The sequence below is a fragment of the Gopherus evgoodei genome, chromosome 1 (assembly GCF_007399415.2).
Source record: "Gopherus evgoodei ecotype Sinaloan lineage chromosome 1, rGopEvg1_v1.p, whole genome shotgun sequence".
NCBI classification, from domain to species: Eukaryota; Metazoa; Chordata; order Testudines; family Testudinidae; genus Gopherus; species Gopherus evgoodei.
Window position 1 is genome coordinate 311064557 of NC_044322.1, and position 121896 is coordinate 311186452.

A 121896-nucleotide genomic window follows, 5' to 3' on the forward strand; every position below is an offset into this window, starting at 1 on the left:
TTGGGTAGTTCCAAATCCCTGATAAGGTCATTCAGTTCACCTTGTGTTATGAGGTGTGCTTCAGAGGAGGAGGATGGGAGAAAATGTGGGTCCTGTGACATTGATGGTTCAGGACCAGAAGTTTTATCCTCTTCCTCTTCCTCGTCTGACTCAAGTGAGAATGATTCTGGTGCATCAGGAACCGGCAGTCCTTCTCCATGGGGTACTGGGTGTATAGCTGATGGAATGTTTGGATAATGCACAGTCCACTTTTTTTCCTTGACACACCTTTCCCAACTGGAGGCACCATGCAGAAGTAACAATTGCTGGTATGATCTGTTGGCTCTCTCCAAATCATTGGCACTGCAAAAGGCATAGATTTCCTTTTCCTGTTCAACCACTGGCGAAGATTTGTTGCACAAGTGTTGCAGCATATGTATGGGGCCCACTTCTTGTCCTGATCTCCAATTTTGCAGCCAAAATAAAGGTGATAGGCTTTCTTAACCATAGTGGTTATACTGCGCTTTTGTGATGCAAAAGTCACTTCACCACAAACATAGCAGAAGTTATCCGCACTGTTCACACAAGTACAAGGCATCTCTGCTCACTCTGGCTAAACAGAAATGTGTCCCTTTGCAAAATCAAACACTGACAAGTAAGAGAGCACGACACTGTATGATTTCTAGAGCTGATATAGGGCAATTTGTTCAGCAGAGTGATGTAAGCTTCGTTATGATTGCATCATCCATGACTTCTAGGAATAACATGATGCAATTCATATCATGTATGATGCAATACCAGTTTCAGATTACATCATTCATTGTTTTGCCTAAAAAGCAAGTACTGTCCAAACCCAGTCATAGATTTATTCATAGATCCAGTCAAAGATGTATTTTAGTCATTTCTGGTTTAAATTGAGATCCCTTCCCTTTATAACTCATTTATCCTCCGCCATTCCCAAGTCAAGGGTCGTATATACTGACCCAATAGCATATCTTGAAAACTAGAGCCAATTAACAATTTTAAGCATTATTTTCTTTCTCAGTGACCCAGAATTAGTAAAGTTGGACTACATTTATTTCAGAAGCATTTTGGCTGTAGAGCAGCGTAATCAGTGGCAGCAGGGTAGGGAGCCAATGGCAACATGATACCATTACAAGGGCAGTGGCATGTGAAAAAGTGAGTCCACAATACCAGAAGGAAAGGTTGGTTATTTTCAAGATCCATGAGGTCAGGTCCTAACCAGCCTGAGGATTGTTCCATCCGAATTGGTGTCCCCCCCCCCCCCCCCCCCCGAACATGTGAATCTCTCAAGAGCAATATGGGTCCTGAACAATCTGTGGGCTGCCCTTTGCAGTCATGACTCCCTACCCTTCCCCTGGTTCTCAGTATTTCCAACCACAAAAGATAAAAGAAATCATGAATTTCTCTCTCCTTCATCTCTCAGAAGCAGCATAAACCCACAAGCTTCAGCACCACAGCACAGACTTCTTCCATTTTAGCTACTGAAACAACTGGTAGGTATGAAGCATGTTGGTATCCTCTGTGTAGATGTGCCATAAAGGGTAACACAACACACACTTATTTGTAAGAGCGCAGTGGGATCTTGGACATCAAGGATTCCTGTTTTCTATAGTTGGCTCTGGTAGCCAAGTGTGGTGCAGTGGGTACAGACAACATAGCCAAAGGTTGTTTGTGCCATCTGTGGTAACTGAACTCAGGGTCTTTGGATGTAAGCACAAAAGATGTTGCCATTTGAGTTAAAGAACTATTTTTCATAGCATGTTAGTAGTAACAGTCATAAACCCCGACATATGGTTTACCCAGTGGAAGGTGACTAAAAGTCATACTGGATATGTCTACACAGCTGCTTTACCACAGTACCTAATAGAAGGGGCATGCCAAATGATATGCTTGTGCAACCTACACTAACACAGTGAGTAAGTCTACCCAGCAAAAGCTGTGTGGGGGCTAGCCTACTGAGCTAGTCTGAATTCAACTAGTGCAGGTAACAGTAGCAGTGAAGACAGCAGAGTGGGTTTCAGTGAGTAGGTAGTACTAGCCTGGCAAAGACCCATGTAGCTGGATTCTAGCTAACTTGGGTAGGCTAGCACAGCTTTTGCTGGGTAGACTTACTCACTGTGTTAGTGTATGCTACACAAGCAAATAATTTGGCATGCCCCTTCTATAAGGTACTCTGGGAAAGCAGCTGAGCACTGGCTCTGTTATGTTACAGATATGAGTTCTAGTCTTTTCTATGTCTGAACTGACCTTGTGCAAGGTCTCACTAATCATCTCTGCAAAGTGGGTGAATGACAGTAATCTTCCTTAAGATATGAGGCCTTAATAAATAAGGATAATAAAACATATGAACAGCAGTTAGTGAAAGAGTAAGAACTAGAAATGATGGTGTGCTGGCTTGCAGCTCAATGATTTTCTCATAAGCTTAAGGGGATGGTGGGTGGGGGGCAAAGGGAGTGTCTCTCTCTTTCTCTCTCCATTTAAAAAATCATAAGTAGCCAGGAGCATGTCATGTTTTTTGCAAGAGCTCCTGCAGCAGGGGCCAGAAATCACATTCCTCATGATAAATTTATGGCAGTTGGCAACACTGTTAAGTATAATTATATGTTTACTTCCAGTATATTTTTCACACACTAGATGCTCCTATGAAGATAACAGAGTTTCATACAGGGCATGGTCTCTGGTAACCAAAGGCGACAAAGTAGGAATCTAGCTGCACAGAAGCCTGTTTGTAATTTATAGTTGTTTTCCTTCATAAATGTTTAAGATATATAATGATACCAGTATACATTTAATGCTAGGGACTCCCTTATATGCAGCTACGTCTTATACTTCACTCTAAAAGGCAGGCGGTATCACATGAAAAAATTATCAAGCCTTAGACTGCATCAGAGATGCAACAATATGAAAGACGTCAGAAGGACCAGTACTGAGAATGCAGGAGATTAGCAGCCATGCTGAGAGTTACATCAAGGAATAGGTTGATACTGCAAAACAAAAAAAACACAACCTACACCAGCCAGTCAGAGTCAACAGACCCAATCTCCAGCCCAAGAGGGAACATCTACACTGTTATTTTCAACCTGGCAACATGAGCCCCACTAGCCCATCATTTGACCTTGGCTCTAACACTCACTGCTGTGAGGTTTGGGGGGAAAGGGGTTGGGGGGTTTTGTTTTCTTTTTGCAGTGTAGATGTACTCTAAGACAGTGTTTCACAGCGACCAGTATTTGGACCTGCGCCGGTCCACAAGATCTCTCTGAAACAGTTTAAGAAGGCAGCAAGCCAGTCCCCGGTATGAAAAAGATTGAGAAAAACTGCTCTAAGAGAGTGCTAAAAAGTTGGGGGGACATATCCCACCCACTCCAACAGTGTTTGCACTCCTGGGCTGCATTTTTTCCCCTTACCAATGGTTGCAGGGATGTAATAATGTGTGCCCCTGCTTCTCTTACACACACACACACACACACACACACACACACACACACACACACACACACACACACACACACACACACACACACACACACACACACATCTGGGGGCCGGGAGAGGCTTCTCTGGATCTCATGGAGACAATCTACCTCAATCTCTTTAACAAGAGTAGAGTACATTTCCTGATGTGGCTAAAACATAGTTTGTTTCTGTCCACACAGGGAAAACCAAACCCTGTAATAACATTGTTAAAGTAATATGATAGATTTTTCATTACAGGTAGGGCCTCAGAATGGGTAAACCCATTTGCAAGCTACCCAGTCTGCTAGCAGGGTTATACAGAAGCTAAAGGTTTATAGCTTAATGAGAGTCATTTGTAACTGAATGTAATATAAACAGATATACAACTTAAAAGGGTGCATTAGTCATAAAATCTTTAAGAGGAAGATAGCCCAACAGTTCATCCCAGATTCAGATCTGTTAATATATGACTGTAAATACCATATATGTGGGTTGCCATTTAAAAGCAAGCAACTTTATTTCCTATATAATCAGAGCTCAAAGTGGGAAGAAAAAGGTGAAGGAAGCCATGTAATGCTGCAGTACAGGTCTGAATGTGCCTAGATATTACAGAGATAAGCATTACAGAAATGCTTGAATAGATGGCATGAAAGAACATAATACAAGGCATGTACAGTAAAATGGGAACAAACAGTACTGATCAGTCCTCTTCAACTGTTCCTTCCTTCTTTTACAAAGTATTTCCATTAAATGTCTATTTAATTTCTTCATTCTTTACGTGGTTTCGGGGGTTTTTTTTGTTTTGTTTTTTTCCCCATTTTGGGAGAAGTGCTGATGTTCATTCTGCTGAAACAAGTGCTGGTGACCAGCTCCTGTGAGTTTCTAGGGGTAGGTGTGGGGGGGCAGAGACAGACCTCTTTTCTTTTTGGATACACATGTAATTTGCAGGTGTTTATATTCAGAATGAGAGAAACCTTGAAACGATCTGTTTACTTGAGCAATATGGTGCTGATCCTATCTCCAAACAGCAGAGCAAAATATGGATATTTACACTTTCTATTAAACTTTATAATTTCTTTTACAAGGTTTAACACCATTGATAATAAATATCTAGTGTAGGATAGCTTTCCCCTGAGATTTTACCTTTTTGTTTTTTTCAGATATGATAAACTTATTTTGACCAGATTGACTTCCAGATGATTACACACTCCCTAGCACTGGAAAAGCAAATGTAGCTGAAATCAGGAAAGACATTTTGTCATTTTTTAACTTCAAATTGTTCTCCTTTTTTGGAAAGTCAATAAAGAGACACAGCCAAACATGTAAAAGTCAAAATTTAAGTTTTATATTAAAATAAAACCATTTATTCATCCCTTTTGTATTTATAAAATCAAATATTAATAGAAATTCATTCAGATTATTGTTTTTTAATTTAGTAAATTTCAGTTTGGATATAACTGTTTCCCTGTAGTGTGAGTGTAGGATAACTTTAAACTGAAAGTGACTATAAACAAATGTAAAACTGAGGCTGCTACTTTTATTGCCCAAATTGTGTGAAGTGAAAGAAAATACATAAACAAAACAGCATGAATGCTGAAAATTAAATAAGAATTTAAAATATCTGAAGTGTTATTAGTAACATAAGTACATTTATTTTTTTAAATTTATGCTTATTTACTTATCTGCCCATTTAAAATCTACTGCATTTTTTTAAAAAAGCTGATATTTAATTATGTATTGGAGATGTCATACATTCTGTATTTCGATTTTGTCTGTAATTTCCAGCATGAAATAGAGATAGCTTTGAAGTTGATGGCAGTTAACATGGAATTTTAAAGCATTCCAAACATCCTCTTCACACAGAAAAGGGAATGAAAAATGACTGTACCACACCCTCTCCTGCCACTGCCTACTACTATAAGTAATGTTCTAAGTGATAGATAGTGATGTATTTGTGGCCGAATACGAACGAACACACATACACACCCCAAGCAAATTGTATCGCGCTCGCACATCTCTGCACAGATCAGTGGAAAAAGTTTTAATTAACTTTTTCTCTCGCTAAGTGGATGCTGAAAGCACAGAGAAGAGTAGTTGGCTGCAGAACCCTGTTTGATCAAGGGAAATTGGGAATGTGAGTCTTTCCTTCCTTTTCCTGGCTTTAAATCCATCAGCATCATTTGCTAAAAAAACCCAACAACAACAAAACCAGGGAGGGAAGTGAGGAAGATTTGCACTTCAGATCTTTCGCTGTGCCTCACTGAACTTCAAATGCCAGCGAACATTCCTCTTGGTCAACTTAATCATCAATTTATTTAATCTGATTACACCCAAAAAACCATGCCCCTTTACAGCACACTAAAATCACACACACGGATCACGAAAAGCACATTCTGCTCCTCCCCGCCCCTCTCACTGCAAACCTGCCCTGCCTGGGACCTGCGCGGACTTCCGAAGCCTTGGCAGTACCAGGGAATAGACTGTCCTTCCCGGTCAGCGAATCCAGCCCTCCGGGTTTTCTGAGCCGCCGGCACCCCCAGCCCTGCGGCGATTGGAGAATGCGGCCGGCTGCAGCCAATGGGCTCTGTGGAATGCTCATATCACCGTACCGGGCTGGCAGCGCCTGAGCCCCATCAGGCAATAAGGAGAGAACCAGCAGCGCAGCTTGGTCACTTCTATGCTGAGGCTCCTTGAGCTGACAGCTGCCTGGCAAGCTCCCGCTGCCCGCAAACCCTTCCCTGCGGGAAATGCGTCCTTCTAGCCTGCACTGACTTCCCTGGGGTGCCCAGGCAGAAACGAGCAGCCAAGCCAGGCTCCCTCCAGGGGATACTTGTCTCCCTTGCTCTAAATGTGACTGATCCTTTCCCCCACGCCCAGGAATACCTTGCGGTGTTTCCCAAGTCCATCTCCTGGAGGGTAAGTGGCCGCTCTGCGTTGCTGTCTCCCGCAGGGGAGATACGTGTGGTTTTGTCTGTATGGAGCGGGACTGTTTGCATTAGATTCCCACTTTGCAGGCTTGGGGGTGAGGGAAATGCTGTGTGGAATGTCAGTCCCCCAGGGTCTTGTCACCTACAAATATCTCGAGAGACTTAATTAGTTTAACAGGACCAGAAAGGTCGGAGCAGAAGCGAGCCGACTAGCTTAGGCAGAAATCAACTAGTGGCTGCCCCAGCCTAATATCTTTAGAAGCCTGCCTCCTCAGTTTGTTTCATTAAAATATTATCTTCAAAGTGGGGAGTTTTTTTAGCTTTCCGTGTTTTTTTTTTTAATTTTCTATAAACAATAATGAAGTAAAACTCCAAATCTGTTACTTATTAACATACCTGGGACTCAGGATGCAGCGCAAAGTTGTTAAATTTTGCCTGCAGACACAGAAAAACACAGCAGATCTTGGTTATTGGATTGCCTAACCTGGCACTGTTGTGTATGGGAGGAGTCTCTGGAAGATTGTCCATAAACTTGTTTGAAGAGTTTTGATGATCATTTTCTTGAATGAAAGGGGAAATAATTTGGGGGCTGACACCATACTGAGTTATAATTTGCCCAAGTGGAATCTGAACTAGCACTCCAAATACATGTATTATTGGTTCGAATGTATGTGTGTACCCTGCATGCAGAACAACAAACAAAATAACAAGCTGTGAGGGGACAAAAGGGAACAGAAGGTTAGGATTTTATCTGAGGTTATTTATATCAAAGTGTCTCTGTGATTTGTTTTACTTATTCACTTAGCTCTATACACAGAGATGTGGTTGTGCTTACATTTTATCTTCACACGTATGTTTTGGTATACAGAGACAGTATAGAAATGTGTATTACCATGGCTGTAGTGTGTGTGTGTATGTAATATATATAATGTGTGTGTACTTTTAAGTGTTAGTGTATTTTGTACAACTGTAGCATGGAGACCGTCGTTTCTTTTTATAGCACCCAAGCCTCTAGATGGATGTGAGTTTCAGAGTGTTTGCCTGACTCAGGCTCCAGATGTGTGAGCTCAGCTGTTGCCTGTCACTTGGGTGACAACTGGTCTTTTTCCACTAAGCCTTTGCTTTCTCCATTATCCTCAACTAAGTGTCAATGTTTCAGTTCCTTTCTATTATCATGAGTGTATTCCAGTCCCATGGGAGGGGGAAACCTTGTTTGGCTATCCTCAGCATGCAAAATGTCTGTTTTCAGACTCTCTTCCATAGGAAAAAAACAATCTTGTGACAGCTAGAGAGAGACATCGAAAATGCAGCCCTAACTTAAGCTAAATATTCAGCCTCAAGAGAGCTCTGAAGGGGTGATGAATATTTGTCAAGCCTTTTTTCTCAAACAATATTTACTCCCACCAGGGGATTTTAAACATAAACAGCAACCATTTATCTTGCTGTCTGGTTGGGTTCATTTCAGCATGGTTTCAGCTTAAGGTGGCTGGGTCTGGTCTTGGACAGGAATCTGTCATTGTACCCCAGCTGGGGACTGAAGAAAGCAAAATAAAGCACTCTGCTAGTACCAGTGTCTCTAAATGCCATCAACTGGAGACTCAGGAAACTCAGTGGGGGATATTTTACAAGCTCTCTAAGAATGTTTATACAGAGGATTTAAAGGTTAACAATGCATATTCCCTACATGTTAAAACTAAAAGGTGTCAAAAATAAGTGGCTAACATTACTCTCAGTTCAATTTTCCATGCTTTGTCAAGTAGCGGAAAACCATGACTTTTAATTAACAACTTTTCTTGCCTGTTGAAAATTCAGAATGTCTGTCAGTTCTAACAGCAAAAGCCAAGGTGAGCTGAAAGAGTTTATCGTGTTTTGTAATCGGAGATCTATGGAGCTATTGTATAATAAAGGGTGCTGTACTGAGTCAGCCTGGTCACCCGCATAAAAATTGTAACATCAGCTGCGGGGGGTGTGGGAAGGGAGAGAGAGAGCCCTTACAGGGTTAATAGCTGAACTATTAAGATTGGAGTCAGATGTGGGTAAAAGCAACAAGGGAGTCTGTTTTTTTCCTAATATCCTGTAGTCTGATAACTCTGAAAAAGGTAATTGTTTTTAAAAAATCTGTTTTGATTTAGAATTTTTTTTAAAGCAAGATGAAGTCTGCATAAACTAGAGAAGCTTCTAATGTTTCGAAAGGCTAGGAAATGGCTAGAAAATTCCAGTTAACTTAAAAGTAAAACCCTGAACTGTGCATGTATTTTTCATGTACAACTACAGAATTTTATTTATTCCCTTCTTCTAAATAATCCATTCTCCATCTTAGTGGCATAAAGTATATCGTTTAACATTTGTGAAAGAACAGTCTGTGTACTGGAAAGGTTATCTTTTCTAGTAGACTAGTTAATTATAACTTTTTATTAAAAGTGATTTAGAGTATTTGTCTTCTAGATAACTAAGTTTTGCAAAAAAGAAAATGTAAATGATTTGAAGAGTATAAGTGGTGATTGCTGTTATACTCTAAAAGTTTCATAATTTACATGTAAAAAAGATGCCTGAGGAATGACTTGGCACACTAATGACCTAACTTCCCATAATCTCAAGAGTTTGGTCTGTCTTCCCCTATGTTTTTAGAAAGAGATTAGATGAGTTTGGCATTGTTCATTTAATTGGTATATGAAAATCAGATGGGTTTTACTCTATTTTCCACTGAAACACTGCGTAGGATAAACTTGTATGGAGTTAGTTCCTATTGTATCTTGCTGAGTGATTGGCTTGACCCTTTCCTAATGGCTTGGATGAAGATACAAAGATTTAAAGTATTTTCCCAGTAGCATGGAATTTACATAATATGGTGATTGTGGATGCTGTACAACCCACCTAATACAGAACAGATAATTAGACCAACTTCAAGTAAACACAAGAATTCACTAGACACGGTATCCAGGCAACCAGAGCCATGATATATGTACAGTGACTGAGTTAATTTTTTGCAACTCTTTTTAAAATGTATGAAAAATTATTTTGACCCCACTGTGTTATCTTTACCTGTAGGCCACAGAAGGTAAAAGTCCAAGACATCAATGCCTCTGCCTAGGGGCTTATGAAAGAACATCTCCAAAGCCATTGCTCCTTTATATTTCAATAATAAAGTGATCACTTCATAAATATTTCAGAGAATCATTCTGTGGTCAAGTGTTGCCTAAGGTGAAGGAGAATAGCAACACAGTATCTTTCCCTTGTTTGAGTAGGCTACATAACGATCACGTCTGTCTTTTATCTTGAATTTGATATCTGAATTCATAGAAGGGGGTAGTTCAGCAGTATTTTTGGTTTGGTTAGCCAACATTAACTATTTTCTGTTTACAACCATTCTAAATGGAGGTAAACTTGAGCCTAATTATAGTTCATTAGTGTATTCTAGTTAGAAACCATTGATTGTTAGGCCCAGCTACTGGAAACACACAGATGAGTAGTTCTTACTTGCATGCATAAGGCCATGTCTACACATAGTGCTGCAGCTGTGCTGCTGCAGCTGTGCTGCTGCACCAATACAGCTGTGCCGCTGCAGCACATCTGGTGAAGACGCTCTATGCTGAGGGAAGAGAACTCTCCGTCGGCATTATAAAACCACCTCTGTGAGCAGGAGAAGCTATGGGCTTGTCTACATCGGCAATTTCCTTGACACACCCCTGAGCGCAGCAAGTTTCAGCACTGTAAAGCGCCAGTGTAGACAGTGCACCAGCGCTGGGAGCCACGCCCCTTGTGGAGGTGGGTATTTTTAGAGCACTGGAAGCGACCACACAAGCCATGTTAAAGCGCTGCAATGGCAGTGCTTTAGCATTGCCAGTGTAGACTAGCTCTATGTCAGTGGGAGAAGCTCTCCTGCTGACATAGTGCTGTGCATGCTGGTGCTTATGTTGGTGTAACTTATGTCACTCGGGGGTGGTGGCTTTTTCACACCCTTGAGTGATGCAAGTTATGCCAACATAGGCTGTAGTATAGACATAGTCCAAGTGTTTGTAGGACTGAGGACTTACAGTGGAAAGGACCAACTTTGAAGGAGAGAGCAGTAACTGAGTCAACCTTCTCCCTTCCCCCACCTTCTGACTGAGCAATGGTGGGAAGAAACATGTTTTACAAGTTACAGCACACTGATGTCATGACATTTCTGGCAGAGATACCAAGATAGACTAATCAGATCACTTTACTATTTGCCAAAATGACACAGTTTTTCCAAAGACAATTCTTCTGTTGCTGGTCCATAGTCAAAAGATATTTCCAGTTATTGAAAAAAAAATTCTCCAGGGGACTGTAATAATTCGTTCTGTGTCTTTGTATTGTTTGCTTGTTTAGACTTCACTCTAAACACATTAAACTCACTTTTCCTTGGCCTCTAGAAAAATGGAATGATTGCTCAGCATGAATTTATTAGCCTTTTTCAAGGGTTATTTTTCTACAAGAAAATTTTAAAATACACAAACTGAATTAAAAATCTCAAGAGACAGAGGTATGAGCCAACACAGACATTTTTAAATACTTATGTAAGCTAGCAAGCAACTGTCATTTACCTCTTTTTGGAACTCTGCCTACAAGGGTCCATTTGATTTTTTTAAATGTTACCACAATACTGGTTCAAAATGTTCCTGGAAAACAACTGACCAATGGAGCTGAGAGTGTATTTCTTACCAGTCAACCAGTGGTAGACACTGTTGAAGACAAGTCTGTCATTTCCAGTGGATTACACATCAACAAAAGGTGGAGCTGTGTTATTTCAGTTGTTCTGTACTGAAGTCATGTAGTCCTGTCTAAGATTTGTGTCTGAATTGTTGATTTATAGCACCCTGTAGCTCTTGCTGCTTTGTATGCTTCTCTCTCTTTCATTTTTCCATCTCTCTTCCCCTTGCTCTCTAAGTCTGAAATTTTGACAATAAGCTGATAAAAGTATTGTAGACATAGACCTACAAACACTCTCCATGCATAACAGTTTTATTCAGCAGTCCTTTTATCTGAAGCACAGATCCCACAGCTTGCAGTTGTGGTCTTTGACTTCAGTAACAATTCTGTATGAAATGTTTCCAATTACACACACTATTGGAGGCATGAAGCAACTGCATGCCAAAAGCATTTCCAAGTGCCTTCCAAGAATCGGATTATGATTTATTTTAATTTAAATAAAGGGTTTTTTTTGTTTCTTGTGATGTTTTTATAACCACCTTTTTCAATGTTGTTTTTATAATCTTGCATCAAGTAGCCACAATATAACATGATATCAGGGCTTGGATTCTGCGACTATCACCTTCCAAATCTAAGTGCACTTCTAACCTTTGCAACACTGCAAGGAAAAGTCAAAGTTGTCCATATATGATATAATTAATAGGTCATAGTGAACCAATGGCTCCTTAAACATTAACTGTATGTTACAGTTACAGTTTTTAAAAAGAAAAAATATCAGTCTAAAGATATATGTTCAAGTCCCTCTACAAACATTAACTTTTTAAAAGTAATCCATATTGCAAAATCTTCATCTCCCAAGATGTTGTGTTCTAAGTATAGCTAGTTACTAACTGTAGGTGTTTAAAATACAGTAACAAGGGATTCTGAGCATGTGGTTTAAAGCTTTGTCAAATGGTCTGGAATTCTTACACCTGTCCTCGCATTAGGACACTTTTTTGTTAGTAAATGTGTTTTTGTAACTTTTTTTAATTTTAATTAGAAACTTAGCAGATTTTTTTAACTTTAGTAAGTGAATCTTTAAAATGACCCATGTCACAAAGTTATTTTTAGTCTTTTCCATGGGACAGTGTGAAATACTTGATCTGTTTGTGAAGCAGTCTTGTAGAGATGTTTTAAAACAGGAGCAAAAACTTCCTTTGACACTAACACTATAATTCTGCAGCATTATCCATTACACCCTGATATTATCTTTACATTAATTAAGTCCTCTTGTGAAAGAGATAGCAGGAGCTCAGTGAGAGATTAGCCTAGCTACACAGTCACTCTCTCTCTCTACCAGCTGAGCACACTGGCTAGCCAGACAGCTGCTCCCATCCATAGCCCAGTGCGGCGGTGACACAAATACACAGTAACTATGGTACAAATTGAAAGCTTTTAAAAAAAACTTCATGTGTGGGTCAGTTCATCTAACCACAATAAAAACTGATTTTTTTTTCATGTACATACTAAAAATGAGTAGGCTACATTGAAAGCAAACCTCTACATAAGTTTTTGGGGAAGGTTTTTAGTTTTGTTTTTTTTTTTCCTGCACTCAAACACAGCATTTTAATTCCCACAGAAATGCAGTAATTTTGCATCTCTCAAGTGTGTGCATGCTATATAATTACTTGTGATTAACCTATGTTTAGAAAAGTTAGCTCTTCAGAGGACCAAATGTGTGGGGTTTTTTGTTTGTTTTTTGTTTTTTTAGTAAAAGTATAACTTTCAGAAATTGGGATGATATTTTTCAAAATTGTGATTAAAAATACTGCATATAGTATATGCTAAGAAAGAAAATGACTTTTTGTGAGAAAGAGTAATACATATGTCCAGTCCTGGAGAGAGAGAGAGAGAGAGAGTGTGTGTGTGTGTGTGTGCACATACGAATTGCTAACCAGGGTATAGTTCAGTCTGGAATCTTGTTAGTGAATCTCAGATGTTTCTTGTAGCAGGATACATGTTTCGTAAGAATTTTGAACTGCTTTCTGATGCTTTGTTCATCATAATGATCATATGGATAACTTCACTGTGAGAGCTCCCTGACTTGTTTGCAAAGCTTAGAGAAAGAATCTAAATGATAAATACTGAGTTCCCATTTATCCTAGGACTGAAGTGATTTAGCTCTCTGTGTATGTGGAAGGAGGAAATAAAATATACAGAAGATATGTTTATATTTAACAGAATTTGCCATACAAGTTTCTTTATGCTCCTTCTATAAGCCTAAACAGCTTGGCAGGCTAATAGCCAACAAAATGTCCTCAAGTGCTGCCAAATATGTTGAAAGTAAACCAGACTTTCCTCTATATTGAGGTACTGGAAACTTACTTTACCTTCAGCTTTTAAAGATATTAATCAGTAAATTGCCTTGCTCTTCCTACCCTTACAAACCCAGTGCAGATCTGGGTCAAAGTAGGCATCTAGTTTGAAATACTAGTTGAAGAAAATACGGTGGTTTGCCTGAATGGATGTTGAACAGCAAGCAATGATGAGGTGACACAGATAGATTAGATTATACATATGAAAGAAGGTTGGTAAACTCAACGTGTACTAAATGTGCAGACAGTGTGAACTGTGATTGGGTATTTAGCTTATCTAAGCAATGTGGTTAGTAAGACGGCACCTCTCATTGGCTCATGTACTTCCTACAGCACACCCACTGATGGCACTCAAGACCTCAAGGGAGGTGTCCTGCGCCTTGTGGGATCAGGCCCTGGAAGTGAAAAGGCAGCAAGTATATATGTATGCATGCCATCAGTGGGATTTGGGGATACAGGATTCCAGTGGCATCTGTAATGCTTCCTTCTCATTAATCTAAGGAAGAATTCCATATAGTTATGAAACGATAGTGAGGAGGACTGGGAGAATGTACAGTGCTAGAAAAGATAATGCAACCTCTTTCGTTTAGCTCTTGGTACACCTTACCTTGTTCCTGACTAACAATCTTATTATATAAACCCCAATTCTGAATCTCTAAAGCAGAAACTAGGAGCCATATGTGCTACTTAACTTGTACACTGCTTTAGTAACTACATTCACTTCAGTGAAGTTTCACTGGTATGTAAATAGAGTAACTCAGCTATGAAACAGGCCTAAGTAGCTCTAACCTGTGCAGTAGTTTTGTGATCATAATTCGTTTAGAGTAGACTCTGCCATACTTGAGCTCACTTACCCTTGAGCTCTGCAGGTGAAAGGCTGACAATTATGTTGTTAGTGCCGTAAAATGGAAATCTTGAAAGATTTCAGAATATCTCATCCTGGGATGAGCCCTATTGGACACAGCTTTCCCTTAAAGGAGCTCTCTCACCCAGCATTGACAGCTCTGCATGACTATCAGGGTCTTGTGATAATTGCAAAAATAATAAATTTTTAAAAATGGCTTTAGCTCTAAAATAATGAGGTTTTTAATCCCATGAATCTTTGGGGCCTGACGCACAAATTTTGAACACTTGGGCTTGGCAGTACTGATTATCCAAAGCTTCCAGACTTTAGATGACTGGAGCCTCTTCTCCTGCCTTCACTTGTTTACTCTGCCTGTTTTGCAGTTCACAAATTCGTATCTTTTAATTCTCCCCCTGAATTGTAGGAATCATGTTTGCAGTTTCCTTTTAAATACACAGGGCTTGATTTGCCTCTCCCAAAGACATAAATCAGAGTAACTCCACTCAAATCAGTGATGGTAGAGCCATGTAAAACTGGGTGGGAGAGAGTCTGGCATCCAGTTACTATTTTTACCTATTTATGGTTAATCTAAAACTGCTTAATGCCGTACTATGACTTTATTATGCAAATATTAGTTTCCATACTTCTGTCATGCATATTGCATTATATATAAAATGTTAATAGCAGTTATCATAATAACTTAGTTTGGTCCTAATCTGCCAGTTGTATGTACTACTCCAGTTTTAGAAATTAATAGCTAGTACTGCAACATAGACATGCTAAAGTAGTTACTGTACTAGGATCTCGTCCTGCAAAGAGAGTCAATGTGCAGAAGTCCCAAAGGAGGGTAACTCTTGAGTCTATTCTGAAGTAACTGTGTGCAGTCATGACTCTGTGTATTGTGCCCCTTTCTATCACTTTATTAGCTCTCCTCTCCAACAAGTCTGTCTTGAAACTGCTATGAGTCAGAAGTGATGGAGAACTGCTTCTGCCCAAATAAAAGTGCCATAGAGTTTGCTGTCTCCCTACATTCACACTCTGATTTTTCTATAATTGGAAAACTTGTTAAATAAATGTGTTCATCTTCAGACTCTCTCCGAGCAGTTAAATGTGGAAGTGACTGCTGAACATCTGCAAAAATCTCACTATTGCCATAAATTTTGCTTGATGCTGGTATTTGTGTACTTTCTGGCAGGAGATTAGGACTTCAATAGAGCGTCAGTACTCCAGTCACTGACTGGGATTATACAACAGTGCTAAGCTATGACTTGTGCGTGTGTGTTCAAATACACTCGCCTCATTCATTAGTCACTATAGCAGATTCAAACTTCACCACTAGTTAGTTTTTCAAACCTAACATAGTATACCTCACCTAACTGAAACTTTGCTTTGATTGCCAGTTTTGCAGTTCAAAAATGATAAAAATTGTCCGCTTGTGATGTTTGAGCTTGGAGAAGATCTATTGGTTAATTTGAAAAGATTTTTCTCTAAAGAGGCAAATTACAAGTGGACTCTATGGCATGAGAGACAACACACACTATTGCATCAAATTTTATTAGCATAAAACTAATATTTGACAAACAAAACCTAGAAAATCCATCGGACGTTATTCAGGATCTTCTCGTTCACTCCTTAAGTTTTGACATAGTTTAGACTGTAGATTGATGTTAGATGTAACTGAATGTTGCACTGTATTTCCCAAGCAAAAATATTCTTAGGGCTGAATATCTGTTAATAGAATATTTTTTAAAAACTTACCAAAACACTAGAAACGCAAGAAACTCAGACTGAAGCTTCCAACACTATGCCCACCTACGTGCCACAGAACTGATGTCTGCCTTTGTGGTTTTATGGTTTCCAATTTTATGATCTCTAGTTGTATGAATATAACTTTCTAACGTATATTTGGTACAGGGTTAGTAGTGCAAGGGAAAATCTTTGTGCCTAGGCATTTTGTCCTCGTAGTAGAAAAGTCAATTTGTTGACAGTGCATCACTATTTGCTGATATTTAGCTGCCTGGTATTGCAGCAACACAATGGTGGAATCTAGACTGAGTTGTATCCATTGTGGTACATGCAGTAGAACTTGTAGATGGCTCCTTCGGAGTGTAGTGGTGACAGGGAAAAGGGATGTGCCAAGCACATGCAAGAGTTTGGGTGGGGCGTGGTGGTTTTGTTGTTTTGTAACAGAAAACTTGCCTTGATTTGGGGACTGAAGTGTTTCTCCCTCCTATTTGCTATCATTGTGATTTAAGTGCTTCATAGGAGACCTACCTGAAGACAAGTCCCTGCCCCAAATAGCTCACAGTCCAAATGGTCGACATAACAGCCAAGTGAGAATAACACCTTCACCAGGAAGGGGAGAAACACAGGTTACAGAAATGATTAAGTAGTTACTTACCTTAAATATTAACCTTGATGGCTCAGAGGTGAAGTTTTACTTTTTTGTAATGAAAGCCATGCTGTGCAAGTCATAATTTAGGAGTGATTTCTTAAGGTGAATATGAAGGCACCAACAGGGTGGCTTTTTGGAAATTACTCTCATGCATAAGGCATAGAATGGCAAGATACTTACATGTTTGTGTCCGAGAGAGAGAAAAGGAGTATTGAGTTTGTGGTGGTTGTTGTTGGAAGCAGAGAATGTAAAAAGAGACTAGACCAGACATAGACTGGGATCTGTGTTGTATGCTAGGCCTTGAAGGCAAGGACAATGTGGAGCCAGTAATGGGATAACATGGCTGAAGCAATGGACTATTTGGTGGTAGCACTTGGAATAAAATGGATGGGGACTGGAGCTGGGGCATGATTTGTACAAAAATTGCTATTGACTGTGGTGCCTGCCTGCAATTGGTGGGACTCCCTTTTCCTCTCCTGCCTTGTCATTACTCGAGATGCAGGAACCTTTGCCCCATAAACACACTCTCTTGCAGATAGCTCAATTTCAGGGCCTTTGCCAGTTAGATGTCACTTTCAGGCAGCACAGCCCATTACAAATCTATTCTAGGGCCTTGCCTAACTATCAAGCAGCAAGAGGAGGAAACAAACTCTCTCCGCATACACACTAAGATGAGCTCAGTTCAGTCATGGCTGCTATTTCGGTAAGTAATTTTCCCATATCTGAGACTGAGTGACATGAGAATTTGCTCCTTAAAAGGGGGGCACATATGGGCAGTCCCAAATGCTAAAGCCAGCAGCACCTAGGCTCTTCTTAGGAGCAAGTACCCCTTTCAAATAGGGAGCAGCTTTAACAGATGCAGAACCTAGGGTGTGGAACTTCTGCAAGCCCAGCATTCAGAGCCCATTTTGGGGCTGAAATAAGCCCTAATGTGTCTTTTAGGAAGTGAATTATTCCTATTAGTTTCTTGGGAACTATTTCAAGCTTTCTTGACATGAAACTTAGATGTAGACATTCTGAAAACGTTACACATGTTTCAGTCACAAATTTAGGGTATGTATTAAAAATACCACTTATTTGGTCAGCTACCTCAAGACCACAAACATTCACAGGGTGTGGCACCCAGAGCTCCTGTTACAGTTAGCAGGAGCTTTGGGTACTTTGGGTGCTTGGCGCCTTTGAAAATCAGGCTCCAGGTGCACGTGCATGTTTTGTGGGTGTACTTTAGGGGAGTGATGTTGAAAATGTGACCCTTAAAACTTAGTTTTTATTTTATAATAAATCTCAGCTAAAAACTTCTAACTAAAGCCAACAGACTATATTTTACTGTGTGATTGTCTGAAAGCATATGCTAGTTAACTAGATAAAAAAAATCTTGGGCTATTATGGAGTGGAGACTTAGTTTGAAAATTATCATAATAGAGATGGCATACTTGTTTGAACTCTACCTCTTGAACAATGATGTAAACACATTTTGGAGCTGCACGGCCTAGCATTATAATATTGTATTTCTGTATGTGCTTTTCATCCTAAACAAACTCCAACTCTTTACCAACACACACACACTTTATTTAATAAATTAATTCACTTCATAAAGCATGTGTCTGAGCAGCATCTAAATGCCATAGACTAAAATAATGCAAAACATTAAAATAAAATTAATCACCAGCCAGAACCAAAGGATCTGGCATGATGCAAACTCCATAGCTTTCAGAGCATCCCACCAAATAACACGTAGTCTCTGACACCAAGGCATTACATCACTTACCATACAAGTACCGCAGCTGCAACACAGCAATACTGTGCCCCCACTCCTGCAAATAGCAACAGAATCCTTAATCACAACAAATGGACAGAACCGTATTTTATGCCTCATCTTAAAGAGCACGTCCAATAGCAAACTCTTTCCATGCCATTGTCAGGGCATTACTTCAATACTAGCATGTTGAGCAAAGGGCCACCTGCTACATCACAATGTATAATTAGACTTTGGAACTCATTGCCACAGGATGATGATGAGGCCAAATATTTAGCAACCTTCAAAGAGGGATTAGATGTGTATATATGGATAACAAGACTATCTAGCGTTATAATATTTCATAGCTAAGTATTGGAAAAATATAAAACTTCAAGTTAATACCTATTCCTAGTGGTTAGAAATTGCTTTTAGGATGAGACCTTCATGAGCGTGGCAAGATTTTCCCACACTTGCATACTGTGGGTCTTCTGTACCTTCCCTGTAAGTATTGGGTGCTGATCGCTGTCAGAGAGAGGATATTGGACTAAATCAGAGGTGGGCAAACCTACGGCCCAGGAGCCAGATCCAGCCCTCCAGCCTGTTTAATACGGCCCTTGAGCTCCCACTGGGGAGCAGGGTCTGGGGCTTGCTCTGCTCCTGCGCTCCAGCAAGGGATCAGGGCTGGAGACTGCTCTGTGCACTGAGACTCCCAGAAGCAGCAGCATGTTCCCCCTCTGCCAGCTCTTATGTTTAGGGGTAGCCAGGGGGCTCTGCGCACTGTCCCACCCCCACAGCTCCCATTGGCTGGGAACTGCAGCTAATGGGAATTCCAGGAATGGTGCCTGCAGACGGGGCAGCCTACAGAGCCGCCTGGCCGCACCTCCACATAGAAGCCGGAGGGAGGGGACATGCCACTGCTTCCAAGAGCTGCTTGAGGTAAGCACTGCCTGGAGCCTGCATCCCTGACCCCCTTCTGTGCCCCAGCCCAGAGCCCCCTCCTACATCCTGAACTCCTAATTTCTGGCCCAACCCCAGAACCCACACCCCAAGGCAGAGCTCTCACTCCCTCCTGCACCCCAACCCCAATTTCATGAGCGTTCTTGGTCCACCATACAATTTCCATACCCAGATGTGGCCCTTGGGCCACAAAGTTTGCCCACACCTGGACTAGATGTACCATAGGTCAGATCCAGTAGGGCAAATCCTATGAACAAGTATAAAGCATCTTAGCCTTTCTTTGGAGGTCTTCTATTCAAGAAGTATTTTATTTTATTTGTGGTAATACGTGAGAGCAAGACCTGTAGTAGTGGAACTGTTAATTATTGATTTCCAGTATAGCCTGGTTGATCTTGGATCACATTTTTTTCCACTGAAAGTTTCTCTTATCTATCCATCTGTTCTTGGGATGAGGTCACACTAAGGGAGATGGCACGAGGTAGCTTTTAAGGGCTTCATTTCGTTACATAGTTTGGCAAAGGTTAATAAATTATAGCTTTTCAGATTAATGACTTTGTGTGTTCACACTTTCTTAAGGGAAACTGACTGTATTTTAAGAAGGATCCTTGAAGTGTCATAACAGGCAAAACAAGAGTGTTTGTGTATGTGGAAAAAGATCAGTTGTCTGAAAATGGAGCTACAAAATCCAGAATATAGCTTTGTCAAGAAAACAAAGCAAAATATGCCCTATGTAGTGCTGTTTAATGAAGTCTCCCTCAGTCAGAAATAGTAAACAATGAGACGCTAGATGGCACTCTTAAACTTGGAAAGTGACCATGCTTATTTTTTAGTGCAGTGCCAGTTATGTGAGGCTGGGGAATTGGGGAGAGGCACTGACATTTTTAATGGTTCCCATTGGTGGGGAGAGAAATTAAAAAACAATCTGAATCGAAATCTCTTCAGAGACAGCAGAGAATTGTGCCAGACAGGCTATAGAAAAAAATGTTGAACCCAGTTTCATAGCCTAAATATCGTTTCCATTAACACATTTTTTATAAGAAATAATGAACATAAACAAATGGAATATACTACACATTTTCCTGTATACTTTTTCAGAGTTTAAATATGTCTAAACTTAGGTTTAATGTGGTAAGTTCTAGAAATCAGTAAATGTTAGATTTGTTTGGGAGGTTTTGCCCTTGACTTCGTTCAGTGAGAACAGAATTGGGTAAATGGCCTGAACTCTTTAGGGTAATGTGTGTAGGCTGTGGGATATCGAGACACAAATCATAAGGGTGCAGGCAGGTTTTCCTGGGCCTCTCTCTACAGGTGGGAGAAGAGAAGCTTTTAACACTAGCCAGCCATGGACTTTCTTGCATATCAAAAAGGGTACCTGCTGTCTCGGAGTTTCTCTGTTCTGCTGTGACAAGGGGCAATATAGAGAAGTGGTGCTCTGGAAATTCAGCAGTAGAGCTGGTTAAAACTCACAATTTCTGTTCTGTGGAAAATTCTGATACTTTTAAATTTTTGGTTTTTGTCCCAAATTGGGACAAAATATCTAAATGGAAGATGTAATCCGGCAAGGGAACCCCAGCCCATATGGAAAAGTGGTACCCAGTGGTGAAAGTAACTTACAGGACTTACTGGTACTGCTGGAGTCCTGAGGGAGGGCATGGCCTCATCTGGAAGATTTAAAGGCCCTGGGGCACCAGCTGTGGATTTAAAGGGCTCTGGGCTGCCTGCAGCCCTGGGGAGCTCTGAGCCCTTTAAATCTCAGCTGTGCTTGGGATTGAAAGGGCTCTGAGCTGCCCGCAGCGGGCAGCCCAGAGCCCTTTCAATACCGGCTGTGGAAGCTGGTGCGGTCCAGCACGGCATACTGGCTCTTGCCGGTACGCCATACTGGACCGGCTTGCTTTTTACCTTTGGTGGTACCCAAACTACAACTCCCCTGAGAACACTGCAGAAGCTCCAGCAGACTCAGATTGATGTCAAACTAATCTAAAACAAAACTGTTTTGATTTAAAATAGACAAATTGAAGTGTTTTTGTTTTTGTGTTTTAACCTGCACCAAAACATTTTATTTTGGTTTTGGCCAATGGAAAAATCAACAAAATTATGGCAAATTTTCAACTTTGTAGAAACTGCATTTTCTGTCAAAACATACTGTTTTATCATTTTCTCTATTCAGTGGGCATCAATTGTGATCTTAGATTTTCAAGGCCTGATGTGTTTGTGCAACTGGTTACGCACAGTATTTGAATTGTTTTGGAAGCTGCATGTATGGCATGACAGCCTGCCAGAGCCTGGAGCAGCACTAGCCTCCCTCCCCTTCCTACACACACTTTCAAAGCTGACCTGGTGAATGCTTTCATACATGGTGATCTGACAAAATGGTCGATATCCTTGAGGAGCATTATCGACTCCCGTCCAATTAAAGTCAAGAAATGAGAATGCCAACTTTGCATTGAGTTCGCCGTACATGGGTACGTATGAGAGAGAGTATTTTTCTTTGTTTTGTTCTAATGAAGTACTTGATATTGTACTATGCACAACAGTAAAGACAATTCCTGCCCCCAAAAGTTTACAGTCTAAAAGATTTAATACACAACAGTGACATATTGGTAAATAACTTAAGAGTTTTGGTGGGGGGGGTTTCCTTCTTAATTTTCCAAAATTATAATAATTAAAAGCATGGCAGAACAAGTGGGTTTGGAGGATACGATGGCAGCCTAGTAATATGAAATAGGGGTATTGTTCTAGTTATTGTCTCTTGTGCCCTGCCCCCCCCCAAAGGAGAGGGAACCAAGACCCAGGAGACCAGCAGAGAACACATGATCATATATTGACCATCTGCACAATTTGTTGTGAGTGGCATTTTATTTTGACATCTCAAGTTGGTGAAGCTTAGCTTGTGGGCAGTTTCCCCCCCAAATTTGGATTCTGATTCTCAGCTGCTTTAGATCAGAGAACTGGGGGAGAGGAGGAAGCAAATTGTACTGTGCATGCATGGAGCTCATTACTTAAAATTTATTGAACCATTTTTTCATTCAAAGTTGGCCTTTTACCTAGGTATCCTTTAAGGATGTGGAAGCTGCAAGTAATAATTTGAGTATTATGGTGATTTACTATGTGACTATAAGGGGTTAATTCATGTGAAGGAATGGTAGACAATGGTTTGATAACAGTTATTCCACAAAATTGGAGACAATGCAGAAACTGAAGCACTTTTGAAGTTTCTCCGATCTCCCTGATGAGCTGTCTAAACCAGTTTAACCAAGCTCAGACTAAGGAGAAAACGAAGGACTTGGTTGGACTTATAAAAGGACACCTTCCTTAAAAGAGGAAGTCAAGGGTTTTGAGCTAAGGTGAAGCCAGACTCCAGAGGCTGGGTTGTCTGAGATTGTCTGCTGGTAATGCGGATTCGGCAGCGCGCCTGTGGAAGGTCTGCCGGTCCTGTGCATTCGGCATACCTGCTGCCGAATTGCTGCCAAAGCTGCGGGGCTGACGGACCTCCCACAGGCATGCTACTGAAGGCATCCTGATTGCCACCCTCACTGCGACTGGCAGGCCACCCCCCATGGCTTGCCACCCCAGGCACGCGCTTGGTGTGCTGGTGCCTGGAGCCACCCCTGGGTCTACCTAGGACTGTAGGTAAGGTATAGATGTGGGTAAGTGTTCTAACTGTGTTTAAAAACCATTTTCTGTGCTTATGCTTTGCTGTGTTCCTGCTGCTAAGATTGAACAGTACTTTATTTTGGAAAGGGTGTTTTGCATTGTCATTAACCACTGGTCACAACTTTTGTAGGGAAGACTTACAAGCACTGAATCCAGTTGGGCCTGCTGAGTAATTATGGTTGACTGACAGAGTGCTGCATCCCGGAGACATGGTCATATTGAGTGCTGGGAAGTGGATGGGCACTAGCCCATTCACTGCTAAAGGCCCCTCCCCCAGCCTGCAGAGGAGCTACTGGACCTAGTGCTCAACTAAACATGGGGGACAACAAAGGGGAAAAAAAAGCAGTGACAGGTGCGGGGGTCAAGGAGCCAAAACTAGGGAACTGGAAGGGGACACTGAGCAGAGAACCCCGGACAGTGCCCATGGCTCCATGAAAGCATTCCAGGAGCCACTGGATGCTGCCTAGGGGAACTCTGCTCGGATGTGTGAATGGATGAAAGAACAAAAATAGGCCCCACAGTTGCAGGCCCCCCTCAGCCAACCTCCTCTCCCTTGTGTTATAAATGACCATTTTGGCCATGGCTAGGAGGAGGTTGAGGAGGTGGTCCCATGACTTTGTGGGGCCATGGATTGGGTGTGCATACATAAAAAGGTGTGGGGAAAAGTGCAGCCAGAACCTCAACAAGAGGTTCTGGAGGAGCCGAAAGAGGGTCTGCATCATGGGCCAGAGACCATGGCCGGCTTTAGGCCAATTCCCCCGATTTGGGCCCCACGCCTAAGAGGGCCCTGCACCCAGTAAGAATCCTTTCCCTGGCTAGAGGTGCCTTTTTAATTTTTGCTCACCTGGCTGCCCTTTGGGTCTCCAGCGGCACTTCGGCAGTGCGTCCTTCACTTGCTCTGGGTCTTCGGCGGCACTTTGGCGATGGGTCCTTAAGTGCCACCAAAGACCTGGAGTGAGTGAAGGACCTACCGCCGAAGTGCTGCCGAAGACTCAGAGCACCTCCCGGTGAATACAAGCCCCATGTGTTTTTTTTACAGGTGTTTTTTGTTGTTGTTTTGTTTTTTTAAGTCATCCCTGTCGGGGCCCCGTCAAAACTGTTCGAATTGGGCCCCGCACTTCCTAAAGCCGGCCCTGCCAGAGACCTCGTGTAAGAGTGGGAAAAATTCCAGGATTCCACCCTGAGAGTTGAAGGTGCACCTGAAAGGGTGAATTCAGAGACTAGAAAGGATTCAAAGAGGCAGCTAGTGCTGAACTGTAATATCCTTGTTCAAACGAGGGTTGTTTGGTAGAAAAATTAGTTCAGCCATTGCAGAGTTATGCAAGGACAAAATACCTGATTGGAATGTATGGAAAATGTATATGACTGCATGTGTGAAGTGGGAAGGTTCATGTACAGAATTCAGCCAATTATACCAAACCACTCAAAACCTGGGTTGAGGCTTAGTAGGCAAACCTTATAGGTACTGAAGGCATCTCCTTGAGTATATTCATCCTAATGTGATTCTGTACTGTTTTAGTGAATACATTAATATTAATATGAAGAGATAAATGTTGGCTGCTATATAAGGAGAGGATTGGGAGGGGTAAATGTGAATCACTTGGGGGCTATTTGGTCTAGCTTGCAATGTGGGGTTGTATGAAAATGCTTTGTTCAGTCTAATTTTAAATGTCTCGTGATTGCATTTCCATCAGTTCTCTTGGGGGAAAGTGTTCCACACTCAGTGTTAAGATGAATGTAAGGAAAAAATTCCTAAAACTTAAAAATAAACAGCAGGAACAGGATGAAATTAAGCATAGGTGCCATCCTAAACAAATACGTTCCACTTCTTTTTTACACAAAGGACATTCTCTACACCACTTTTTGGTATTCATCCAAACACTAAAACTACAAGTACTTGGAAACAGTCAACATTGTCCCACATACACACAAACAACCTTCTAGTCGATGTTTAACTAAACTATTCCTATTCAGTTGTTTTTAACCTTTCCTTCTAAGTAAACCCCTCCCACCCGACCCAGGCATTTAGTGATTTGCATTCTTCTTATCTCCTCTCTTCCAGGTGGTTGAGATCTTTGTGTTACCAAGATACTCAGAACTGTATGTAGTATCCTAAATATTATCCGTCTTTCTCTGCATGCCCGTAGTATTTCCTCCCTAGCCTCTGATGGGATAGTAGGCGGTGTTTGTACAGTCGTTAGCACAGTGGGGTCCTGGTCCATGACTAGGAGTCCTAGGCACTATGGTAATACAAATAATAATTGCATCCCCAAAATCACAATGTATTTTTCTTTGCATCGTTTCATTAATACTCCTTTATAATTTTCTCTCCACAGTTGCCCATTGGACTTCTTTCATATGTGTTCTACCTTCTCACTGTACTATTCTCTCCTATTTTTCTAGATAGGCTCCATTTATTGCCTTCCCTTAACTTCTGTAAATTCCTTGTATTACTTCTGTCCTTTCTGCTCTTACTGTCTCTTTCCAGCTTAGGTTCATAAGCAACATTAGGTCCCACTCCTGCAAAGTGATCTTCCAGAGTTTCATAGACCTCTCTTTAGCTATGAGGTTTTACTTGTGTAGATCACTGTACAGTATCAGGGCCTTAATGTGCTTTTTTTTACTCCTTCATTCAGATACTAAATAGAAGTTATGTAAAACAGGGTGCCCCAAGGCACACCCCTTCCAACAACTTGATATCTTGATGTATACAATTGTTTACTGTTCTTCTAGTTAACTTTTCAATCCTTGTGACAGTGCTTTTATCTAATCCAATTTTAACAGTTCCCCCCCCCATGTAAGTTTCTATGAGGTGGTATAGCACGTTTTTGCTAAAATCCAGATATAATATCTCTGCATTCCTTTCAGATGTTAATTTTATTAGTTGATAAGATAGCAAGCTTGTCTTGTATAACCTTTTTTTTCCCTCTTCCACTGTCCTTTAGGGACTTACAGATTTTTTTTTTCTCAGCATTTGTTCCGTTACTTTTACTATGAATTAAAAATGGCTTTACCATACAATAATTCATAGAAATCTAAGGCTGGAAGAGACCTACGGAGATCATCCAGTCCAGCCCCCGTCCCCCTCACTCCCATCCCCCACGTGCTGAGGCAGGACCAAGCATACGGACCATCCCTGACTGGTTTGTCTAACCTGTTCTTAAAAACTTTGAATGTTGGGGATTCTAGAACCTCTTTTGGAAGCCTATTCCAATGCTTAACTGTCCTTATTGGGAAAAAAATTCTAATTATATCCAACCTAAATCTCCCTTGCTGCAGATTAAGCCAATTACTACTTGTCCTACCTTCAGTGGACATAGAAAACAGTTGATCACAGTCCTCTCTATAACAGCCCTTAACATATTTGAAGATTGGTTTCAGAGTAGCAGCCGTGTTAGTCTGTATCTGCAAAAAGAACAAGAGTACTTGTGCCACAAGTATATTTGAAGATTATCAGGCCCCACATCAGTTCTTTTCTTAAGACTAAACATGCCCATTTTTTAAAACATTTTTTTAATAAGTCAGGTTTTCTAAATCTTTTAGCATTTTTCTTACTCTCCTCTGAACTGTCTCCAGTTTATCCACATCTTTCCTGAAGAGTGGCACCCAGAACTGGACACAGTACTCTAGTTGAGGCCTCAAGGTGCCACATGAAATTAGATAATAATAACCCATCCCCAGGGCCCTGCCAAATTCAAGGTCCATTTTGGTCAATTTCACGACCATAGGATTTTTAAAATAGTAAATTTCATGATTTCAGCTATTTAAATCTGAAATTTCACAGTGTTGTAATTGTAGGGGTTCTGATCCAAAAAGGAGATGGGGCGGGGGGGAGGGAGAGGTCACAAAGATATTGTAGGGGGAGGTTGCGGTACTGCTACCCTTACTTCTGCACTGCTGCTGCTGGTGGCGCTGACTTCAGAGCTAGGCAGCTGGGGAGTGGCAGCTGCTGGCTGGGAGCCCAGCTCAGAAGACAGAGCCAGCAACGGTGCAGAAGTAAGGATAGCAGGCTATGGTATTACCACCCTTACTTCTATGCTGCTGCCTGTTGAACTGGGCCCTCAGTCAGCAGCCACCACTCTCCAGCTCTGAAGGCAGCAGTGCAGAAGTAAAGGTGGCATGGTATGGTATTGCCACTCTTCTGCGCTGCTGCTGGGGGGGCATTGCCTTCAGAGCTGGGTGGCTGGAGAGTGGTGGCTGTTGGCCAGGCACCCAGCTCTGAAGGCAGTGTAGAAGTAAGGGTGGCAATATCACAACCCCCCTAAAATAATCTTGCAACCCCCCTGCAACTCCCTTTTGGGTCAGGATCTCCAATTTCAGAAACACTGGTCTCTCCCCATGAAATCTGTATAGTATAGGGTAAAAGTACACAAGACCAAATTTCACGAGGGGAAATCAGATTTCACAGTCTGCGACGTGTTTTTCAAGGCCGTGAATTTGGTAGGGCCCCAGATATTAGGCTTTTTTGCGACTGCATTACATTGTTGACTCATTCAATTTGTGATCCACTATAAATCCCAGATCCTATACTACTACCTAACTAGATAGTGCCTGTTGTGCGTTCGATTATATTTTTTCCCCTCTCCTGGCTATATTGAATTTAATCTTGTTTATTTCAGATAAATTCTCCATTTTGTCATGGTTGTTTTGAATTCCAGTCCTGTCCTCCTAAGGTGCATGCAGCTCCTCCCAATTTGGTGTTATGTGCATATTTTATAAGCATACTTTCCATTCCATTATCCAAGTCACTAATTAAAATACTGAATAGTACTGGACCTGCGACTGACTCCTGGTGGGCCCCACTAAATATGTCCTCCCACTTTGACAGTGAACCATTGATAACTACTCTTTGAGTACAGTCTTTCAACCAGTTGTGCACACACCTTATAGTAACTTTATCTAGACCACATTTCCCTAGTTTGTTTATAAGAATGTCATGTAGGACTGTGTCAAAGGCCTTACTAAAATCAATATATATCACATCTACTTCTTCCTCCCACCCCCATCCACTGGACCAGTAACCAGTCGAGGAAGGAAATTGGATTGGTTTGGCATGATTTGTTCTTCACAAATCCATGTTGACTATTATAACCTATTATCCTCTAGGTACTTACAGATTGATAGTTTAATATTTTATTTCAGTATCTTTCCAGGTATCAAAGTTAGGCTGATTGGTCTATAATTCCCAAGATCCTTTTTGTTCCTCTTTTTAAACATAGGTACTATGTTTGTCCTTCTCCAGTCCTCTGGGACCTCGCCCATCCTCTGACCTCACAACGATAATTGCTAACATTTCTAAGATTGCTTCAGGTATTTTCTTAAGTACACTAGGATGAATTTCATCAGGCCTTGCTGACTTGAATACCTCTAACTTAACTGAATATTCTTTAACTCCCCTCCTTGCCCCCATTCTGGCTTGTTTCTTCTCCCTTGTTAATATTGATTGTGTTAAGCACCTAGTCACAGTTAAACTTTTTTAGTGAAGACTGAAGCAAAGTAGGCATTAAATACCTCAGCCTTCTTCTTTGGATACTACTGGTATTTGTTCTAGAAATGCCTCATCCACTTGCTTCTGATTTGGTGGTCTGTAGTAGACCCCTTCCATAACATCCCCATGTTTCCCACACCACCTTTTGCCAGAGACTTTCAACTGGTCTACCTCTCACCTCCTTCCAGACCTCAGAAGAAGTGCATGTATTATTGATGGATAATGCAACACCTCCCCCTCTTCCCCCCCCTCCCCCCCGCCTGTCCTTCTGAACCAGGAATGTCTAACAGCATTGTTCAGTTTACCATGTTTTCATTACTTCCTAGTTATTCATATTATTTGTTAAACATAGACATTAAACAAAGTTTGTAGTTCAGATAGTCCAATGTTGTCACTCTTAGGGTCCTTCATCCATTTTGATGAACTTTTTATTAAATCTTTTAGTGACAACAATAAGCCCAAAGCAGTAAACAATCTAAGGGTCTTGCTCTGCAAACACTAGTTTACATGAATAGTCCCACTGATCTTGTAAATACTTTTCAATCTAGTGCCAATCATCCATCTCTTCTTCCATTCCCTACCCATAGCTAGGATGATTATCACAAAAGAACTTTATAACCTGCTAACTTTCAGTTAGCTAGATAATAGGCTTGTTATCTCTAATGTCCCACACAGAAGGGGGTGAAAGAAGGAGTGTGTATGGAAATAAAATGTTAGCTCATAACAGAGTATTCCCATTGAAGTGAACATAGAGTTTGAAAGGCTGTTCACCTCAATCAGTGTCTGTTGAGTAGGGTCACGATATTTTGTGCAGAGTCTGCCTGCATGGAGCTCATATCAGGATTGGGACCTAAGAACAAAAGGTGTGATGCAAATTTACTATACATCAGTATTTCCAACCCCTGGCATTCTAAAATCATGAATTATTTTTTTTAATTACCTTTATTTTTTTTTCATTTGCTTTCTGGTTTTGAGCCTTTAGGTTTATGGTTTCAAGATTGCTTTTACAGCCTTGAGGACTAGCAACTGCCTTTTTATTGTTTTTGTTTTAAATGCAAGCTGAAATTCTCACATAATCTCCCAATTCTAAGAACTGACGTGAAGAAAACACCAAATATTGGGAGACTTGCTATGAAATCATGAGAAGTGGCAACAGTGAAATAACTGTGCATATTGTATGTCATAAAGTTTCCAGATAGTGCAGGGATTCTGAAGAATTATGAATTAGGGGGAAAAGTGTATTGACTGTAATATACAACTTGGCTAGATTTTGAACAGGGTTTTCATTACCCTCAGTGGCAATAAGTATAATATCTCATCAAATGAAATGCAACTTTTTTTTTTTAAATAGGGAAATAAGAGTCTCTCAAAAGTGACATTTCTGTCTCACAAAACTTACTTTATAATCATCTTGGAATATGTACCAATGAGCTCATTCTGTAAAGCACTTATTAGTTTGCAGTAAAAGTATAATGGGTACCTATTGTATGCTCCTAAAAACTGGAGTTGGGCCTCATATGTGACAGTTTTCACATTTAACAAGAGTGAAACACATTGTTCAGACCTTGCGCCTTATTCATCAGGCAGTCACCCAGCATGAAAGTTGCTATAGAGAAATACTCAACTTTGAGGGGCCCTGCTTCCCAAGAAACTCTGCACAGCAATATAAAGTCAAAATTTGTGACTTTTATCAGGTGGCAGAGAGCTGTGAAATATATTCCTGATTCACAAAGAAAGCAACTGAATGCAAGGAAGTTATAAATAGGGGCAGTAAAGGAGTGTGTTTTAGGTGCCAACGCTCTGAATATAATTCAACAGCAATCTGAACAATTCTCTAGGATTCCTAGCACTGCCAATAAGTAGCAGTTGACCAGACAGCATAGGTAATTATTTTCTTGGTCTTGACCTGTATGTAATTTCAGCTGCTGGAAATACCTTTAAGGATAAACTTTGTTTACATTGTTTTAAATAAAAATGAATGCCAACTTTCACAAGCAAGAGGAGAATTTGCTGTTAGTGATAAACAATTGAAACATGTTGGTTTGATAAAGTATAACCCTTAAGCCACTCCCTTACATGATCTCTTTAATGTCTTCAAAAAGTTTCTCCAGCTTATCACATTCTAATCTTATCTGCAGCATGACACATGCCTTGAGGGGACTACAAACTGTTTTTTCAAAGACTTATACCATTATAGTCCTCACAAGGCTACAGGGATCCTATAACATGTCTCCTGGGTCTGACTACAGAGAATTGCTGTTTCTTTGCACACAGATGCATACATTTAAGAATGATTACGCTCATGCAAAATTCTGGGAAAACATGAAACATTTTGAGGCACAAACTTAGTGTTAATGCAAAAGGAAACGATCATGTTGCTTATATAGACACACACATTGAATATTAATTTTATACGTGTAACTTTCAAAACAAAACTTTTCTCTAAGGGTGTGTGTTTAAATGAGGGGAAATATACAGCTAGTAGAAGCCATAGTTTACTCTCCCATTTTTAGGACGTAGTTCACATCAGTCTTTATTGAAAGCTCATAGGGTCTTCCCAGGCATTTGCTCACATTCATCCTTCCCAAGAGTGTTTGGGGTTTTGTTTTTTTTGTGTTTGTTTAGCACTTTGCAGGTCCAGCTAGCTGACCAGTAGTAGTATAGCTTTTGTTTAGATGAACTTTATTATTGATAGTCTGTCAACAAAAACATTTATCTATTGGACTCTGGAAAAAGGAATTTAAAAGCTAAATTAAAACAATGACCTAAAAAGCACACAGGAGGGTATAAACGGTTGGGATACAGCTAGAGCTGGTCAGACTCCTTCGATCCTGCTACTCTGCGGAATATTTCAACATCTTGGTGAAAAAAATCAAAAATTTTGATCTGGAAATGCCTTTTCCATGTTCATGGCTGTTGTAGCGAGGGTTCCCTATGTCCCAAGTCTCCTCTGTGGGTTGGGCTCCCTAGTTGGACTACATATATCATGATGCACCTCAGTCTCCCCTTTTCTTGAAGCTTCATGCTGTTCGTGGGAATACTTGGTCATCAGTGCATCATAAGAGACAAAGGCGCCAACTTTTCCAGGCGCCAGTGGGTGCCCCTGGCTCTGCCCCACCTCCAAGCTCTCCTGCCCCTGCCATGCTCTCATCCCAAACCCTTCCCCAAAGTTCCTGCTCCAACTCTGCCCCCTCCCTGTTCTTATTGGACCCCTTCTCCAAATCCCCCCCAGCCCTGCCTTTCCGTGAGCATGCCGCATTCCCTCTCCTCTCCTCTCTTCTCCCTCCCAGCGCTTGCCACCGCAAATCAGCTGTTTTGCGGTGGGAAACGCTGGGAGGGAGAGGAGAGAAGCAGAGCTGCAGCATGCTCGGGAGGAGGCAGAGCGGAGGTATCATAAACAGATAGCTAAGGGTTAATGTTCTTTTACCTGTAAAGGGTTAACACAGGGAACCAAACACCTGACCAGAGGGCCAATCAGGAAACAAGACTTTTTCAAAGCTGGGTGGAGGGAAGTTTTGGGTGTGAGTTCTTTGTTCTTTGTCTTGGGTCTGACCCTCTCAGCTATGAGAGTGATTTTTTCTATCTCCAGGCTTTCTAATCTTCTGTTTCCAAGTTGTAAGTACAAGGATAGTAAGACAATAGGTTTATATTGTTTTTTTTGTATTTACATGTGTGAAGTTGCTGGAATATTTTAAACTGTATTCTTTTTGGATAAGGCTGTTTATTCATTTTTTCCTTTAAGTAATTGACCCTGTATATTCTCACCTTGATACAGAGCCTATTTTTAATGTCCTTTTTCTTTCTTTTTATATAAAGCTTTCTTTTTAAGACCTGTTGGAGTTTTTCTTTAGTGGGAACTCCAGGGAATTGAGTCTGCAGCTCACCAGGGAATTGGTGGGAGGAAGAAGTCGGGGGAAAAATCTCTGTTAGATTTACTAAGCCTGACTCTGCATACCCTCTGGGTGAGGGGGAGAGAGATTAGATCTCTCAGTACTTGTTTCCAGGACTGGAAGCAGGGACTCTCCTAGGGTCGTCCAGGGAGGGGAGCCTGGGAGGAAGTAACCAGGAAACAAGGGGAGGGGGTTATTTCCCTTTGTTGTAAGACTCAAGGCATCTGAGTCTGGGGGTCCCCCAGGGAAGGTTTTGAGGAGACCACAGTGAGCTAGGCACTGTATAATTCCTAGCTGGTGGCAGCAATTACCAGGTCCAAGCTGGTAACTAAGCTTGGAGGTTTTCATGCTAACACCTATATTTTGGACACTAAGGTCCAGATCTGGGGAAAAATGTTATGACAGGAGGTGAGTTGGCATGTGGGGGCAGGGTGGGGAACTGTCGGTGGGTGCAGAGCACCCACCAGTTTTTCCCCGTAGGTGCTCAAGCCCCGGAGCACCCATCGAGACAGCACCTATTATAAGAGATGTATTCCTGCAGGAGAGCATGGCCCACATAGAGTGGGGACATGAGATACCACAGGAGCATTTCTGAATCAAAACACTTGGCTTTCAGCTGAGAATTTTTTGGTTTTCAAGTATTTGGCTTTTCAATGAAAACGGACATTTTCTGCAGAAAGCAGACACTTTTTACCAAAATTAATTCATTCATTGAAACCCCCCCCCTTTTGTTTTCATTGTGTTTTGTTCAAAACACATAGACAGAAAACTTTTGATCCAGCCTACCTACATCTTCAGGAAGATCTCTCCCACCCAGCCAACTTCCTCTTCATTCCAAGCATTGGAACTGCAGGGTATGAGGCAAAATATGCTGTAGAATTAGAGGCTGAACCTTTTCCAGTAACCTTGGTAAACGTATCTTCACTCGTATTAGTCCATAGAGTACATGCAGCTAAAACTTCATCTGGTATATTTATGGCTCCCACTATGGCAATGCATGTTTGCAGCTCTGAGAGCTAGTACTATGAAATACTTAAAGACATTGGGCTACATTCATTACTGCTAAATGAGCATGACACACTGATTTCAGCAGAATTTTACCATGACTAAATTTGGCCCATTGACAGAACACTTCCAGCTTCCATTAAATGTTTCACTGAGATGTTGAAGCCTGTCAAGACACATTTTTAATCTGTTATTTTCTAATAGTTTGTTATGGAGTACAATTACTTTCTAAAGATCTTCTTAACTTGTCTCTGTGGGGCTAACATGACACCCGGACTTGCAGGCTCATTTCTGCCCTCAGGAACATATAAGCCACTCCTATTAGGCCACTGACTTCAGAGGAGTTGCTGTGTTCCATACCAGTGGGGTTTTATAACAGGATTTGTATGTGTCCTTTCCAGAAAACAGCACTCCTGGGAACTACATAAATGGCGTGGCCAACTCTTGTGATTCTTTTCCCAGTAACAGGATTGTGGCTGGGCTAGAACCTGGTCTTGTGATACCAGTCCTAGCAAATTTGAGCCCTCTGATGGGTTGTCAGCCCCAATTGCCATCTCCTGAGGCTGAGCAACCAATCAGCACTGCTGTAGGCAAAGCGCTCGCCTCCTTCCCTTCCTCCGAGCAACCCAAAGCAATTCTCAGAGGTGTGGGGGAAGACAGCTAAAAGGCCCAGCAGCCCCCTACACCACAGCCACCTGGGACAGGACGGTTTGTTTCCCTTCACCTCTCTGCAGCATGTGGCCTGGCCTGGGAAGGGGCAGAAGGAGGTGAAGAACTCTTGGAACTGCTCCCACACTCTGGAAGGGGAAGAAAGGCACCCTGTTGAGCCTGGGAGAGGAGGCTGAACCCTTGGAGGAGCAGAAGTGAGGCTAGGGAGCAGAACTGCTGGAAGGGCTGGACAGGGCTAAACTTTTAGAGGTGCTGTACTGATGAGGGTGGGGATGCTGAACTGCAGTGGGGGCTGAACGGCTGGGGGGAGGGGATGGGGGTAAACTATATTGGGGGCAGAGTCGAGAGAGGTCTGTGGGGAGCAGAACTGATGTGGGAATAGGGGGACAGGATTTATTAGGAGGCTGGGAGTCAGAATTAATTGCTGGGCTGGGGATGGACGAATGTGGGGATGGACAGACATGAGAGCTCCTGCAGCAAAACCCAAAAATCATCCCACCCAGTAAATTTGAGACACTAGTTGCCCGTTGATTAAATTCATTCTAGGCTACTTAGGAGGGCTGTGACCAATTGTTCTCCATGAACACTGAAGGTAGGACAAAAAGCAATGGGATTAATCTGCATCAAGGGAGATTTAGTTTAGATAATTAGGAAAAACTTGCTAACTATAAGGTAGTTACATTCTAGAATAGGCTTCCAGGGGAGGTTGTATGATCCCCATCACTAGAGTTGTTTAAGAACAGCTTTCAAAAACACCTGCCAGAACCTAAGAATGGTCATACTGGGTCAGACAAATGGTCCATCTAGGCCAGTATCCTATCTGACAGTGACCAGTGCCAGCTGCTTCAGAGGAAAGGAACAGAATAGGGCAGTTTTGAGTTATCCATCCCCTGTCGTCCAATCGCAGCTTCTGGCAGAGGTTGGGCAGGTCACTGGTGTCTAGTAGCAGTGTAGACATATGCTAAGTGACCAGAGGGCTTGCTCACTCGTTAGCCTCTAGCACTCTGTCACATACACTCAGAATTCTACTAGATTGATGAGGCATGATTTACTTTACAAAAGCCATGCTGACTCTTCCCTAACACATTATGTTTATGTACATGTCACGATTCTGTTCTTTAATATAGTTTCAACCACTTTGCCTGATACTGAAGTTAGATTACCAGCCTGCGATTGCCATGATTGCCTCTGGAGCCTTTTTTAAAGTTGGCACCACATTAGCTACCCTTCAGTCATCTGGTACAGAGGCTGGTTTAAGTGATAGGTTACATACCATAGTCAGTAGTTCTGCAATTTCATATTTGAGTTTCTTCAGAACTCTTGGGTAAATACCATCTGGTCCTGGTGATTTATTGCAGTTTAATTTTATCAGTTTGTTCTAAATCCTCCTCTATTGACACTTCAGTCTGAGAGAGTTCCTCAGATTCATCGCTGGAAAAAGTGGCTCTGGGATGGACATCTCCCCCACATACTCTTCAGTGAAGATTGATGCAGAGAGTTCATTTAGCTTCTCCACCACAGCCTTTTCTTTCTTGAGTGCTCCCTTAGCACCTTGATCACCCAGTGGCCCCACTGACTGTTTAGCAGGCTTCCTGCTTCAGGGATGGTTTAGGTTTACCTGGTCTTGACTCAGTGCAGAGAGCTGGATTTGGCCTTTCAAGGTCCCTTTCAGTCCTGCATTTCTATTATTCCACTTGTCACACTCATATTGGGGATGGGCAGGGGGAATTCAAAAGTTAAAAGAGCAAAAACTACAACGTCTTTTTTTTTTCTTTTTTTTCTTTTTTTTAGAATCTCATGATGGGGGCGGGGGGGTCTGATTCAAGATTTTTGATCTCTTAGTGATAGTACAAAATAGTGCAACAGTGTCAGGTAAATGTGCAAGTGTCAACTTACCCAGAAGCAAGAAAGTGGGAATTTTGAGGAAAAAGAGAAAAATGACTGAAAAGTGAGATGCTTGCTACCACTGTGCTGAACTTAAATATAGTTCCTGCTCTTGCTCCCATTGAAACCAATATCAAAGCTTATATTGAATCAATAGGATCCAGCCCCTAGGTAGTGTTATGACATTGAAGTCCAAGGAAAGTTGCACACTACAAGGCAGAATTTAATCTGGGTATGATTAACCACTGAGGAACAAAGAAAGCAACTCCAACTCTAAAAATAGCATGAGTGATCCTCATACATCTATATCTCCCAACTTTCAAACCTGCCAGTTTGACGCAATCAAACTGGGACAAACATCTAGAATACACAGCACCTGTCTTGTTGCGTATTGTGCCATAATTAAGTTTTTTCAAATAAATCCTTTTAATTGACCGTGAAAATACATCTATTAAATAAATGCAGTTTTTAAAAAGGGAAAATGGGGGAAGGTCTCCTCATTTGGATAATAAAGATTCCCTTCCCTTGGACTCATGGGTCATCAGCAGGGTTTGAATTCTGTACCTTCAGATCCCCAGCAAATATTGCTACAACTTGAGGTTAAGGAGTAACTATTATCCTCTGGGTGAACCTTATGGGGGAGGGGGGCAAGAGGGGAGAGAGAGAGAAGGCACAACACATACTTTGCTAGCTGTTTGCACAAGTATTTGCTAGACAGCGGTAAAATGTAGGGAGTCAGGATTCCTGGACTCAATTCCTGGGTCTGGAAAAGGAATGTGGTCTAGTGGTTAGAGTAGTGGACTGCCCTATCTAAGCAGTAAGCTCTGGCACATTCATTCTGAGATGCAGTGTGGCTGAGCTCATAAGATTTGGGTCTGTGCATCTACTTGGATGGAGTGGCTCTCTGCTCTGTAGAACATTGACTTGGAAGTACAGTGAAACATGGAGCAAGATTTGGCTGATGTGCAATATATACTGTAAAATTCAGTATACGTACAGAGTTCTGCAAATAGCAAAAGTAAATATCCTGTAATTCTACTACAGCAGCAGTTTTGTGATGTCTGTAGATTTTCTTTTATATACAAATTAAAATAAGTTTGCAATGTGCATTTTAGTATCATTCTGACAGTCTGCAATGAAAACTGTAACATAAAGGCGTTATTTTCAATTCTAAATTTTGATGACAAAAATACCTAATTGCATAAAACACACTCTCCTTTCAGTGAGCAAGTTTCAAGTAAGAAGTCAGGAGCCCCAACACAGTTGTCTGCTAACCAGCATTATCTCGGCCAAAGTAAATCCAACAAACGGTCCTGTGTGAATGCAGACAGACCTATTCATTATAGTTTGTACGGGAGAAAGTTGCCTTGGAATTTTCCTGAGGCAGTCTAACATCTGGACTTTTACAGAAAGTTTACTCTTCAGTAAAATAGTAGTAAATCTTAGGGAAACATTGTACCTTTTTGTTTTAATTAAATTGGTATTTCTTTAGTAAGCTGCTACCAAACTATGGATGTGTTTTTTATTAAAAAAAAAAAAATTGTGGTAATAGACAAAAAAATAAGAAATGGTATTGTCTTTTATTAAATTTAGGTGTCATGTAAGCATGAAACTAACTAAGTGAAGTGTGTGTGTGTGGCTGTGTCTTAAACCATGACTCTGTCTGGTTACAAAGCACCTATTGATTTGCTTGGACCTACTTCATTTATTAAGTCTTAAACTGCTTATTTAAGAAGTTAGCTACATTGTCTGTAAAGTGCTATACACATGCAGTAATAATAAAATATTTTTCAAACACCATAACTTGTTGAGCATGATGTAATGAAGATATGGTAATAGATTAGGGTTTTTTTGCTTTTAATAAAGCATTGTCTTATAAACTTAGAAATCATACTTAAGAAGAGCTGTCCTGTACATCTTTAGGAATCTTATTTATGAAGTATGTATAGTGTGCTTCTCCATTCGCAAACCTTTCACTTCAAGCTGCTGTTTTAGAACAAGACTCTGTGTAGGAGGTTGGGGATGGCACACAGAACCTTCTCCCTGCCCCCTCTTGATAAGTTCATCTGAAGGCCAACCAGAATTGAGGAGCACAGGTACTGCTCTGGCCCTACCCTCTGGGGACTCAAAATCATGCCAGAGAGGAATTGGATAGAACAGTTACCCCACTCCTCTTCCACCCTGGCTCATGGAATGGGACTAGTGCACTGGGGGTGTGGCAGTGAGTTTGCTTCACCTCTCCACTGGGGTGTTTAAGGCAGCACAATGCCTTTCAGTATCTTCATTCTGGCAGTCCACATTACTCCTTCCTCCAGCTGTGCCTAACTGGCACGCTCAAACCACTAGTAAACTGACAAACATTTAGGCTGTGTCTACACTACACCGTGCTGCTAAACTGCACAGGGTAGCCGTTCTCCTGCCGACAAAAAACTTCCACCCCCAACTAGAGGCAGTAGCTTTGTTGGCAGAAGAGCTCTCCTGCCAACAAAGCGCTGTTCACACTGGTATCTTTTGTTGGTAAAACTTTTGTCATTCAGGAATGTGTTGGTTTTTTTCACACCCCTGAATGACAAAAGTCCAGTGTAGACAAAGGCTTACAGTGGTCTCCAGCACTTAATGTTTGCTTGTTATGTGTCTCCATTTAAAAGGTAGTAAATAGCATTGGTTTATAGCAGAGGCTCTCCAGCCTCTTATTCTCTGGATTATTTGATAAATTTGCCCATGGATCTACCTCCTCTCACAACTCCAGTCTCCGGCTTGTCTCTCAAAACATTTCATTCTATGGAGCTCCATGATATAGCCCCACAGCTTTACAGCATAACATTATGGTAGATCAAAAATTCAGAGAGAAGTAAGTCTGAAACTATGTAAATCCAATATTTACATCCAGTAGGTCCAAGTTTGATTATGTCCCCCACTGCTGAGAATAATACATATAAGATATAAGTGCTATGAATATCTGGAACCAGATAGAGGTTAAGGGCAGAAGGGACCACTATATTGTCTAGTCTGACTAGCTGTATATCACAGGCCACCAACACCACCCAGCACCCCTGCACTAAACCCAACAAACCAAAATTAGACCAAAGATCCTGCTTACCTTCAGGAAACCACAGATAAACAGAAATATCCATGCTGTCAGACCACAGAGTTTAATTGTGAGCACTGTCTCTTCCAGTAGATGGGGGTTGGTAGCCCATTGATAAAACAGGGTAGCAACACTCTGAACCTTCAGTTATTCTGAGATTTCTGGGGAGAACTTGTGACAGTTGGAGCATCTGTGGGTGACTGAGTATTTGCACAGAGAGGCTGATTCTTTACGGTAATCTCCAGAAGCCTCATTCCACATGGCACTGTCTTGCTGACCTTCCCTCTCTTCTCTTCATACTCGGGCCCTGTTTCAATGTATGTGAGAATCTAGTGTGCAACTTTACTGAATTATTTCTCTAGATCAAAGTAATCTGACCAAATTTACAGTTTTTACTCTCCCTTGTATTCACATCACAACTTAATTATCTTTGCTCAGGGTATGGTTTTTGGCACATTGTATGTGAACAGTTAGAGCTAGTTTACATTTAAAATGTTTATGCTGAAATAAGTTCTGTTATATCAGTATAACTGAATATACCCAGGATGGAGGTTGCCACTTTAACTATGACAACCAAAAACCAAACCCATCACCGATGTCACTGTAAATGTAGACCAGCCCTAACTCTTCACTACCCAGATCATCCTCCACCGTTCCCGGTACACTTGCAGTATGCCTTGTGTTGCTACTTGTCTTCCTGTTTTCTCCCTCTTCTCCCATTCTGCCACCTTTTATTTAAAGGCTAAAAAGTATCAATCTGTGATAGTGGCATCGTGGCTGCCTTAATTGCTGTGCTACCCACACATCTTCTCCATGTCTGGGGCACAGCCCCCTGAGGGAGTTTGAAGGCATGAGCTGGGTAACTACTCAACATTAATTCACATGGGTATCTCTGTGTCAAAACCCCTGCACCCAGTGAAGCTCCCTCTTCACACATCTCTTCCCCCCTACCCTCTCCCCAAATGAACCTTCATAGCTCTAACTAGGGAGGGAAGCTTTTGTAGGCCTTGAAGCAGGGCATGTGACTAAGGCCTGTGACTGCTAAGGCCTAACTGTCCTCTCTATAGTATTTTGAGTATTTGGCCATTTTTATGTCTTCACAATAGCTAAAATCTGAGAGGATGCTCTCTTTGTATGTACATAATACAGCTGACACAGTGGGAATGATGTTTTCAAAATTTGTCTTAAGTATTCAACACAGTCTTCTGAATAGTCTGCTGACATTTCTGTAACCTGGTTTCTTTGGAAGTGCTTCTGGAAGGTTCACAAATATTTAGCAGTAAATTTTTTCAAAGTAATGGAGTTTAGTCATATGCATCCCAGTGGTGACGAGGAAGTCATTTTAGTGACTGGAAAACTTACCCCAAAATGTCTAGATAAATGTCTCTTGATTTCTTTGCTGAAGTTGTTTGAAGACTTTGGGAGTAGTTAGGAATTATTTCTATGCTTCAGGAGTTAGAGCTTTTTATATGCTCTGGCTATTCCATTTAGGAAACTATAAAGATTTTAATTGCCAATAGAGGCATTGCTTTTTCCACTTTCCACATGTATTGGCATAAGACAAAAGTCCATCTACTGTACAAAATCTAGAATGCCAGATTTTTCAGGTCTGTTAACTCCAAACATGCTACCTGCTAGCTTTTATTTTTCAAACAACTTGTCTGTATGCCATTAGCAGGTCAATCCATTACATCTATACTGGTACAAATAGAACACCAACATCTGATTAGCTCAGTGCTTTCCTTTGTTTACCCATAAATGGGATAGTAGGAAGCATGAGGGTACTGTTAATTTTAGCACTTTCATTTGTTACTGCTCCAGAGGCACCATTTTCTAAGAATGCCAGTATGGAAAAGCAGTTCAAAATCCCACAGATTCTGATTTGTGTAGCTCCTGGATGTATTGAGTCTGAGTATTCACTGAGGCAATAAGTATCGCGTAGAAAGGAAATGTATTTGGTATGATGCTAAAATTACATGTGTGTGGACAGTGATATGTGAAGGAGGCTACTTTCAAACTGATTTGTATAGAGGTCATAAATCTGTCAGAATATCTGTGTAAAAATACAAAACAAAAAGAATGGTTGTTCTGTTGCCAGTGTAGGCAGCAAGATATTAAATTGAGTTGACTACTCCTACTATAGTCGATTTTTGCAATTCTGTGAATACAAGTAGCTTTTGAAATATTAGTACATTCTTTTTCAGAGAACAAATTTCTTGGCATGAAGGTGCATTGAGGTGAGTGGGTATGGATTGGTAATATATAATGATGATTTTCTCTCTAGATCAGAGAACTCCATCCCGGTGAGTTCTGACCAAAAAGTCCTGATCAAATGATATCTGTTTCATGGCCAGTCTGAAATGTTAATCCTGCTCCTAACGAAGAGATGCTCTGCTCCTGAGAGCATTCTGTGCCAAAAATTTAAGAATTCTGCACCAAAAAATTAAAATTCTGCACACAGTATTTTAAAGGTTTGCAAATTGTATTTGTAAAATAAATGTGGAGGCTCCAGCATGGCATTGGGGAGCACAGGCCACTGGCTGCACGGAGGTGGGAAATCATTGTGCAGCTCGCCCCAGGACACAGACTCAGTGGTGAGGCTGCACTGAACCCTGACACAGCGCAAGGGCTGGGGCTGCCCCAGAAACACCCCAGGACTCTGCCCCTCCATGCAGATGCACCAGGTGTGGGCAGGCAGGCTCAGCAAGGCAAGAACCAAGTGTAGAGGGACTTAGTGTGGGGGGATCCAGTTGTGGGTTGACAGGGTTCTGTGTCGTGCAATCTGGGTACGGGGGGGATCTGGATGCACAGGGGCTTGTTGGGGGGTTCTGGGTGCAACAGTAATGGGACTTTGCAGCGGGGTCCAGGTGAAGGTAGCTAGGGCTCAGCAGGCAGGGGTCTGGGTGTGAGCAGCTCAGTGGGGGGTCCAGATGATGGGAGAGTGGGGCTCATTGGGGTGGGGATCCAAATGCAGTTGGTTGGAGCTCGTTACAGTGGGGATCTGGGTGTGGATGGTCCATGTGCAGGGCTTGTCAGGGTGGTTCTGGGTGCAGGATGGGGTGAGGCTCAGTGGGAAGGTCTGGGGGAAAGGGGATCTGGATGCACAGGGGTTGGGCAGATGGGAGAGCAGCTCCCTGTACAGTGATCCCTCCCCCTGCAGCTGAAGAGCAATGGGTGCAGGGAGGATGGTGGGGAGAGTTTTCAAAGGTTCCTACAGCTAGGGGAAAAATCTGGATGTGGGGCTGACATGGCCCTGGATGCCATGCAGAGGAAGTGGAATCCTGTCCTCCCCAGCCCAGACAGGACTCCCAACTGAGTCCAGTGCAGGGTAAGAGCCACCAGTTGGGTCTTCCCCAGTCCCACCCCACTCCCTACAGTGATTTACCTCTCTGCCAGCTGCCCCCAGCACCCGAAACTGCTGAGGAGGGTCACATGACCGCTCTTGTTGGTTCCCTTTTCTTCCCCATCAGAAAGTCATTTTTCTGCGGGGATGCAAAGAAATCGGGGGGAGACATAAATTCTGCGTATGCACAGCGGCGCAGAATTCTCCTTGGAGTAATGTTCACATCACAGTTAGTCTGAGGAAAGGTGGTGGTGACTATTGTAGCAAAGAATTGTAGCAAAAGAAGCTGAGAATTGAATGGTCATGAAAACTGATCTGTAGAGGTGATACCTGCCATTAAGAGTTGAGAGAAATACATAGGGAAGCTGCACATTGCCCTAATCCGGTGCTGCCCATGCTTTCTGTTTATCCACATTTTTCCAGGATCTGTTTACAAAATCTAAGATCTAAGATTTTTCAGAATTGTATGTGTAGAAGTTATGGAGTTTATATTCCATTCCCATTCTGTGCTATAAAATCTGTCAGATTTCCCAGCAGTCACAAAAGGAAGACTTGCATCCAGTCTTTTTACAATCCTTGTTACTGGACATATCAGCCCAGTTCTGACTTTGACCAGCTATGACAAGTTGGATTCACTTTATAAGGTGTAAGTCACAGCGCTCTCAACCCTTCCAGCTTTCCAGGGGACAGTGGCTGAAACTCTGAGAGGACAAAGTGTTTATACCATTTAAGGGATACCCTTGGTTTCATAAAGCCAGACAGTCTGGTCTGATTACTGTCAGGTTTTATCTAACTGCAAGCAGTGGCAATGGTACACTGTGAATAACATCTGTGTTCCTTAAAAGCAACAGCTCTGACTCACCAGACTGCCTGCATGGAATGCTTCCCAGTGACCTAGATGTTGTGGATGCAATAGAGGTGGGGGGAAAGTAGTTCACCTTCAACCTCCATAGCAGCTATAACATATGATCACAAAACTCTCTGCTGTGTTTCATCAGCCTCTTTCTAAAATGTTGCACATCAAGGTGAGCTAATCGAGATGTTATAGGAGTTGCTGTGTCGTGGCCAATGACAAAATACAACTGGGCTAATGTGGCAGCATTGCTGTCACCAGAAAGATGTAATGGCAGAAGAGAGCTTGCCTTCAGAAAATCTGTAAACCTCACTAGGCCCATCTGCAGACTGCCTTCAAAAAAGGTACCAATGAGTGGCTACTCGGTAGTTGCAAGAATAAGCCTTAAGTCTGCTGCAAAGGAGATGAACTGACTGTGATCAGCTTCTTTGAAACTTTACCTGTTTGTTAGTCTATAAGGTACCCCAGGACTCTTTGCTGCTTTTACCTGCTAATGCTTGTCCTGGCTGAATATGGTTTTGAGATGTCTAATAGAAAAACATTAATAATCCGCTCAAAAAGCCCTGCATCTCTCTCAGATGACTGCTGCGTAGTCTCTAAATGTTACATTCACTTTACTACTACTGTAAAAGGATATAGCTACTTACAGTATGATGAGCACAACCACTATACAGAGGAGATTATGGCAAAACTGCTTTCTTTTACCTCAGGTTTGTAGTGGGGCTTAGCAAAGGCCATGCTTAGAACCCTTCTTTTCTCCTGTTACTTCAAAGCAGTTTTGAAGTCTAGTGACTGTTGTTTCTCCCTTTTTTATCTTGACCTATGTGTGTGTAATGTTTACAGGTGGGTCAATATTTACAGCAGTTCAGAGGAGATGGAGGTGCTTCCTTGCAAAGAACCAACAAAAATCTTAATTTCAACAAAAGCTGCTTATTTGTGTGACCCCTCACATCTGCTAACAGTCCTGAATGTTAGTATAACCAGCAGTCTAGAGATATGGCCAATTCAAAGAAGAAAGTTTGTTTGGAGTGCTCACAGCTCTCTTCCTGTTTGGTCGAAAAACAAAATAACTCTGCAGTACATAAGTACCAGATACGTTGTGTAGAGAATTTGACAAGTTTCTTTCCTCAGAAGATCTCTTTAAATGTTTTCTATGTGATAGTCTCTGCAATTATAGTCTTCAAGCCTACTATAAGTATAAAATTGAAGGGTGTATAGGGATGCATTAACAAGAATGGGGTTGATAAATTAAAAAACCCTAAAAAGGCAGATGATTAAAAAAAAATCAAAACAGCATTTTTAGATTAATGAATGCTATTGGATCTAGGGAGTTTTTGTCTAGCATACTTCCTTCCTTAGTCTCTTTCACGCTATTTCACATTTTTCCCTCAAATAATTACATATCTTGGTTTTATCATTAAGCAGATGTTTTCTATTAATTCTGAATGAAAATAAATGATTGCAATTAACCAGATACTTAAGCTACAGGACTCCACCATTCATCTACATCACTACAGAAACTAGTCTGCTTCAGCACCCACTTTTTTTGTGGACAGTGGGAAAAATTCTTCAGAGATGAAGAAACCCTACTACACAACACCCCCCCCCCCCCAATTTGTGTGAAAGATACAGCTGGAAATAGTTTGGGAAGGCTCTCAGACAAAGGTTAAGTATGCTAAGTTTTTTTTTTTTGTGGTTGACAGCTGATGTACTTGCTGCAGCCTCTGAGTCATATCACTTTAACATTCTAACAGAATTAAACTGAATGGGTTTGAGAAGCAGAAATAGTGGATGATCTTTCATAAATTTAAACTAACTTATTATTAACACTAATCTTAAAGAGTTAGATGCACTACTGTGATGCCAGTGGTGAAGGAACTAGCATATTCTGCTCTCAGTGCAATGAAGTAGTAATCTGTGCTACATCAGTTATTGTTAGGGCTGTCAATCGCAGTTAACTCACGCAATTAACTAAGAATTAATCACGATTAAAAAAATTAATCGCAGTTTTAATTGCACTGTTAAACAACAGAATACCAATTGAAATGTATTAAATATTTTGGATGTTTTTCTACATTTTCATATATATTGTATTCTATGGTGTAATTGAAGTCAATGTGTATATTTATTTTTATTACAAATGTTTGCAGTGTAAAAATGATAAACAAAATAAATAGTATTTTTCAATTCACCTCATACAAGTACTGTTGTGCAATCTCTTTGTTGTGAAAGTGCAACTTACAAATGTAGATTTTGTTATTGTTACATAACTGCACTCAAAAAAAAAAACAATTTTAAAACTTCAGAGTCTACAAGTCCACTCAGTCCTACTTCTCATTCAGCCAATTGCTAAGACAAACAAGTTTTGTTTACATTTACAGGAGATAGTGCTGCCCTCTTCTCACTTTCTGGTGACACTGTAAATAAGAACAGGCATTTGCATAGCACTTTTGTAGCCAGCATTGCAAATTATTTAAGCACCAGATATGCTAAACATATGTATACCCCTTTATGCTTCGGCCATCATTTCAGAGGACATGCTTCCACGATGATGATGCTTGTTTTTAAAAAAAAAAAAAAAAAAAAAAAGCGTTAATTAAATTTGTGACTGAACTCCTTGGGGGGAGAATTGTATGTCCCGTACTCTATTTTACCCACATTCTGCCATATATTTCATGTTATTGCAGTTTTGGATAATGACCCAACACGTATTGTTCATTTTAAGAACACTTTCATTCTAGATTTCACAAAACGCAAAGAAGGTACCAATGTGAGATTTCTAAAGATAGCTACAGCACTCAACCTGAGGTTTAAGAATCTGAAGTGCCTTCCAAAATCTGAGGGGGATGAGGTGTGGAGCATACTTTCAGAAGTCTTAAAAGAGCAACACTCCAATGTGGAAACTACAGAATCTGAACCACCAAAAAAGAAAATCAGCCTTGTGCTGGTGGCACCTGACTCAGATAATGAACATATGTCGGTCCGTACTGCTTTGGATTCTTATCAAGCAGAACCCATCATCAGCATGGACACATGCAGGGGCGGCTCCAGGCCCCAGCACACCAAGCAGGTGCTTGGGGCGACATGCCGCAGGGGGTGCTGTGCCGGTCACTGGGAGGGCAGCAGGCAGGGTGCCTTCGGTGGCATTCCTGCAGAGGGTCCGCTGGTCCCGCGGCTTTGGTGGACCTCCCTCAGGTGTGCCTGTGGAGAGTCCGCTGGTCCCGCGGCTCCACTTAAGTCGTGGGACCAGCGGACCCTCCGCAGGCATGCCTGCAGGAGGTCAGCCAGAGCTGCGGGACCAGCGACCAGCAGAGCGCCCCCCGTGGCATGCCGCCATTCTTGGGGCGGCGAAATGTCTAGAGCCACCCCTGGACACATGCCTCCTGGAACGGTGGTTGAATCTTTAGTCCATCTGACACATAAATATCTTGCAATTTGGCTACAACAGTGCAACAAAAATGCCAGTTCTCACTGTCAGGCAACATTGTAAACAAGAACCAGGCAGTGTTATCTCCTGCAAATGTAAACAAACTTGTTTGTCTGAGCAATTGGCTTAACAAGAAGTAGGACTGAGTGAACTTGCAGGCTCTAAAATTTTACATTGTTTTTATTTTTGAATGCAGGTTTTTTGTACATAATTCTACATTTGAAGTTCAACTTTCATTATAAAGAGATTGCTCTACAGTACTTGTACTAAGTGAATTGAAATATACTATTTCTTTTGTTTTTTACAGTTCAAATATTTGCAATAAAAATATAAAGTGAGCACTGTACACTTTATATTCTGTTTGTAATTGAAATCAGTATATGCCTCGATATAATGCGACCCAATATAACACGAATTTGGATACAACACGGTAAAACAGTGCTCCGGGGGTGGGGCAGGGCTGTGCACTCCAGGTTATATTGAACTTGCTTTGATCCATCGGTTTCACCTATAACGTGGTAAGAAATATGCACACAAGTCTTTTTTAAGTAATTCTGTTTAAAGAGGCTTGTCAAAATACTGAGAAATATATATGGGTAAAATACTACTACAATTCAGTGGCGGCCCACCAGGGTAATCTGATTGCAGGCCCTGAGACATTTTGCAGACATTGACCGTCCGCAGGCACGGCTCCCCGCAGCTCCCAGTGGCCGTGTTTTGCCATTCCCGGCCAATGGGAGCTGCGGGAAGCAGTGGAATGCAGGGACATGCTGGCTGCTGGGAATAGTGAACCACAGCCACTGGGAGCTGCGGGGGGCCATGCCTGTGGACAGTCAAGGTCAGCAAAATGTCTCACAGCCTGCAATCAGATTACCCTGGTTGCTCACACGTGTGTGTGTGTGTGTGTGTGTGTGTGTGTGTGTTCAAAACTCATGACATTTGAGGGCCTATATAACTTGGGGCTTTAATTTTTATTTCAGCCTTGATTACTAAACTCAGTTACAAGTTTTATACCATTGTAACTCCAAATTATGCCAGACCTAAATAACTGTTTAACAGAGTGGACAGTTTGGCCCAAAGTTGATGGTTTTAAAAGAAATCCTCAAATTATCTAAAAAGAAAAACAGAGAATATTGGTAACTCTCTGACATATTTATCTAAAAGCCAAAATAGCAAAGTTACAATTAAAGCTGGCCAGAATAACGTCACTGGAACCATTTTCTGTCAAAGTGCTGAACCGTTGAAATCAAAATGCTTTAAAACGTTTTTTCCCAAAATTTCATCTCTGAAAAGCAAACCAATAAAAATGCCAATAATGTTAATGTCCCATTGACATTTTCAGAATGAAATATTTTAATTTTTCATGACGAAACAACTTTTTTTGTATTATTAAATAAAAGGAAAGTCAAACAAAGTTCCAGTTTTGTCAAGATGAAACACATCTGTCAATCCAAAACAGACTTTTTTCCAGATTTTTCTCAAAGATTTTAGGTTTTGTTCAGCTTTGAAATTAAGCCACATTTCAAATATCTTGAAATCTTCCATAAAATAGAATTTCTGTCGTCCACCCAGCTCTTGTCACAACAAATATCTTTCATTCTGGCGCCTCTTTGTGGGGCTTACCACTTAAATCTTTATATCTTTTAAAAATAATATAAACATATCTCACCATTTTTTCTTGATGGCAGTACTGCACCCTCCGAATAAACTCCTTGTAAAAGTTTTTCTGTGGTGAATAGTCGAGTCGCTAATAGATGTCTTGCAACATGACCCGACAGAGAGAGCTCCCTCTATGTGAGAGTAAAATCTAAGGTTTGGTCCACACTGGGGTGGGGATCGGTCTAAGTTACACAACTTCAGCTACGTGAATAATGTAGCTGAAGTTGACGTACTTAGATCTACTCACTGCGGTGTCTTCACTGCAGTGAGTCGACTGCTGATGCTCCCTCATCAACTCCGTCTGCACCTCTCGCTCCGGTGGAGTACCAGAGTCAACGGAAGAGCACTCGGCGATCAATTTATCGCATCTATCAACCCCCGCTGGATCAATCGCTGCCCGTAGATCCAGTGGGTAATGTAGACAAGCCCTAGAGTCCTGTGACAGTAAAGTAAAACTATAGGTACAGTGCCTATGGCTTACTGTAGTCTAAAGTTTAGCTGTGTTTAGTCACTAATGTAAACTATATCTCTTCTTCCGGAGGAGGGGGGCAATGTATGTGTATAGAAAAATGGGGGGGGGCGGGTTAGATGTTCATGGACATTTTATGACCTGATCCGGAGAAATTAACACTTAATACCTAGATCCTGAGCTATGCCCTATGCACATCAGGGGGAATGAGGTGCAAAGGTGCCTTAAAACCACTTTTTTTCACCCTGTTTACTTTGGATCTGAGATGTCTAGCTGTCATGCCACTCCCTGGCATAAATTAGAACAGCTTCAGGGCTGCTTATGGTCCCAAAAGGCCATTCTGCATTGGGACATAGGGGTGTCCCAGCTACAGTCTTTCTGTTAGCTATGCCACCTGCGCTGGCAACTTAGGATAGCATGTGACCACTCAATACCATCCAAAGATTACTCTAGTTGGAGGGGAATCCTCAAGTAGCCAGTAACACTGCCTTATCACAGGGCAGGTTCTGGCTTTAAAGAGACACCAAGTCACAACTGACTGGCTTAATTATTTGTGGAGGAAGGCCTTGCTTTCTTCTAAAGTTTCAGATATTGGCCACTGCCAGGAGGAGAATATTAGATATGAACTGTCCTTTACAGTATAAAAGCCCTGTGTAAAAATTGTCTGATCTGTTTGCAGCTTTTTATTAGTTTGTTTACATATTTATTTTCCTTGAAGTATGTCATAATTGGCACAGTAAATTTCAATGCTTGGCAGGGCAAGTAACTGGAAGGGAAAATGTTTTAATTCCTTCTGCCTCAGGAGTGTCATTGTATGTCTCTGAAAGGAACCCTGTCCATTCTTCTTGATCCAGAATTTTGGTGACTTGAGGTTAGACATAAGTCCTGGGGAAAGTGTCTCCTGTCAAAAAACATCAGCACATCCTTGATATTAAACTCAACTTAGCACCAAGTGCAGAAAAAGACAAATCCTATTCAAAAGTGCATTGGTTGGTTGTGAATGTCCCCAGAGTTAACCATGACCAGCTAACGCTTCTCACTAAAGTCATTGCCTATACCAAGGGCTAAATCATGTTTAATATTGATAGTTAAAATGTGCTAGTCAAGACATTTGGTAACATGATGCATTTTCCCCAAGTAGACAAGCTATGAAAGGAGAGGAAATGGGGAGAAGAGGAGTGTGTCCTACAACAGTTTGTGGAAACTTTAAGAAGAGGTGGGTAAATGGAAACTGATTTCACAGCATTCCCTTCGCGTTTTTGTTTTTGAGTACTTTATATGCCATATGGCATTAAAAGAGGGAGCAGGCATTTATGAGAGAGCTAAACTTTTATACAATTTTCTGTCATCAAATACTAGAAAAGTTTGAGAGACTCTGTTTTGTTTGCATCGCTGAAAGACAGGTTTGAATGTTTATCCACCTGGCAATTTCAAGCTTTCGTTTAGCAGAAAATAAAACTATAGTGCACTCTTTAAATAAAAGACATCACGTGTGTGTTTGTTTGTGTTAATGTTTTTAATATTGAGCTCTAATTACTGGGCCTATAATGAGCAGACTTAAGCTTTCTGTGAGACTCTTTGATTTACTTCATTCTAGAGTATAGGTGCTATAAGCAACATTTCTTTTCTTTTCTTTTTGCTTTAAGATACAAGGGGCTCATACTAGATTACTGGTTTCTTCTCGTTTGCTCCTTATCTGGGAGACATGACAGCTGTGTATTTGTCCAGACACATGTAATTTTGCCAGAGCTAAAATTATATGCATTAAAAATAAACCATTACTTTTAGATTTCTTAACTTTTGTGCATGTATATAATTAGTAGCCTAGTATAATTCCATTTTAAACCTTTGCCATCTGCATGATTGTTCTCTTGCATTACATCAGGCTACAGGAACAGGTTTAATTAGGTAATTAAGGCTGTAGTAAATATTTCCTGTGGAATATTTTAATTACAAATAAAATCTAAAATAGAGTATCTAGTGCTGAAGGAACAGGCTTATTCTAAGCTTTTACTGCCATTTATTCTGGTGTAACTTGGTAAATGTTTCCATATGAAACCCTAAGGAGCAGGACTTATTTATGTGCATGCACCCACCCACTGGAATGGTTCCCTTAAAGGTAACCTGTAAAAGATTTCAAAAATCGAGATTGAGCCCTCTTGCTTTTTTATGAGGTATAATGAATACCTGGAAGAATACCCATGGTTGGGTGGCTTATGTGTCTTATCAAAAAATTGATTCTTGCCTTAGATATCAGGCATGTCAAGTCTTGTTTTCCTTGGTTTTACTAGAATACTGGCTAGATGTCTCACAGGATGTATATTCTGTGCCTTGACACCTCAGATGAAGGGGTGGATTGGTGAATCTTTAATAAAGATGTTTTTCCCTAAGACATTAGTCACTGTAATGTAACAGGCCTTAACTATTTTGAAAAAAAGGAGCTCACTAACAATCTCTTTGTGCTCTGACAAGTTTCAGAGTGGTAGCTATGCTAGTCTGTATCAGCAAAAACAAGGAGTTCTTGTGGCACCTTAGAGACTAACAAATTTATTTGGGCATAAGCTTTCGTGGGCTAGAACCCACGCTTATGCCCAAATAAATTTGTTAGTCTCTAAGGTGCCACAAGGACTCCTGGTTGTTTTTCCCCTCTGAGGTGCTCAGCGAGTTTCACTTTCTTGACTAGAGTTGTTTGCGGGGATGGGAGAGAAATGCTTCCCCCTCCCCATGGAAAATTTTGACAAACTAATTTTTGTTTTTGTCAAAATTTTCTATGGAAAATGTTGACTTCTTGAAATATCAAAACCTGACAAATTTTCAGCTGAAAATTGAACTTCTCAGTTTTTGGGCATTCCATTTCTCAACAGTTATCAAGATGTTCTGCAGAAAGCCAACACTTTGACTACAAAATTTTTTGTGAAAAAAGCCAATTTTCCATCAAATAGTTGGAATGCAAAATTTTCAACCAGCCTTACTCTTGACTATTATGCTATCAACATCACCTCACTATTTCTGTGATCATCATAGAGTCCTCCGTGGCAGGTAAAATCTGAATTTGTAATGTGAAAAAAGCCTTATGTGAATAATTTAAAAGGACAATCTTTCTTTTCTTTTGAAATACATCTTTAAAAAATTCTGTCATGTAGCTGGAGTACCATTTATTTTTTGTTTGTACTCAGGCACAACTCTACACTCATAGCACTTCATCTTCAAATAACTTTATAAATGTTAATGAATCCTCACACTGCCCCTGTAAAGTAGGGGAAAGAGTATTCCCATTTTATAGTTGAGGAAACTGAAGCAGACAGGCAAAATGACTTGGCAAAGGCCACAGAGGGTATCAATGTCACAGGCAGGATTAGAGTTTAGGAATTCCATTATGGGTCTTATGGTTGGAACACGCCTCTCTGACTCTTATTAATTATGGGCATATTTGGGATTTTTTGTGGAAGCTTGATGGGGAGAGAGGGCAGGGAAGCAGTATTGCATGACAGCTTGATCCATCTGGAGTTGATAGTGTGTGCTGCAGGAGGGACACAGAGAGCAAAACTGATACCAAAGTATTTAATATCTTATTCCCCTCTTAGGAGAAAGTCTGGTCATGGATTGTACAGGCACTCAAGTTTTCTGATGACAGCAAACATTGTAACAGAAACAAAACAGTTCCACATATTGATGACCAGAATAATAAAATAATTCTCTCTTAGGTTGCTCTGTCCCAGATCTGGGAGTGAGAGAGCTTAATTGGGGAGCACTTTGGTGTTTGGTGCAGCTTTTTAAGACAGAAGTTCTGAGTATTGACTCTATCTAACAGGAGGATTTTTCAGTAAGTGTAGTGTCTGGGTGGGAGACAAAAAGTATGGAAGACCAAGCGTCTACAAAAACTGAACAAGTATCAGAGGGGTAGCTGTGTTAGTCTGGATCTGTAAAAGCAGCAAAGAAGCCTGTGGCACCTTATAGACTAACAGACGTTTTGGAGCACAAAAACTGAACAGCCATTCATGTTAGCTGAGCTACTGGTTTGAAGACTCTCGCTTTAGAAAAGGAGACATGATTTTCTTTTATCAAGCCTCTTCATGCAAAGTGATATGTGACTAACTCGCACGAGTTAACAGATGTTTAGGGCCTAATCCTGCAAATCTTTATCTGCTTTATGGGTTGTCTGCATTTGAAAGTTACTTTAGATTAACTTGACTTTTTGGGGGATAAACTTAAGTCTGCACAAGCTTTTAAAAAGTGATTTGGCATCTCATTCCACATTAATCAATCCACTTTGGAAGTGGAGTAACTCAAATTTGGAATGAGTTACTCTGCAATAAAAGGTAGGTGTGGGCACATCCTCATTTCAGGTTAAGTATTCCTTTCACTGCTATCCCACATGGCATTTCTGCACACCTAGGTTAGCCTGTCTGTCTAAGTGGGTGCCCTCTATTGCTTTGGGTCATATTGACTAGATATTACCTCCCTGTTTAAATGCTGGCATGCAACCATGTGTGCCCTTTCGTGATGCCCCTTTGTGGTAAATTCATACACTTGCAGTAACATACAGATCATAGCAGTCATTCCCGATGTTTCCAAATGGTGCTGTGATGAGGTCCTGGACTTCCTTTGCTCAACATTACTGACTGTTAGTCTAAGGCAGTGGCTCTCAGCCAGGGGTATGTATGGTCTTCCGCGGGGCACATCAGCTTGTCTAGATATTTGCCTAGTTTTACAACAGCCTATGTAAAAAGCACTAGTGAAGTAAGTACAAACTAAAATGTCAGACGGGCAATTACTTGTTTATACTTCTCTATATTACTATACCCTGAAATGTAAGTACAATATTTATATTCCAGTTGATTTATTTTATAAGTAAAAATGAGAAAGTAAGCAAATTTTCAGTAAGAGCGTGCTGTGACACTCCTGTATTTTTATGTTTGATTTTGTAAGCAAGTAGTTTTTAAGTGAGGTGAAAGTTGGTGCTCCTTTCAGGAGACTGATATGTCTTGTGTACACATCAGTCTCCTGAAAGGAGCACAGTCTGGTCTAAGGTGACAGGCTGCTATGAGGAGTTCTTCTCCCAATCCCGCTCACCAAGTAATCAGTCCACTCCTGACACTTAGCTCTCTCCCAGCAGTGCCAGTGCCTACTCCCAGCCAGTTCTACTGGCACCTTCCCACTGGCGCCATTAGACACATTAATGGATATCCATGGTTTACTTTCTACTGAACAGGCTATATTTCACTAGTTCTAGAGACAAACAGCACCAGTCTCCTAGCAAAGGGTTGGCTGAGATCAGCAACTCTATTAAGAACAGCTGGTTGAACAGAAACTAGGAAAGGCTGAGGTAAAAGCAGTGAGGAGCGAAGGAAGCACTTCAAAGAACTTGCCACCTCTATAAGATCACACCCTACTGGGAGCATCTGCCCTCAGATCCTTCCTAGCCCTTCATAGCTTCAGAGGGCAGCTGTGTCCCTCACTGTTTCAGGGTACCCAACAACTGTGGCTGTGAAAAATGGTCTTTTTTTTAAATTTACAGCTGGCAGGAAGACTGTTCCACATCCTATTAAATATGGACTTAGCCATGGGGACCAATGTATTTGTAGCCTCCACCAGGATTATTGCAGTTCTCTATCTTAGAATCGTGTCTGCTGACTCTAGATCTACAGCTGGTAAGGAACGCAGCAGCTCATCTGTTCAGCAGCACAGGTTGCCAAGGGTTCATTGTCCCAGTCTGTTCACTCACTCCACTTTGAATCACACTCTAGGTTTCAGTCCCCCTCTAAGCCTTTTAGGTGGTTACTTGGGGCAGTCTCTCCTCCTATGCATGGTCACAACCCATCAGGACAGTCATATTCCATAGGAAGGATGGAACAGTCAACATCCATGAAACTTTTTTTGTGCAGGAGAGTGACTGGACCATATACCTGAAACATACTGTCCCAGAAGAGATCAGAATGACTATGAACTTCCATGACTTCAAAGAAAAATGCAAAATCCATATCTTTAACTTCCCATCATAACACTGCTAAAGACCCCAAAGCATTGTCCCTAGGAAAAGAGGTCTTACATGTACACCAGTTATTTTGAGGTGCATAGATAAGCAGGTGATGGACCCTAGATGAATACATAATAACCCAAAATAAAGAAGTTTGAGGAGACGGGAGCTGCTCTGGGTCAATAATACGTCACTTTCTTATAATTAGAAATGTAGAACATCAACTTCTGACTGTAATGAAATGATATTTCTGTCTAGGTTCATAATTATCTAAAATGCTTTCTTGAAATATTTGGTTAATTAAATAGTCTTATTTGTTAAAATATAGTACTTTGTTTTTGTTTTTTTTGTAAGGCATAGTAGCAAGTATCTATAAGGAGAAATGCAGGCTAAGTTGACTAGTGCAAAATCTTAGTTTGGAAAATTTCTTGATTTTTTTTTTTCCCTAGTGAAACATATTATGGTTAAAATGCAATGCTTGATGGTTTCAGGGAAAGGCATCTAGATAAGAATTGCTGAGATCTTATCTAAGCGTTTAAAACTCTGGCAACATGACATTATCAAGTTTCAGTTTATGTATGGGATGTGGGAGTGGCATTAGATTAGTTCTTCCACATGAGCTAAAATCACAGATGTATTTTATCCCAGGCACCCAGTTTTATGGAGGGTCAACAATGTTGGAAGGTCACTTTACTAGATATGATGATGAAGAGCCCTGTATAGGACTCTTTCTATAATTCACATTTGAACTAACACTCATTGGTCTGGAATGTACGTAGTATTTACTGTTAAAGTAGCTAAGCCTAAAATATTTATAGCAACACAAAGCTTGCTTTTTTTCTTCAGGAGCCCACTAAAAGTTATTAGATCCCTTAGGATCAAATTTATGTAACATATCCACTTAAAAATAACACTTTGCTAATTCCTTGCTTAAAAATAATTCTAATTGCTAATGGAAGGAGTGGGGTGGGGTGGGGGAAGAACTTATCCAACCATTATAGCAGTAAAACCCTGCTTGGCACAGTCTTAATACTTCCTATGGCAGAGTGCCACATTGGATGATGGAGAAAGTAGAGCTAATGTGGCCAAGGCACAAACACAACATGAGTTACATGACTTCAGTCTTGTAAAAGAGAGCCTTTTTTCTATTTGCAGAGTATATGTTACACTTGGAACAACATGCATTTACAGTGCACAGCGGTTTCTCATGTATACAGATGGCCTTTGATTTTTATGAATCAGTAATTTGTTTTTGAGTGGACTAAAGACATTGGCCAAGATTTTCAAAAGTGGATGTCAGGTCTAGTCTACACACCTTTTTGCTGGTATAACTGTCAGGGACGTGACTTTCTTAATGGATAATAAACACGACTGGAATGTTGGTGTGGATGGGTATAGTTTGCTCAGGAAGGATAGACAGGGGAAAAAGGGAGGAGGTGTTGCCTTATATATTAAAAATGTACACACCTGGACTGAGGTGGAGATGGACATAGGAGATGGAAGTGTTGAGAGTCTCTGGGTTAGGCTAAAAGGGGTAAAAAACACGGGTGATGTCGTGCTGGGAGTCTACTACAGGCCACCTAATCAGGTGGAAGAGGTGGATGAGGCTTTTTTCAAACAACTAACAAAATCATCCAAAGCCCAAGATTTGGTGGTGATGGGGGACTTCAACTATCCAGATATATGTTGGGAAAATAACATCGCGGGGCACAGACTATCCAATAAGTTCCTGGATTGCATTGCAGACAACTTTTTATTTCAGAAAGTTGAAAAAGCTACTGGGGGGAAGCTGTTCTAGACTTGATTTTAACAAATAGGGAGGAATGCGAGAATTTGAAAGTAGAAGGAAGCTTGGGTGAAAGTGATCATGAAATCATAGAGTTTGCAATTCTAAGGAAGGGTAGAAGAAAGTATGGCAAAATAGAGACAATGGATTTCAGGAAGGCGGATTTTGGTAAGCTCAGGGAGCTGATAGGTAAGGTCCCGTGGGAATCAAGACTGAGGGGAAAAACAACTGAGGAGAGTTGTCAGTTTTTCAAAGGGATGCTATTAAGGGCCCAAAAGCAAGCTATTCCGATGGTTAGGAAAGATAGAAAATGTGACAAAAGACCACCATGGCTTAACCATGAGATCTTGCGTGACCTACAAAATAAGAAGGCGTCATATAAAAAATGGAAACTAGGTCAGATTACAAAGGACGAATATAGGCAAATAACACAGGAATGCAGAGGCAAGATTAGAAAGGAAAAGGCACAAAATGAGCTCAAACTAGCTATGGGAATAAAGGGAAACAAGAAGACTTTTTATCAATACATTAGAAGCAAGAGGAAGACCAAGGACAGGGTAGGCCCACTGCTCAGTGAGGAGGGGGAAACAGTAACGGGAGACTTGGAAATGGCAGAGATGCTTAATGACTTATTTGTTTTGGTCTTCACTGAGAAGTCTGAAGGAATGTCTAATATAGTGAATGCTTACGGGAAGAGGGTAGGTTTAGAAGATAAAATTAAAAAAGAGCAAGTAAAAAATCACTTAGAAAAGTTAGATGCCTGCAAGTCACCACGGCCTGATGAAATGCATCCTAGAATACTCAAAGAATTAATAGAGGAGGTATCTGAGCCTCTAGCTATTATCTTTGGGAAATCATAGGAGACGGGGGAGATTCCAGAAGACTGGAAAAGGGCAAATATAGTGCCCATCTATAAAAAGGGAAATAAAAACAACCCAGGAAACTACAGACCAGTTAGTTTAACTTCTTGCCAGGGAAGATAATGGAGCAAGTAATTAAAGAAATCATCTGCAAACACTTGGAAGGTGGTAAGGTGATAGGGAATAGGCAGCATGGATTTGTAAAGAACAAATCGTGTCAAACTAATCTGATAGCATTCTTTGATAGGATAACGAGCCTTGTGGATAAGGGAGAAGCGGTGGATGTGATATACCTAGACTTTAGTAAGGCATGATATTCTTCTAGATAAATTAGGAAAGTACAATTTAGATGGGGCTACTATAAGGTGGGTGTATAACTGGCTGGATAACCGTACTCAGAGAGCAGTTATTAATGGCTCCCAATCCTGCTGGAAAGGTATAACAAGTGGGGTTCCGCAGGGGTCTGTTTTGGGACCGGCTCTGTTCAATATCTTCATCAACGATTTAGATGTTGGCATAGAAAGTACGCTTGTTAAGTTTGCGGACGATACCAAACTGGGAGGGATTGCAACTGCTTTGGAGGACAGGGTCAAAATTCAAAATGATCTGGACAAATTGGAGAAATGGTCTGAGGTAAACAGGATGAAGTTCAATAAAGATAAATGCAAAGTGCTCCACTTAGGAAGGAACAATCAGTTTCACACATACAGAATGGGAAGAGACTGTCTAGGAAGGAGTGTGGCAGAAAGAGATCTAGGGGTCATAGTGGACCACAAGCTTAATATGAGTCAACAGTGTGATACTGTTGCAAAAAAAGCAAATGTGATTCTGGGATGCATTAACAGGTGTGTTGTAAACAAGACACGAGACGTCATTCTTCCGCGCTACTCTGCGCTGGTTAGGCCTCAGCTGGAGTATTGTGTCCAGTTCTGGGCACCGCATTTCAAGAAAGATGTGGAGAAATTGGAGAAGGTCCAGAAAAGAACAACAAGAATGATTAAAGGTCTAGAGAACATGACCTATGAAGGAAGGCTGAAGGAATTGGGTTTGTTTAGTTTGGAAAAGAGAAGACTGAGAGGGGACATGATAGCAGTTTTCAGGTATCTAAAAGGGTGTCATTAGGAGGAGGGAGAAAACTGTTCACCTTAGCCTCCAATGATAGAACAAGAAGCAATGGGCTTAAACTGCAGCAAGGGAAATTTAGGTTGGACATTAGGAAAAAGTTCCTAACTGTCAGGGTAGTTAAACACTGGAATAGATTGCCTAGGGAAGTTGTGGAATCTCCATCTCTGGAGATATTTAAGAGTAGGTTAGATAAATGTCTCTTAGGGATGGTCTAGACAGTATTTGGTCCTGCCATGAGGGCAGGGGACTGGACTCGATGACCTCTCGAGGTCCCTTCCAGTCCTAGAGTCTGAGTCTATGACATAGTTATACTGGTACAATCCGAGAGTAGGGACAGTTTTATATTTCCATAAAGGTGCCTTATACTGCTATGGCTTATTCTACTTCCCATAATGAATAACAATACCAATATAAGCATCTTTATACCAATATAACTGCATCTGAACCACTTTGACTATACCGTTATTGTTAAAAGGGTACAGTGTTGTGTAGACGGGCTCAGGTAACTGAATAAGTGGCCAGATTTTCCAAAGTACTTGCAAAGTCCTGCTTTGAACACTATGTATTAGTTGGACTCCTGTGCTTCGTGATAGATGAGCAGTAGCTCTGAAAGCTAGGAGACCAAAATATTTCCCAGTACTTATTGGAAACTTGCTCATTGTCCACTCTGGAAAACATTTATTATGAATTCCAGTGACAACTAGAGTCCTACACATAGTAACAGTCCCTGCCCAAGAGATCTTACAAACGAAATTGGCAAGACAGTGAGTGTGTGGGAGAAAGGAAGATTGTCTGTCTCCATTTTGCAGATTGAGTGGCCTACAATTAGTGGGAAGTCTGTGGTGGTGCTGAGAATTGAACCCAGATCCCCTGAGTTCCAATCCAATGATTTAACCAAAAGACCATCTTTTCTCAATAGCAGTGATAGGGAGTGAGAAGAGTGCCATTTTTTAGAGATTACCAATGAACTTATTTAAAATGAATCCCTCTTGCCTCTTACTAATTCTGTTTCTTCTGCTTTCCTGTGGAAAATGGGTGACTTAGTTTAACTGTTGGGAATTTTCATCACCCTAGAATAAGAGAGGAGAGAGAAGGTACTAATGATCTACAGATAATCTGAGGCGAGGTTAAGAACTCAGGGAACTATTACATATTTTTACCTGGTTTTAAGAATAAATTGAGAGATAGTCCAGTAGAGAGCTTGAATTATAAATCAGAAACCAAAGGCCTGGTCTTAAGTAGGGCAAAAAGGTGTGCTGTTAACTTGAGTTAGCTAAGACAAGTAAAAGGAACAGGAGTACTTGTGGCACTTTAGAGACTAACAAATTTATTTGAGCATAAGCTTTTGTGAGCTACAGCCCACTTTGTCTGTGCATCTAACACAACTAACACAGCTGCTACTCTGAAACAAGGTAAAAGCTTAGTTAAGACTGGGCAGTTTTCAGTTTTCACACAAGTCAGCAAATTGAGTACAAAGACTATATAGAGTGGCCTTGGGCTTATTTTGCCCTGTAAACTTGTGTGAAAACTACAGACTGCCTTTGTCTTCATTAGGTACCTCATATTAAGTAACTCTGCATAAGAACACCTAAGGAGAGTTGTTTCAACTAGCTTCACTTATTGTTGAAACAGGTCAAAAAATGGGGATGTGTGTATATGTGAGGGGTTGCAAAATTTGTCCCTTTTTAATAGAAAAAATGTGAAATTCAAAATGTTTCAACCAGATCTCACTATATTCAATGCTAGACTGTAACTGAACACAGGTACTTGGAGACGTGCACCTGCCCCAGTCCCTTAAAAGCTGGGATTTGTACTCACAGGGCTCATGACTAGAAGTAAGCATGTAACCTACAGGAAACCATATACAAGACTTCTGCCTCAGCAGTTATGGTAGCTGGACTCTGCTCTGGAGAAGGATCTGACAGAGGGCTCTTCATGTGGGCCTAGGGTTGCGAGGTATACAGTTTTTGGCTGGAACACCTGGTCAAAAAGGGACCCTGGTGGCTCCGGTCAGCACTGCTTCCGACAGGGCCATTAAAAGTTTGGTTGGTGGTGCAGTGGGGCTGGTAAGCTCCCTGCCCGGCTCTGCGCAGCTCCCGGAATGTGGCTGGCATGTTCCTCTGGCTCCTACCCCATTGCCCCCACCCTGAGTGCTGGCTCTGCCGCTCCCATTGGCCAGGAACTGCGGCCAGTGGGAGCAATGGGTGGGGGCAGGGCACAGAGCCCCTTGACAGCCCCCCCACCTAGGAACTGGAGGGACATGTCATTGCTTCCTGAGAGCTGCCTGAGAGCCCAGCTCAGAATCCCCTCCTGGAGCCTGCACCCTATGCCCCCTCCAGCACTCCAAACTCCTGCCCCAGCCCAGAGCCCCCTCCTGCACCCTGAACCCCTCATTTCTATCCCCACCCCAGAGCCTGCACCTCCAGCCCACAACCTGTACCCCCTTTCGCACCCCAGCCCGCTGCTTCATCCCAGAGCCCCCTCCTACACTCTGAACCCCTCATTTTTGGCCCCACCCCACAGCCTGCACCCCCAGCCAGAGCTCTCATCTGCTCCTGTACCCCCACCCTCTGCCCCAGCCTGGAGCTCTCTCCTGCACCCCACCCTCTGCCCCAGCCTGGAGCTCTCTCACACTCCCCGAACCCTTCATCCCTGGCCCTACCCCAGAGTTGACACCCCCAGCCAGAGCCCTCACCCCCTCCTGCACTTCAATGCTCCTGCCCCAGCCCGGTGAAAATGACCAATGCCAGTGAGTGAGGGTGGGGGAGAGCAAGTGATGAAGGAAGGAGGGATGGAGTGAGTGGGGTCGGGGCTTCAGGGAAGGGGCAGAGCAAAGGTGTTCAGTTTTCTGCAATTAGAAAGTTGGCAACTCTGTGTGGGTCAGGGAGAATAGCCTGGGAGAGAGACCAAGGAAGTGCTTGTGAGGCCGAGTATCACCATAGTAGCCAGGTAGAAAACTGGATTACAGGGTCCAGAGGAAGCTGCTTTGCAGACTCTGGAAAGAGGGCTACACAGAACCTTGAAGAACTAAGGGATAAGAGAGTACTTGAGCCAAGCAGAGGACTGACATTATGGATCATGGAAGTAACTGTGAGACCCTGCCTCAAGGGGGAAGGGAGAGAAAAATTAGCCAAGGGCATGACAGCCTGGATAAATCTAAGTTATTTAAATAATCAGAGATTTAAATCTGCAATCAGGAAACCTTGATTTTAATCCATCTGTTTTACTCATGCTTCACATTTGTCCTTTTAGGTATTTCCCAAAAGAAGGGTTGATTCTCATTGTTGGTAACTGGTAAAACATGTTAATTTGCAACTAAATACAGTCTTTGCACTAAATTTGGTGCTTCTTTTTGCTAACAGAGGGATACACTGTATCTACACATGCTTATTAGAGCAATTGTAAAACTGAATTTGCATTTATTCTGATTCTTAAGTTTTACATTTTGATTATGTTAGAAAATGGTGAATGATACATTTCTTTACTAGGGGATGATTAAGTAATTTGTGATTGGTGTCAAGCCATATTTGTGTATTCTGGGTACATAAGGGGGAAAAAAGTTTATTGAAAAATTAATCAAAACATGTTTTACGTTTAAAACTAACTGATTTATTAAACAACGGAAGTATTGTCTGTAGTTAATGAAGGGAACTGATGGTGACTCATCACATCCTTCACTACTTTTTCTTCATAAACTTGAAAGGGAAAAGAAGCTTTCTGCTTTTTCAGCTCTTTCTTAACTAGTCATTGAACTCGAAGTAGCTAAATAAGCTAAAAACAAAGAAAATACTTTCTCTGCACCTGCATCAGAGGCTAAATATTGTCAAGAGTTGGTTGAGCCAACTCTCATGATTTTGTCATGAGTGTCATGATAATTATTGTTTCCTTAAAGCCAAGCCCCAGCTCCTGGAGTCAGGTGGATATGTGATGATTTCAGCCTTTGTTCTTAAAGAAAAAGTAAGTTTCTATGCCTCATGGCTGTGGAGAAAGTATCCCAGTGCACCCTAAAGGCTCAAAAAACAGAAGGTAAAGTGAATAAAAAGAACACCAAATCTAGTATTTTTAAGGACCATCGCATGATTTTTGGTGAGCCAGACTCATGATTTTTGAACATTTTGGGGATTGGCAATACTGAGCATTTCAACAAACTCTGGTTCCAGGTGCTTAGCCAGTGACTCCCACCAGTTCAGTGATTTTCTGATGCTTCAAAACTTGGCATCAAACATGTACTGTTCAATATTATGTGATGTATTTAAATTAAATGATTTTAATAGAATGTAATAAGTTTAGACCTTAACATAGACTGTTAATTTCAAATGTAAATAGATTTTGTAAAATTGTATTTCATTTAAATTTTTAAAAAATTGTTTTTATATTTTTAATTCACTCTACTATTTGAATTTCCTGCTGCCCAACAGGAGAACTTATTTATTGTGTGTCTAACAAATGGACTCGAGTGGGGGTGGGGGAAATATTTCTCAAATTATATGCACATTCCCACATACATCAGAGAGCTAAAAAGGGGAAACTCAGGCTTGGGTGACTGGGTGCTGGGATGGGGTAAACTGACCATGTTACATAGACTAATATATCTAATAGGAAGAGTTAAGGGGAAATTAAATCTCTTCTGCTATGATGCATGGAGGTGGACTCTAGATGATTTACAATGTCTCCTCAGATGATCTTATGATGGTTAAGAAGAATGGCCATGTTGTCAACACTAACTGGATACTTTTTACTTATCATCAAATGGTAGTGTTAGGTAATAAAGCAAGTCCTCACTCACCTCTCCAACACCCAAGGTCGTGCGGAGTTGGAATTTGGGCCCACAATTCTGTCAGAGACCAGACACCAAATGCGTTGATCAACGGGCTCACACTACCCCAAAAGCTTTAGAATAAGTGTGGCGCCTTTATTAGGGGTGAACATCAATATTTATACACAGAAGTAAACAAAGTGATTAATAAAAGATAATGGTCATGCATAATCAATCAAGATTTTACAGGAAGAGCAAGTTTAACAAGTAAATGCATAGAGATAAAGGCTAATGGCTACTTGAGGAAGGGGGTGTCATGAGTAGTTTGCAGGTCAGTGCTTTGTTCAAAAAAAGGTTCAGAAAGGATTATGCAGAGACGGCCAGTCTGGGTGTTTTTTGGCTCCAAAGTTCACCAAAAGTTTAGACCCAACAGTAGTCCTGGTTTCCTTGCTCCTGGGGCCAGGTAAAGTGAATCAGGGCTGGACTGTTACAGCTTGTCTCCACTACTGGGGAGATGAGTGCTGCTGCAATCAATGTGAAGACCTGCTTAAATCAATGGCAAAGCACCCTCTGGTCGACCCTGGTACTCCAGCTCTCCGAGAAGAGTAAGGGAAGTCAATCGGAGAGCATCCCCCATTGTCCCAGTGCAATGAAGACACTGGGGTAAGTCAACTTGAGCTACGTTGACTCAAGCTACGTTATTCCATAGCTGGAGTAGCATAACTTAGGTCGACTTACTTCAGTAGTGAAGACAAGGCCTTAGCAACTGTTCATCTGTAAATCTGCTCACCTAAGTGTCAAATCCAGGAACCTTTTGCCTCACATTCTGGTTTTCCTGAAAATTCTCATTAGTAGTACTGCTTACTCCCTTGAATACTTCCACTGAAGTCTGGAGTTGCAGGGAGGGAACAAAGTGTTACTTTGGTCTTGTCTACACTACCGCGTGTGGTCGATCTAAGATATGCAACTTCAGCTATGTGAATAGCATAGCTGAAGTCAAGGTACTTAGATCTACTTACTGTGGTGTCTTCACTGCGGTAAGTAGACAGCTCACACTTTCCCATTGACTCTGCTTGTGCTCCTCGTTCTGGTGGAGTACCAGAGTCGACGGGATAGAGCGCTCAGCGGTTGATTTATCGCATCAACCCCCAGTGGATTGATCACTGTCTGTGGATTCAGTGGGTAGTTTAGACAACCCCTCTGTGTCCATCTATCAACCAAACTCCACCCTTTTGAAATGCTAATCACAGTAGATTAGTAGCTCTTCATAATATGACAGTCCTACTCCTTTCTTGAGTTTTGAACAGGAGTGAAATAGTTAAGTGTTCCAGTGTACAAGATCATCACTGGGCATCCCATTTTATTCCTCTGTCAAGATGAATAGAAATAGTTCAGACCACAAAGCAATTGTTTCAGAATGTCAGCAATTCACTGACATCACTGCACCAATTACACTCAGGTCACATTGTGGAAATTTTCTTTGCAAGCAATATAACCTTTTAAATAAAGGTTGAGATTCTGGAGCGCAAGGTGGCAGTTCAGGGGAGTAGGGGGTATGCTGGAGGTTCCCTTTCTCCGCCCTACCACATAATGGTCCTAATTGTAGTAAATAGGATTACTCATGTTAGTAAGGGTTTCTCTGTTTAAAGTTTGCAAGATCAAGCTCTAGTTAGTCGGGGTGACTACAGACAGTCAATAGAATGCCAGGTAGCATATCTCTCTTTAAAAAACTAAATATTGTACTTAAAACTCAATAGAAATAATTATTTGTTTGGGTGCATTCAGTCTGACAGAGTTTCTGTGACTTTGACTTTCAGTGCCCTTTATTTTTCTGCTTAAGGGTCTGTTCTGAGCTCTGCATGATGAAAGCCCCTTGGAAATTGATGGCACAGAATGCATGAAAGATGCAAAGCATTTGAAGTGTCTGGATCCTGTTTAATTGTGCCATTGTCATGCCAGTTGGACTCAACACTTGTCTTTTGCAATTGAAAGGATGGGCAGAACGAGCTGATAAGCACTGGTATCCTGGTGTGAAATTGACCCTTTGAACTATGAAGAATAGCTTCAGATAAGCAAGTAATGGAATTTTTATCATGTCTTACTGCTTGTTGTAGCATTTTAGAGTTAGCAATTCAAGCTTTTAAGAAACAGAATCATCCACTTCCCTACCCTTACAAAGAGCAGAGAGAAAATAGTGGCAATGTAATTTGAATAACAAACTTGTACTGATTATGGGCCCAAACCAGTGAGATGAGCTCCCAGTCTCCTCTGGAAATCAATAGGAGTTGAGGATGTTCAGTACCTTGTAGGATCAGGTTGTTGGTATCACAACAGATAGCGATGAAGGCCATTACAAAAAAGACTTGTGCAGACAAGATACTTTCTATACAGCTATTTTCACTCCAGAGTTAAGGATTCTTTTTTACATCAGTAAAATCTCTCAAGTTCTAAAGCTATTTGTCTAATACAAGCAATAAAGTGGCAGATTTCCATAACACAATCAGAAGTTCACCACTGAAGCCCAAAGGAAGGGATGGAAAAATATTTGGTATTTTTCTGAGAACATCAGCTCCTGGATTCCTGATTATGTAAGAATTTCAGCTCTCATTTAAAAGAAAAAAAAATTCTAGTCCTCAAGGTTATGAAATAAAAGTTTGAGAAAGTGACCTGAGAACAACTTAAAAGCTCAAAAGGCAAATAAAAAAGAACCTCAATCTCATGATTTTTGAGGATTGGAGGTTGGCAGCACTGTACTACTGAGGTCTGGTCTGCACTACAGATCTATATCAGTAAAACTACATCACTTAGGGGTGTGAAAAATCCACACCCCTGAGCAACTTAGTTATATCAACTTAACCCCCCCTGTGGACAGTGCTATGTTGGCTGGAGAGCTTCTCCTGCTGATGACTGCTGCCTCTCGGAGAGGTGGATTAACTACACCAACAGGAGAGCTCTCTCCTATCTCCTTAAGAACATAAGAACGGCCATATTGGGTTAGACCAAAGGTCCATTCAGCCCAGTATCCTGTCTACTGACAGTGACCAATACCAGGTGTCCCAGAGGGAGTGAACCCAAAAGGTAATGATCAAGTGATCTTTCTTGCCATCTCTCGCCACCCTCTGACAAACAAAGGCTAGGGACACCATTCCTTACCCATCTAGCTAATAGCCATTAATGGACTTAACCTCCATGAATTTATCTAGTTCTCTTTGAAACCTTGTCATACTCCTAGCCTTCACAACCTCCTCAGGCAAGGAGTTCCACAAGTTGACTGGGCACTGTGTGAAGAAGAACTTCCTTTTATTTGTTTTAAACGTGCTGCCCATTAATTTCATTTGGTGGCCCCTATTTCTTATATTATGGGAACAAGTAATTTTGCCTTATTCACTTTCTCCACACCACTAATGATTTTATATACCTCTGTCATATCCCCCCTTAGTGTCCTCTTTTCCAAGCTGAAAAGTCCTAGCCTTGTTAATCTCTCCTCACATGGGAGCCGTTCCAAACCCCTAATCATTTTAGTTGCCCTTCTCTGAACCTTTTCTAATGCCAGTATATCTTTTTTGAGATGAGACCACATCTATACACAGTATTCAAGATGTGAGCGTACCATGGATTTATAAGGGCAATAAGATATTCTCCATCTTATTCTCTATCCTTTTTTGAATGATTCCTAACATCCTGTTTGCTTTTTTGACTGCCTCTGCACACTGCGTGGACATCTTCAGAGAACTATCCACGATGACTCCAAGATCTCTTTCCTGATTAGTTGTGGTTAAATTAGCCCCCATCATATTCTATGTATAGTTTAGGTTATTTTTTCCAATATGCATTACTTTACATTTATCCACATTAAATTTCATTTGCCATTTTGTTGCCCAGTCACTTAGTTTTGTGAGATCTTTTTGAAGTTCTTCACAGTCTGCTTTGGTCTTAACTATCTTGAGCAGTTTAGTATCATCTGCAAACCTTGCCACCTCACTTTTTTGCCCCTTTCTCCAGATCATTTATGAATAAGTTGAATAGGATTGGTCCTCGGACTGACCTTGAGGAACACCACTGGTTACCCTTCTCCATACTGAATATTTACCATTTATTCCTACCCTTTGTTTCCTGTCTTTTAACCAGTTCTCAATCCATGAAAGAATCTTCCCTCTTATCCCATGACAACTTAATTTATGTATGAGCCTTTGGTGAGGGACCTTGTAAAAGGCTTTCTGGAAATTGAAGTACACTGTGTCCACTGGATCCCCCTTGTCCACCTGTTTGTTGACTCCTTCAAAGAACTCTAATAGATAAGTAAGACATGATTTCCTTTTACAGAAACCATGTTGACTTTTGCCCAACAATTTATATTCTTCTATGTGTCTGGCAATTTTATTCTTTACTATTGTTTCAGCTACTTTGCCCGGTACTGATATTACGCTTACCCATCTGTAATTGCCAGGATCACCTCTAGAGCCCTTTTTAAAATATTGGCGTTGCATTAGCTATCTTCCAGTCATTGGGTACAGAAGCCGATTTAAAGGACAGGTTACAAACCATAGTTAATAATTCCACAATTTCACATTTGAGTTCTTTCAGAACTCTTGGGTGAATGCCATCTAGTCCCGGTGACTTGTTACTGTTAAGTTTATCAATTAATTCCAAAACCTCCTCTAATAATCCTCCAATCTGTGACAATTCCTCAGATTTGTCACCTACAAAGAACGGCTCAGGTTTGGGAATCTCCCTAACTTCCTCAGCCGTGAAGACTGAAGCAAATAATTTAGTTTCTCCACAATGACTTTATCATATTTAAGTGCTCTTTTTGTATCTCGATTGTCCAGGGGCCCCCCCTGGTTGTTTAGCAGGCTTCCTGCTTCTGATGTACTTAAAAAAACATTTTGTTATTACCCTTAGAGTTTTTGGCTAGCTATTCTGTAAACTTCTTTTTGGCTCTTCTTATTAAACTTTTACACTTAAGCTGGCAGTGTTTATGCTCCTTTCTATTTACCTCACTAGGATTTGACTTCCACTTTTTAAAAGATGCCTTTTTATCTCTCACTGCTTCTTTTACATGGTTGTTAAGCCACGGTGGCTCTTTTTTAGTTTTTACTGTGTTTTTTTAATTTGGGGTATATGTTTAAGTTGGGGGTCTATTATGATGTCTTTGAAAAGTGTCCATGCAGCTTGCAAGGATTTTACTCTAGTCACTGTACCTTTTTAATTTCTGTTTAACTAGCCTCATTTTTTCATTGTACCCCTTTCTGAAATTAAATGCCACAGTTTGGGCTGTTGAGGTGTTCTTCCCACCACAGAACTTTTAAAAGTTATTATATTATGGTCACTATTTCCAAGTGGTCCTGTAATAGTTACCTCTTGGACTAAATCAAGTGCTCCAATCAGGAATAAATCAAGAATTGCCTCTCCCCTTGTGGGGTTCCTGTGTCGGCTGCTCCAAGAAGCAGTCATTTGAAGTATCGAGAAATTTTGTCTCTGCATTTCGTCCTGAGATGATATGTTCCCAGTCAATATGGAATAATTGAAATCTCCCACTATTATTGAGTTCTTTATTTTGATAGCTTAGAGTAGGGTGGGAAAACTACAGCCTGGGGGCCACATCCGGCCTTCCAGACATTTTAATCCGTCACTCGCGCTGTTGCTAGGGAGCAGGGTCTGGGGCTTGCCCTGCTCTGGCGCTCCAGCTGGGGAGTGGGATCAGGGGCTTGCCCCACTCCATGCAGTACCCGGATGCAGCAGTATGTCCCTCCCCCCCAGCTCCTACACGTAGGGGCAGCCAGGGGGCTCCACATGCTGCCCCTGCCCCAAGCACTGTCCCTGCAGCTCCCATTGGCTGGGAACCGCCACCACTAGGAGCTGCAGGGGTGGTGCCTGCAGACAGGGCAGTGTGCAGAGCTGCCTGGTCACGGTTCCGCGTAGGAGCCAAAGTGGGGACATGCTGCTGCTGCTGCTGCTTCTGGGAGCTGCTTGAGGTAAGTGCTGCTCAGAGCCTTGCACTCCTGATCCCCTCCTGCACCCCAACCCTCTACCCTGATTCCCCTCCCGCCCTCCGAACCCCTCGGTCCCAGCCTGGAGCACCCTCCCGCACCCTGAACTCCTCATTTCTGGCCCCACCCCCAAGCTCTCGCCCCCAGCCAGAGCCCTAACCCCCCCCTGCACCTCAGCCCTCAATTTTGTGAGCATTCATGGCCTGCCATACAATTTCCATACCCAGATGTGGCCCTTGGGCCAAAAAGTTTGCCCACCCCTGCACTAACCTTCCTTTTTTGTCCTTTTGTCCTCGGGGTGGGGCAGCGTGCAAAGCCCCTTGGCTGCCCCTATGTGTAAGAGACGGAGGGGGGACAAGCCACTGTTTGTGGGAGCTGTGTGAAGTGGGCAAGCCTCTCACCCCGCTCCCCGGCTGGAGCACCATAGTGGGTCAAGCCCTGGACCCTGCTCCCTGGCAACAGCTCAAGGGCCGGATTAAAACATCTAGAGGGCCGGATGTGGCCCCCAGCGTGTTTGCCCACCCCTGGGTTAGTGGATTACAGATTGTAATAAGCCATAAATCTAGTGTCTGTTTAGTCCATGATTTTTAGTGTCTAGCAAAGTTATGCATTTAAGTTCCCAGGCTTATCTTTTGAAAGTTAAGTTAAAAATGTCAGATACATACAGCAAATATGGCTCCACACTAATGTGAAAGAGGGCTGGTTTTGAATCTATTGATTTTATTTACGCCTTTGATCTTGTGGTAGTGTTTTTTCTCCTTGCAAATCCATATAGTTCAAAAAGACTTTATTATGACTCTGAATGAAACATGCATTATTTTCAACCCAAAATCAAGACCAATTTTTACAGAAAAGTTGCTTTAATGGAAAAGTCTTGGGTGAAAAATCTTACTATTTTCTCTGCACATAGATTTATAGTAACTGCTTCATATGTTCAAACTGAACTAAATAAATATCATTTAAAATTTTAGAATAAAAGAGAAATCCATTCACACATAATATAAATTGTTGTTTTTTCCTCAACTTAACTTTGAAACTTTTTACATTGGAAGAAATATGCCAGTGTACTCTAGGGTACTGCTCTGATGATTCACTGAATTGCTATTTCTTACAATGAATCAATAGTCACTGAGTTCATACGGAAGAATTCCTAGACTGACTGACTGTGCCAGCAACTCCTTCTTCCTGAATTTTTGCTTATGTACAATAAATTGAATGTGACATATCCTTGCTGAGGAAAAGGAAGTCACAACAGAATCAGGGCTGGGCTGCATCCTTTTGCCTTGTGGAGTTTGGACAGATTACCCAAACAAACTGAGAATATCTTGCTCACCATCTGTGAAAGTAATCCCTTTTCTTCATGACTGTTGAAGACTAGCACCTGGACCAATGAAGACTAACCATTGCTTCCTTACAGAAGGCAAACTTCCAGCCACCCTATGGGATGCAGTAGCCTAGTCCAAACTAGAAGAAGCCTCTCCTGAGCACCAAAAATCTCAGAAAATGATGCCTAGTTTCTCTTGGAAAGATCACTAAAAAGATGGTGACATCCAGACTCCCAGCATTACTTGTTGTCTTCATTATCATGGATCTGTCACAATCAAGTGTTCACACTTAGGCATCACAGACATGACCTTATTGACACTGGTGAACTCCTTCTCATGAACTCCGACAAGAAGCAGACCTCGTTGGTAAAACTGCTAGACTTATCTTAATTCAATACCATTGACTGTTTGATGCTCTTGACATTAGAAGAGCTAGTGGGACGTAGCACTAGACTACTCATTTTCCACCAGACAAATTCTAGAAAATTATAATGGCCATCTGTCTGGGTGTGGCAAGCAATGTCTCCTTTTACCTTGCACTGGCCAACAGCCCCTTCTCTCTGGAAGGCTGTGATCTAGATTTTCACCACTTCCAAGTTTAGTGAGCTGCAGTAGTCCATCTGGATTGAACATAATGGCTCCAACTGGAACAGGATGCAGTAGCTCATAAATAGAATCTAATAATGGGTTTGGAATAATCCTTTAGTCTCCATGTATTACAGTACACCATTCAGTGCATTACGTGATTTAAGTATGCAGATTAAGGTTAAGATTTTGCATTGTTCTTCTATAACATAATTCTGTCCTAACTTGCTACCAACACTTTTAAAATTAGGGTAAAATTATGTCCTTTGATACATGTGCACAATTTCTTCAGTGAAAACTGGATGCACATTTGAAGTCAGATTTTGGTTTCTAGGCCCAAGTCCATTAAAGGAATTGGGCATTGCAAAATAGAGCAGTATCAGAGGGTAGCCGTGTTAGTCTGGATCTGTAAAAGCAGCAAAGAATCCTGTGGCACCTTATAGACTAACAGACGTTTTGGAGCATGAGCTTTCGTGGGTGAATACCCACTTCCTCAGATGCATGTAATGGAAATATCCAGGGGCAGGTATGTATATGTGTGCTAGCAAGCAAGCTAGAGATAATGAGGTCAGTTCAATCAGGGAGGATGAGGCCCTGTTCTAGCAGTTGAGGTGTGAAAACCAAGAGAGGAGAAACTGGTTCTGTAATTGGCAAGCCATTCACAGTCTTTGTTCAATCCTGAGCTGATGGTGTCAAATTTGCAGATGAACTGAAGCTCAGCAGTTTCTCTTTGAAGTATTCTCTTTCTTCAAAGAGAAACTGCTGAGCTTCAGTTCATCTGCAAATTTGACACCATCAGCTCAGGATTGAACAAAGACTGTGAATGGCTTGCCAATTACAGAACCAGTTTCTCCTCTCTTGGTTTTCACACCTCAACTGCTAGAACAGGGCCTCATCCTCCCTGATTGAACTGACCTCATTATCTCTAGCTTGCTTGCTAGCACACATATATATACCTGCCCCTGGATATTTCCATTACATGCATCTGAGGAAGTGGGTATTCACCCACGAAAGCTCATGCTCCAAAACGTCTGTTAGTCTATAAGGTGCCACAGGATTCTTTGCTGCTTTTGCAAAATAGAGCTGCACCCTTAAGTTTTAGCCCAGAGTTTAGGGAATTTACCTGGGATACAGGAGATCCTGGTTCAATTCTCCCCTTTGCTTGATGAGGAGAAGAGAATTGAACATAGATTTTCCATTTTTCAGGTGAGTGCTCTAGCCACTGGGCTGTGGAGACATTCTTTCTCAGGTCTGCTCTACACTAGAAAATTAGCTTGGTTTAACTACAGTGATCAAGGGTGTGAAAAATCCACACTCCTGAGTGGGGTAGTTAAGATGACCTAAGTCCCCAGGTAAACAGCGCTAGGTCAACAAGAATTATGCTCCTGACCGAGCTACCGCCTCACAGGTGGACTACCTATGCTAATTGGAGAAAACCTCCTGTCTGCATAGGTACAGCTCCAATGTAGCATTTTAACTGTAGAAAAGCCCTCTCTTGCCCAGTGGATATTTAATTATTTATACATAGTGAAACAACTTTTAACAGGAGAGAGACGCTGCAGAATGCCTGCAAGCCCTGGTTAGGGCACTTATATAAGGAGTGGGAAATCTATGTTCAAATCCCTTCTCATCAGAGAGAGGGGGAACTGAACAAGGTCAGGGCTAGCTCCAGGCACCAGCGAAGGAAGCAGGTGCCTGGGACGGCCAATAGAAAGGGGCAGCACTCTGTCCGTTATTGGGGCGGCACATTCGGATCTCCAGCGGCAATTAGGCTGTGGGTCCTTCAGTCCCTCGCTTCCTCTTTGGCAACACTTCGGCGGCAACTCAATCCCTCCGCTTCAGTCTTCAGCAGCAATTCGGTGGCAGGTCCTTCGGCGGCAGCTCAATCGGGTTTTCCTTTTTTTCTTTTTTTTTTCCTTCGCCACTTGGCAAAAAAGCTAGAGCCTGAACCAGGGTCTCCCACAGCCTGACTCAGTTCCCTAACCACTGGGCCAAAGGTCATAAAGGAGGCTAACATCACCACTATCTTTGCCTCACCACTCCCCTGGCCATTTTATGTGAAGCTAGGTGTGCGCTGAGAACACCTACCAGTTTGGTCCCTGCAGGCAAGATAGGTGGGCATTACCTATCTTCACATGTTTTGAAGATCCTACTAAGGCTTAGGCATGTCGTCTTCAGTTATTTAGATAATGGCATAGAAAGTACACTTATTTGCGGATGATACCAAACTGGGAGGGGTTGCAAGTGCTTTGGAGGATAGGATTAAAATTCAAAATGATCTGGACAAACTGAAGAAATGGTCTGAAGTAAATAGGATGAAATTCAATAAGGACAATTGAAAAGAAACTTGACTTAGGAAGGAACAATCAGTTGCACACATACAAAATGGGAAATGACTGCCTAGGAAGGCATACTGCAGAAAGGTATCTGGTGGTGGTGAAGGGAGTCAACAGTGTAACAGCAGCAAAGAATCCTGTGGCACCTTATAGGAAGGTACTTATAGGTAGATACTAGCTAGCTAGAACAGGGCCTCATCCTCCCTGATTGAACAACCTCATTATCTCTAGCTTGCCTGCATATATATACCTGCCCCTGGAAATTTCCACTACATGCATCTGATGAAGTGGGTATTCACCCACGAAAGCTCATGCTCCAAAACGTCTGTTAGTCTATAAGGTGCCACAGGATTCTTTGCTGCTTTTACAGATCCAGACTAACACAGCTACCCCTCTGATACTTAACAGTGTAACACTATTTCAAAAAAAGCAAACATCATTCTGGGATGTATTAGCAGGAGTATTGTGAACAAGACACAAGAAATAATTCTTCCACTCTACTCCATCCTGATTAGTATTGTGTCCAGTTCTGGGTGCCACATTTCAGGAAAGATGTGTGCAAACTGGAGAAAGTCCAGAGAAGAGCAACAAAAATTATTAAAAGTCTAGAAAACATGATCTATGTGTGAAGATTTGAAAAAATTGGGTTTGTTTAGTCTGGAGAAGAGAAGACTGAGAGGGGACATGATAGCAGTTTTCTAGTACATAAAAGTTTGTCACAGGGAGGAGGGAGAAAAATTGTTCTGATTGCTTCTTGTCCTATCCTTAGAGGTTAATGGGCTTAAATTGCAGCAAAGGTGTTTTAGGTTGCATGTTTGGAAAGTCTTCCTAACTGGTTAAGCACTGAAATAAAAAGCTGAGGGAGGTAATGGAATCTCCATCATTGGATATTTTTCAGAGCAGGTTAGACAACCACCTATCAGGGATGGTCTAGCTAATACTTAGTCCTTTCATGAGTGCAGGGGACCAAACAAGATGACCTCTTGAGGTACCTTCCAGTCCTATGATTCTATGAGATAGGTGCCTGGGTACCTACACGGAGGTGTCCTGTGCATGCATAGCAACAGAAACATAGGCATCTAGGAGACTTTTACAGTGAAAATTTAGGTATAGAGGGATTTTATGTACTTCCAGAGTTAAGTGGTGGTAACAGGGTTTTTTGAGGATCCCAATGGATAACTAAAGTGCGCATCAGACACCAGGCCCTTTTGTGGATCTGGGCCTTAGCTCTATTTAAAAACAAAACAAACAAACAAAACCAAACAAACTTGTAGGGATATTTCTGAAGTGTAGTAGCAGTGGGGATTAAATATAATTGTGGTAAAATAGATTGTTCTGTTGTACACATGTCCTAGTGTATCTTCTAGCTGATGTACATGCATACTGAACTGCATTTACTAATCAGGCCCCAAACAAACATCTGTAAAATAAAAATTGTCAGTTCTTAGTCTAATCTTTTAAGAGGGGAGGTATAAGAAGGATTAATGTTTGTTTTAAATACTGTATTTGCATTGTTAGCCTTTTGTAATACAAGGCATGTGAAAATTCTCTCTCCATAATTTTGAGCATCTTAGTGTAATCTCTTCTCCTCACCACAGCAGAGAGGAGTGCTTTCTTGCTTCTTCTGAGTAACTAAGCCAGAGTAGTGAGCAAAGTGTGTGTCTACCCTATTCATATTATGGTTATAATATAAAAAGTACTTTCATATTTCTATACGAGACCACCAAGGCACTGTTTAACAATTAATTGGTCCTCACACCACTCAGTATGTAAGTAAATCTATTATCTCCATTGCACAGCTGGGGAAACTGAGGAGTTAAGTGACCTTCTCAAGTAGCGAGTCATTGGTAGAGCCAGAGCCAGAGCCAAGAAGAAAACTGTATTCCTAGTGCTTAGTCCATCATTCTAAACTGGTATCATACTATCTGGTTTGATAGTCTTTGTATCTTTCAAATATACATTCTCTGTTGTTGCAACATAAGGCAGAATAAGAGATCAGTAAAAGAATAATACTATCATATTTGGAAAAACTGTCATAAAATTCAATGTCTTGTTGTGGTTTTTACTATTCTTGATGATTAAGAATACATCTCTCTTTACCATCAGGTAGCCAGTGTTGCCCCAGAAAGTTATATCACACTCTGTTCAAACTCTTCCTTAGCTTTTGCCAATATAGGCCATGTGCTTTATTGTCTCCCCGCTGTGCCGGAGAGGATGGCTGTCAAAATGACAGGATCTGCTCTGAGTTCTCATTAAATATTGCATATCATAGCGTGACACATGATATGCCCTTCAGTGTGTCGTGTGCTATGACGCTAATCAACATTCAGTACCAAAAGAGGAAAGCAGATGTTCTGCAGTCGGCATGTCTGAGTGCTCCTGAACCCAGCAGGACATCACTTAATTCACATTAATGGAAAGGGAGCTAGCCTCATAACATTTATATAAATGGAACTAATGATCAGGAAAAAATGCAAACTAGTTATAGTCTACTCTTGGAAACTATGAATAATTAACTGTAATCAGACATACTGGATCTGATTAAACTGCTTGTGCCACTGTTATGGCTCCTGTAAACCTTTATGTGAAGCTGCAACTTTTAAATGCTTATGTTCTTTAATAGATTAAGTAACATTTGCCACAAGGCTCTCTCATGTATTATAATGGAGAAAAGCTGCAGCTAAGGGCAAACATCTCAGAATTATGGCACATAGGGATAGAAAGCCTGTAGTCTCTCCTTTCCCCACAGCTCTTCTATTCCTCCTCCTCCTCCTCCATCTTGCCAAGACAAGATTTTTTTCTATAGTCTGAACAGCAATAACTTACCCACCTCTCCTTTAAAAAACGAATAGGAAAAAACCCCAAAAACACATGGTCCTCAACTTCCCAGTCTCTACCAAGGATGTGACTACATGGAAGTTTCTCGGTTTCCTTTGTCCATTTAGCTCATCCTCTCAGGGCAGCCTCCTTGCATTAATACCACATTCTCATCCACATCAGGAATGGGAGTGTCTTAACCATCATTGATACAGTGCCTTCCAGCACCTTGGAATATCTACTTCATTACTGTCCAGTGATGGACATCTATAACCAGGAGCATCAGCAAACATGGCCAATTCTTCCTATCTCCTCTAATTTTCTTTCAGTACAAACCCATAGCACTACTGCTTCCTGTAGGTCAGAATGAGAAACATTAGAAACTACTATGGAGAGGTGGACGCAGTCTGTCCATAACTGCCCTGGGCAATTACATGGTCATCATGATAACAAAAATATTTGTAATTAATTAGGCACCATGAGTTCTGCCAGTTGATACCTCCATCTTTACCTTCCCTGTGATCATAATCTCTAGAATCCTTCCCATGAATGAATGAAGCGTTGTTCCTTCAGTGCACCCTCCTGGTTTCATGGCTAATGCCCATTTGGCCGCTCATCTCTTAAATTATTTGGTTCTGCATGTATTAGCTCAAACCAATCAGCATCTGGCCACAAACATCCTCTCATCCCTATTGAAAACCTGTCCTCTAACATATTGAATATCGAATTAGTTACTTCATGCATAGCAGATGTCTCTTCTTGGACCCCCAGCACTATCAAATGGCTGCATATTCCAAACTGACTGCAGCTAGTCTCACGGTTTGGGGTGTGGTTTTTTTAAAGCAGTAAATCCAACCAAGAACAAGGTTGGTTGAGGCAAGAAAATGACAAACTGAGAAACAGTTTGGGGTTGCACAGGCAACAAATGGGAATAGGTAATCTAAGGGTATGGCTACATTTGGAATTTCAAAGCGCTGCCCCGGCAGCGCTGCGGGAGCGCTGCCGTGGCAGCGCTTTGAAGTGTGAGTGTAGTCAGAGCGGCAGCGCTGGGAGAGAGCTCTCCCAGCGCTGCATGTAAACCACATCCCTTACGGGTGTAGTGTGCAGCGCTGCTGCCCTGATTACACTAACGCTTTACAGCGCTGTATCTTGCAGCGCTCAGGGGGGTGTTTTTTCACACCCCAGTTGCAGCGCTGTAAAGTGTGAGTGTAGCCAAGGCCTAGGTCAGGATAAAATCATTTTTTGCCCTTGTAGGATGAATAAAACCACTGCAATACAAATGAATTAATACTGTAAAATCCCTCACAAACTGGCTTCCCCCTTTCTGAACAGACAGCCCTCCCTCTTATGTAATCATGTATTCCTAACACACAGTGAGAACTGAGTGAGTGGGGAGAACCCTCTATCCCAACTGCATTAACCTTGGCCAGCTTGTTTACAGTGGGGGGTGGGCACATTGCCATGGACAACAGTGCTCAAAACAAGATCCCTGTAGAATCAGTCTCTATGCATGGATTAAATTGTGGGGTTTCTCTTAAACTGCCATTACCCTCATCTCTCACCATTTCCATCTTCTGTATGAGATGGGGATCCAGGTCCATCTAAGGAGGACAGGATTAGGTAGTTCTGTTTTGATAAAGGTCTCCACTCTTGCTTCTGGATCTTTTCCTTGAGTTTTCCATGAGATCTTGGTTGGCAGTACCATTCAGTTGGAGCTTACAGAGGGTGACTTTTATGGTGCTCTGGCTGTCCTCAAGCCTCCTTTAATCAACTTCTCAAACTCAAGGCTGCCTCTCCTTAGCTGTTTTTTTCCACTCTCCCTCACGCCGTCAGAAAAGTCTGTCATTTGATTGGTTCAAAAAGTTCCTGGAGCCCTTATCAGCCTTCATAGGATACTCTTTTTGAAGAGGAGGGCTTTTGTGCTGTGGTATTTGGAACAAAAATGCAGAACTGTGGTCAGATTGGCTCTCTACAGATTCCATAATTATCACTGACTTTCTGCTTATATGTATCATGGAAGAAGTCCTAGGTGGGAAAATGAATGAAGGGAAGGTGTTGGCTTAATGCAGTCGTTCTCAACGTGTACTGCTGGGGGTATGCAGAGGTCTTCCAGAAGGTACATCAACTCATCTAGATATTTGACTAGTTTTACAACAAGCTACATAAAAAGCACTAGCGAAGTCAGTACAAACTGAAATTTCATACAGACAATGATTGTTTATACTGCTCTATATACGATACACTGAAATGTAAGTACAATATTTATATTCCAGTTGATTTATTTCACAAATATATGGTTAAAAACGAGAATGTAAGCAATTTTTCAGTATTAGTGTGTTGTGACACTTTTTTGTGTTTTTTATGTCTGATTTTGTAAGCAAGTAATTTTAAAGTGAGGTGAAAGTTGGGGGTGTGCAAGACAAATGAGTTTCCTGAAAGAGGTACAGTAGTCTGGAAAGGTTAAGAACCACTGACTTAATGGACCAGAGATGTAGGTTGGGTGTGGTTATGTGAGAGAGAGAGAGCCATATGTGAAGATGATCTGAATGTGAAAAACTACAGAGCCATGTGCTTTGGCTACTGTGAACCTTTGGCCTCACCTACTCTCTGCTTGCTTAATCCATCTCATCTGGGACTATTCTGTCTCCTTAATAGTTCACCAGGTCTCTTTGGTGGGAGGGATGGTGGCAAGAGAGGACTGCCTACAAATTTTTCCTTAACTACACATGCACGTGCAGAACCAACAGAATGTTAGTAGGCCACTAAGATTGCATTACTGTCTGCACACATAAGGTTTCTTTTAAACCTTATAGCTTTGATAAATTGAACATTTTTTTACCAGACTTCTGAAAGTTGCATCTGTGGCATAGGACTATCTCCTTAGAAACTTGAAATTTTCGATCTCAAATGGCTAGATGCTATAGCAGGGGTACTCAGACTGGGGGTCGGGACCTCTCAGGGGGTCACAAGGTTATTACATGAGGGTTCATAGAATCATAGAATATCAGGATTGGAAGGGACCTCAGGAGGTCATCTAGTCCAACCTCTGCTCAAAGCAGGACCAATGCCCAACTAAATCATCCCAGCTAGGGCTTTGTCAAGCCTGACCTTAAAAACCTCTAAGGAAGGCGATTCCACCATCTCTCTAGGTAACCCATTCCAGTGCTTCACCACTCTCCTAGTGAAAAAGTTTTTCCTAATATCCAACCTAAATCTCCCTCACTGCAACTTGAGATCATTACTCCTTGTTCTGTCATCTGGTACCACTGAGAACAGGGTCGCGAGCTGTCAGTCTCCACCTCAAACCTCACGTTGCCTCCAGCATTTATAATAGCATTAAATTTGTTAAAAAATGTTTTTAATTTATAAGGGGGGGTCGCACACCAAGGCTTGATATGTGAAAGGGGTCACCAGAACAAAAGTTTGAGAACCACTGTGCTATAGCTATTCACAACTGAGTTTGCAAAAAAGTATAGTGAGAAACTTTCTTTAAAAACAAAAATTAATCCTGGGTTAAGTGAACCTATCAAATTCAGCCTAAAATATTTAAAAACATGTTTTGAAAAAATTGAGAAGCTAAAAATAACCCCTTTTGAAATGACAATGCTCATTCAGTTTCAACTGTAGGCACTACTAATGAATACCTAGTATTGAGTTACAGTATATAAAATATGGAATACAGTCTGCTTAAAAGTAGTTCAATATAAAGCATCAACACTTGCTTGCTTCGAGTAAATTGCATCATATTTTTAAAGCAGTGTATTACTTCAGTGCTACCCATTCAAAAGAACCCATCCTAATGTGTAACTGGTGAATAAGAGAAGTCAGGACATGTTGTCCGGTCCTGGTTGAGTAGCTGAAAGCTAATAGGCAACTAGTTAAGTAACAGATGTTAGGCATCTCAAACAGCTCTTTTTTCAGCAGTTGAATAGAGCTAATAGGACTCATAAATAAATGTATGATTGTATGATGGTCTCTCATGCCAAGATTACAAGTTTAGGGTTTAAAACAATCCTCAAAGGTTGAATTATATTTAACTATGGATAATGAAAATACATTATATTTAATCTGGCTACATATAAAATCCTCAAACATAGTAATATACTGTGTAATCTAAGGCCATGGTTCTGCACACAGCATATATGTTCATGTGATTCTGTAAACATTCACATTAGTGAAGTATGTATGCATGCCATTGAAGACTCAGGCCTTAAATTTAGTAAGTTTATATTTTGAAAAATTGAAGGCTATTAGACTTGATTTTAGAATTACACTCAATTTTTTAAATGTTTGGGTAAATTGTTGATCTGGTAAAATGTTATAGTGATCAGTGTGTTTAAATTGACTTTCACTTGATTTATTGTAGATCATATAAACATATAAAAAAGTACTTCAAACAGGGATAACACTTTAGAGAATAGACTCCTTTGCGCATCTGATGTTTAATTTCAACTAGAATGGAGGGGAAGAAAGAAGTATGTTTACTCTGAGGCAGAAAATTTATTTTTTTTTTTGTGGTGATCCTTGGGTTGTTTGGTAAAAGGTGAACAATCTTTAAATTCTTGGCCAGTCTTTCTCCTTTCCTCATCCTTGTGCTCACAAAATACTCTGGAGGCATCTGGGCAGTGCTAGTTAAACCTTCTTCCCTGCCCCCGTTAGACTAAAAGTTCCATCTGGGCTGAGGAGTAAGGGTCCTAAGTAGCAGTACAAGTCAATATTTATTATGCTGTTGATTTGGCTCCAGTATTTCAGTAACGCACACAGATGTTCTTCCAGCCAAGTAAAAAATAAAAATAACTGTTTTTGTAAAAGATTTTTACTTACATATATTGCTTAGGGACTGGGACTCTGGGATTAAATAAGAAATTATATGATAAAGTAACTCCATCAGCATTCTTCATTCAGTAAAGTGGAAAGCCAGTCTAACCACAGGGGAAACTGGCTGACTCCCATCCATCTCAGCCATTCACTAAGGGCAAGTCATATCTGACCAATCTGATTGCCTTCTATGATGAGATAACTGGCTCTGTGGATATGGGAAAAGTAGTGGATGTGATGTATCTTGACTTTAGCAAAACTTTTGATATGGTCTCCCACAGTATTCTTGCCAGCAAGTTAAAAAAGTATGGATTGGATGAATGGACTATAAGGTGGATAGAAAGATGGCTAGATTGTCGGGCTAAACGGGCAGTGATCAACGGCTCGATGTCTAGTTGGCAGCCAGTAATGAGCAGAGTGCCCCAGGGGTTGGTTCTGGGACCGGTTTTGTTCAACATCTTTATTAATAATATGGATGATGGGATGGATTGCACCCTCAGAAAGTTCACAGATGACAATCTGTGGGGAGAGGTAGATACTCTGGAGGGTAGAGTTAGGGTCCAGAGTGACCTGGACAAATTGGAGGATTGGGCCAAAAGAAATCTGAGAGGTTCATCAAAGACAAGTACAGAGTCCTGCACTTAAAAAGGAAGAATCCCATGTACTGCTACAGGCTGGGGACCGACCGGCTAAACAGCAGTTCTGCAGAAAAGGACCTGAGAATTACAGTGGATGAGAAGCTGGATATGAGTCATCAGTGTGCCTTTGTTGCCAAGAAGGCTAACAGGGCATATTGTCTACATTAGTAGGAGCATTGCCAGCAGATCGAGGGAAGTGATTATTCCCCTCTATTTGGCACTGGTGAGGCCACATCTGAAGTATTGCGTCCAGTTTTAGGGCCCCCACTATAGAAAGGATATGGACAAATTGGAGAGAGTCCAACGGAGGGCAACGAAAATGATCAGGGGGCTGGGGCACATGACTTATGAGGAGAGGCTGTTCTCAGTGCTGGCAGATGACAGAACAAAGAGCAATGGTCTCAAGTTGCAGTGGGAGAGGTCTAGGTTGGCTATTAGGAAACACTATTTCACTAAGAGCGTGGTGAAGCACTGGGTTACCTAGGGAGGTGGTGGAATCTCCATCCTCAGAGGTTTTTAAGGCCCAGCTTGACAAAGCCCTGGCTGGGGTGATTTAGTTGAGGATTGATCCTGCTTTGAGCAGGGGGTTGGACTAGATGACCTCCTGAGGTCTCTTCCAATCCTAATCTTCTATGATTTCAAGAAGGAAAATACAAACACAAAATAAATCAACACTTTCACATTGAATCTTGTTCAGCAGCTCAAAACTATCTTGAAAAATGCATAACGATATCAAGCTGACACTTGTCTTCATAAACATGATTTAAAACTTTTCTTAAATGCCCATATATATGAGTGGTGACTGTTTGTTTTTGTGTAGTGGGGGTGATATTAAAGTCCTGTTTTTATAAGTGTTATTGGGAATGAATATGACTGCATTTTGGGACAAGTACCAGGCTTTTACAGTGGATTCCTTTAGCCCTTGTCTACGCTACAAAGTTTTGTCAACAAAAAGAAGCTTTTGTTGACAAAAGACTGGATTGCGTACACACTGTGATGTGATATGACTTTTGGCGATAAAATAAAACCACTCCGAGAGACATAAGGCTTTTTGCACAATTTTTTTGTTGACAAAGTGCCAATGTAGACACCACGCTTGATTTTATCACATTAATTGGTCTCCAGGAGGTGTCCCACAATGCCCACTGTGACCGCTCTGATCAGGAGGTTGAACCCACCTGCCAGCAGCCAAGTAAACAACCATTTGCCCCTCTCTCTTAGAAGCCTTGGGAATTTTTGAAATTCAATTTCCTATTTGCTTGGCATGGAGAGGTTTTATCACATCTTCCCAGGTGACCCTGGCAGGTTATCGCAGCAAATGCCTTCCCACTTGGACCACTGCAGAGCTAATGGATCTGCTCAGTATATGGGAAGAGGAGGCTGTGTGGTCCCAGCTGTGCTTGAGCTGTAGGAATTTTGATACCTATGGGCAGATTTCTCAAGGCTTGTGCGAAAAGGGTATGATCGGGACATGCTAAGGTTCGGAGTGAAGATCAAGGAGCTGAGACAGGTGTACTATAAGGCGAAAGAGGCAAACCATCGCTCTAATGCTGCACCCAAGACCTGCCAGTTCTATAAGGTGCTGTATGCTGTCCTCGGTGGTGACCCCACCTCTACCACCAAGAGTCCCCTGGATACTTTGGTGGGCCTGGAGGTGGTGGAAAAAGGGCCTAATCTGGAGAACAAAGTCATTAATGAAGAGGTGGAGTTAGATGATGATGTGGAGCTCCCGGCAGGGTGTCTGGTGGGGCAAGCAGCAAGGAACTGTTCACCATTCTGGAGGTGTCTAGCCAGTCTCAGCAATTGCTCTTTGGTGGGCAAAAAGCAGGAGAGGAGACACCTGGTTAGTGGCTGTGGTTTGTATCATGTGGAGGTGGGTTCAGGGTATAGAAATGTACAAGGCTGGCCGTGTTTCTGTGTGCTGGACATTTCCCTGTGCATCCAATCAGTGTGGTGAAACAAGGTATTGATGCACACCAAGATCTTACGGGAATCTTCCAGAGAGATCTCTAGGAAAGTTTCCTGGAGGCACTAGGTAATCCTCTGCCGAAGGCTCTTGGAAGAGTTGCTTTGTTCCTTCCTCCATTTGTAGGAAACTTTCCCGCACCATTCAGCAATCACTTGTGCAGGGACCAAAGTGGCACACAGGTGAGCAGCATAGGGACCAGGGCGGAAGCCACAAGTATGTAGTAGATGTACACTCACTTCCCTGCTTACCCTCAGCAGTGAGATCTGCTACAATGAGCCCTGCCTGCGGAAAAGTGTGGGATAATTTTAGATTTTTTTTCCCCCTAGTCTGGTGTCAAGTATCAGAGGGGTAGCCGTGTTAGTCTGGATCTGTAAAAGCAGCAAAGAGTCCTGTGGCACCTTGGCTAACAGATGTATTGGAGCATGAGCTTTCGTGGATGAATACCCGGAAGTGGTATTCATCCACGAAAGCTCATGCTCCAATACGTCTGTTGGTCTATAAGGTGCCACAGGACTCTTTGCTCCTTTTCCCTAGTTGGCTGCACCCCAACCCTTGCAGAGTTGTAGAGCGCTCCTGCCCCAAGCCAACACTCACCATGCTTTGGGTGTTCACAGAGATGTGTGCTTGCCAAGGGCCAGTAAGAAAGTGTGTTATGTTACAAAAGGTGTATTTTACTGAAACATTTCAATGCTGTGCATGAACATAACAATCACGTTTCTGTGCATTGGTCCCTCTGCTTCAGTATATGTGGCCTTCTGGAACACCCCACACATGCCGGCCGAGCATCTCCGTCAGATAAGAAAGCGCCCAAGATGGAGCAAAAGAAGACATGTTCCAAGAGGTACTACACTTCTCCAATGCAGAGAAAAGGGAACACAAGGGGTGGAGGGAAGCCAAAAGGCAGGACCAAAAAGAAAATCAGGAGTTTAAGGACACTACTGAGCGGATGATTAAAGTCATGGAGGAGCAAACGCAGACGCTGAAGTCCTTAATAATGCTGCAGACTGAGCAGAAGCATGCCTACCCTCCCCTGCAGCACATTCAGAACTCTTTTCCATGCCTCTGCAAACTCCACCCGCACATTCCTTTCCACTTTCCGGGACTTCTCGGTTTCCCCTTCACTCCACCTCGTTGGACAACTTTCAAAATGATTGCTGGACCTACATACATCTCTGAAAGTCTGCTCTTCCCTGGTACCTCCTTTCCCACCAAGCATCTGTGTGTGTGTGTGTGTGTGTGTGTGTGTGTGTGTGTGTGTGTGTGTGTGTGGTGGTGGTGGTGGTGTTTCTTGTGCAATAAAAGCAACGTTTTTGAATGGTAACTCATCTTTGTTTCCTACAAATTGAGATAGCAGACACAACCAATACATACACAGACAGTTTAATCATTTGCTTACTGGAATGTAAGGTCCCAAATGTCACCATTTCTACCTAGGAAAACTACATGTAATGTAAGATTGTAGCACTAATACAGAGATATACATTACTGGTTCACATTTTCGAAGTGTTGCTGCAAAGCCTCCCTGATTCAAAATGCCCTCTTCTGGGCCCCTCTGATAGCCTTGTATTAGGCTGCTCAAAATCATTAGCCAAGTGGTCTGCCTCAATATTCCACCCTCAAGCAAACCTTTCAGTCTTAGCTTCACAAATATTATACAACGTACAACACGCGGCCATGACCATGGGAATATTATCCTCATTGGGGTCTAATCTGCCATAAAGGCATTGCCAGCATGCCTTTAATCCACCACAGGCACTTTCCACTGTCCTTTGGCACTTACTCCTTACTGCTGTCCTAGTTCCCATGTAAAGTTTCATGAGCCATGGCTGTAAGGGGTAGGCTAGGTCTCCCATGATAACTATGGGCATTTCAACATCCCCCACTGTAATCTTCTTGTCTGGAAATAAAGTCCCTGCTTGTAGCTTTCTATACAGGCCACTGTTCCTGAAGATGCATGCATCATGCACCTTCCCAGACCATCCCATGTTGATGTCAGCAAAACACCCATGGTGATCCACAAATGCCTGCAACACCATGAGAAGTACCCTTTCCTATTGATGTACTCCATCGCAAGATGTTCGGGTGGCAAAATTGGAATGTGTGCCATCTATCATCTCTCCACTGTTGGGGAAATCCATTTCTGCAAAGCCATCCACTATTTCACACACATTTCCCAGAGTCACAGTTCTTCGTAGCAGGATGCGATTAATTGCCCTGCACACTTGCATTAATGCAACCCCAAATGGTTGACTTCTCCACTCCAAATTGATTCACGACTGACCTGTAATAGTCTGGCATTGCCAGATTTCACATAGCAATTGCGACACGCTTCTCTACCAATGGGCCAGCTCTCATTCTGGTGTCCTTGTGCCGCAGTGCTGGGGTGAGCTCCGCACACAGTTGCAGGAAGGTGGCTTTCCACGTCCGAAAATTTTGTAGCCACTGCTCATCATCCCACATCTGCAAGATCATATAATCCCACAATTCAGTGCTTGTTTTCTGAGCCCAGAAGCAATAGTCCGCCCTCTGCAGCTGTTCTGTGAATGCCAAAAGCAATCTACAGTTGCTCCTATCCATATCGCACAGTATGTCAGGCAACTGGGAGTCTTCTTCAGTTAGGAACTTCACAATTACCTGCGTGGCCATCCACAATGTCTTCATGAGTTAACAGAGCATAGAAGAACAGTTGCAGGATCCATCCCTTCTCACAAACAAGGGCCATTGAAAAATGCTGAGAAAGAAAGCTGTAAACCCGTGGAATACTGGGACAGAAAGCAATGCACCAGGGAACATTGAGCCTGGTCCCAAGGTGTGCCATAGTCCGCTCTGCCTTCCCAAAAGACCTAGCAGCAGACTGTGTTGAGCTGGACTATGGGATAGGTACCCACAGTGCACTGCGATGCTAGTGCCCCAACTGTAGACATGCACTGCTGACGGAAGGAGTGTGAACATGCAATACCAATTTTTATTATAGCACTTTTTGAGTGTTGACATAACTTTTTATTGACAAAACTCTGTAGTGTAGACAAGGCCTTAGTAAGGGAGCTTTTCCCCTTTTCTAACTTTCATGGATAAGCCTCAGCTGAATTTGAAGAAATTGACTAAATCCATTGCCATTTTTAAAAAAATTCTTTTTTTTACCCACAACGTAAACGCATAAAAACTGTAGCAAAACAACATCAGATCTGAACTATGTGTTACATCTCTGATGGATGATAACATATGTTTCTGGAAACAGGATTTCTTCCAGTTCCTGTATCACATACGACGTTTCTCTATAAGTAGAAAAGGAAACTTTAGAAAAGCTGAGAACTACAGAAATAGTTTTGATAGAGGGAGCATGGCCTGGCCTGCCATGTAAGCAAGCCTAGTAAACAGAGTAGTGAGATTCTATTGAAGTGGAAATAATGTCTGGCCTTGAGAGAGGTGTTCTGTTGTTGTTCAACAGGAAGTGGACTGTCTTCAGACTTAGGTGTCTGTAATATATGGTAGACTAGTAGCCATTTAGCTATTGATCTTCCTTTGCAAAGATTGAAACAGTATCTCTTTTTTGTGATGCATTTTGGTAAAGCTGACCAGAACTGGGTCTTGACAGCTCATAAATCTGGTGGTGTCTCGCACCCACACTACTTTGCTATACAAAAGAAAGTTAACAAAGTATAATGTATCTTTATCCATGTAGACCAGCAATTTATTAATGTTGACATTACATCACTGTCTGCCTTCAGGATGACATGTGAGATGAATTTAGTAAACCAAAGTGGATGCAGTATCAGGATAAGAGAGAGATAAAGTAGGTGAAGTAATATCTTTTTATTGGACCAATTGCTGTTGGTGTGAGAGACAAGCTTTTGAGCTTACACAGCTTCTCTCTCTCACCGACAGAAATTGGTCCAATGAAAGATATTACCTGGCAAACCAAATTAACAATTCCCCTAAACTGATGTCTCTTCTTATGAGTTGTGTTGGAGCTTGGTGCACTTTATATATAATCTTTGCATGTGGGTCTCTGAAAAACGACTCTGAAAGCAGGAGAGTTCCATGATTGTTGGGGCTCATTGACCGCCAGAGTAAATTTGCCCACTTTAAGCAAAAAAATGATTGTAACTGCCATCCCTGCATCCCAGCCTAGAATTTAAAATCAGGTTGTCTTCTTTCAGACTTGTGTATCATCAGTAATAGAGATCTTCCAGGTCAAACTCTGTTCTCATCGTAACTACGTTGTCTTTAAATTCTGGCCTCAGGTGCGCCTATTCAGCTACATGGTCTGTAACAGGAGTGTCTAAGTGTAACTGAGTCATTATTTACACAAGAAAATTGTCCTGATCTAATTAAAGTTGGTTGAGAAAATGATTTAATGTAGCTCCTTTAGTTTTGGTTTAAGAGTGTCATACTGATTTTATCTGAAAGAAGTTGCACTGATGGTTAACTAAATCAGTTTCTATACCAGTTTGGCTAAATTGATTCAACTGTAGACATGTAGACAAGGCTAAGAGCAGAATTTCTGTAACCAAGCATTTGACGCGCATAAAGCTAACATGATTCATTGCATCCACAAAGCAGACTTCTCTCTGGCATAATAGAGAAGTTAAAAGTACATAGATAAGCAAACAATGGTGTCTTAGGGTATGGCTACATTTGGAATTTCAAAGCGCTGCCCCAGCAGCGCTGCGGGAGCGCTGCCGTGGCAGCGCTTTGAAGTGTGAGTGTAGTCAGAGCAGCAGCGCTGGGAGAGAGCTCTCCCAGCGCTGCATGTAAACCACATCCCTTACGGGTGTAGCATGCAGCGCTGGGAGCCACGCTTCCAGCGCTGCTGCCCTGATTACACTGATGCTTTACAGTGCTGTATCTTGCAGCGCTCAGGGGGATGTTTTTTCACACCCCAGTTGCAGCGCTGTAAAGTGTGAGTGTAGCCAAGGCCTTAGTGTTGACCTGTCCACAGTCTTCTATGTTGCACAACTGTGTTCACATTGCTTCTGCTGGTGCCACAGGCAGAGCATTGTGGTGCCACAGGCAAAGCACATGTTACAATGCTGATGCACTTGATTATTCAGTCCCATCTACACAACCAACTAAGCAAACAAACCTCAGAACCAAACAATTGTGTTAGAATCTGCTTAGAAACAAGTCAGTCATGGCACAGCTGTTCGTGATCAAGGCCTACACAGTAGTATACTCACTCAGTTATTCATGTTGTGTGTGGACATCAGCCATGTGTGGAGTCAATCATGTTAAAAATCAGGTTACAATCTAAATCAAAATCTTTAGGGGTTAGCAATTACTATAAAGATGCTTTAAGAGTCCTGTCAGCTCAGAAGCAAAGTCCGTCCAAATCCACTAATGAAATGCTCTGTAACATTTTAATTTCTTTTCTTGTTACTTCAGAGCAGAATTGTGGTCTAACATCTGTACCAATACTAGATATATAGTAAATGAAAGGAATAATTTAAACTTTTTTAAGACAACTATCCTTTGTACGTATATTTCAGAACAGAGATATTTGATGCCATGTTGAGGCCCAAGTCCGCACTTGGGCCTGTGCTAGTTGTAACTGTGTTCAAATTCAAGCATGATTGTATCAAGAAGCATTCTACCTATGCATCTGCATAGCTGCCATATTCTCTATAGCTCTACAGGTGATGGTTTTGTGGATGTAAGCACAATAAGTGAGCAAGATTATTTTCTGATTTAGCTTATCTGTTAATAAACTAAATGCTAATATTTCAGAGCAGAGAAATAGAATCCATATGGATATTGGTGTCCTTTGAGTCTGACCTTCACAGTCCTTTGTGTTAGCACAAAACTATCTTCCCTATTTGTACCTGCATTTTTTTTCTTTCCTCCTTTTTTTCTCTCCAGGTCTCTTTCCCATCTGTATTTTATTTTCACCGTTGTTCTTTTGCCTTTCTCTTCTACCTGCCCCTCATACATTGGCTCTCTTCCCACAATGGTCCAATCTCCGGCTCAGTGCTTTCTCTCTTTGAATTTATCCAGTATCTCTGGTTCTGTCTGCTTCACTCTACAGGTATCTCAGGATTGTGCTGCTGTTCTGTCTCCTGCCAACACAGCGCTTTTCACACCGGTGCTTCTGTCAGTGTAAGTTATGTCAGTCAGGACTGTGGTTTTACCAACAAAAGTGCTAATGTACACATAGTCCTAGTGTCTAGCACAATAGAGCCCCATTTTTGGTTGGCCATGAGCACTACCATAATAAATAATGAATGCTCCCCAATTATTTATGGGCAGAGAAGAGAAAAAGGAGGAGGTCTTGATTATTCCTCAGGAGTCACTAAGGGAGGGAAGAATGGGAGGGGAAATATTGATCTCTCCCTGTTGCCCTGGAATTAAAGATACTTCATTTGGACTGAGTGAGAGTGATAGCAGAGCCAAATGTGTGGCTGTCACTCCAGATGAGTGACACTTGGCAGGGATGCAGATGTTGAAAACTGAGAGTTAAAGGACATGTCTGTGCTGGGAATTTTCAACACTTTTCATCTCACTGGTCTAGCTTTGCTGATGGTGGCAACGGGGAAGTGCTAGCATAGACGAAGATACAGTTTAGGATACAGCTGTTAAAATTACCTGTACCCTGCCTACACTAGCACTCCCCCACCAGCAGAACTGCACTTGTGCTAGATCAGTGGTTTTCAACCTGTGGTCTGCGGACCCCTGCAGATCTGCAAATTATGTCTAAGATTTCCAAAGGGGTCTGCACCTCCATTTGAAACGTTTTAAGGATCTGCAATTTCAAGTGAAAGAAGTTGAAAACCACTGTGCTAGACTAACAGTGGGGAAATTGTTAGTGTAGAAAAGGACAGAGGCCAAATTTATAAAATTATATGCTGAGGTGCCTAAAAATGCAGTTAGGTTCCTAACTTGCTTTGGGATTTGTAAATCCCAGTAGGTGCCTAACTACCATTGAAGTCTAAATGCCTTTGTAAATATGGCCCTTGGTAACTTTTCAGGAGAAGCTATACTCAGGGTATGTCTACACCACAATCACAGATGCAACTGTAGCGCTCAGGTAGGCATGCTAGCTTTAATCTAACTAGTGCTACTAAAAATAGCACCAAAGATGCGTGGCATGGAACCCGTGGAGGAATGTACAAATCTGATCAGAATCCTAGTTATGTACTTATGTTGCTAGTCTGTGCCAGGATCATTGCTGCCACATCTTCACTGCTATTTCAACTGTGCTAGGTAGTTTAAAGCTAGTGCAGGTAGCAATCACATTTCCAACTTCAGTGTACACCAGGGGTAGGCAACCTATGGCACGGGTGCTGAAGGCGGCACGCAAGTTGATTTTCAGTGGCACTCACGCTGCCTGGGTCCTGGCCACCCGTCTGGGGGAGCTCTGCATTTTAATTTAATTTTAAATGAAGCTTCTTAAACATTTTGAAACCTTATTTACTTTACAATAGTTATTTACTAAAAGCTTGTTTTCTTATATGTTATAGACCTTCTAAAAACATTAAAATGTATTACTGGCATGCGAGACCTTAAATTAAAGTGAATAAATGAAGACTTGGCACAGCACTTCTGAAAGGTTGCCAACCCCTGGTGTACACACACTTAGAGGCCCAACTTATTCCCATGGGAGGGAGAACACCTCATGATGGGGCTCTAGAAGAAATCTGTGAGGACTCTCTTGAGGAAAACCTCCCTGCATCATCCTCTTGCTCCACCACATAGCAAAGCCTATTAAGCCTGCTGTTTTCCAAACCTGGCAGATCCCCAGGGCTCTATGTTGGCCCCCAGAAGCTACAGCCATCCATCCAGAGGCTCTGGCAGGCCCTTTTGCCCTCACACTTTCAGGGACTCCTCTGACTATAGCCCTCAGGAGCCCTGGTGGTGGACAGGGCTAGATTAACCTCTTTTGGACCCTGCATCAAACATTTGCGGGCCCCCATTGTGGGCATTAAGGCATGGCGCGGGGGTCAGGAGGGGCCGGTCCCCAGAGCGAGGCACCAGGAAGGGGCAATGGGACATAGTGTGGCAGCGGTGGCACCGCTCTTCCCAACCCTGTGTGAGAGCACTCATTACAAACCAGCAGCCACCACTCACACTGGCCCTGGCTGCCAGCGCACCCCTTCACCGTGGGAGCGGGGCCATGTGGCACACCACATCACGCTGCCTCCCAGCCCAGTGCCCCCCCACAGACTCTCCACCAATACCAATGCCCACACCCTCTTGCCCAGAGACCCCCCACACACAAACTCCCCAGCACAACTGCATAGCGCTCTGCATACCACCCTCCTCACCCAGTTCCCCCACACAGTCCCACCACCACAACTGCACAGTGCCCAACACACACAGACTTCCACCAGGGCCCCCCCAGACTCTCTGTGCCCAGCACCTCAAAACACACAAATGTCCCCCACCCCTCACTGCCCAATGCCCCCCCCCACAGATCCCCCCCCAGAGATCCACTCCCCGCACCCTGCTCCCCCTCCCCCAGCTGCAGTTACCAGCCCTGCTGGGAGGTGACTGTGTCCGCCAGGCTGAGCAGGCAGCGTGGCCAGTGCCAGTCTGCCCCTCAGGAGCAGCACGATCTGCCAGACTGGAGCGGGGCCTGCCAGGCTGAGCTCCCATGGCCCTCATTTGCTGGGTGGTGCCTGACCGAGTCCTCCATGCGGCCCCTCTCCACTAGCCGAGAGTGGCCCGACCTCTGCAGCAGTCCCAGGTGGCTCGGCCCCAGGGAGATGTGCTGGGCCTTGCAGGTAGTGGGCTGCAGAGACTGATTGGAGCTGGAACCATTCTGGGGAGCAGGGCAGACCCCTGGAATGTGTCCCCCAAAAGCCAGCCTGGGCTGGCTGCACCCACTGGCCCATGGCCAGCAGCCCTACCCAGCCACATGGGGCAGAGCCTGGCTGCTGGGCGGTGAGCCCCTTACAGGCAAGGGGACTTGCTGGCTGATAGCCACTCACACAGCAAGGCCTGGGCTCTTGACTGCCCCAGGTGAGGAACCGGACCTGGCCTTGTGGATGGGTTAGATGGGCCCTTAATGGGCCCCTACACTGTGGGCTTGGAGCCATTGTAAACCTGCTAGTGGTGGTGGGAAGCCTCTACAGAAGAGACAACAGAGACCAAGTCTTGTAACTAACTCTTAGTATCCTTCTCCTCCCATGGCGTAGACCTGAGACTGTGTAGACAAGCTTTTGCAGTGTCCAGGATGGAGGAGAGAGTGGTATTGTGCAGGCAGCTCTAGCATTTATGATGTAGCCCAGGGTGGTCCAGCCTTTGCTGTGCTGTGGGCCGGATACTAATTTTGTGCACCTCCACAGACCACGTACAGAAATATGTGCTCTACAAAATGGTGTCCTCCATGCAGTATTACCGTGCACATGCTCCAATAGCCAGGATTATGTAAGCTGGCAGCCTTTCCTATGCCCAGACCTCTTAAACTACACTGCTTTTTCCACACTACAACATTAGGTCAGCTTAACTACATCACTCAGGACTGTGAAAAATGTCATACCCTGTGTGATGTAATTAAGCCAACCTAAGCTCTGGTGTAGACATGCCTAGGTCAACATAAGAATTCTTCTGTTGACCTAGCTGCCACCATTTGGAGAGGTGGGTTTACTGCACCAATGGAAGAGCCCTTTCTATCGCTGTAGTAAGTGTCTATGTAACAGCGCTGCAGCTGTGCCACTGTAGCGTTTCTAGTTTGGAGACACCCTTAGACCCAAGATTTGATTTACAGATAAAGAGTTTAAGGTATGATGTTTTTTTTCATAGAATCAGAAATAATATACATGTTTTGGATGTATAGGGTCTGTCAAATTTCATAGTTGATGTGGTTTGTAAAATACAGCCTGATCCTGCTCTCATGAAGGTCAATGAGAGTTTTGCTGTGAAGTGGAAGTATTCTTAGGCACATAAGATGTGCATTGAAGCTATTAGTCATCTTATTGCACATTCCCAACTTTTTATAGTTATGCCCTAAGTTAAATTTGTAGGATTGGATCTTGTTTCATATAATTAAAACAACTGTTGGAATGAATTCAGTGATTGTGGAAGGTAGCAGAATAACAGTGTAGAGTGAAGTCCTTTTGTATCCAAAGAACCAGTAAAGTTTAGTGCAAGTTGTGCCATCACCCAAACTGAGAGGGAAGCATGAGAGGTTAATTCATTCTCTTTCGTTATTCAGTCCTGGGTGTCTTCTGAGACAGCCAACAAGCAAGTACTAGTGTCATTGTTAATGATGTTCACTGACGTGGTTAATTGTTGATTATGAAACTGAACTGGCACCGCTAATTTCTTACAGACCACAGCACAGAAATCACATGGTAGCAACTCTCCTTTACTACCAGCCTAGTATGAATTTGTGTTAACACCTAAGGTGAAAGGTTTCATATCCTATTACAAACTGCCTGAGCCATCCAGTCATTTGAAGAATTAGCTTTACCCAGGATTGTTTGTTGAATTGGAAACTTAAAAGGCCCTTTAAAGACACAATATTATTTTGAGGTCACTTGTATCTTAAGCCTAAACAACTTGATTGTGATAAATAAAAATTGTTTACACTTTTCTTCTCACCAAAGACTTGTTTTAGAACACATATGTTCCCTTGGCAATGGGTACTGAGGTTATGTCCCTTCTCCACATTGGTCACTTTCTTGGTTCCCAATAAAAAAAAGTGACTGACATATGTTTTTGGTAGGAAGGGATGAGCTAAATACAAAGACTAAGAAAAAAGGAGGAAGATATTGAAAGGAGAGAGGGAAGTTATATAGGGAGAGGAACATGGAGAGCAGGTAGAGCAGTGGGTCTCAAACTTTTGTCCTGGTGACTCCCTTTCACATAGTAAGCCTCTAAGTGCACACCCCCCTTTCCCCTTAAAAATGAAAAACACTTTTAAATATATTTAGCACCATTATAAATGCTGGAGGCAAAGCGGGATTCGGGGTGGAGGCTGACAGCTTGTGACCCTCCATGTAATAACCTCGCGACCCCCTGATGGGTCCCAACCCCCATTTGAGAACCCCTGAGGTAGAGTAAAGCTGAGGTGAAATGGATGCTGAAAGGGCAGTGGTTTGGAGCAAGGAGCAATGAACCAGTCAGCTGAAGAGAGAGAATCTCCAGAATTAAAAGATTTAAAAAGAAGTCCTAAGAGGTTTTTGTTCCTGGCTTTTAATTTTTTTAAATATATATAAAAGTTGTCTTCCAGCTTGTTGTTGGCTTTTAATTCTCTTACTTTTTAGACATGACAAGAATTCTCATGTGGTCTTCCATGATTTCATTGGAGATATCAGGTGTGTGATGTGGTCTGTCTAAGCCCCTACTATTGGGGTGAGGAATGTTAAATATTTAACAGCCACATCTTTTCTTCCATAAGGCCATGTTTACACTAGAGTGCTGTACCGCTCTATTTTGAGAGGAGAACTCTCTCCCGTTGAAATAATTGAACCACCCCCAATGAGCGCTGGTAGCTATGTAGATGAGAGAGTGTCTCCTGCCAACATAGCACTGTCCACGCTGGCACTTCTGTCAGTGTAACTTATGTCACTGACAGGGTGTGTTTTTTCACTCCCTTGAGCTACTTAAGTTATACCGACAAAAATGTTAGTGTAAACATAGCCTCAGTTTATAGTGTGTTTGTTTCTTTTTTCTGGGGCAGGGGTTTATTAGTTTATTAACTCAATGTATTAAACCGTGTTTAAATAAAAACACTCCCCCACTTATTTAGGCCCATGTCCTGCAAACATTAGACACTGGCATGATTTTGTGTGAGTAGCACAGTATTCATGTGTATAAATGATACATATTACAGTACTGCCTAGAGGACCCAACTGAGATTGAGGCTCCAGTGTTCTAAAAATTTTACAAGCACCTATTACTGCCTGTTCCAGAGAATTTAGAATTAAGACAAAAGGGGGGAGGAGAAACATGTCTACATTGCAGCTGAGTATGAACGTCCCAGACCAGGGAGACAGACTTGTGCTAGTGTGGCTCAAGATAGCATGCTAAAAATAGCAGCATGGACATTATGGCTTCGGCAGAGACAAAGGCTAGCCATCCAAGCTCAGACCCTGGGGCTGGGGTTGGTTGGGCTTGAGAGCCCAAGCTGCTTACCAAGCAGCATCATCTATGCTGCTATTCTGAGGCCTGGTACATCTACATTGTTCAGGGGTGTGAAAAATCCACACCCTTGAGTGGTGCACTTAAACTGACCTAACCCCCAGTGTAGACAGTGCTAGGTTGATAGGAGAATTCTCCCATTGACCTAGCTACTGCCTCTGGAATGTTGACTGGAAAATCCCTCCCAACAACGTAAGTAGCATCTTCACTGAAGCACTACAGCGGCGCACTAAGCCCTTAGTGTACTGGGTTGAGCCCTGCTAGCTTGAGTTCCTGGGCTGGGAAGCTCATTCCCAGTTGCAGTGTAGACATACACAGAGAGGCCTAGAACTCAGTAGACCTGGGTTATATTCCTGGCTTTGCTACTGACCAGCTATATGACCTTCAGCCCTTTGTTGCCTGTTCCCTTCCCACCCTTTGTCTCCCTGTCCGTTTAGATTGTAAGCTCTTCAGGGCAGGTATTGCCTCTTACTATGTGTTTGTACAGTGCAATGGTCACTGATTTTGTCTGGGGCCTCTATGTACTACAGAAATAAGTAAAAAGAGGTGAAATGCCTTGAGACCATACAGCAGATCTATGCCTGACCCAGGAATGGAATTCAGGACTCTTGACTCCCAGTCTGATGCCATGTTTATTAGACTATGCTACCTCCCAAAGCAAAATGTGCATTTAGCTTTGCATGACTGGGGCCTGATTCAAAGCCTAATGAAGTCAATGTGAGTCTTTTCACTAACTTCAATGGGTAGGCGGTTTCATTAATTTGATATCTGTGATTATTTATTTATTTGTATTACAGTTGTGCAAAACGACCCCAGAGGAGATCAATATCTCATTGTGCAAAGCACTGTACAAACACTTTGGGCTACTCTACACTGGAAGCTTACATAATCACACCAGTGCCCTAGTCTACGCTACAAACTTATGTTGGTATAATTATGTTACTCAGGGGTGTGGAAAGTCCACACCCTGAGTGATGTAGTTATAGTGACCTTAACACACCCACCCACATACCCATAGACAGCACTGTGTTGATAGGAGATCTCCTGCTGACATAGCTACCATCTCTCACAGAGGTGGAATTATTAGCCGACAGGAGCGCTCTTTCCCATTGATTTAGTGTCTTCACCAGAAGCACTACAGTGGCGCAGCTGCACTGGTACAAGCTTGTAGTGTAGACCTGCCCTCAGGGAGGTGGAGTACCTACACTGAGGGGAGAAGCTCTTCCATCAGTGCATGCAGTGTCTTCAGCTGCGCCATTGCAGCGTTGTAAGTGTAGACAAGCCCTACGTCTCTCAGCTGTTCTGCTTTTTTCAGTGTAGACCTACCCATAGTTGGCGACAATCCCTGCCTCAGAGAGTTTATGCCTCATTAGTTTTCTAGTTGTCCATAGAAGTTTCCAAGAAAAAAGGATAGAAAAGATATGGGTTGTTAATATTCAACAGCAAATATAATGCATCGAGGGGGAGATGAGGGAGAATAAATGTATTTCTGCTGTTTCCATTTTTAATTAATGATGAATGGATTGGTAGAGAGGCTCAGTTGGCCACCAGAGGGAGATTATTCAACTCAACAAATAAAAATACTGAAATTGACGAAGTCTGAATGAATACATGCCACACTTGACTTTTTAATTTAAAAAGTTATTGTGACTTCATTAAAAACAGTTTAAAAAATCATGGTGGTTATTATCAATAGAATTACTTCATGCAAATGAACTTGGATTGAGGCATGGGAAGTTGACTGGCTGATATACCAGAGAGATTGCTATTCCCCCTTCCCAGTAATGGACAGGTCTCACAACTCTGTGGAATCCCCTTGACTTCAGAGTGACTCTGTACAGGTGCAGTGGTCCACCCATACAGAACAAGTAGAGCAATGACAGGGGAGCAAAGGGAAAAGAACAGAGCAGAGCAGCACCTGCCCTATCAGACTTGGGGCTGGTTATCAGATAGGTGTTGTAATAACTAGACACAGATGGCAGATGAATATTTTATTTTTCTTCTCATAGGTTTCATATTGTGGGTCCATGGGTATCTGGGTCTGCCATTTATAATGATGTCACTACAGACAATGCTGGTCCTCCTTGCTGTTTGTGGCCATGCCATCACCACCACACCTGTTACCCAGCATTGAATGAATCTGTAATGTTTCTTTCAGGCATATGTCTTTTTAAGAGATGTACGTGCTTCCATTGGATTTAGAATGGTGATACAGAATTAAAATATTGATCAAGTTAGTCACTCTACTACAGTTTAAATAGAGAAAGCTCCTCTCAAACTGCAAAGGGAATTTTAATGTCTGACTGCATGTCTTGTGAAGCAATATTGACCTATTTTTTGTAATAGAGATCACATTTTTCATCAGTGATTTCTAATGCTGTTAATTTGTGATAAGATTTGACTTAATGGACCAGACCACTGGTCCATCAAACCTCATATCCTTGTGGTCCAGTAACGCCCGATCATTATTAATCAATTATGCCATGGAAGAGGATAAGTTTCTTCCTGTTCCATGTTGCAGTTTATGTATGTCCTGACATACTAAATTGGATATTCTCATTTTAGAATTCCTGGCTAAAATGTTGATTTGTCTTAATGTTACCCAGCCAGTAGCACTAAGTAGCTTAACTTCATGCATGAAATTGCATCCTATTTCCCATGTAAGAGGTATAATATTTTCCATTTATGAAGACAGCTCATTTATCTGACCCCTTTCCACCAACAAATTTATTTTTGAATGATTTGTTTCTATACCATGAATAGATAATTTTAAAGCAATCTTTTTCACCTCATAAAATTAAGTATAGATACAGGTTGGATATGTGGGAAAATGGTTGCAGTCGAATAAAACTAGATTATCTTAGCAGTCACTCAAAAAGCAATCCACACCAGTCTTCCACCTAACTGAAACAAAAGGCAGCCCACTGAGGAGCCCAGTTATGACTCATGCCTTTCCTTTTCTGAATGTGTTTGCCCTTGACAATAACAATCCCTTTCAGACAAGATTGACTCCTCTTAGCACCCTGTGGATATAGTCTGTCTCCTTCAAATTTAATTTTTGTAGGAAGCATTAATTGTCTGCTAACTACTTTATTACTATCTCATATGCAATAACCTGTAAAGTTGACAATGCTCTGGAAAATGTAACAAACAAGTAACTGTGAATGTTCCACAGTAGTTGAAACTTCCACCCTCCATACAAATAGTTGACTGCTGTACATAATTGGATAATCATGAAGCCTTATCTAGTTAGCTAGTGTACTGTTGATTTTAAACAAAAGTTTTAGAAGTGATCAGCCTCATAATAATTTCATATTAGATGCTTTACTACTGGAGAATATGCATCTATGCCACGCTTCAGGAGAAAGGAGTGCATGTCTGATTAATGTTGTGACCTGTCCAACACTAGACATCTCTACAAAAATGCTTCATAGATTCATTCAGAACAAGAGGCGTTTATGCCTTTGACCCAGAGATACAGTACTAATATATTATCTTTGTTCTTTGCTTTCCTAGGGAAATCATTATCAGTTAGGAGTAGGAAAAAGGAAATATGACCTAGGTGTTCATGGTTAAATTCACAGTTCTGCAGAGGAAACTGCCTGCTAGCCTTTGAAGTCAAATGGGGGAGGGAAGCCGCAAAAGCCAGTTTATTTTGAGCTGGAGGAAAGGCTCCACCTTTTAAAAATGCAGAGTGAAGTAAAAGCGATAGCTATGTTGGTGGTTCCTCCCTTTTTGAATGTTTATTGTCAAAGATGGAATCAACACTGGCTGCGAGCCAAGCATGTCTGTATTACAAACACTGTTGTCTGACCGGGCTAAATCTTTTCTAAATAGACTATACTTAAAGCCATAAGCCTCTGGTATCTAAGCCCTCTAATAAATACTAACATTTTCCTCATCTATACTTGGCACTGGAGAGAGAGAAACTACTCAGTTTTACCATTGAGCTATTCATTTCACCAAACTATTTACAGCAACATGTTTGTATATTTTTAAATTTTAAGCTTTACAATAGGGCCCATTGTTTAGTTGTGTGCAGAACCATATGTGCAACTAAACTCTTTAACTGTGCCCTGTGAGAGAGAAATTGTTCTTGGGTAACATTTTTTTTAAAAATTGACATTCTACCTTACATTGCTTTTTGTCCACCAGCACTTGATAAATGCAGACATCATATGACTCTCAAATACTACAGCAACTGTAAATACATATATGTAGTATTTGATAGTGTCACCTTTGTATGTAAGGCAGCATTTACAGTCTACTATTGGCCATAGTCCCTAGGTACTGATATCTAATGTGTATAAAATGAATGATTTTAGACCTATTATATAGCTATTAAAGAGTTCTTAATTTCTTTATTTGTAATTACGCAAATATATACAATAACCAGATTTATTGTGATGCCATAGTACACCTTTCAGTCTTGCACATGAAAGCATTGACTCTACTACTTTGACATTCTTTCCTCTTGCTTCAGTTTAGTTAATGTATATAATGAAGGGGGGGTTGTATTAAATACTATATAAATAAATAAATATTTGTCATATTTGTGTAATATTATTCATGGGGCTGCTTTGAATTTTGCTAGTGGCACACTTTTGACACCTTCCACTATCCTGTTTGATTTAAGTACACAGACTTTTACCTGGCATTGTTCCTTTCATGGAGTGACACAAAATAGCTCTCTTTATCAGGCTTGCCTGACTTTACATATGTTAAGGACCTCTTCAAAATGGTCAGAAACTTGTTAAATTCTGGCCCAGTGAGCTGATTTCATTGTTATGGGCAAGTTTCAAAATGATTGTTAAGGAAGGGGGCCTCGCATATTCTCAGAGTGGTGTGTTGGAAAGAAAAGGGAAGTTTACATAGGCGTTTTAAAACGTTTGCATCAGTGCTTATAGAACTGATTTGGCTCCCTGGAGCTTATGAAATGGAAGTAAGTGGAAGATAAGGGATTTCTCAAGTAACTCTTGTAATTTGTGGTAACTTGTCGTTTATATGGGATCACAGATGACTGACAGTTCCTGGAAGTGGACAGTCTAAGGATTGATGTTGGAGGAATTATAGACTGAACAGAGGTCAAATCTTAGTGCACTCTGATGAATAGGCAGGAAGGCTTTCCACACAATGGGGGGTGTGGTGGGAGATCTATTACAAGCACAAATAGCATTAGGGAACCAAACAGGGGCGGGGGGATTAATATATGTACTCAGTATTGTGACTTAAGTTTTTATGACTTCTAAAAATATTCAGTCCCTGGAGTAGCTATTTGGCTGAGGGAACCTTTTTGCCTTGCAGCGGGTCCTTCCCCAGTGCATCTTCTTAGCCAGGGGTGTGAATGAAAGCGAAGGATGATTCTGAACACTGCCTGCCAAAAAGAGGCCCTTGTTGTTCTGGTACCTTCTGCCTCCTCCAGCAGCTGTAGCCTTGGTGCTGTGTCGGTAAGGGCTCGTTCCTCCCCCCGCTGCGCTGGGCACCATTGAGGTGGGGGGTTAATGAGAACATCTGTGTGTGGGAAAGGGGGGGTCTGTGGCCTAGGGACACTCCTGGCGGGAGCTAGTGTTTGTGTTGGAGGATGTTGCAAACAGCCTCCGAGCGGAGTAAGGAGCTTCTTGAGGTGGGTGTGTTGGGGAGGCGGGCGGTAAGGGGGTCAGGGGCTGTGCGTGTGTGGGGGAAGGCTGGTGGACTGTAAGGAAGCCGGGGGTCTCGGAGGACTTTGAGGAGGCTGGGGGGTGCTGTCTGTGGGGGAGACTGGGCTGGGGGGGGCTCTGAGGAAGCCGCCCAAGGGTTGGGGAGGAGGCTGCCTGAGGGCTGTGTTTAAAAACTACCCGTGCATGTGGGGAGGGGCAGCTCTGTGCTGTCTCTGCAACCTGGCGGGAGGGGACTAGAGGCGGTGCCCGCCCCGCCTCAGGCGGAGGGTGGCGCAGGTAGTGTGCACGCGGCGGGCCGGGCGCTGCAGGGCTGCTGAGGTGGGGAAAGCAGCAGCGTGGGGGGCCGCTGTCCCGTGCGCTCCCGCCTGCGCTGGCCACTGCCCCGGAGAGCCCGGCGCCGGCCGGAGCCGAAGGTAAGGAGCCTGCAGGTCGGTGCGGGGGCGCTCTGGCTGCCGCGGGACGCGCACCCCCTGGGGAGGGGGCGAGGCTCTTGAGGGGCCCCCAGTTTTCATCGCCCAGTGATGCGGCGCGGGAGCCGCTCTACCCGGCGGCGCGGGAGCCTAGTGCCTGTCCCCGGGCTGCAGGGCCGAGCCCCTCGCTCCCCGGCCCCTGGGGCTGGGCGCTCGCTCTGCCCTGGCCGGCGGGCACGGGAGCTGGCGGCCCCCACCTGGGCCGTGGCGGCTGCGATCTGGGATCTGCCGGCTGCTGTGTCCTGTGTCGTTTCTTGGCGTGTAAAGCAGTGGAGGATGGGGGTGGCGGAAGGGGACTTGGTTGAAAATAGCAGTGGCGAGGGGAAGCAGCGAGCGCCGAGTCTGCAGGGGTCGGAGCTGGGGGGCTTCGCTTCCCTCTGCAGCTTGTGCCTGGGCTCCCTTTTTAAAGAGGTAACGTGCCGTGCCTTGTAGCCACTTAACCGTAAGGACTTGGCTGCAAGGGAGGTTAATTGGACGCTGATACCTTGTTACTGCTGCTGTGAGCTAAGAAAGCCAGGTCTGTTTGCGCTGCGTTTGCTCCAACTGTTCACAGACTGCTCCTGTGCTACTTGACATACGAGATGGCATCACATTTGATCCCATTCACTCAACAAACCTCCCATTGGTGAGTTGTTACATGTGCACTTTGTTGTCAGCTGGCCCTTGGACACAAGGCCTGCCTGAAATGCAGGTGGTCCCTCTAAGATTAGAATGATCTTTTTAAGCTAGTCTCCACAATGACTTGGCCTTGAAATAATAGGTTTAAGAGAGGATTTCTGTTGGCAGTATGTCTGGTATTTAGAATTGGGCATTGAGAAGGGGTTTTGCCTATTGTTTGCTATACATGCTTGTTGCTATGAAATATAAGTACACTCATGGTTTTAGCTTGTAATTATTAACCCCCTTTTATCATTTTTTTAAAAAAAAACCTTTATGATAATGAGAAGGAACAATCAATATCAGTTTTTCAGAATTCTTCAGCTGATAGAACATTTGACAGATAAGATGACCTTTTAAAATGTGCATGTATGTATATTTAAATTTTCCTCATTAATCTGTGTCAGAATAAACTGGGCTATGTGTGGAATTTTGTTTTTACAATTCTAGCCTTGTGACTTCTTGAACACTTTCTTGAAGTATTTTCTCTGGAAACTTGTTTCCAATGAGTGTGCTGTAAGCTTTAACAAAGAAGAGTGTTGTTCAGGAGCCAACAGGTGACGGGGTGAAACCTGAGTATATGTGTACATTGGAGTAAAGTCTGGCTGCTGTTTCCTACAGTCGTTTAAAATAGAAATAAAAAAAAAAATCAATAGGAGACTGTAAAGGGCTAGATTTCTTTCTCTTTTTTAAAATCTGTGTACCCCATTATGGAAGATAAAGATCGTATTAGAACAGTGCTTCCTAAACTATTGGTTCTTGTGTAACCACAACATGCAGTTTGTATTTATATCCCAAGATGGAGCCAAATAACATAGCCCAAATCAGACATTTTGGCAAAGACAATGCTTTGTAATAGTGTTTCCTCCTTTTGTTAAATTTAAACAGTCTGTCTTTGCAATATCAGAAGGCATTATTCATGAAAATAAAAGTCTGAAATCACGAAAGAAAATAATGCCAGATTTCCAGTGTGAAAAATTATCTTTATTTTGGCGCGCGCGCGTGTGTGTGTGTGTGTGTGTGTGTGTGTGTGTGTGAGAATTACTCAACTCTGCTGTTGGTTGGTGTACATACTTAGATTAGGCATTACACCTCTACCCCATATAACGTGACCCAATATAAAACGAATTCTGGATATAACGTGGTAAAGCAGCGCTGGGGGCGGGGGGGATCTGCGCACTCAAGTGGATCAAAGCAAGTTCAATATAACATGTTTTCACTTATAACTCAGTAAGATTTTTTGGCTCCTGAGGACAGCAGTATATCGGGGTAGAGGTGTATTTAGAAAATGTAGAAAACACATCAGCTTGATTTATAAGGCCAATCAACATATAGTTAGCAGTGAATCCACTGTAGAGGTCTTTGAATTCTGCTGTATGTCTTTATCTAATAAAGTACAGTTCTGTTTCTTTGAAAGTTCACTAGATATTCTGTACATGCAAATAAGTTAAACCTCAGAAGCAGCTGTGACTGAGTCCTGATAATGCCTAACACCTAAGTTGTAATATTTGGAACTGGGTCCAAATTTCTTTGTACTGGGTGCCAAATCTGGTATCAAATGTTTTTGCTAGATTTAAAAAATTACATTATTTTTAACAGGGAAGCAGGAAAACAAATTACTCCAGTTGCGGCAGTAAAGTGGGTTTTTCTGGTTATGCTTATACCGTTATTGGAAACGCACTGAATAATCCTGATATTGGTTTTTGGTTATATTGCTACTACAGACTCTTGCTCCTCTTTAGGGTGAATTATCATATAAGGTGGAATGGTCATTCCATTCACCTGCTTATTTAACCCCTAGTCTTCCCCCCTTTGGGCTGCAATTTCAGTGTATTGTGCATGGATGCATGTGATATACATCTTGTATTCCCTATAGCCTTGTTAACAAGCAGTTTAACAAAAAAGTGGTTAAACAATTTGCCCTGCAGGACAGAGTTAAACAGCAGGGGTTGGGAAAGGAAATGTGTCTTACTGGGCTCACAAATCATGACCTCTTCTATCTGGTCAGAGGTGACCATAGAACTTATTCAGTGAGCTGGAAATCCTAACATAAGGATTAGTTTCACACTTGACTTCAACAATTCTGTAATAGCCTTTCTCTAGGCTGTGAGTTTTAATACTTTATGTAACAGTGGATTTATAATTAGGGATATGGACTCTTCATTCTTAAGAACTCTTCATATTATTAAGTGACCATAGATGATGATAGACTTCAGTTTCAGTAGTGTATATCTGGCTAACTTTTTTAATCACATTTTTCTTTAATCCAATTACATGGCTAATAATTATGAAGCCACTAGTGAAAGATTTTTCTCTTTGTAGATTGTAAAGCTTTATTATTGAGTTAGTGCTTGTAGATCTTTAAAACAAACTTTCTTTATTTTGAAGATGTCATGTAGCATCCCTCCTCAAACAATAATCTATTTTTTTCAACAGCTGTACTCCTTAGGATATGTAACCATTTTGAAACCTGTTACTTTAAAGAATGAGTATAACTGCAAAAAATGTTTTAGCTCTAATCTGTTGCAGTTTTAATGTGCAAACTTGATTTACGGACTCTGAGGAGGGTTGGGAAAGTAGTAATCTATAAACAAATGATAACTAAAATAGTTCTAGAAATAGTTTTCAGATACTTCAGTTCAACATCAGACATTCAGAAACACAATAGTCAGAATCAGGTTTGATTTATGAATTATGTTTTTGGTATCTGGAATGCACCTCTTCCATGTTAATGCTCCCAACCTTCCAATGAATGTAGGTTTAAATGGTAATTTATATATATGGGGGCATGTGTGGTTTGTGATGCTTCTTCCTTGCCCTTACTAAAACCAACATACTGATAGCAATCTTGCCCTTTCTTTTAGTTTAGTTTTTCAATTTGCAGATCCCAGCTAAGAGAAGGATCCCTCTTTCCTTCACCTCCCTCCCAAGAGCTGTTTCAACCTACTTCATACCCATAAAGGAACTGGAGGTAGAGAGTGTAGGCTTTGAGGTTAATGTGTTAGACAGTTTTTTAAAAAAAATTCCAGTGCATAGAAAAATGAGTAGAACTGGAGCTGTTTCCGCACGTAGCTTGGTCTGAAAGGAAAAATGGCTGATACTCCTCCGCCAATGTCTTGTCCTCTTTTTGGAATTATATAACTCTGGCATCTATATATCCTTGGTGCACTTTGTAAATCTTAACATTACCAAGGACAGCAGTTACCTACACAGAAATAGCACTTGACACTTAGGGTACGTCTTCACTACCCGCCGTATCGGCGGGTAGGAATCAATTGCTCGGGGATCGATATATCGTGTCTCATCTAGACGCGATATATTGATCCCCGAACACACTTATATCGATTCCGTAACTCCACCAACCCGAATGGAGTTGCGGAATCGACAGGGGGAGCCGCGGACATCGATCCCGCGCTGTGAGGATGGTGAGTAATTCAATCTTAGATACCTTGACTTCAGCTACGTTATTCACGTAGCTGAAGTTGCGTATCTAAGATCAATTTTCCCCCGTAGTGTAGACCAGCCCTTATAATGCCATTTCCAAAGAGCTTTGTAAAATTAACTAGTCCACATAAACTCACTCATTTCACAAGGTTATCTTCTCCATTTTACAGATGGAGCAACTAAGCAAGAGAGGTTGACTTTTTCTGATGCCACAGGGAATCAGTGTGGGCTTGACTTTCCGAGATTAATAGTTCAAAATTGAGTTTAAAGAACTAGTACATTCTCAGTTCAGTATCATGTTGGGAAGTCATGGGTATATGGTACTGGGACCAGGGTTTCTTACAAGTGACAGTGCTGAACACAACCTTGACCTTGTCTACAGTGGCAAATTGGGTGAAACAGTGCTGACCACAACTAATGTGATTGTGAATTCATATTTAAACATGACTATTTTCACTACCAAGTTTAAACTTCTGGTTACCGGTATTCTGCTCAGACTACTAAAATACACCTCTCACTCCAAATCAATCTCCTTTAGTAAAGTGAAAGACTGTTTCTTTGCTCAAGTGTTACTGCCCATTCTTGATTAAGCTGTAAATAATGTAACACTTGAATTTTAAAATTCTCCTATACCTAAATATTGGATATTTATACAGGTTATTGGAACAACCCAGTACTGTGGTTGGATTTGATTCATACCAATCTTGCTAATGACATTCTCTCCTTCATGGAATCAGCTAGTCCATTCTGAATATGGTTGACATTTTTTGTCCACAGAGTAGGAGGTAGACAATCCTGATTCACTGCCAGAAACAGTTCTGTTGACTATGACTTGATGGTTAAAAAGAAGAAAACTTTCTTTGCTGCAATGAAGGCATAAGATTTTTTTAAGATTTTTTTTTTTTCTTCAATTTATGCCATCATTGGTCACACTTCAAATGTGATTTCTGTCTCTGATGGTCTGGCATTCTTTCCCCAGGCTTAATTTATATGCCATGATGACCTGTGAGGATAGCACAAAACAAGAGGATGTTAAGGATTTTCCAGATTTATTTTGTGATTTTTTTTAAATTGATTTTTATTAAGAAACTGTGAGAAGTACAAACCCATGACTGACTGACTGACAGCTTGTATATCTTTCTAAACAGAGACAAGTTTCCATGCTGACAGTAGAAGACATAAAATGTCCTACAGGGTTATTTGGAGTGGCCTCTAGTGGTTCCCAAACTTTAACAATCTGTCAACCCCTTTCACTAAAAGGTCAAGTCTTGTGAACCCCCTCCTAAAAATGAATACTTCCAGGGATTTTCTCCTTTACCTGAGTATAAAAGCAATGATTTTGGAAATATAAAATTTGTTTTTATGACATGCTTATTGCACACTATTTATTTATTTATTTATTATAGTATTTTTATTACATTATGAAAACACAACACTCTTCCAAGATCTCACTTTTGTAGCTTGTATCACTTTGAATAAGCCTGTTATAAGACAAGGCTCCTATGTTTCATCAAGGAGTATCAGATGTGAAACAGCATGAAGGTATTTAAGAAGCCAACTCAAAGAGTTCCTCCCACACAAACATTCAGGTCTTGATCAGTCCAGGCAAACAACGCACATCACAACAAAACTTAAACTTGTTCTTCATGACAATTTGAAAAACAATACTAGCTGCCTATTTAATTTTAAAAACAGCAAAAAATATCCACCTCCCTTTCCATTTCTTATAAGGAGTCTTGAAGTTTAAATCTCCTCAGTGTGATAGATATGCTTGCTTTGATCTGCTTAGCTCTTGGAAGTCCAGGGGCTCCTGGGATACCTAAGGACAGCTCTGTCTGCTATTAGGGATTTTTTCCCAAGAACCCTCTGTAACATTTCGCAAACCCTTGGGGGTTCATGAACCCCAGTTTGGGAACCACTGTTCTAGAGGGATCAGTGATGAGCACTGAGCAGATCCCATCTGCTGGCACAAAGCAATAATTTCACCCTTTAGAAAACTGACAACCAGTCTAAGAAAATCTACATGTTAGAGAAGACATGTACTGATAACTGTATATCTGATCACTGTATGAGAGCCACTGGTATTTTGAGCAGCTACTCATCTTCCCTGTTATATTTCTGAATCAACAAGATTAGTTACAAAGCTGAATATATCCAATTACTGTTCTAGCTTAAGAGTGTGAAGGCCAGACCAAAGATACTATTATCTGAACTCTTCAGTATATTTGCTGATGTAGTTACTCCTTTCATATGAAACTTACTTTAGGCTTGCTATTCCATGGTACAGTCCAAAATTAACTGCTTAATGAAACTGTTCTTAAAAAAAAAAAAAAGTAGACTCACTAAGCAGAATTAAGTTTTGAAAGGTAACAGTTTGACAAACACATTACTGTATATAATACAGTAATAAGTGAGAAGTAGAAAATTTCAGGTGAGACTTAAGTAGTTAGTGACATTTTAAAAATATGATCTACCTCAGGGATCAGCAGCCCTCGGCATGTGGCTTGCCAGAGTAAGCCCCCTGATGGGCTGGGCCAGTTTGTTTACCTGCCGTGTCCACAGGTTTGGCCGATCACAGCTCCCACTGGCTGCAGTTCGCCCTCCCAGGCCAATGAGGGTGGCGGGAAGTGGCGGCCAGCACATCCCTCAGCCCACGCCGCTTCCCGCCACCCTCATTGGCCTGGGAGGGCGAACTGCAGCCAGTGGGAGCTGTGATCAGCAGGTAAACAAACTGGCCTGGCCCGCCAGGGGGCTTACCTTGGTGAGCCACATGCCAAAGGTTGCCGAACCCTGTTCTCCCTCATTTCAAATGAACATCTCGCTTTAATTTCATTAGTTCTACAGAAAGATATTCTAAAGTAGTGTATATCTAGTACTTGGATCACCTTCCAAAATGACATGGACTTTAAGTGTGACTCGTAAACATGATACATTGATCTCATAGCTGAGAATAGGACACACCTATAATTGTGCTAGGGGTCAAGATATGCATCACAGTCCTACTACAACCATAACTAGCAATTGCATCTTTTAATAGCTACCAGAACATTAAGTTCCCAGCTTTATCCTACTCCCTCTTGCCTGTTGCTTTATGGGAATAGGAAGAGATCTTGGCTATGTCTACACTACATCATTTACAGCCGTGCAGCTGCATTGTTGTAATGCTTCTGGTGAAGATGCTCTAAGACTACGGGAGAGAGCTCTCCCATCGGCTTAATAAGTCCTGTCTCTGCGAGAGGTGGTAGCTATGTTGGTAGGAGAAACTCTCTGGCCAACATAGCACTGTCTACACTTGTGCTTTGGTCAATATAACACGGGGGTTGGCAACCTTTCAGAAGTGCTGTGCCTGCAAGTCTTCATTTATGCATTCTAATTTAAGGTTTTGCGTGCCAGTAATACATGTTAACCTTTTTAGAAGGTCTCTTTTTATAAGTCTACAATATATAACTGTTGTATATAAAGTAAATAAGGTTTCAAAATGTTTAAGAAGCTTCATTTAAAATTAAATTAAAATGCAGAGCCCCCCAGAGCAGTGGCTAGGACCTGAGCACTGTGAGTGCCACTGAAAATCAGCTCGTGTGCTGTCTTTGGCACATGTGCCATAGGTTATACCAGGGGTAGGCAACCTATGTCGCTCAGGGGGTGTGGATTCTTCACACCCCTGAGTGACATAAATTATACTGAAGTAATTTGCAGGGTTGACATAGCCTTAGATCTAAAATGAAATTATTGCTCTTGTTGTACTGGATGATTTTATTTCCACTAACATGAGAGAGGAATTTTCTTTGAACAAATTATTTCTTCTGTATCTGCTTTCAAAGAAAATTAGTTTATAGATAAGATGTTTATCTATGTATTTTAGATACCCAAAGTGAACTTTAAGATCTGCCTACTGATCATTTTTATAAATTATTCAGTAGATGATCATTGTTTTTTGTTACTTGTTTTAGCAACAGTAATATTCAAGACAATATAGTATCCACACTAAATTGCTCATGACTTTTATTAACACTAGTAATTGAGGACTGAATGAATGAACTGATGTTCATAAAGTGTTGTTTTTTTTTACGTTGAAGACATGAATGAGCTGCACCTGTTTTAAAATGACTTATTTAAAAGGTCACAAACTCTGAACAGTAGAAGAGGAAATGAGGTCATCTTTACTTTTGTCAAGGGTGAAGTAAAGTCAAATTTAGTGGTTGGTTGGGCTAAGGTCTGCCTTCTGGCATCCATGCTCTTCTAAAATACTGCACAAAATAGTAAATGAAGGAAAACCTCTACATGTTAATGCTTACCTTTCTTTATAATATGCACTGGTGTAACTTAATTTTAGTTTTAATTTATTTAGATTTACTAAGTTTACCACTTCAGCAAAAACTGAAATAAAATTTTAGGGATTTATTTAACATCCAACATGCTTTGTGAAAATATGCAGTTCTTACAGTGGGTTGGGTAGGAGACCTACTGTTGTACTTAGAATAATGAGTTATGATGTAAGAAATCTTTATTGCAGTGCTGCTGTGCACTGCAATAAGTCTGTTGGCATCTCTAAAAAAACAATGTTTTTTCAGGATTTATAACTTTGTTATTCTAACTAGCAGTAGGCTAAAATTAGTGGATAAATTCTCAAGGCATGTGTAAACTTCATTATTCGTGGTGGGTTTTTTTTGGTGGAACCTTTTAGTATTGTAGCAATAGCAAAATGGAATAGTCAGTTTCATCTTTTTATGAGGGTAGGAAGGTATGGACTAGATCAACAATGATACACATTTATTGTAAATCTTAAAAAAAAGATATAGTAATTAAATGTCTACTGCCATTTGCGTTGGATGCTTGAAGGAGATAAAACTCAGATACTGTACCTACAGCATTGTCTACCATGAGAATTTAAGTCCTCCTTCCACCACTGGTCTAGCACTGGTACAACTTCATTGATATTGGCAATGGTGGGACTGGTAATGTGTCCAGCCACAAGTATTATACTGCTGTGATGTTTAGACGTGATTTGAAAGGGCTTACGTACCATGCTGGTAAAACTTTCTATGCATGATCTAGCATCAGTGGAGTTGCATCAGCACTTAGGCCAATGATAAGAGAGTTGCTTGAAATTCTGAATGTAAATACAGGTTAATCGTGCAATGTTATACTGTTGGAGGAAATGTCTTCTTAATCCCAGGTGGTCAGGCTGATTGTCCTGCCAAGACACTAATGAATTTTACTAAAGATCAGTATTTCATGCTGTGCATATAATCTAAATTCCCAGTGACGTATCAATAGAAGCATCTCCCCTTCATGATGTATTTTATAGCAATCACTTTTCCACAATAGTATTTCAAATATTTAACTTGTTTGATGCCCTTCTACCCCTACTGCGAGATCACTTCCATGAGGCTTTTCCTGTTTTGTTAACTCTTTCGTAATCTCATCTTTTCAGAACAGTTTCTTGATGAACTGCAACTGATAGCTGACACTGCACACTACACTATGCCTTTGGAGATGGAGCCAAAAGTTAACAATCTTACCTTTGGGTGTCAACGAAGCTCAACATCTGATGACGACTCTGGCTGTGCCTTGGAAGAATATACCTGGGTTCCACCAGGTCTTAGACCAGAACAGGTAGGAACTGAGACTCTTATTTTTAAAATTAATCAAAATAGCTATAATTTCATCTCTTACTAAATATCATGTGTTGCCACTGATGAAAGACTTGTTGTATAGCTTCCTAATAAGATGTAAGTTAAGTGTGCTTTAGCAAAATTTTTTTTTCTAATGACCTATCTTAATGGAGAGAGAGGTTAAACAGCTTCGGTTATTGGGGAGCCTATAGTAAAAGAAAAATCATCACTGGACACTTTTATAATAGAAATAATATACTTTCCAATTCTTAATTTTTCTAAATAAGTAAATATTTGACGTGTGAAATGGGATGTTTCTTTTAAATATGATGTATTTAAATAAAACTATTTCTGATGCTGCTTTAAAATTGTTTAACTGTACATATTGCCACTTATTCACGCAATGATTTCTCTCTTGCATGCCTTTTGGAGTTGATTTTTACAGTTGGAGGGGAGAGGAGTTTAGGACTGTTCCATTTTTTGTTTTGGATGGTTGTTTTTCCTCAACTAAACTGCCTAAAACTGAAAATGAAACCTTTCTAAGTATAAGAAAATAATGGAAATAGAACAATGACACTGATTGCTAAGGGAGCAAGTTGCTATGTTGATCAAATGTTCAAAAATAGGTTCTTAAATAAACTTCTAGTTAAAAAGAAGATCCAGCAACAGTACTGCAGGATCTGGTATAAATGATTCATAAGGTGTTTGACCAGCATTGAGTTCTGTTGTTCCTGTATAAATGGGTAGGGTGACTACTAGACTACGTGTAACATGTCAAGGGAGCTGAGCATCTCTAGTTCAGGTGGTCTGCCGATGTATGCAGGAGCAAAAGATCTACTTTTTGTTTTCCAGAGACTCTCTTCATGATTAAATTAAGAATAACAAGCCAACAAAATCCATATATGATGCACCATCTTAAGGAAGATCCTTTTATCACGAACTAAATACACTAGAGTTAAATTACCTTGAGGGACAGCTACTTTAAATTCTTAAGGGAAATACAGCAGAAATCACTCATTCTAGGTACCACAGACTTGAAGATATTTTCATACAGATGACGACAACAGTGGCATTTTGATTAGTATTATGTGAGACATGGGCATAGAGCAAATTAACCCTAGAAGTTTCCTTTTTACTGCATGTTCTGCTTTGTTTCTTACAGAGAAAGTCTGTTGGTTAGTGGACTTAAAAGTAAAGTTAATTAAACTCATTGATGTTCAGTTCTGTGTCAAAACCTTACAGTGATTTGTACTACTTTTTCCACTTAACTTGATTGAGGAATAAATGATTCTTTTTTCATTTGTCTTAACTAAAATGCCTAGTAAGTGATTGACCAAAGCATCATTTAAATATAGATAGCAGGTAATATTGTCTTCAACAATCAGCTTTTATTTACAGCCTCAGGCCTTATGACAAGCTGGAAACTGTACAGGAAAAATAATAAATCTGTAGCTGTTCCACAAAAATATTTTTTGCCATTGGGCTTTGTCATAGCATTCTTTACAGTTTTCCTGTCATAAGTTTCTACTGATAAGATGAAATAAAGACAAGCCTGAGAAGACTTTCAAGAAGGCATAGTGTGTTTTGGTTTCCCGATCAAACGAAAAACCCAATGAAAATTTCAAAGTGACCTTGCATCTGGTTGAAATGTGGCTGGAGCCAACCTCCTCCTCCTCCTCCTCCTTCCCCCAAGAGAAGGATGATTTTAGCTTCTTACCAAAAGCTCACATGGTAGCAATGAAAGCTGATGCTTTTGAAGAACCTGATCAGCAGAAGATTACAAAACAGCTTTTGTCTCAGCAATGTTTAAAATTCACAGAGCAAATTAAATTTGTTTATGTAGTAGTTGTTTTTAGTACAGCTTCACACACTGTATGGTAAACTGCAGAGGGAGCTGACCAACCCTAAAGGGGGTGGAAATAATGATAGCATTATATGTGCATAATTTATGATACCCGTAATTGTCACTGCAAATTGCATTCCAGAAAAGCAATTCAGCAGCTGGGCGCTAGTTGTAGCAGAGACAATCCAGTTCTGCTGTGTTAGCTCATCTGGTCCTCATATTACCTAGAGGAATGCAAATGCTGTTACAGGTCTAATGTAGCATATCTTAGTTCCTTTGTAAATAAGACTTAAGATAAGGCACTGGTTGAAGGACATTTACAATGTTTGGGTCATGTGTACCCCTCTGGTCTTAATTCTTAATACCTCCTATTCAGGTACAGCTATACTTTGCCTGTTTGCCGGAGGAGAAGGTCCCTTACATTAACAGCCCTGGAGAAAAACATAGAATTAAACAGCTTCTGTACCAGTTGCCACCCCATGATAATGAGGTAACTATGTGGCCATGTATCCATTAACTATATGCTTCTTTTTAAGAAGGAAGAATGATCTTCCTGTGGACATATTACAAGTCTAAAATGTCACATGCAATGCATCTAACCCATAAAGATAGCATAGTGTGTACGTTTTCAAATCCATTGTTTAGCTCAGGGATAGGCAACCTATGGCACGGGCGCTGAAGGTGGCATGCAAGCTGATTTCCAGTGGCACTCGCACTGCCTGGGTTATGGCCACTGGTCCGAAGGGCTCTGCATTTTAATTTAATTTTAAATGAAGCTTCTTAAACACTTTAAAAATCTTATTTACTTTACATACAACAATAGTTTAGTTGTATATTATAGACTTAGAGAAAGAGACCTTCTAAAAACATTAAAATATATTACTGGCATGCGAAACCTTAAATCAGAGTGAATAAATGAAGACTCAGCACACCACTTCTGAAAGGCTGCCAACCCCCGGTTTAGCTGTTCATTTCAGCTGTATTCAGATAAGAGCTGTCTAGGAGGCCATTGCTTTCTCTTGTTAAGACAGTGGGCAGTCAGTGCAATAAACTTAACACAAGTTGGTTTTATAGTGTTTGCAACCACCCACTAATTACCAGGAACCTACACATTTCTGAGACTTCATTGTAATAGAAAGGATGCTTTGTGGCAGTAAAAGGTTTGAAGCCTAGACACGATTCTGTGTATTATAGGGTAGAAGTGGAAGTAACAAATACTTTTGTAAGAAGGAGTTGGTGCTTAAGTTCTTGTGTATATTGCAGTATACATTGTTTGGTTATCTGCAAATCCAAAAACCATGCATCCAAACACACTAACAAATTTAATTTGGCAGCAATTCTATTTTAAGATAGCAGTAGTTTAGCACACTTTTGATTTGCTTATAATACTTTAACAAATAATTCACACAAACTTTCTCTTTGCATATCTGGTGTTGTAACATGTGGAAGAGTTAAAATATATATTGTAGGAAATATAAAGCATGTGGGAAATCTTAGGAAGGTGTTGAACAGGGATGTTGATATTTTATCATGTATATTTTAGTTACTGCTGTGAAGTAAATAACCAGTAGCTTGGTGTCTAAAGCATGTACTCTCTCTTCTGCTGAAGGTGAGATATTGTCAGTCTTTAAGTGAAGAAGAGAAGAAGGAACTACAAATGTTTAGCACTCAGCGTAAGAAGGAGGCATTGGGACGAGGAACTATTAAACTGCTCTCAAGAGCAGTAATGCATGCAGTCTGTGAGCAGGTAACCTTGTGGCAATAGCAATGAAACTAGCTGTACCAACACTGTAGACCTTATATGTTTGTTGATGCTACATATAGGCTCTTGTCTGTCTGTGCTTGTACTCAGTAATACTGATAAAATTCCACATAAGAAGAGAGAAGATAATGGTTTATTTTTAAAAAAGTTAGATGTAATTCTTTCACATGGTGTGAATATACCAAACAATTTTCAGAGTAGGCAATAAGTCAATTTGTAGTCATCTGGCTGTTGTACTAAATCCATACCGATTTAAGTGTATTAAAAACACCAAGTAAGTGCACATGAGTACAATTTACTTCTGCATCAGAATTGTGTACAATCCAGGATTATTAGAATTGCCCCTTTTGCTATATAAAATGGAATAAGAACTTTAACAATGTATTGGGCTTGGTGTTTTGATTTAACTAAAATAACACCAAAGGCTGGTATTCCTGCAGTGGAAGCTTATTAACTTCTTTTGGTTGTTTCTAGTGTGGTACAAAAGTAAATGGAGGTGAAGTTGCAGTGTTTGCTTCAAGAGCTGGACCTGGAGTGTACTGGCATCCATCATGTTTTGTGTGCTCTACATGTCATGAGCTTCTTGTTGACCTAATCTACTTCTACCAAGATGGAAAAATTCACTGTGGTAGACACCATGCTGAACTTCTCAAACCTCGTTGCTCAGCATGTGATGAGGTAAATAACACTTTTTTGTACTAAAACCATGTTTCCACAGAACCCACCATTAATAGGATAAAATTGTCACATCTCTTGCTCAATTAAACAAACAACTTTTGAATACTAATATGTACCTTTCGGCAACAAAGACTGTATTCTAATATCACGTGTAGATGTGAACAACCTCTCCAGTCTCCAACAGATCTTGTAAAATCAGATACTGGACAAGTGTGATACACAGCTGTGTATCTGAGATTAGAATTGAAACCTAAAGACTGAGTTTCAAGGAAAACTTGTACACATTCCAGAATAATGGTTTTCTTATTGCTGACCTTATCAGTCATACCTCAAATACTTGGAAACATCTGTCTTATGCGCTAATTTTAGTTACTTTAAAAAATATATATTCATTTTACTTAGCAAATGTGACAGCCTTCTGTCTTAGCTATGCTGCCACAGGTAGTCTTGTATTTTTAACTATTGAAACTCATCAGTTAATACTTCAGATTGACAGCACTGCTGAATTAATATGTAGTTTTTTAAATGTAATCGGTGGTCTGTTAACTGTACCAAAGGAATAAAGTTCCTTTTTTACATGCAGTTTTCATGAATCCAACAAACATTATTAATGCCTGCCTAAAAATTTACTTTTATTTTTTTTAAGATCATCTTTGCTGATGAGTGCACAGAAGCTGAGGGTCGCCATTGGCATATGAAGCATTTTTGTTGCCTTGAGTGTGAAACTATCCTTGGTGGACAGAGATACATTATGAAGGATGGACGTCCATTCTGCTGTGGGTGTTTTGAATCTCTTTATGCTGAGTACTGTGAGACCTGTGGGGAACACATAGGTAAATATATCCTTCTTAAGTATTAACATTTTACAAGGGTGGTGAGTGTTTTATTGAATAAACATGATAATTCACAAGCCAAAAAAGCTTCAGGTTTTGCATGTGTAACTTTTTATACTATTTTAGCCATAAACTAAACAGTCCCTCTTTGACTCTCTTTATTAGGTGTTGACCATGCTCAGATGACCTATGATGGACAGCACTGGCATGCCACGGAGACTTGTTTTTCTTGTGCTCAGTGCAAGGCCTCTCTGCTGGGTTGTCCTTTTCTTCCCAAGCAAGGACAAATTTACTGTTCAAAAACTTGTAGTTTGGGAGAAGACGTTCATGCCTCTGACTCATCTGATTCTGCATTTCAGTCTGCACGATCAAGAGACTCCAGAAGAAGTGTTCGTATGGGAAAGAGCAGCCGGTCAGCTGACCAGTGCAGACAGTCTCTTCTACTGTCACCAGCACTGAATTACAAATTCCCTGGTCTTTCTAGCAATGCTGATGATACTCTTTCTCGCAAGATGGATGACTTAAGCCTTTCAAGGCAAGGAGCAGGCTTTGTGAATGAAGATTTTTGGAAAGGAAGAGTAGAGCAGGAAGTGACCGAAGACCTTGAAGAGTGGGCTGAGCATGAAGACTACATGACTCAACTCCTCCTAAAATTTGGTGATAAAGGCCTCTTTCAGCAGCCTGCTGAAGTAGATGTTACATCAAATGAACACTGGATTTCTGATAATGTTAAAAGCAAATCAGATTTGAAAAAAAATAATCAAAGTCTGGCAAGTAAAAAATATCAGGCAGACATGTATTGGGCCCAGTCACAAGATGGTTTAGGGGATTCTGCATATGGCAGCCATCCAGGCCCTGCCAGTAGTAGAAAAATTCAAGAGTTAGATATAGAACATGTGGCTTCAGGATACAAACATGACCAGACACAATGGTATGAAGGTTCATTGGAATGTTTGTCTGATCTGAAACAAGAGCAAAGTGTTCGAGATTCAATGGATTCCTTGGCTTTGTCTAACATCACAGGTAATTGGTTATAGGGAGGTAATTGATTATAGGGAAAAGTAAGCATTTTTCTAGGTTTTTTGTTTTGTTTTTTACTAATTTGGAATTCTTTAGTAATGTATGTGAAGACTTCAGGGAAGAATTTGACCCTTAACTATCTTTTTTAAATTGAAATACACACCTCCAACGTCCCCTTAAGAAAGAGATACATAGGTATCTGAGGGCAGGATTTGGCTGTTATTTCCTCCTTTTATTCACAAGAGAGGCACAGACCACTTGAGGTGTTACAGCTGTCATCAACTTTTGCTGGAGGAACTGTTTTTCACTCTATACTTATTAGGTACACAACCTACCAATTCAAATAATTTTTGTATCAATATTTAACAAATTCATAACACTAAAGAAATATAAAAACACTTTTCAGTCTATAATGATGGTATTAAAGGTTAACTGCAAATAATATTTTTAAATGGGTTTATTTCATGTTTTGCTTTTATATGTATTGAGAATGTTTGAATGGATGATGGCCTTTTTAAAAAATGACATTTCTGAATGTTACTTTTACACTGTAAACACAAGGCCATTCTGCCCACCCATTGCAATCTGTTTTACCTTCGAAATATCCAGATTGTCATATATGGTATTCCCTGACTACTTTGTTGAAGGAGTTCCTGGAAACATGGAATGTGTATTGTCAACCCTAAACAGGTGGTGTGGGATGCTGAATCTTTAACAGACTTTTTTTTTTGAAGTGTTTATTAGGCATTGGAGTTCAGTAGACGTTTTGAACAGACTAATTAAAAATTCCTTTCACTCTTGATGTCCTAATGTCACTAGTTTTCTACTAATCATAGTTAAGACCTGAATTGCTAATGTAAATAATTTAAAAAAAGACTTTTCAGGCTGCCTTTATATATCTCAAAGAAACAAATTGGCACAGGGACTTTTTTTTTACTTTTAAGTTCATCTTTAAGGCAAAGTCACAAAGAATCAGTGATAAGTCATGTTTACTCTATAAACCTTTATTAATATTTTGAGTTCACACTTCATTACAAGTTCACAAATTACAGTTAACTGATTATTTTTTCCCCCTCCTCCTTAGGGGCCTCAGTGGATGGAGAAAGCAAATCAAGGCCATCTTTTTATTCTTTGCAAACTTTCCAGGAGCTGGAGGCAGAGGACTGTGAGAAAATGAGCAATATGGGAACTCTAAATTCTTCAATGCTCCATCGGAGTGCAGAGTCTTTAAAGAGTTTAAGTTCAGAGTTATGTCAAGAAAAGGTGTTGTCAGAAGAAAAGCCAGCACACATGCCTGTACTTAGAAGATCCAAATCCCAGTCTAGACCACAACAAGTAAAGTTTTCAGATGATGTTATTGACAATGGGGATTATGAGAGTGTTGAAATTCGCCAACCTCCTATGAGTGAAAGGACTCGTAGGCGTGTTTTTCATTTTGAAGAACGTGGGAATCGGCATCAGCATCGTCGCAGGAGAAGTAGGAAGTCTCGTTCAGATAATACACTTCATTTAACTACAGAAAGAAGATATTCTCCAAAAGAAAGACTTCACTTTTACTCACCTCAGGATTATGGCAAATTTATCCAAAATAAAAGCCCTCATGAGGTTCAAGCATACATGCAAAACACAGAACTCTATGGACAGTATGCCCATGCTATGTCTGATTACGCATTGCGGAACCAGGCAGTTGATAAATATTTTGGACTGTATGGGGAGGAAGAAGACTCTTGGTGTTCAACTTCATCATCATCATCGTCTGATTCTGAAGAGGAAGGATTTTTTCTTGGACAGCCAATTCCACAGCCACGATCATTGAGATACCCATACTATACAGATGACCTTTCCAGTCCAAGCACTGCACTCGCCAGTTCCCAGTTTGGGCAAAGAACAACCAAATCAAAGAAGAAAAAAGGACAAAAAGGCAAAAACTGCATAATTTCTTAACCCATTAAGACTAACAGCCGAGAAGACACATTCATGTAAACTTTATAGCTATAATCTGTAAATGATAACCTTACTGATGTTTACAGTGTAAAACTAACATTAAGACATGTCATTTCTTCCAATTATCAGATATTGCCAGGTCTTCATAATATATGGTGTGGTTATCAAAACCGCAGTTTTACTTCCTTATTACAGTTTACAGTCTTTCATACAGACTTTGTGTAGACATAAACATTGTTTTGGAAATTCATTCCTGTTTAAACATATGAGAGAGGGTACAATAAGAATGAACTGAAGATAAAAAAAAATGCTTGTTCTTCACTGTTGCTTTATGTATTCGGATGGCCACAATATCTTTGTTTTTACCTTTTGAGAGGAAAAGGAAGGGTTCTGTAGTGTGTTCCTTTCCTGCAACCTCCCATTTTCATTAGAACAATCACAGCCTGGCTAGCCTTTCTTTACACATCAAACTGGAGTTTTAACCTATTGCTTTTATTTTATTGAACCCTGATCTGCAGCCTTCCCATTCTTCATTTGTGTGTGTGCCAGCCCTTCAAAGGAACGGAACCTCCAGTAAAAAGAGGCAAATCAGAAAATGACATTTCAATATCTGCGGCCATCGTCCTATTGTACAGAAGCAGTAAATGGCCCAGACTTCTTTAAAAGATTAAGAATTCCAGGCACCCTTTCAATGCAATTTTTTATTAACTAAGGTAATCCAAGGTTCAGCTGGTTTAGAACTTGACTGGCATTGTTTCACTGTAGGACATGCACGTAGCTATAACTGACGTTTTCATACAAAGTATGGTTTTCCTTAAAAACCTCTCTTAAAAAAAAAAAGAGGTGGCGGGGGAAGAAACACAGTATCCTAACACTGGAAACCGTTACACATGCAAGTAACTTCTTCTAAGTCAGTGAAACTACTTCATGTAAAGAATACTTGCAAAAGGGTTGAAAGGATTAGGACCATATTGTATCTTTTGGAACTCATTAGTCCTGATTTTAAATGTATTAGCTGCAATTAGAAACTGAAAACACATTGATATTTATAATGTAGTATTCCATAGACTAAAATATATTCATAATTTAACAGTGAAAATATTAATGTACATATTGTACAGTTAAGATTTAAACTGATTATTTTTATATCCCTGAATTCCAAGAAGTTTGTTATAATACAAAACTAGATTTATTAGGTGTTTTAACAGCAACATTATGGATGAAAAGATTGTTTGTTTGTATTTTAGTCAAGGGTTTACATTTAGAAACATTCAAAATTTTATTACTTAGTGAGCCAAAGCTTAATGTTCTCTTCTAGATATTAAAAGCTCTGTATGCATGGCAGGGTTGTGTAAATGCTCTCTTAGCTATGGCCCTTGTAATCTTACAAATGTTTGTTTATGGGTCAAGCAAAATGTAAACTGTATAAATGTAAAAAACCACACAAACCTGGAATATATTAGTACAACAAATATGCAACTTCTGTGGATTTTTTTTATAACCTTTGTTATTGCCCTGCATTAGAGAACAGTTAATGTTGGGGTTGTGTATGGAACAGGATTGGCACAAAACTTTTAAAAGCTGCTTCTTTCCATCACTGAATTTTAAATGTACTGTATGTAGGAAGTCTCAATTTCTGCCCTTCAGCTAGCGTGTATATCAAGATCAATTTTGATTTAGTTATAATAAACATATATATACCTCTTACAATGCTGCATGCCTTAAACACAGGCAGAAGTTTTTGTTGTTGTTGTTACATGAAACATAAAAGGGTAACAAGAAAACATTCTACAAATACCTTAGAAGCAAGAGAAAGACCAAGGATAGGGTAGGCCTGTTACTCAATGAGAGGGAGGGGGAGAAATAACAGAAAATGTGGAAATGGCAGAGGTGCTTAATGACTGACTTGTTTCAGTTTTCACCAAGGTCGGTGGTGAATGGATGTCTAACATAGTGAATGCCAGTGAAAATGAGGTAGGATCAGAAGAGGCTAAAATAGGGAAAGAACAAGTTAAAAATTACATGGGCAAATTAGATGTCTTCAAGTCACCAGGGCCTGATGAAATGCATCCTAGAATACTCAAAGAGCTGACTGAGGAGATATCTGAGCCATTTGCAATTATCTTTGAAAAGTCA

The 121896-nt window shown here is 41.3% G+C and overlaps 1 protein-coding gene across 7 annotated transcripts; it reads left to right on the plus strand.

Annotated features, from left to right (window-relative positions):
* The first annotated feature begins 6109 nt into the window (after window positions 1-6109).
* On the plus strand, window positions 6110-121557 carry PRICKLE1 (prickle planar cell polarity protein 1). 7 transcript variants are annotated; one of them, XM_030548930.1, is made up of 9 exons: window positions 6110-6372; window positions 13742-13824; window positions 111500-111681; window positions 113900-114013; window positions 115133-115270; window positions 115760-115963; window positions 116610-116796; window positions 116962-117819; window positions 118901-121557. In XM_030548930.1, exons 3-9 carry the CDS (start codon window positions 111550-111552, stop codon window positions 119758-119760), a joined length of 2493 nt encoding a protein of 830 aa, XP_030404790.1. In that variant the 5' UTR covers window positions 6110-6372; window positions 13742-13824; window positions 111500-111549; the 3' UTR covers window positions 119761-121557. The 7 variants fall into 7 exon arrangements, with proteins under 7 accessions (XP_030404790.1, XP_030404792.1, XP_030404789.1 ...); XM_030548932.1 differs by lacking the exon at window positions 13742-13824 and adding an exon at window positions 25059-25096; XM_030548929.1 differs by lacking the exon at window positions 13742-13824.
* The last annotated feature ends 339 nt before the right edge of the window (window positions 121558-121896 follow it).

What these genes read in the sequence shown, in the direction of transcription:
- PRICKLE1 (XM_030548930.1), top strand. Translation starts at nt 111,550, where the DNA reads ATGCCTTTGGAGATGGAGCCAAAAGTTAACAATCTTACCTTTGGGTGT. An exon ending in TGCCACCCCATGATAATGAG is followed by an intron (nt 114,014 to 115,132) that starts GTAACTATGTGG and finishes CTTCTGCTGAAG; the next exon opens with GTGAGATATTGTCAGTCTTT. An exon ending in GACCTGTGGGGAACACATAG is followed by an intron (nt 116,797 to 116,961) that starts GTAAATATATCC and finishes TCTCTTTATTAG; the next exon opens with GTGTTGACCATGCTCAGATG.